Source organism: Vitis riparia, chromosome 14 (assembly GCF_004353265.1).
Source record: "Vitis riparia cultivar Riparia Gloire de Montpellier isolate 1030 chromosome 14, EGFV_Vit.rip_1.0, whole genome shotgun sequence".
Lineage (NCBI taxonomy): Eukaryota > Viridiplantae > Streptophyta > Magnoliopsida > Vitales > Vitaceae > Vitis > Vitis riparia.
This window is the reverse complement of record NC_048444.1, coordinates 3,624,096-3,765,894: the sequence shown is the minus strand read 5'-3', so window position 1 is coordinate 3,765,894 and position 141,799 is coordinate 3,624,096. Positions and strand designations below refer to the sequence as shown.

Genomic DNA, 141,799 nt, shown 5'->3' with positions numbered 1-141,799 from the left:
CTTTGGCAGTCATCCATCCAAACTTCAGTATCACATACACTATTTCTTAACTGCCTTGTCTAGAATCATATCCAATTTTTATATAATATTGCCCATTGGTATTAAGATCCATCCATCCATCCTTCTTTTTTATCTACCAATTGTAGTGGTATCCTTTTTTATTTATCTATCAATAATGAGATTTTACATGAGATCACCCAAGATAGACACCAATTCCCTTATTCTTCTCAATATTTCTTTTTCCCTTCCATTTAAAAAGGTTAATTGGAAGTCAACTATGCCTTATTTTGTAAAAGGTTTAACCAAGTAGGAACCCAATACAAAACTCATGAAATCTATATCAAAAGTCCACAAAAACTTAGATGATAAAATCCATTAAAATTCACTCAATATTGAGATTTTAAGTCTCTTACAAAATATTTACCAAAATCCCATAAAGGCAAAAAATCCTTGGATATTTGAGGCTTAGACCTCAACAACCTGGAGGCTATAGCCTCACAGCTATATGCTTGGATAGGATGAGACTTAAGCCTCAAGGCTAATTTGTAGAGCCCCACCCTGAGGCATAAGCCTCAATAGCCTTTCAAAACACTGACCCTGACTTTTATCTTCTAATAGAGAATAAATGCTTTTTATAGAGTGACTATGAACTACACATCCTAAGTAACTTACATTAACTCATTAAATCCAGAATCCATTTATCCAAGCAGAGCACTCAAACAAGGCATAAAGATCAAATCCTTCAACACATACTAGTAATGAATATCCAACGGATAACAAATAAATTATGCCCTGCTTTTGAAATGAGGAAACCAAAAACCATAAAATAAACAAAGCAACAGATTATACAAATTCATAAACCCAAACATAAAAAATCAATTAATTGGATTGTTGCAACCCATTCTGAACATTGAAAAACAAAACCCCCCATAAATCGTGCCCTGATTTAGAAATGAGGAAACCAAAAACCCTAAGACAAACAAATGAACAAAAACTACAAATTCATAACCCTAAAAATAATAAACCAATTAATTGGATTATTGCAACCCATTTTGGACATTGAAAAACAAAATCCTAATAAGATTAAAAAAAATAGAAGGAAAAAAAATATTTACCTATGAGCGTGGAGCAGAGCAGCCGGACCCAGATATGACTCGGGGTTCCACCAGTAGCTGGGGCAGGATGTGCTACAGCAAGCGCATAGAATGCACTCGTACATCCCGTCAAGCTTGGCCCGATCCTTCTTGCTCTGGGGAATCTCCTTCCCCGGCGTCGGTGGTGGGGTCTTCCTCTTCAACCACGGCTCTATGCTCTTGTACTGGTTATAGAAATTTGTCATGTCCACCACCAGATCTTTTATCACGAACATATGCGGCAACGGCGTGACCGTAGACGACTCGCCAGAGGGGATCTTCGTGAGACAGGCCAGGCCGTTGCAACCGTCGATATTCATCGCGCACGACCCGCAAATGCCCTCCCGGCACGATCGGCGGAAAGTGAGTGTCGGATCCATTTCGTTCTTGATCTTGATTAGGGCGTCGAGAACCATGGGACCGCAGTCCTTGAGATTGATCTGGTAGTTTTGAAGCTCAGGTTTGGAAGGGTTATCGGGGTTCCATCGGTAGATTGAGAAGGTCTTCAGAGTTTTGGCGACTTCTGAATTCACCTCGCTGGACTGAGCTCCGGTTGCGTGGGCTCGTGATCGGAGAAGCTTCGCCGCTTGCCCTGGAACCCTAGACATGCCTCGGCGTAACAGACCAGTCGCCATGGATGAAGCTCAGAGAGAAACGATGAATGGAGAAAGGAAGAGAAGAGTGCGAATATGAGCACACGACCTGATGACGTGGCGTCGTGTTATTGGCTTGTGTCGTCTGGGCCTTCTGATAATCAAATGACCAAAATGCCTCGTACATTTAGAAATGGGGTTTATTTATTGAAGTGAGGTAGGGGGTTAGTTTGGGGATTACAGGGGGCAAAGAGAGGCTGTGATTTATTTTTGTCGGCTTTCGTTTCGTGCCGCAAGATAGTTTGAAAATTTGACTCCCTACTGATGTGGCGTGCTTTATGACCGCTAATAAGCTTTCTATCGTGGCTCGGTCGTGGGGCACTCGTTTGATCACGGCCGTCGAAGGTCCTTTTCGCTGTCAACAAGACGCTTCTAGAAAACCTTACATGCAATAGGGTGCATGCAGACCACCCTGGACCCTAAACGGAGAAACCGGATACTCCGTCTTATTCTCATTGGGTTTGAAAAATCGGAATATTTGATCAAAATATCATAGAAATATAAAGGTGTGATCATCATTAATTATCATGTTTACTGATATTTCAAATCGTGACGATGAAATTAACTTTACGATGTGCAATTTTATTACAAAAAAATATTTTTTATTCTCTTAATAATAATAATAATATATCTATCATTTTGGTGGATTAGTTTGAAAAATTGTTGGAAGATACGGAAGGACGTGCATGCCTCGTAGAATGCTAACAACTATTTTCTTTTGTTATGCCTTAAGACTCGTTCTTTTCCCCCCCCTTGTTTTCTCATTTTGTCTCTCCTCCGCCCGCATTGTCTCTCTTTCTCCCTCTTTCTTCTCTCATTCTCAATCTCCCTCTCCCATTTCCCTTGTACAAAGCTGCTGCGATCTTTCTTTGATGGCGTCGGTAAGATTCCCAATCTATGTTTCAATACTTGGCTAATTCCTTTGTAGAATCTTTTATAGATAAAAACCATTGTAGTAGATGGAAATTTGCTTACACCGATCATTTTTCTTTCGTGCCAATTGATTTTAGATAGCAATCAAATATTCAAACTTTTCTATACAAAATTAGTTTGGCATTTCGGATCATTTCCAGAAGAGAAAAAGAATGATCTACGTGTTGATTGCCTTCTTCCTTCACCCAACTCAAGTGTTGTTTGTTGATGTTTGAGAGAAATTTAATTAGCTAATTTTGTGGTTGTAATCAAATCGACACTGCTGATTGTGATTGTGATTGTGTGAGAGCTTTTGGATTGACAGCAGGACAAGGGTCGGCCTTTGCCCAAATTTGGGGAGTGGGATGTGAACAATCCTGCCTCTGCGGAAGGATTTACAGTCATATTTAGCAAAGCTAGAGATGAGAAGAAAACCAATGGGGCTCCTGCTGGGGGCGGCGGGGCACAAAACATCGATAATCACAAGCAAGACCCAAATTTTCCTGATACCCCATTGGTATTCAATATACTCATACTCGTATCATCAAAGTATATATACTCCACTACAGAATTCCCTCTAAAACTTCTTATGTTTCCTCTCCATTTTTTTTTTTAATGCAGAAGAGGTGGTTCTGCTGTTTTTGAAACCCTTGCACAGTTCCAAGACCGTCAAATGTTGTAAATTAAGGTTGGTGGCAATGTGTGATTCTCACGGATTGACAGTGGGGGAGCTGAGGTGGTCATGGCTTGTTTCTCTCTCTCTTTTTTTTTTTTTTTTGGTTTCAATAATAGTTTGTCTTTTACATGATGTCTGGCTCAATCCCTGGTGCCATCCCCACTGTTTCTCAAATGCATGCAGTCTGTAACAGAAGGAAGGTCACAAACATAACAACATTGCACTTCCTTAATGCTGGGCCTAACTCCATTTTGAAATATTTTCCTGATTATGAACTATTCATCAAATTGCAAAGTCAGATTGTTCTTCTTCATTTTTATTTATTTTTCCTTTTTTTCTTCTTTTTTTACCAACATTGTTTAGGCCTAGAGCAATGAAAATGCAACCATAAAGATGAAACATGGTCAGCATGTACAAAGTTCTACCAGAATGCAAGAGGATGAAACCTGGGTTGATAGAAAAGCGTTCACAAACTTATTCAGTAACATGGAACAAATTTTCACCTGACTTAAACAAAGGAAATTCGAGTAACGTTATGCAAAGTTCATGTATAAAACAGCCCCTCCTATGCTTGCAAGAGGGTTCTATTCTATGCACAACAGCCTGCAGGAACCGAGTCTTAAAGGTAGAAAAATGAAACTTTCATAAGCTAAATAAAAATAAAAAGCAACATCCTTACTGGAAAAGAGAGGTGAAGGAGGCTAGATGCAAAATTTCTACAGCAACTGCCGGATCAAAGCTACATGTCCGTACTCAATCCCAGCCTGAATCCTGAATTTCATCCTGGCATCCAGCCATTCTGTTCCCTCCTACAGTTGCAGAGTTGTGACCCAATGGAGGGTCTAACTTGGACCCAACCGGGAAAGATGATGGAGTATGATTCGGGGGATGATCAAACAAACAAGCACGACCATACTTGCAAATACCATAGCTTTCATAATGCCAACAGATTTTTTTACCCTGGATGGAATAAGAAAATCACCATGAGTACTACAGTAACCTAAAGAGAAGGAAAATATTTAACTTGGTCGGTCAACAGTGCTATTCATAAATTCTGAATTTCACGATAAATTGATCATCCAGTAGGTGAACTCCATGTCCAAATATAATATGCAAAAAGGCATATTAAAGGTGGGTTCTGATAGCTGATATACACATGTATTGAAACAACCCAGTCCATGGAAAATTAAGTGAGATGGATAGAATTGTTTTAGAAGGTTATGGCCTATGAAAATTGAACATGGAATCAATATTTCTATTAGAAACTTACAGGTCTTAAAGGTAAGCCCTTGTCACTGAGAGCACAGACTGGCAATCCTGGGACTCTGCTCTTTGGATGGTGATACCTACATGCAGATTTATATTTACAGTCCCCAGTTTTCATGAAGTAATCACACTCAGGTTTTCCTGGTCGTTCAGGGAATTCTTCAACCTGAGTCTGCTCATAATGTTGAGAGACATCAGATTTCTTCATCAACTTGTTCAGTGTCAGGCCTGAATGAAAATGGTGTGGCATTCCTTGGGAATGGATAGGGGCCTATTAAAAGCCACAAACAAATTGCATTAGGGGAAAGAGAATTATATTTCCTGACAGCCAACATATCACTTTCATCTTATTAAAATAAAATACACACCCTGACATTATTTCCAGCATAAACCAAAATTGGTTGATACAAGTAATCATACTCCGGAATACTAATTCAGTACGCTAAGAAGATTTAAAAATATTAATCTTTTAGTAGGCAAAAATACATCAATAAACGGGAATTTTTCTAACTTCTAAACCACTTAAAAACACAATGAACAAGCACTCTCAGAGGGTATGGAATGTCCAATTTTTCTGTCAGAATCTTGACAGTAACATCTGTTAGATTCTCCTGTCAAAATACAGGAAAACTCCATTCAATTCTCAATGGAAACGGAGTTTTATGAATTCTTCCTAGACCTGTTTCAATGTGACACTTCGGCCAACACACAAGATGAGACTTTACCCCCCTGTCAGACCACCAGTGACGTCAAATTTCTTCCCACATTTGCATATTTATTCTATATTTGGTCTCTTCAGGAGATGAATATGATAAAGTCAAGGACTTTAGAAGTTGAACATAAGCATTACTCTCTCAAACATCATGTGAGGAGTCTAAGGACCTAATCAACAATTAACATCAATAATTAAGTTTCTTCCAAGTAAATCTTTTCCAAGCATTCTCAAACACACAAGGGTAAATGAGAAAATTGAACTTATCCAATACCATGAACATATAAACTGCTTAAAATCAGACGGAAAAATTAGAACCTAAATTTCTTTTCACATTTGCATATTTATTCTATATTAGGCCTCTTCATAAGATGAATATGATAAATTGAAGAACTTTTGAACTTGAACATAAGCACTACTCTCTCGAACAGCATGCAAAGGTCTAACGAACCAATTTACAGTTAAGGTCACAAATTAAGTTTCTTCTCAGTAAATCTTCCAAGCATTCTTAAACGCACAAGGGCAAATGAGAAAGTTGGAACAATTACATGATAATGGTTGACCATCAGAGAAAAATTCATCCAAACCAAGTTTTGAAATACTAATAATCTATAATGTTATCTTATGAATGTATTATCTGAGCTTAAAAGAACAAAAGAGTAGAATTAAAAATTTTAAGCTTTGCTAACTCAACCACTATAAAACCACTTCCAAGATATGTCCACTACCCTTAAGATTAAGAGACCAAAAAAATACCAAGACAGCAGAGAGTGAGGATACTGCAGTTACCACACAAATTATACATCTAGCATAAATTAAAAAAAAAAATACAAACAGATGAGTTAAAGTACTCAATATTAAACTGGCTGTGCCAACTGCTGACACAATCCATGCCACCTCTTATACAGAAAGGCAGAAAAGCTCTTCATAACTCCAGTAAAACAAAAAATGAGGCAAACAGGACAGAGAAAGTCAAGTTGGTTCCAGACAAATCCTAAGCATCCTTTAAGAGATGAGTGGGCGGAGATTATATGCATGCTGATCTCAAACTCTGGGTGGATCTGAGACAAACCTTTTTAACCCTACATAAAATTAAGATCCCAGAGAATGGAAACATAACATATACAAACAATGTAGAGATTATCAAGAAAGACTTCCCAGAAAGAGAAGCATGTGTGGAAAAAAATGATTCCCTATATTACTAATGTACCTGATGCCCATTAAGTTCAAGATTTGGATGTATTCCTTGAGGAACTGAATGCATTGCAGGCACATAAGATGAGCGATTATCTGAGTAGGGAACTCTCTTATTTGACAACATATGTGAAGACCATGAAGCCATGGATGGTTGTGATGCACCTGATAAATTCAATATGGTAGATTCACCATTATGATTTCCTAAACTGTCAAATCCTCCCACATATTCACCATTTCCATTAGGTTCTGAACCTCCCACAGATGTAGGATCTGGATGGTGGAACCGGCAGTTTGCCCCATATCCACAGGAACCAGTACGCATGTAGTAGGGGCACTCTTTCTCTCCCTGAAACACAAAGTCACTTTCATTATTTTTTTTAACAAGACCATCATATATAAGTACAACAAATGTTGTATAAACAAATAAATTAAATAATTACTAAAATTTTGAAAGTAGGAAAAAAAATTAAAATAATGGAACATAGAGGTATTACCACTCTCATTGGCAAACCTAAAAAGTTATACTCTAGTGTTGCTAGCTCATTTGTTTCTTTGGAGTGACTATATCTACAAGAATTTCCATACTTGCACCCTCCTCCTGTTAGGTAATACTGCAAAAAATACAACCCAGCAAGCTTATGTCTTAACACAACATGCTTTATGAGATGTCCTACTTATATAACAATTAATAAAGAGTATGAGAAACAATCAAGGACCTGTAGGATCGAAAAAAATCAACAGTATACTTATTTAACAAGATAGGTCTTACAATAGGCATGCTCATATAACAAGATGGATAGTTGTCATGGAGACAAGATCACATCATAAATAGTGTCATCCCAAAAAGAGACCAACAAAATATCTGACTGCCTAAGGAAGTATCAGTATCTGTATTGTTAGCCTAGAAGGCTGTGGGTTACGATTGATGTTGACTCATCATTTTAACATATCAAATTCGTTACCAAATATGAAATTTTGGTTTCATTCAGCTCCTTCATAGAAAATGGATAAACTCCCAGATTTAAGATGTGAACAATTTAAAAATAAATAAACAAATAAATAATAATAAATAAAAAAACCATAACACCCATATCACCTTTAGGGCCGTAAAAAGGTATGATTTGATCGGTTTTTGGAGGAAAAATTAGCCAAACCGACATGGTTGGTTCATGCTTGAATCAAAATTAAACTAACCTTTTTAGTTATGGAAAAACCAAACCAAACCAAGCTTATTTAAAGTTGGTTTGATTTGGTTTAGATGATCAATTGGATATAAGTTAATTTAAGGCTCAAGTCCAATTTGGTTTTAAGATAATTAAAACCAACCTGGATTTAAACTTCAAAATACATTTAAGATTTCTATCCCAAAATATAGTGAATGTATTTAGAAATTAATTTGATCATATTCTAATAACAATAAATTACTTTAATAGAATCTACTAAATATATATAATAATAAATATTTTAAAACTTGTGAAACATTGAACAATTATAAATGGAAGTTTTCACATGTTGGTATGGTTCAATTTCTATTAGTTAGGAGACAAGGAAAGGGAAAACCAAACTGATAAAGTCGGTTTTCAAAATTCTCAAACCAAACAGAATTTTATAGTTGTTGAAAACCAAATCGATTTGATTGGTTTTGGTAAGGTTGGATCAGTTTTATTGATTTTGGGTTTCACTTACACCTCTAGTCACCTTTTTTGCTTGAAAACAATAAACTGCAATGGCTTTCCAAATGTTTTTTTTTTGATAAGCAAGCAAATGTATTAAAGAAGGCTTAGAAGCCGCAAAGCATACAGGTAGTATACGAGGCTACAAACCCCTCAAACAAAAAACAAAACAACCCAACCCCTAATTGGAGGCTAACCACTCCAAGAAACCTATTAGGGACAATGGCTTTCCAAATGTTACCAACACTTTGTCCTGGTTTATAAAGTTCAGCATGTTAAATCCAGTTCAAACATTTCAGTCTGTGTCTGAAGTGTAGGTAATGTATCGATATTTCAATCTTTTCCTTCCCCTTTCAAAGTTTTAGGCTGAGCTGATCTTCATAAAGAAAACATCAAAGACATCTATAGCACATTGATAAAGCCACTATTTATCAAATCACCTAGTGGTAATCCACACACTTTCTACAGCATCCCAGATCTGATTTTAGTTTGCCTTCAACTCCAGCCTTTCTGTTCATTCTGCTTAACATACCCATCTTTGCTATGATCAAAACCAAAAATGATCATAGAATAAAGCCTGGTGATTGCCAAATAAATGCCTACCCAGTCGCTATTTATTCGTCACTATAAAACATACCCATCTGGTATCTTCTGCTATCAAGTAACCCAAATGAATATAAACTTTTGAAACTATTTTTGCTCTTCCACCGTTGGATATTGAAATGTAAATTGTGGTATTAAAAGATGTAAGCTGGGTGCAAAGATTTTTAAACCCCCAAGTTCAACTTTAGCAACCAATTTAGGGCTTCAATTTTCAAGAAGTTTGTTAAGGCACAGAAAACTCATAATGATCCATCAATTGATAAAACAAATTTAGTCCATAAGAAGTGTAAATCTCCAACATAATGCAAGCAATAAAGCATAAAGCTTGGACCCAAGATTGGAATATGTACATTTAGCATCAAAGATTGTCTGCCTTCTTATCAAACCACATCAAGATTATGCTTAAAAATGCCCCCAAGATCTTCAAATTACCTTCTTTTGTTCTGCCTTTTAAAATGTCACTTCTTTTCTTTTCTAAAACACAAAATAGAAAAACAAGTTGCAAATAATTTACTTGCCATAAAAAAATCGTAGACATTAACAATAAACAAAATCCCCATCTCACTCATCAACAAAAATTATAAAACAGACACAAACCATAAACCAAAATCAACAAAAACATAAAAGACAAATAAACAATTGGGTAAGAAAAATGACCTTGCATTCGATCGTCTCTGACAACCCTTCTCCTTCATTTTCCCTCTCCTTGTCAACCTTCAAAAAACATCAAAATGAACACATCACATACGGCCGCCAAACAAATTTTGCAAAATTGAGAAAATACCTGGGCTGTCCTCGTCACAGGGTGATTGAACTTGCAATTCAGTCCAAACTTACAAGACCCAGTTCGGATATAGTACGGACAGTCTTGGGCATAAGGCCTCAAAGGGTACTGAATCTCAGTCTCCTCCGTATCTTTCAAGGCTACATTTTCGAATTGCTGGAGAAGGAGTTCAGCATCAGGATCGGGATCACGTTTAGGATACATCAGCCCTAGTTCTATCTGGTCATGGGTATTCTGTCGGGGAACTGGGTCTTCACAACTCCCCATTTCCCACTCCGCATTTCAAACCCTAATTCGTATCAGTCAATCTGCTTATATATGCCCTGGTTTGACCGCAAATGGTATTTAGACCAAATCTATCAGCTAAAGGTTTCTGATTTACCGTTTAGGGTTTTTGAGTTTTGTCATTTTGAGAAGGCAATAGAAAAATGAATTATTTGATTAAAAGGACAAAAAGATGGTTCATTTATAAATCTAACCTCTGAACTTGAAAAAGTAACTTATTCTTCACATAAATGATCATCAATATTTCAATTATTTTTATTTAAGTTTTAAAAAATAAATTTACCAAAAAAAAAGTATATTTTTTTTTTGCAAATAATTAAATAAGCTAATATAATATTTTATTCAAAATTTTAAATATTTTAATCATGAATATTTATAAAAATATAAATAAAAAATTATTTCCTAAATTTTAAATTGAAGAACAATTTTTAAATAATATAAAAGATACCTAATTTTTTTAATATCAAATATTATAGTGTAATATAAGAATTATTTTAAACAAATATTGAATATTAAAATGCAATATGTTTTTCATTCTAATTTCATAACGGACATGATGATATGTCTCATTGAATATAACAATTAAGGATTTCAGTTAGAATTATGATGAATCTAATCTAAGTACACAAAAAATGAATTAGATGTCAGTCTCTTTTTACAAATTAAACAATAATATAACATATAATAATAAATGAAATAATTGCTTAAAGTAAATAGAGAATAAATATTAAAAAAATTTATAATGACTTGGTATATCACGACCTACATGCATTTTTGTTAAGTTTCAAATGAGTGAAGGTTTTGCTAGCAAGGTTTCTATATGGGCTTTTAATTTTTACAATTAGATTATAGTTTCAAAAACCCTTTTACATCAAGACTTCAGCTCCCCAAGTAATTTTATATTTGATAGTCCTAATTATAAGACTTACAATTGAAAGAAGATTGCCTTTGATTTATAACTTTTGCTTAATTGGATACAAATAAACTAAGATTGAGTCGCACTAAAATGAAATGCAAGTTTTGAAGAAATACAATAAGTATAAATTCTTAAATAGGAGTTGAAAGTCCAAACTAATTGTTATGCACAGGTTAATTGATCAGCTTTTCAGTCAAACCTATATTAGGCTTCTAATGCACGCTTTTGAAGCTTGTTTGGTGAGACAACCGATGAATTAGTACTTGACCAATTGAGATTTCCACCTTAATTGGTTAAAACATGTTTTTGTCAAATTATTTTGCAAAAATTCTCTTGAATGGTCTAGACTAAACCAATCAATTGTTGGTCAAACATATAAAAAACATAAGAAATTGGTGTACAACTGACCTTTAATGATCGATATTATCTCAATACCAAAAAAAGGATTAAAAAACCATTTTGTAACAATAAAACACATGTCAAAATCAAAATTTGAGTTTTTATCCTTGAAATAATCAATCTTGCATAAATGAGAGCTATAATTTTTGAAACTTTTGCATCCATAAGCACAAAATCCTTATAAAAATTTGACTAAATAAATTTTTTATCATTTTGAAAACCTTTTTAACTATGAATAATACTAATCAAATGTATTTTTTTTATAGTGATTTTTCATATAATTTTAAAAAGAATAAAATCGATTTAGGTGTTTTAATACACTATCAATTTTTTATTTCTTGATTTAACATATTTTTGTGATTACATCTTTGAAAAATTTATTGTTTAATCACTTAAAAATGACATCATCCTTCTTAATTTTTTCATTGACTTTATATATCTTTGTGATTATCTCTTTCAAAATCTTCTTATCTAATTACATTTTGAATAAAATCATCAATTTTATACCATGTTATTTAGCCCTAAGAGGTTGATCAAACATTAATCTAACAAACTAATCAAACTTTGGTCTACCAATATCATAAGATATCGTTTTGGACACTATACATATTATATCCTAAAATACATCATTTTATAACATCTCGTATTATTTTAAATGAACGTGACCATATATCTTTTTTCTTGTAGTGAACAAAAATATCTCTAAATACAAGTCTCCCTAAAACAACTTCTTTTCAAGTTGAATATTGATTTAGGATCAGTCGTCTCAAACATCAATGATAAAATCCAGAAACCAAATCCAACAATCAATCCATTCAATCTGTGAACACATAAATAATAGAATATGAAAAAAAATAAAAATCACTAATATCGGCAGACAGATTACTACAGAAACACTGCCTTAAATGCCGAACTGAGTCTGAAAGATACCAAACAATACAAACTTCTAAACATTATGCTGTGAAACTAGACGAGATAAGCAGCCACAGATGATAAAAGAAACTGAAAAAACACTAGTTTAGAGGGTCCAAGTGAGAGAGTTGGAGCACTGGAAGGAGGAGTGCCACCACCCCTGCTAGATGGGTCCTCTGATGCCATCACTTTTACGATCATCCTCTGTCCTCTCTGGCAGTGTTCAGCCACCCCACTGATGAAGTAGTAAGATCCAGAGTGGTCCAAGTGGTAGACTGTGTTGCCAGTGTTGGAGAAGAAGATGGGGTGCGTGGAATTGCATTTCTTGTAGTCTGCGTCACTCACCACCATCACTGAATCTTTCTTGTACCTAAAGCCTGAACGAACCAAACCCAGAATCAAATAAAAAACTTCAAAAATATATTTAATGCGTCTATCCCTCTATGAGTGTGTGAATACTTACGGATGGAGTCGCCGACTTTGAACCTGTTCTCAGAGGCCCAGTCATTGTAGAGTTTGCTGTCGTTTGCATGAGGGACGACCCACCCCTTGACCTCCCCCGCTTGGAACTCAAAGGAGGAGACGGTGGAGCGTTGGAGAGAAGAGAAGATGGTGAGTAAAAGCACAAGCACTGTGGTGGAACCTATCAAGGGAGAAGAAGCCATTTGCGCCTTCTCTAAGCAGGAAAATACAGTGGGAAGGCAAAGGGAAATGGAGTTTGTGGGTTGAAGAGCTTGTGTTGAATTGATTATGAGCGGTTTGGATGCCTTTAATAAGGGGACGTGGAGAGAGGCGAAGTTGCACAGTTAAGAGAGTCAGTTGCGGGTGGGGGTAGTGGGAGATAACGGTCTGTCTGGATGGATTTGTATTGGTCAGTTGGTTTCATGGATTTTAAAAATTAAGAAATACAAAAAAAAAAAAAAAAAAAGTTGGTTTAAAATAGGAAATTTTATTTTATTTTTTTTCTGTTTTCAGACTCATCTTGTGGGACTGAAGATTGTCAGCACGTTGGCTGTCACTATGATTCATGGGTCATGACCCACGAGCCCTGTTTAACAAATTCATGGCTTCTCAGTTGTTGTGTTGAAAAGCGTCGAAAAAACATTAAACCTTGCCACCATTGAATAATGGTATAAATAGATGAGATCAAAATATATAGATGCAAGCAAATGATACTATTAGAGTTCAGAGGGGCTTGTACATCTCTTCCCCTTTTCCAGGATGTGGATTCCTTGCTATGACACTATTGACTTTTACGGAGCAGACCACCCACAAGGGTTAATCACATTCTTAAATGGTGAGGCAGATGATGGATATCAGAAGCTGATCTCACAGGGACAGCTGAATGGTAGCTTTCAAATTACAATTTACAACTGGGAAATTTTAAGTTCAATAAGCTGTCCAATGAAATCAAACTAAAACTCACTAATACTTTGGAATCAGAAAAAAGTAGCATTTAGTTCCTATTGCATACACTTCAATGCATTCTTCTATCTTAGCAAAAATAGAGGAAAAAATTGTAGACTTAACAACAATAAAAATCGCCAAAATGTAGCTATGCTATACCCAATAAATGGGGAAAAGGAACAAGGATTATCATCATCATGTGATGTCCACATCCCTTTCTACAACTGGCTGGATCTCTGGATCAAACCCTTGGTTGTTTGTTTTGTTTTTAAAAGATTTTTGGGTAAATATCCGGGCGAGGGCACTCCTTGACCTTCCAATTGTCTGAGGTCTGCCACCATTCTTCTTGCCAAGGTCTTCCACAAGGGTCTTGACAAGATCGTCAAATTTACGCTTAAACGTTGGATACCTCGAGATGGACCTGGTGATTCCTTGGAGCCTACATGAAATAGCATGAGAGCAGAGCAGGAGTGGAATGAGAAGAACAAAAAAAAATTATTCTCAATTTATTACCTTCTAGCTAATGCATCAAGTTCTGCTCGTTTACGCTCAGTAGTATCAGGTGGTGAGCCAATGTTGGAATTCTTCAACCTCTCAGGATCACCACTCAAGAGAACCAGTTTTCCAAGATAGTCCTCTTCAGCCTCAGAAAGTGCATCGGCTTTGATCTGGTCTTTGATGATCAAGAGGGGGTTAAGAAACCATTCAAAGAAGGTATCTTTGGGTCTGTTTGAGGTAGTTATCTCAGTATTGTTACCTACATCAGAGGAAATAGGCGGCTGAAGGCATTTATCTACATGCTGCCAAGACTATGGAAAAAACTGTGGAATTTCTATCATTTAGGCACTTACTTAACAATATACCAGCAGAATTGGCTTTCACGGAGTGCAGAAGTGTCTGAAGGAGGCAGTAAGCTGGTAACCCAATGCTTATTATTCCACCTACTTCTTTATTGGATTTGGAATCTTCAAGGACTTCAAGAGTTATAAGTCCTTCAGATATCATGATTTCTCCCTGGCGTTGACACTCCTTAAATAAGCCATCAAGTAGCTACACCAAGTTTTGTATAGAATTCATCAGCCATGAGTTGGAAACATGGGTGTCATATTACTTCCAAAAAGTCAAACTGCGATAATTCCTCTAAGCATCATTAAATTCATAGCATTTCCTTTAAGACACAAAACAAAGAAATAAGTTACCTCGAGTGGCTTCAACTCAATAGCATTTTTTATTGAAATTGAACGAGTGGGGGGATGCTTCGGTAAAGAGTTGGATTTTGAAAACGAAGATGCACGAGAGTTGGTTCGTGACAATGAAGCTTTCCTTCGATATTTGGGTCTGTTAATTTCTCAGAAAGTTTTAGAACATTCTCAGAACTATAAGAAGCATAAAACCCAACCCCACATGGAAACTTTAAAGTGTTAAGAGTGGTGGAGCACCTTGGAAAGCAGGACCCTTCCAGCATGTCAAGCACATCATTGCTATATTCATCATAAATTGATACAGAAGCAACAATATAACAAAGCCCATACCAAAGTGAAGATTCCTGTAATTCAAAACCCACAACAACAAAGTTTAGGGTAACTTATAACCCATGTAAAAAGTAAATTGAGACATATTGCTGTATCTGAAATGAGTTTGAGGTGAGCTAACCATGAAACAAAATGAACTATGATGGAAGTGCAATTGTCCAAAAAGGCATTCAAAACATGCACATACATGATGGTCAATCCAACACAGCAAAAAGTGCTAACATTGTGTGCTTGTTATATTACTTACAATTCATTATGCTTAAGCACAAAACAAAAGTAATACAATAATATCAGTGAACATAAGATAATCTGAAGATTTACAATTGCTTGAGAATGTTCAGAAACCACTTCTGGAATTATTCCATTGTGCCTTAAGTAGAATTTAAATATGAAAACTCATTGTTTGGAACACGTCATAACATGGGGGAAACAGGAGCCATCATAAATCATAAACAAATTTAAAAACGAAAACAAAAATTGAAATGGAGTCATGTTACAGATAGAGTCAATTTTCAAATACCATGGAAATAATTCCATTTACATTTGATTCATACCAACTTAAGAAGCAAAATTGATGGTAAAGACTACAAGATGTAAAACCAAATCGAGCATGAGTTTTACCTGATAAACAACCACGGCTGCATAAGCACCTAAGAAGATACTTGACACCATAGAGCCCAATACTGCCCCAACAACAGCCAATGGCCAGAGTAGGATAGCAAGTCCTGCAAATGGTACACATATTGTCTCCAAGAAAGGGCCTTCTCGACCTATAAGATCATGAAGCAAGCGGTGCCACCCCTTGAAGAGCATGTAAGGGCTTTTGCATAGGGCAATAAGGGATATCACAGGCATGTCAACCAAGAAACCAAGCACGCCAGCTAGGAGAGCAAAAGGAAGATAAAGCAATCTGCAACAAGTTAACAAAAAGGTTTCTTTAGTTAATGACCAGAATAACCATTGATCTGAACTGTTGTAATAGAAACGAAAATCAATGGGTAAAAGATGGTTTGTGCACTTCTAAAGGATCTTTCTTCATTGTTGCATTTCTGACTCAATGTCCACCAAATCAGCATTGTTGTTTGGTCTGGAGTCTGCAATCACTAAGATTACCTAAATGATCCTGTTATCTTTTCTTTCTTTTTATTCTTTAATCATAGATGATTTTTCTTTTGTTTTCTTATTGTAGAATGCATATCTAAATCTTGAAACGAGAATAACAATAAAGTTATAAAATTAGTGGAAGTAAGATTTGTTAATGTGATATCTAGAAATGGAAATAGAAAATGAGTGAGCGTTTGGCATGCAATTGCAGCATGATAACTGGAATCAACTTGTTAATTAAGAAGATCGATACAGGGATCGACAAGACCAGGGCATTTTCTTTTTTCTTTTTTTTTAAAAAAAAACATATCAGACAGAGACCCAGAAGCTTGAGTAGGTGACTTGTGTAGGATCTCATATTATTGAGAAAGGAAAATTCTGAATTCTACAATTGATTAAAATATACTTTAAATGTCTCAATAATTGTAGAAAGTAGCCCTTGCCAGGGGACAGGGAAGGTTCACGTTCAAGTTCGAGAGGGGACCAAAAAAAAGTTACCCATAAAAGGCAAATGAATAAATAAATAACTAGAGACTAGTAATCATCTAGTCTCCACACACATCCTAAACATTAAGTTTGAATCAGAACATACAAAATAAATTTAAAATCAAAACATACAAGAATACGAGGTGTTCAACTTCCACTTCAGGTAAAACTTTGGTCTATGTTTTGTTTCTTGAAAAGTATTAAGGAAAAGAAAAAAATGTTAAGAAAAACGATTTTGTTACATTTGAATATAATGGGAAAAAAGCGAGGAAACAATTACTAAGAAAAAGAGTAGGGAAAATGCTAAATGATTTTTCTTCCCATTTTCCTTAGATAAAGGTGATGAAAGTTTGGGGGAAGTATATTCCTCAATCATTTAATCTTCGTTCCCTCAACTTTTCCATGAACAACCAAACAAGAGAAAATTTTTATACATTTTTCTTATATTTTTCTTCTCTATTTTCTTTCCCTCAAACTTTCCAACAACCGAACATAGCCTTAAGAATTGCATATGTAAGTTAATTCCTGGCAGTTTAAGTTTAAAAACATTATCCATTTAATTCTTTTTAATAGCTAATATTCGTCATAAAGGTTAGTAAAGGAATTATTGTCTGTGATGCCTACTGTTTCATCAGAATTACATGACACTATATATTCAATTTTAATGAATGGTTCGGTTTTATAGGCCACTAAAAGCAATATGGAGGAAATAAAAAAGAAAAAGAAAAACAAATTCCTTGTGGCAGACACAGAATGTACCTTATCTCATAATATTTGCTGTCTGGAGGCCCTTGAGTGCATAGGTCTTTCATCAATGAAAAGTAGGAATGGTAACAGACATCCATAAAATCCCTGATGATGGTAAAGCTCCTTTTGACAGTGCTCGTTGTTCCATCCTACAAGTGGTAAAAAAGAAATCCCTCTTACACAAGGCCACAAAAAAATGAGGACAGATAAAAATTATCAGACCTTGGATGACATACATAGATACAGTGGAAAAAACGATCACTCCTCCCTTCCCCAACAGCTTCAAAAGTGGAAAACATTGGCCAAAGAAGGCCAAAAGCTGCACCACCTATGATACTTCCAACAATTCCAACCAATGGCCACAAAATCAAAGGAACAGGAATGAACACACAGAGCACAAGCTTCAAAACTGGTCCTAATTTCTTAGCTCTGCCATTAGAGAAATTAGGAGAATAAGAAAGAGCACTAACAAGTAAAGAATAAAATTAGCAAAGTTGAGGGTCACAGGAAGCACCTCACAATGGAATAATATGTCCAGACAATGTGCATTGGCCATAGGACCAAAATTATACAAGAGTTTCCGACTGTCATGATAAGGCATATCAATGGGCAGAGAATAATACCTGAAATAAGAAACTGATATAAGGCCTTTCGCGTTTTTCCAGAGTTATACTCATCATTCAATTTTCTGAACTAGTTCAGCACCCAATGCATCATACATTTACGGAGGAAATGCAAAGGATTAAATTTAGGTCCTCTTTTGATCATTTTTGAAGTACAATCTAAGGTTTTAAGAGATAAATTAGGTGGTGCAACTTATGCAAGTTGGGTCATTTTGACAATGAACCTAACCTCAACCCCAACATGAAGCTTATCTTGAAACAAAAACTAACTCGATACTCAATCCCAGTTGCCCAACCCAAGCCTATTTTTCTGATTAAGCTCAGGCTAGAAAATTATAGATTCAGGCTTGGACGGGTTGGTCAGATTAGCAGGTCATGAAAAAATTTGTTAGGTTGGATTGGGTTGAACCCAAAAAGAAAGTAATTGAATTCACATCTATTTATCAAGGGATTGACTATTACATTAAGGTAACATTAAATCAACTAACCATCAATTTGTATTTGTCATACATTTAACAAGGAATTGAATATCTAATTTCTAAACCAAATGTGAGAATGGATGACCGAGATATATTAAGAAGATATCTAAATCAACCTACAGACTAATACTATTATATAAATTTAAAATCTATTTTCATGAAAGCTTTTGCCCACAAAACTACATGGAACAAATAAAAAGTTTAGCTAGAGCCTTTGCAGAAAAACATGACAATCAACAAAATATAATTTCGTTAACATCCATTTGCTCAATTAACTTAATAACTACAACCCTATCCAACAATTAATAGGATAAATCCAAAGTGCCAAAACAAATAAGAAAGGAAAAAAGGACAAAAAGCTATCACATTAAGATTATAAGACACTTCCAAACAAATTTTCAAGTCAACCATGTTCCATGAAGAAATTTGAGTTTAAACAATTAGGTCCAGGTCAGGTTTGGATTGTGCAAGTTCCCTACTCAGATTTAGTTTGGATTGACATTTTGTTTCCCTAGTCCAACCCAAATTACAAATTAAGTTGTCCAAGCCTGCCTAAAAACCGGATGGCTTGGCAGTCTGGCTAAAATCATTGCAAATTTGCTTCTACTGGAAATGCCCATTCAGTATCTCAAGATACAAAATCGAAACACCCTTGTCAACACAATGGGTTTAGGTTGTTTCATTCCCATAGGAACTAAGCTCTATGAGGTGATAAATCATCCTCATATTCCATGAATCAAAAGCCTAACCAGGAAAGGTCAAATTAAACAGAAAATAGAAGACAATTCAAATAAAAAGGAAAAACCTTTGGAGACACAGCCTCTAGTCACACAGAAAATAGAAGACAATCATGTAAAACAAAATTCAAATTAAACTCAAAGATACCAATTTTCATTGTCTTGTAGTAGGCTACTAGTTAGATGAAGAAAGGTACAGAAAGAATAATCCCAAATATCATCATTGCCATCTCAAATAACAATTATTTTCCTCCAAAAATGATCATGATAGGAACTAGAGTTATTCGTAAGCATTCATTTAGTAAATTTTAAATTTTACATTCTTCTCCAAGAAACCATACACACACAAAAACAAAATACAAATCTAGTAATTTACATAGCCAGTTTGAGGATGGAAGAATGGCATCATAGAAGGAAAGAACTGAAACAACTACTGAACAAGAAACTATTGTCACTTTTACCTTTAATGAGCCCCAGAAGCAGAAGCCCAATGAAGAAAGGCAAGAAACAAATGAAGCTCCACAAAGAAGCCACAAACCCCTTTGGAGGCTCCATATTCTCAGTCCCCCCCACACCGGATCTCCCCAATATCAATAGAAACGCATCTGACAATCACACCCAAAATTTCCCTCACACCACAAAGGCCCGGAATGCGAAAACCAGTTTTCCGAAAACCCACAACAACAACTTGAGAAAAATCTACACTTTGCCCTACTTCCTACACCTAGCGACCATGAAACTCAGAGGAACTCAAAGAAACACCACATATCCATCCCAGAATCATTCCAAATTTATGCCTCAAAAAACTAAACCAGACCCCATCTGTTCCCTGTCGCCACTAGAGTTTCAGAGAAAAGAAGACGACAACGAACAACTGAACTACAACCTATTCGTAGAAACCCAATTTTTTTTAGGAAAAAAATACACAAACTTAGGTTTTGAAAACAATATTATTGGGAAATGGGGCTCCCGGAAACACAACTTTCCCTTATTTTTATTCGGATATTTTGAACGTTGAAACGGGAATCCACAAAATTTTGAAAAATATCATTGGGTTTGTGCACTTGAACAGAACAGAAGACAGTTGAGTAACCGCCCAGAGGCTCAAATTGTCCAGGCTTGAGGACATAGCAGTTACCATCACAGCATAAGTATACGCAAGGAATACCCATTACGCATCAAGCTTTTTCCTTTACTTCTTTTAAAATCCAAAAACTATTTTTCAAAATAAATTTTCATCCCGTTCCATTTTGCATTTTCCACGTCATCCCTTTTTGACTTTCCGTCCCCTGTTTCAATAATACGCCTCTTTTATTGGTCTAATTAAATCGTTTCCAAATCCCTTTAATTTCCCATATTTAATTTTTTTTTTTTCAACCTCGTCCGCCACCTCATCCCTCTCCCCGCTGCGTCAACGACACCTTGACCACGTCACCAATATTTTAATGCGTGGCACTAAGATAACGCCTAGTATTAAAACCATAACCTGGGTTTTCGCAAAGAGCTGCTGTGATTGAAACACGTGTACATCACCATGCATGGCGAGTACCTATTTTCATTTTCTGAGATGCGTATGCGTGAAATGTCGGTTTTATGGTCAAATTGGGGTGAAGTTATGTGCTCTGACGAAAGAACGTATTTTAATGAAAATATTAGGAAGAAAATAAATTAAGGAAACTTATTAGATATACATGTACAGAGGGATCGGACCATGTGGTTCAATGTTTGGCCGTCACGCAAAAGTGGAAATTAAAAAATTTCAGTGGACTATGAAGTGTTAAAACTTAATTGAGATTGAGGTTGGAGAGACTAATACGGAAAAATTTCAGTGGGCTATGAAGTGTTAAAACTTAATTGAGATTGAGGTTGGAGAGACTAATACGGAAGGTATATGTATGGCTTTGAGATTACAAGCCAACCGGAATGTGGTGGGTGGTTGTCACAATATTCTGAAATCATTTTCATGTGGCGTATGCTAAGGTTAAAGTTGTGTCATTTTCTTTTTCTTTTTCCTTTTCTTTTTCTATGGTTAGCTCCTCCCAATGGTGGGTCTGTCTCTCAGATTTGAAGCTTAACAAAATGAAAATAAACAATATCATTTCCGTGATTAAGTAACCTTTCATCATCATTTCCGAGGAAATGTTTGGCAATTTGAGAATTGTGGGTGTTTGGCTCAGTTTACATAAACCTTCAGTATTCCCAGATTTGAAATTTTGAGCCCATCTATACACAAAATGGTCCCACACTTGCTGAACTTTTATCCACAAGAATCGTACCCATGTTGTTTGTCTCCTATGATGCTTATTTTGCCTATTGGTGGCTTCTTTTGAACTATCATAGTACTTATGCCGGCAATTTGGTGGGGTGTAGATCTGGGTATGATTTCCACCAATTTTTTTCATTCAAAAAACTCCTCAACCGATTGCAGAATGTATTTTTACATATGGGGTTTAGATGTATTGAAAAGCGTCTCAAAATCCCCAAGTGAAAGGCTATGCTTAATGGATAGAGGATAGAGATGAAAAGAAAAAATGAATAACACTTGATGTAGTGACAAGGTTTGTGATTCAGAGTCTAGTCATCAAGAATGAAAACCTTTTATGTGTTTTATCTGGATGTTTTTGCATTAATATGCTTGCATTGAAGCCAATGAGATGACCCATGTGATATATAAGAACATCCCATAGAAGCTGCAGTAACAGTAGACAACAGAATGAATGAGATCCATTACTTCAGTGTCACCATTAAGCTGAGCTATTCCATTTGTGCGATCATTTTCATGAGTCAGCTTTCTTGTGCCAGTGAGTTAGAAGTTAGAACTCGAATAGAATGATAAAAGCAGTTTCAGAAGTAAGTTCAGAGAAATGTATAAAGATAAGGGAAAAATTCAGTATCATACAGAGTTCATTGTGCAGTGTTGCTCATTGATTTCCTTCTGTTTGCTGAGAGTAAATTTCCTTTCTATCAAATGGTTTAGCTCTCCTAGGAACATCAGCCAAGTTACAGAATGCAGACAAGGTCTTTCTGGCAAGCAACTTTTTCTTTTTCTCTGGTGGCCGAGGCCCTAAAAGACTTACATCGATGGTAGCACTGTGTACCTGTGAGGATAGAACGACTGCATCATAAGCTTTAGTGGAAAGGTTAAGGCCTTCATTTTGAGCCCTTGAGTATAACTCAAATGCAAGCCTAGGCTTCCCATCCTTTGCAAGAGCTTCAATCAGCATTTCATAGGTAATCTCATTTGGTTGGATTTTCCCAACTTTCATGCGGTGAAACCATTCGAATGCTGCACTGCTGAGACCGTTTCGTGCGCACCCGCTGATGATTGCATTATATGTGACAACAGTAGCATCTATTCCTAATGTTTCCATCTCCCGAAGGATTGAATCTACCCTTTGAAGCTTCCCTTGTCCGACGCAGATTGAAGCCATAATTGTGTAGGCATACAAGTTTGGCTCAACACCCATCTTAACCATATGTTCCCACACCCGGGAAGCCTCATCATAGAGTTTGCCTTTCTCAAGGGCACTAAGCAATGCCCCATAGGAGATAATTGTCGGCTTTTCACCTTGTTCCACCATTCTCCTGAATATCTCCACAGCAGCAGAAGTTTCTGCAGCCTTGGAACAGGCTACTAGAACAGCATTCCATTCCCTACTTCCTGGTTTTAGGCCTTTATCTTCCATCTTGTTTAGCAGCCTGACACCCCATCGCCAAATGCCTTTTTTTCTAGCGGCAGTGAGTAGTATATTAAAGTGAGAAACAACCAGTTCATATGATAAGTTATTTGGCTTTGGTCCCTTGTCCAGCAAATCCTCGTAAATCTCCAGAGCTGCCCACCACTTCTTTGCCTTCCCCATCAACCAGATAATATGGTTGCAGACGGATAAGCTTATTTCAGTATGCCTTTCCCTTATCCTAGTGTATAATTCTTTTGCCACAACATAATGCTCTTCACGTGTACATGCCCACACAAGGCGCTCATATTCTGCCCGACCAGGTTGAAGTCCAGCATTGTCCATGTCTGCAAGAAGTTTCAACAAAATGGGGCTTTGGTTGCCTTCTTTCACAAGCCACCGCCTCATCACCTGATAGCAAATCCGAATTGTGAAGTTCTTGAGCTTAACAAACTCATTTTCCCAATCTTCATCAGCATCCTTGCCAATTTCGCCTTTCAGATACTTTTCTCTTAACTCAATAAAGAACTTCAGGGCTCCATGTCCATCTTCCATTCTTCGATAGACCAACAATGCTGTAGAATAGGATACGGGAGAAGGACACAGACCGTTCTTCTGGATCTCCTCGAGAATATTGAGAGCTTCAACTGATCTTCCTTGTTCCAAGTAAATTGACATCAAAGTGTTATAAGTTACAACATTTGGAAGGATCCCTTCTTGAGCCATATCATTCATGACTTTCTCAACTAGTGCAAATTTTTCTGACTGTTTCACTGCACCCAAAAGACTATTATATACAAAAAGGTTTGGGCCTTTAGAACCCTTGGTTTCCTTCTTTCTCTTAAGCCACTCAACAAGAGCCATTGCAGCATCCAATCTCTTATCTGTACCGAAACCTCTAATCATGGTTGAGTACACTTGAAGAGGCAATTCAACCTTATCCTTAAGAACCTCTTCTACATCATCTGCAGTTGTAGCAAACTCTAAGCCACGTGCCAGTGCACGAACATCAACATTTCTACTCTTCTCCTCGATCACTTCCCCATTTTTTTTAGCTTCTTTTTCTTCTTTGTTATCATTTTCATCACCATCCCTTGCTCCATCTACTTTAAGACAATCAATATCCACAGTCTCAGTATTCCCTGCCAAACTATGGATTGAATTTGAATCTTCTTTAACGAATTCATTCCCAATTGCTTGTTGCTCTAATGCCCAGGCCAATGCGAAAGAAGCCCCAAAAGACCCTCTCTTTCGCTCACATAAGAGAAGAATTTTGAGTTTGGAATATCCGGAAAGCAACCCACATCCAAAATCAAATTTAGGACTCCCACAACAAACCCCAACTCTGTCACTTCTTGAACTGCTTGAAACCCATAAGAACGCAAGACGTCTATACTGACACACAGGATCTTCAGGATTCCATAGTTTTCTCCTTCCCCTTCTTCTACTCGGAATAGAAGAGGAACCCAGGTTATAGTCCAACTGGGGTACTGCCCAAAAGACACCTTTCGAGGGCCAAACGCTTAAAGCTTGCATTTTGCAAGGGAACTTACCAGTAAAGTGACAGACCCATAATGTAAAATCGAATAAAGTGTCTATCTCAGAGTAGGTTTTCCAGGAAAGAATCAATTCTAAAATGAGTAAAAACAAGAGAAGCAAGAACAGTTTCTTGTAGTTATGATTCGGAAATCACAGAATTCTCACGAACTAAATAGATGAATTCATACCTTGGGGATTGAAGAGCGTGGAAAGAATTGAATTAGGGTTTTGCTTTATTGAGTTTGACTGGATTTCTGAATCGGCTTCTGGCCTTTTTGTATTCACGCGTGCTGGTTTTCTCACAGCCATACATTTGCAGTCAGCTAAATGAAATCGGTAGAAGCAATGACTTGAAACGACGTCGTTTGCACGTGAGATAAATCATAAATTTGCCATTAGAGCTCAAATAAGGCTTGAAGAGTTATGGTCTTATTTTTTGGGCCTTCCAACGAAAATAGTTACGGCCCATTCTGAACAATTCTGAGCTGCCCAAATCAAGACTTGAGGAACCATTTCAAATGTCAAATTCTTCGATTAGTATTAGCATAAGGTGATAATTGGCCCAAAATTCATGAAACTTATAACACTAATTAAGCTCAGAGCTTAGATGTGATGTATAATTGGGCTGAAGGATATGAGATTTGCATGGTACCCAGACTACCCTTAGGTTATGTTTGGTTCCTGGAAAATACTAAGGAAAGAAAAAAAATGCAAAGGAAAATAATTTTTTTATGTTTGGTTGTCCTACGAAAAATATCAAAGAAAATCAAATATGATTAAAGTTAATTAAAAACTTATGTATTTTTAAATTATTTAATCTTTATATTAATGAGTTAAAATAAATAAAATGAGTTTGAAGTAACAAAAAAAAAAAAATTTATTCACTTTTAATCTATTTTTTTATTTTCCTTCATTTTTTCTTTTCTTATGTTTTTCCTTTGTATTTTCTTTCCCTTACATTTTCCTTCAAATTTTTTGGGAACCAAATATAGCCTTAATGTGCTGATAGCTAAAATTGTGCAACAAAATGACTAGAATCCTAATCCCTTGTGAGTAGTGCTTTGGTGGTCCTTTGAATCCAACCAAGAACCATTGCTTTTGTTTTTAGGGTCGAGAGGACATGTCGAATCAAATTTTTATTCAGACATTATATTTTTCTTCCCTGTTGCTAACTGGTTGATGGATTGCACGATGGACATACATGTTTTGAGTTTGTGTATTTGAAGAAAATGATGATTGTGTTAGGGTTAGCATATGCTGATAATTGACCCAAATTTCGTGGAACTTTTAAAACTATGCTCAAGGCCTAGATATGATATATAATTGGGATGAAGGATTTAAGATTTGCATAATACCTAAACTACCCTTAATGGGTTGATTGCTAATGCTACCAATGAAATAACATGGAAATTCTATTTAAAAAAAAAAAAAAAAACTAAGGGTTTATTTAGGAAGTGTTTCTAGGAACTATATTTTATTTTCTAGAACAAAAGAAACTAAAAACATGTTTGATAAGGATGATGTTCTTATTCTCTAGTGTTTTTCATATTCTTAAAACCCAATTTTCTAAAAACAAATTGAAAGTGTTTTCACCAGTTTTTTTGCACTATTTAGAGAAAAATAAAAGAGGGTTGTTCTCTGTGTTTCCAGAAGAGTGTTCTTTATGTTCTTGTGCCTCTCTTTCTCAACTTGATGTTAAATTGCTAGATTTGAAAATGTGTTAAATAAAAAATCTCTAAAATCAAACCCAATTTGTTGTATCTGAGAGCAGAAAAAGATCAAATATGGAGCCTTTCACATGGAATTTGTTACCCTTTTGTATGTGATGGACAATTTGGAAAGAAAAAAAAAATTCAATAGTGAAGGGTTCTCTCCTTAATCTAATGATTTTTATGGGCTAGGAATATAAAGGAAGTTATTGTACCTAAAAACCCATCTTCAACCTAATTTGGAAGCTTAAGGAAAAAAATGTAATTATAGTGTCAATCCAAAGATCAGAAAGGGAAAAAGACTTGGTTAGAATATTGAATAGGGTGAAAAAATGAGTACCTTGAACCTTATATCAGGTGTCTTAGATAGTGAGGCTGATGACGTGCAAAGATTTGCTTGAAGAAGACTTCTTTCATATAATTATCATGTAGTATTTGAAGCTATCACTATTAAGATCTTTGCAAACACTCCATAAAAATTTTCTAAGCTAAGTTGGTTTGACGAAATCCATCATAATTTTCTAAGCTAAGTTGGTTTGAAAAAATAAAGTAATAAAGTAATGATTTTTCATTGAATGAGTTGTATGGAGTTGTTCTTTTTGCTATTATGATTTGCATTCTAAGCTAACTAATGATTAAGGTGTAAATATATTGCAAAAAAAAATTGTATTAAAAAATGAAAAATTATGCAAGTAATTTAAAAATGGATACAATATTTTTAATTTAATGAACTGTAAGTCTAAAAATTATTTATATTTACAATATTCAATTTTAAAAAATAATTGCTAAATAAGTTTTTTTTATCTTACTTTTTCTATAAAACTTTTTTTATTAATTAAACCAAACTTTTTTTTTTGTTTTTTGAAAACAAAAAACTGTTTTTTAGAATTCATGTTCTCAAAAGCAATTTTATTTATGATAACACTAAAAACTATTCTAAAAAACACTTCGTAAACAAACTCTAAAACACTCTTTGCAACCCTAAAATTGTGCAACAAAATGCTAGAATCCTAGTGATGACAAAACAATACTATAACACTTTCAATTTTTTCAAATGTAACATTAAATCATTGCATTTTGTTTCAATTTGAGCAACAATGAGATCAAACACACTTTGTTTTGAAGCCCTTCCTAAAAGGTCAAAGATTCTCTCTTTAGAATGAGTGATAGAAGACCCAAGAGCTTGAAGATTCTCTAAACAACATTGTTTTGTGTTTGGCCGGAGCCATGATAGTAGTGATCAAAAGAAGAGCTAGTTCAAGTGATCAAGAAGTTCAAGGCATATTTGACTGTCAAAATGTTTGAAATCTCTTCTTGATTCCTCTTTAAAACATGGTTTTTCACTCATCATTTCTTTGTTTTTTCTAGATCTAGGTATGCTTAGTAACTGAGAAAATAGAAATGAAATTAGAGCTCTACAACTATTGTTTCTTTTGGCTTTGTTGGAATGGGGACTTCTCAACTTAAAAAAATTGGGGTAGGTTTTTCCAATTATTTAAGTTGGTTGGGGAGGTTTTTTGTTTTCTTGGTCACCTAACAAGGGAATTTTGTTTTATTTTGCTTATTTTTCATGTTTCTAGGTTCTATTGATAACCAAATAAGAGTTGAATGCTTTTATTTGAGTTTTCTTTATTCCTCATGACTAAGTTTGATTTTTCGTTTAGGCCTATTAGGTTTACTACTAGTTTTAGTTGGGAATTGATTTGGAGTTTAGAGCCTAGATAGTACTAAGAACTAAGTGGAATGCTAGTGCTTTGTTTGGTAGCCTAAAAACCAAAGGAAACAAGAACAAAAAGGGAAACTAGACCCTTATATTGTCTATTGTTTTAATTCCAAATTAGAGAAAAGTTAAGCCAAGTTAATTGTGAAATATATTGTCTCTTTAAATTTGTTTTGCCTTTGTTTTTTCTTAGTTTTCTTAGTTAGTGAATATAGTCAAAAACATAAATGGAAAAAGAGAGAGAGAGAAAAAAAAAAAAGAAAATATACAAAAGATTGGCAATGCTGATCTATGAGGTGTAAATGTAGAGAAAATGAATTTGAAATATGTGCAAGTATGTAAATAGTGTTTTTCAATTGTTTGCTATGAATTCCAAACAATTTCCATGAAGAACACTAAATTTTTTTTTCAAAAGAGTATCTTGTATATGCTTTGTTTAATGAATACAAAAATCTTATATGATTAATGTAAATAGTTTGTAAATAGTGTGCAAATGTGAAAATATATATAATGAATTTGACATATTTGAAAGTGGGTAAACAAGGTTTTCCAATGGTTTGGTATGAATTTCAAACAATCTTTGTGAAGGAAAGCATTGAACAAGATTCAGAACAACATGTCTTGTACAATATTTGGTATAGATACCTTGTACAATTAATGTGAATGCTTTATACACAACATGTAGATGTGAAGAATGTGAATTTGACATATATGAAAGTGTGTAAACAAGGTTTTCTAATGGTTTTGTATGAATTTGAGACAATTTTTATCAAGGAAAGCATTGAAAGATATTCACAATAAATTAAGTGTAACATATAATCACTACAAATACCTTGTACATATTGTATGCGAATACGAAGGAAATGAATTTGATATGTGTAAGTGTGTAAACAATATTTTCTTTTGGTTTGGTTTGAAATGATAGCAACCTAAATGAAAAAATCAGCAAAAGGAATTCACAGTACAATACCTTGTACATACATGTCCTCTACTATCAATGCAAATACCTTGTACATCCTTTATATGTAAATTAGTAAATTTTTTTTTTTGTAGTGATTTGATATGACATTCTTACTCAACTATAAATGATGGACTAAGAATCTCAAGTTGTAAATGTTTTTCCATAACTTGAAAATCTTTAATTTCTAGAACTTAAATTATTTTGGCTTTCTTTATTATCTGGTAAATAATTTTTTTTTAATCTAGATACTTAATTTTTGACTAATTTTGTGAAAATTATATGAATTTGATTAGAAATGTTTTCAAATATAGTTATTACAAAAAATGGTTTTTTTGAACAATTTTCATAGATAAATTTCTAATGTTTTCTAGAATAAAAATTTATCTAAGAACTTGGAATGTTTTATACCTATTTTTTGTGTTTTTAAAAATAAATTTTATTTATAGTACTTTATTTTTAATTATTCCTTATATTTGTACAATATTTTTTTAAACGTTCCATAGAAAACTAGTAAATATAATTAAAATATGATATAAAAGTGCTTTTAGGAATAAAAAACTATTTTTAAAAAATAATTTCTAAAAAGACTTTATATTTAGAAGAGTGTTTAGGCATTCTTGGATGTGTTCACATATATTTTTTCTTGATCTTTAAGAATTTAAAAATAATTTTGATTTTTTTTTTGTGCCCAAAGAAAATCAATTTAGGAAGTTAGAACAATAAGTTTATGGAGTTCTAAGGTAAGAGGTCCAAGAAATTAGAAGATAGTGGGAAAATTCAGCATTAGAAGTTCAAATGTTTGAGAGACACATTCAAATGTGACCATTCAAACAACCAAATGATGGACGATCAAAAGTCTAATTGGACTGTTTGAATAGTCCTTTCTCATCATGCATATTGTTGTCACTAAAAAGCATACAAACACAATTTCTTTTTCATTTTTCTTCCATCCCACACACCCACATCTTACATCTTTGGTGCCTCTTGTCTTGTTTTTACATCATTAATTTCTATATCTAGGACCATAAAGCCTTTTAGAGCAAAATCTATAGGTCTTTTATGAGAGGCTTTTTGAGAGGAGAGTAGAGCCAAAGCGGCTTTTAGAGCTTCATGAATTTATAGTTTTGGGATGTATTAGGTTGGAGAGAGAGCATATTTTGATCATATGATGTGTATGGATCATATGTTACTATTATTTGTCATTACTCTCTCATCATTGTATCATGTATTTTAGATATTACTATGATTTATGCTTTTATTATGCAAGGTATATTATTCCTACTTGTGTGTTTTATTATACCTAATTTTCATATACTTGTCATTTTTGTGACAAAAAGGGGAAGTAGAAGGCATTTGTTCATTGATTACATTATTATGGTCATATTTTACTTCTTATAGGCTTGTTGTTTAAGCATGTGTAGATTATAGGTAGTTGAATTCACTATGAGAGGAATGGTTAAGACAAGTTTAGAGTTAGGATCAATGGAGCTTTTATGGGAGTTGTGGGGAGGATCAATGGAAAAATTATGGAGGATAAGCCGAAAATTGCTTAATCAGAAAGTTGGAAATGGGGCAGTGTTTAGATGCCTTGAAAGGCATTCAAGCTTCCACTAGGGATGTTCAAACATTCCTGATGGGTGTTCAATCATTTAGCCTTCCATTTTCATTTCCCAGTACTCCATTTTTAATTTTAAAAACTCTATGGGTGTTGGTGTTCAATCATTTAGCCTTCCATTTTTATTTCCCACTCCATTTTTAATTATAAAAACTTTTTTTGAAATGTTTCATAATTAGGAAACCCTCCCTAATTGATTGCAATTTTTTTTTAAGTATAAAAGAATGTGTTTTGTTGAAAATTGGAAATTCTAGAAAAGATCATTAATTAAGCGTGAACTTCCATTACTCATGACTTTCAAATTTTATTTAAAGGTTTTAGTTATTACAAAATTTGAGATTCACACCATGTAAACTTTCTCAAAGCTGACGAGGAATTTGTTGAAGAGTACAGAGAAGTTTGCATCAAGAACATAAAAGGAGAGTGTAACTACTAATGATGTAGAACATATGAAGTAGGTGCATTCGGTAAGATAAAATTATATACATTTTTTTTTTATATTAGTGGATTATGAACTATGAAAGATCATTTATGATTTTTAATACTTACGAGTTTTTTAGGTGGGTTTTTCACATTAAATCTTGTTGTCTTATAGTGAAATTTGAAATCTTTTGCATAGGCCGGGTTCATAATACATTGATCATTATTGAATAATTAAAATAAAAAAAATATTAATTTTGGAATTAATTGCATGAACTCCTTATTCAACCCCGGGTCAGTCTCATATAAACTGTAAGCACCCTATTCTTTGCCCCATGAAGGTGCACTGTGCGAAGGTTGGTCGGAATCTTCGGATCACAGCTTGCTCCAACACAAATTATACATGAACAAACCATAAGTTTCATGCTCACCTGCAGCAAAATTCATCTTTAGAGCAGATCATTACAGAAAAGATATAGGTCATCATCACAAAATTTATGAAGAATCTCATATTAAGATCTCCAAAGGATATCATGCTCTAACAGGCTAAATAAAAAATAAGGAAAAAAAAAAAAAAAGAACTAAAATTTCAGCCCATGCAAGTGTGTATAATCGAGCTTAATCACTTCCCATCAGAACAAAATCTCCTGCTGGGCATGCCAACAAGAAGCAAATCTTGTGGGAGGCGTGAAGGTATCAGCCTCGTGCACTGTCTTTTTGTTCCGACATGCCTTGGTAATCATCATATTTTCACGTGTAAGCTGGTTGGGTAACTTGAATTGGATGTTTCTTTTTTGGACTTATAAAACTATTCAATTTTACATTATCTCTAGAAGCTGTGCATGAATATATATATATATGAAAAAAAATTATGTCACATGTAGTTGCCCATTAATTCAACGAATCCCATGAACAAACTTACTATTTTTCCAACTAAAAAACATTCTCATTAATGCCATGGATCTCATTAATGTTCCTTAAAGTGTGAGAATATTCATACTTCATTAATATTTCATGTTCAAAGCTCAAATGATGAAAAGACACAGTTTCTCCAGAAGGGAAATCCCTGAGAACGCCTACCTCCACTTTATTTTATTGATAGAATGAATTTGAAATAAACTTTAGCTTTCCGGCTTTCAGGGTTTCAGGGTTTCCCAAAAGCCGGAGAACCCATGTCTACCATCATCTAATGTTGTCTCTTATTGTAACTTGTGGGGGTGGCCAAAAATACTTTATTTCTTCCTTTTGCTCTTGCATGTGTTTCTGCTTTGGCATTTATTCTTCTTCTTCTTCAAGTACCTATGGTGCTTTAATTAATTTGTCTGAACCCGCAAGAATCTCTAAGCCACCTTTTTTGTGAAGCATGTCAAGCTCATCTAGCTTTTTAAGTAACTATAGTGCTTCAATTTGTTTCACTCTTCAACCACTTTTTGGGAAGTATGTGTCAAGTTCATTTAGCTTTTCAAGTCATTGGTCATTGGTCATCCCTTTATGGAACAAAGTATTCAAATTGTGTTCTAGTTTAGTGAGGTTGTTGTTAATGGAGCTTGGCCTATTATCCCCTCCCACTGTGAAAGAAACTTATTTTAGCAAAAAAACCCATGTTCAGATTGAATAGAAAAAACCATCTTAATCTTTAGAGAGACAAAGGTGGACATTAGTATTTTATTATCTCTTCCTCACATGGGTTGATGCCCTATAGTTTAGCCAACCACCACAGAATAATATAATTGGAAAGGAAGACCCACCTAACTAAACCTAAAGCCGAACCAAATCACTAGTTTACAGGTTTCTAATCTAACATATATTCCTCCCAATATTTGAGATCTAAAGGCATGTTTGGAATTTCATATTATAGGAGGCTTGGTCTTGAAGGGACTAGAAGAATAATGAATCCTAACCCAAGAGACATATTACTCTTGTAGACACTTTTATGTCCTGTTTTTTCTTTCTGGATTTCTCATTTCCCAAACAAACCCAAAAGAATGGTCTGTATTCTGAAGCAAGTCCCTGACAAGAATACCCCATGAAATAACTCACTAACTAAGCTCAATGACCAAAAGCTGTGAGTTATATAAAATATAAGGCAGCCGACCAGTTGATGTGATTGTGTTTGGTCCGCCAATCAAGCAAGCGTGTAGCCAAGTCCCCACCCCCATGTGCAATAGCCCCCCATAAAATCAGCAGAAGAAACTCTCCACCATCTTGTACTCCATGTGTCATGATTCTATTAGCCCCTTAACTATCATAACTCCTTCCATTTTTGTTTTATTTTATGGTTATCTTCTTTTGTCCTAATGCATGCTCACTGGTATTATATAACCAGCCAACCCCATACCACCCTCTCCCTCAGTGTTCTGAAATTTGAGAGCTAGCTTCAGAGGAAGAGGATCATCACCATGATCAAGCTCAGATCAAAGCGGTTCTGCAGAGGCAATTCTAAGCTTGGAAGTGGTGGGGGCAATGGTGTCAAAGGACAAGAAAAAGGAGAAATCAAGTGGGAACTCAGACCCGGTGGCATGCTTGTTCAAAAAAGAGAGAGTGCAGAAAGTGTAGGAGAGGGGATGATCACTGTGAGAGTCTCAATTGTTTCAAAGTGGCATGAGATTTCCATTGAATCAACTTCAACTTTTGGTTAGTCCCCTCATCTCTGGTCATCACCATCATTTGAAAAACCATGAATTTATTAAAAAAAAATTGTCAAAAATTGTAAGCTGTTTGGGGATTTACTGAGTTTCCTTTCTCTGAATTTTTCAGGAGAATTAAAGATGATATTGTCATTGGTGATTGGCTTGGAACCAAGAGAACAGAGGCTACTGTTCAAAGGGAAGGAGAGAGAAGACAGTGAGTACTTGCACATGGTTGGGGTCAGAGACAAGGACAAGGTGCTGTTATTAGAAGACCCAGCCATCAAAGAGATGAAACTTCATGCCCTGGCCACTCCTTGCCGTACCATCAGTGTTTAAAACACTGATTAAACATCTTGTGTTCACTAACCACCACTAAGAAAAGGCTAAAATATTGTGAAGAATCCTTCTCAGTTTGTTTAGTTTAAGGGTTCAATTATGTACAATTTTCAACCAATTTGCAGTTTTAAATGTGTAAGCTGATGCATTTCCGCGTCATTTTGGATAGTTTACTCTTTTTATTAAAGGCTTATTCCTTGTATTATAAGTCAATACAGTTTCTTTTTTCTCTGTTTGTGTATACAAAATTGCATGTGGGTGCACGCCTGAAAATAAAAATTGAAGAGAAAAGGGAAAGATGCCTAAAGCAAGGGCACTTAAATTCCTGCAGCATGGAATTTAATGGTCCCCTGTTGGGATTGCTTAGTTCTAAAGTGAGATATTCATCAAGTACTCACATCATTCCTCTTCCTAATTGAAGCCATTGCTCCAATGGTGATGGCAGTTCCCACATATGAATCTATTTTTGAGAAATTTTCTTAGGTCCTTTTTATAGAAATGTGGGGGTCCAGACGCCCTTTGTGTCTCTTCTTTCTCCTTGTTGGAAATCCATTATGATTTTGAGGGTGAGTTGCAAGGAAGAGGCTACCACTTTCCTGTCCTACTTTTTCTTTTCTTCTTGTTCTTTCATTCTATCTTTTACTGCAAATTAATCAGCCTGTTCCAACTGTTTATTTGTGACTTGTTTGTTAACAGTTTCATGCAAATTCATTAGTAATTTTTGAAGCCTGCATGGAAGTCAGTCTCTTTCTGGGAAACAACCTTTTCCTTTGGTATGGTGCACATACAGAACTACCCAAACATCATCTCACTCCTTTGTCACATGGCTAAAGCCAATACTAAATTTTTGCAATTTTTCATTTTTGTTTTGTCATGCACTTGACTAGGAAAGTATATTAGATAATTCAGAGGAACTTATCAAATTTTCTCATATGCTCTATAGAGAAAATGCAGATAAGGAAGGTGATTTGGACCTCAACCCACTATCTCCTGCTATGAAAAAAAGGAGACCCATGTTTTACTTATGTTTGATGTGAAGGAAAAAGATGCGTGTGTATGAACCAAAATCATTCTCACAATTGATGTGAGACAAGTAACCGACGGAAAATGGAAGAAGGAATGGCAGATGTGGTCATTTACCGACAAAATGTATCTTGACAATGTTGCCCTGGATAGTACCAATCATCTGACAAGCGCTTGCCCACCTTAGAAAGATAATTTTGATTCAAATACCTGATGTATTGTGATAATTTTGATTCAATTGCACTTTGAGCAATGGAATGAATACCCCAAATACATCAGTCAAAGTTGACCTCATAACAATCGGCTCCCAAACCAGGCTGGGGCCTAACAAACTCTCGTACTAATATTGGGGATCAGCTCCAGTAGATAATATTTACTGTAGGCACAATGGATCCCCGTGGTGTCTGTCAAAAATATTGCAGGACAACTGGTCAGGTGGTCTGTTGTCCCCAATCAAGTAATTGAAAATTGGGAACAATATGCAAATAAAAGCAGAATTGAAGGCCTTTGAATTTCACAAGGCATCTAAGAGGAATATGGGCATCCAGGTCTGGTGCCACGCCCCCTAAAATGTACGAGTTCAGTTATATAATGGATGTGTACAAGTCCATATCTACTTTTCACAGCAAAACCATTTTATTTACACGGACGAATGTAAATTCAACACACACCCTAAAAACTAATCTATCAGGAAAATGAAAGCTCAAGACTATCTATAATATTACAGTCAATGTGATGCTGATGCCAAGTGAAACTTATCAAATCAAGCCACTTGTGTAAAAGACTTTTCCTTCTCCTCCCAACAGGGAAACAGGGCCTCATACTTTAGTAGTCTTTCAACAACTTGGCTGACCCTCTGGGAGCTTCTACAGTATCATGAAGTTTTCAAACAACACGGTATGAAGATTCACATCCATCATTCCAACTTGGAAATGGTTTTTCTCCCTGAAAATACTCTCGGTTTGATCCTTGTTTGTTGCTTGCAGAGGTCAATTTCAATGGTGATCATGATGATTATGTTCTGTTGACAGAAGATAGAGAGCACAACTGAACATACCCAAGAGGGCTTGTGTTTGAGCAGTCTTGTCCTCTCTCTTCTCCTGTCAACAGAACTTGCTGCTGCTGAAACAATTCCCTGAGTTTCTCCAATCTTTCCCAACAAACAAGGTAAGATACAGCCTTCTCCAAGTATATATGCACTTCTCTTTCTCTTTCTCCTCTCCTTCACCAGACCAAGGCCTTTTGAGTCTAGGGCTGGCCTCAGCTTTCTGCCATCCATATATCTCAGCAACCAAGACTGTTTTGAGTGCTTTGTGCTTCCACAATTTTGAAAACAGAAATAGCATGTTCAGAACAGACGTACCATGAAATGGCATACTCGATTCACTTCTCTTTCTATTTTCACAATTCCGGAAACCAATCTCTGTTTTCCTTTGTTTCTGTATTTTGTTTATATCATCATGGTGAAGAACCTCAACTCTGATTATTCTTCTTCAAGATTGATCATTAATCCCCAAACCCCACCTGCAATTCTGTCCAAGAATGCAGAAGTCAAGTATACCTAAACCAACCCTAAACACCTTCCTTGTCCTACAGACAACAAAACAACCAAAAATTTTATCAATTTCAAAGCTTTGTTAGCCCCATTTTTTTGATGGGGCAAGTTCACAAACCATTATACAACCAGTCCCTGAACCTTTACTGGATCATAATTGCATAAGCACTTAGAATCCATGCTACAAAAGTGAGAGTATTTTCTTTAATTAAATTGAGAATTATTAGAATTGGAGGTTAAGAATGTTGTGATTTAACTAGTTCAGTAATTGAAACTGAAACAAGTGATGAGCAAGCTTAGCATATGTAAACTAATAATGGAAGAGATGAAGCTGAAGAAAAAGTGTGCTGGTAATTATAGAAACTCCTGATCAGGATAGTGTTTGTGGGGTTGGCAACATTTCTACCAATTGATTGTAGAAAGGTGGGAATTATGGAAAATGCTTTCCTGAAGCCCATAATGGTTCCACCACTTTTGTCCATATAGCTACGGCTCTCCATCCCCCTGGTACAACCGCTGGTCCTCCAACTTGGGTACAAGAACTCCTGCTTTGGAGACCTGTCAAGTCCAGGGTTGTCTTGCTATGAAATTGAACACAAAATCCGTAATTTGAACCTTGCACAAGCAATCATTAATGTTACAAAGGTTGATGTTTCATCTCTTAATTAATTGCTAGACATGCTACTCAACCCTATTGTTTAAGTTAATTTTTACTTTTATTTTTTGTTGGAAAGTGTTTCAAACTCCTTTTTGTAAAAAATGTTGTATAGATTGAATATTTTTTATATTGATATGTCATTGTGACATATAGTAGATTTTCTTATAATATAAGAAAAGCTATTAGAATATTTTTATAAATATTATGGGTAATAGTTTTGAAAAAACTATAAGTAGTAAATAGAAATGTGAGAAAGAATAGGAAACATCGACCAGAGTAAGGATGTTCGTTATAAAAGATGTAGATATAAGAAGTAGGAAAATATAAAATGTTTCAAGGATCAATGGTTATATCTAGTTTAAAAACTTAATATGCTTTGGTCTATTCTATTTCTCATTACTTATACTATAATTCATCATCATTCATCTAATAGATTTCCTTAAATGTAATCAAGGTTGATCAAACTAAGTTATTTAACTAGTGATCAAGTTTCTCATAAGAATCATTAAAATCCTAATAAGCACCCACCATATCTTATCTAAGAAAAATCACACAAAAAACATATTGTGCATTAGATAAAACTCAAAATTAATATCATTCGACTAATCCTTATCTAGACTTTTCATTCTCTTTGCTACCCCTTCCCCCCCCCCCCCCCCCCCCCCCCCCCCCCCCCCCCTCTTGAAGAAAATGGATTCTCAACCCCTCATGGTTGAAATCAAACATTTTATAACCATTATGGATGTTGAGGAATTGAGAGAATAATCTTAAGAAAAAAATAAAAATTATATACACCCCTCATGGTTGAAATCAAACATTTAATAACCATTATGGATGTTGAGGAATTGAGAGAATAATCTTAAGAAAAAAATAAAAATTATATACACTGAAATAACTTTCAAAAGAACATCTTTAGTGTCATTGTGTGTACAAGATAATCAAAGCTACGTAAGGACAATCACTGTTTTAATGCATGAGCGTTTTATCATTCTTCACCAAACATGAAAATGCATGGTCAAAGGACTCCTAGGAAAATCAATAGTGATCATTGTCGTCTTAGACTTTAACTTTCTTTCTATTAAAATTCCGACATAGAAAAGTTAATTGTTTTACCCAAGACATTTGATCTTTCAATTTTACTCCTTAAGGTGGTTGATTGTCTCTCCTACTTCATGCGATAGTTTCACTCCTTAATTAATCATTTGCCCTAACTCTTCCTTCCACTTGCAATTTAGACTTCATTGCATTACTTTGGCTTTTGTTCCTGTCTTTATCAACTTCTTGTAACTTTGTTTCCTTGTTAATCATCTAAAGTATACTTTTTACTTTTGCTTTGTTATATTATTCACTTAATTGCCCATATTAACTCTAAAATGGGACTTAACATATATTCAAGTTAAAAATATCTAATTAACACCCAAAAATTATTAGAAAATCCTTGTTTTTAAACATGAAAACAATATTGTTTTAAGTGTTAATCACTCCCCTAAACTTGAACATTGCTAATCCCTAATAATAAAAGAGAATAATAAATAACATATCATCCTTATTTCCTAGCAATTCAATGTACGTAATACAAGACACTTTAATCAAGAAAAAAAAATTCTTAAGGTTGAGAAATCTTCAAGATTCAAGATAACTCATCATCCATATGCATTAATTTATTAAGCTATAGAAAATCATGTTTGAAATGTTTAATCCACAATCATTTCAAATTTCCTTTACTACTTATTTCATTAAAGATTTAAGTGTTAAGGTTCTTATCCTCAATTGTGACTCTCAAAAGACTACCTTCCCTTAATTTGATTTACTCCATATTTTTTCTCAGAATTGATTGGAATTTACCTTTTTTTTATATACTTTTTTTTTTACAAGCTTGAATAGGCTCATATTTTTTTTTTCAATTTAGAAATCCCTTCTATGTGCCTTAAAAAGGTTCCTCATACAACTCTGATCATTCAACTTAGAGTACCATGCTTAAATGATCACTTAAGATCACTAACCCTCAAATTTCACCTTAAGATCTTTAGAACGAGGTCTAATTTCCAACTATGTTGCATTTTTTATTATTCTTTTTCTATAGAAACAAGCTCATTGGCCTCCTTTATTATATTTTTTAAGTGTCCAATTCAATATATCACATACACCCCACCCAAGTCTCAAAGATGCTTTATGCATCAAGTAGGCTGAGGGTGCTCAATGCATGTTATGAGTCTTTCACAAGATTAGGCGATAAAGAAAAACTTAGAACTTTTACCTAACAATCCAAACATTCACCTTCAAAGCAAAGAAATTAAGTCATGAATTCCAAATCACTTAACCCTCAAGGAATCCTCAAAGTCAAGAAAAATGGTTTAATATGATGTTAAGTGAAACAAGCTCATTGGCCTCCTTTATTATATTAACCAATTCAATATATCACATACACCACACCCAAGTCTCAAAGATGCTTTATGCATCAAGTAGGTCGAGAGTGCTCAATGCATGTTATGAGTCTTTCACAAGATTAGGTGATAAAGAAAAATTTAGAACTTTTAAAGCTTGTACCTAACAATCCAAACATTCACCTTCAAAGCAAAGAAATTAAGTCATGAATTCCAAATCACTTAACCCTCAAGGAATCCTCAAAGTCAAGAAAAATGGTTTAATATGATGTTAAGTCTCTCATCATGGAGTATTAAAAATGATTATTGAAAATAAAGATACATTTCACCATATTTTTCAAGGAATATATATATATATTAATTGTGCATAAATATCATAGAAAAAAGGTAAAGTTATAGGCAAGGGAATTACCTTAATCCCAATTAAGCTCAACAACTTGTTTGAATAGTGACGAAATGAGAAAATTTTGCAAGTTCATTGAGTCACTTTTCTTGATCATTTTCTACAAATGTAGGTTAGATTGTCTCTAATAAATATATCATTATCCTTCTCATTTGTGGTTACCCAAATGATCAAGAATTGCCTAGGATGATTAACCACTTTGCTTTAACAATGCTACAACTTTTTGTCATTGATTATGAATATATCTTATGCAAAAAAAAAAATTGTTATAAAATATTTTACCATTAAGTTGACCTCTTCAAAACTACTTTTTGTCACTAAAGGATTGACACAAAAATTTGTCCCTCCAAATAATATATATATATATATATATATATATATATATATATATATATATATATATACACACACATAATTTTGTACGTGATTAATCAAGTCCATAACAACAAGAAGACCAATGATATACCCACACTAAATGGAATCTGGGACAATGTGAATATCTATGGGTTTCACAGTCAATATTATCAAGAAGCACTCGACATAATGTATGATTTGTGGGGCATGAGAACCCACAACCCTCTTGAGCAATTTTCCATTCTCTTGTTGATTGCTATGAATATGGGAAACTTGTATTTCTTATTCACAAATCCATCTTTGTTTATGTTGCTAACTCTTAGTTTGGTCCTACTTCTGGTTCATTTTGTTACTAAAAATGGAGGAGGAAACCCAGTAAACAAACAAATTGGTGGTCTTTCCGAAAATGTTAAACAAAAGTTTATATATATATATATATATTGTAACATTTATATTTACTATTATATCATATAATTTTTATCCATGATGAATAAATATCGTCCCAATAACATTTAGGACAAATAAAAGATAAAACCTACAAAATTTAAAAAATTGATTTATCAATTTTTTATATAAACAATTTTATTTTCAATTTTAATTTTTCTTTTATTTCAATTTACATAAGTATCATTTTTTTTTCAAAATTCTTTTACTTAACATTTCATTTTTTTTTCAATTCACATAACTATTACAGTTTTCTAAAGAATTTTACTTAAAAATCTCAATTTTTTTTTTTAAATTCCTATCTTTTGAATTTAAAAATAAAAAATCATATGCAATTAAGAATTAGTAATTTTATGAAGTTTGATTTCAAATCTTTAAATTTTTTTTTCAACTATTTATTACTTTGTACAAGTTCAAGATGGGTGTAAAGATAGAGGTAATGTTGAATTTAGTTAAAACTTCAATATACCTCTTTAAGCATCAATTGATTTGTAAATGAGATGACAAAAAAGTAGTTACAAAATGAAAGGTTACGAGTTTAAGTGATGTCAACTCAAAAATATTCCAAAATGATGAAAAATAAATTATCATTTATAAAATTTGTTTTCTCTTCAAAACTAGATTTGTTTTTAAAACATAAAATTTATGTTATAAAAAATATATATTTGATGATGAAATTATATTATTTTTGTCACAAAAAGTATATTTTTAATGATAAAATGATAGGTCTAGTAACAAATGCTTGTTAGTTTTTATGATAATTTTTTGCATCATAAGATGTCATTATTTAGTAACAATTCCAATTTTATTACTAATCACTTAATTTTGTTCATGATTTATGTTATAAAAAATATATATTTGGTGATGAAATTATATTATTTTTGTCACAAAAAGTATATTTTTAATGATAAAATGATAGGTCTAGTAACAAATGCTTGTTAGTTTTTATGATAATTTTTTGCATCATAAGATGTCATTATTTAGTAACAATTCCAATTTTATTACTAATCACTTAATTTTGTTCATGACGAAACAAGAGATTCATAGATGATGACCATTAGTGAAGGGCTTTTGTCTATCATGAGCCACTGTGACAAAAAAAAATTCTTCAAAACACACTAATAGTGATGAATTGTTGTTTATTTATGATAAATACTTTCATGGCAAAAACCAATTTTGTTGTTGTATAGTACTCTAATCATTTCCTAGCTTGTTCCACATAAATGATTAAGGAAAATAACCAAGGATGTTCAATCTTTTTTTACTATTTCTCCAAATGCAATGATGAAAAAAATGACCAAGGATGTTCAATCATTCTTGGTCATTTCTCCAAATGCACAAAGACAATCACTAAGGACCAGGACACTTGAACAATGCCAAACCATATTTAGATTTGCATTTACTTAAGAAAATCAAATCATAAAACTACAATATTTCAATTTCCAAATATGGTGGTTGAATTTAGTGATCCAAGATCATATTGAACTCCTCTAAAAAAATCACTTCCCTGTAATTCTTAGGAGAGAAAAAACACATAGAAGCAACTTTGAAAATTCAAATTTGTGTTTTGAACATTTGGCATATCAAATCATCCAATCTTTAAGATCTAATTGCTATTCTCAATATTGGATTCCAAAAATTGTTACCTTTATATAAGGGCGCTTCTCAACATCAAGTTTTTGAACCTCACATGAAATCCACTTAGAGAAGAGACTATTTTACCTCTTCTCCTTGCTACTAGAAGTTTTGTCACAAACAAAATTTTGTCTCAAAAGAATGATGTGAGAGACGAACAATAAGTTCATTGCAAAAGGTTGTTCAAAATTATAGCAATTGGAAAACAAAAGTCTAATAAGATAATCAGAGTATGGTGAATGAGTGTATTTTAAAAAATTAAAAAAATTCTTAAATAGGGAGTTTAAGATTTTAACCTAATTAAACCTACAAGATATTAAGGATAATTACTATGATTAAATGAATAAACATGATCAAAGAAATAAACAATGAGATGTGAGAATTTTTACATGAAAAACCTTCATACTAATTGTGAAGATAAAAACCACAAGATTTAAAACCTCTAATCTAAATTTAATATATAAGAATAAATTACATAGATTTATCTGGTTCTTTTATCTTAAAGATTTACTCTCAAAACCTATAACTTGCTCTACATCCACGACGCAATAACCTTCAATTGTTATAATGACTTATCTTTAGCTCCGCTGAAGAGATGCAACTCTAAAGGGGTTATAATGGGATATATATAGGCATAAAAGTCCTATGAAATTGATATCTCAAAGCTTCCAAACTTGATTGACATGACTAATTCAAAATTATTTTGTCATTCAAATTATGTATAAGCATTTAAGCACACTTAACCACCACTCGAGTGCTTTAAGCACTGCTTAAGTGTTTGAGCAGTCCCAGCATTTGAACGTTGCTACCCAACTTGAGCAGTCCCTATAGTTTTTAAATATTTAATAAATCATTTTTAATTCCAGGAAAAATATATCAATTATTTTTATACCATTTGATTACCTAACTTGTTATAAGTTAAACCTTTTTAAATATACCTATGACTTTTCAATTAGACAAACAATAACCTTAAATCTTCAATGTAAGGTAAATCACTATCTAAAAAAGTTTTCTAAGCTAAATATAAATCAGAACAAAATTACCAACAAACAATAATGACTTATTATCCTAACCACAATAACTTTGGTTCCAAAAAAAAAAAAAATTGCAACCAATTATTTTGGATTTTTTAGGGAACAAAATTTTGGATTTGTTACAAATAAGTAAATAATGGGTAATGGAATTATTTTCTCATAAAAAAAAGAAAATCTTTGGAGTTGAAAAAAAATGATAATAAGAGATCCGATTATCTTGTCCAAATAAGAATGAAAAAATTAAAATAATGGAAGATGAAATTATTTTTATGGTAGAAAATCTTTGATGATGCGATGATAACATTCATTTCATCCCGTAATTATATTTTTAAATAAAATAACTTAATTTATAATTTAATTTGATTTCACAGTGCATTTCCAATTATATTATATTCAAATTTAGTCAACAATAGTATCATTAATAAAAAAAAAAATCTAAATAAGTTTGGAGAATGTTATTTTCCATCAAAGTTATATTTAATAACAAAAAAAAAATATATTTTATATTTAATAACAAATATTATAATACTTTTTCAAAATTATCAATTTGACTTCATCTCTCAACTTCTCCTTGAAGCCAAAATATAAAAAACTATATCAATTTGAGGATTATGAATTTGGTTTCATCTTTCAACTTCTCATTATAGCCAAAATATAAAAAACTATACAAGGATTTGACCTTTCAAAAATTTAAAATATAGTATAATTATTTGATAATTATTAGCACAAGCACCAACATCTTCCTACCCACCATCATCTTTTTAACCACCACCATCTTATTACCCACCACCCCCACCATCTTGTGATTCTTTTTCTCCTTTTTTATCAATAATTTTTTTCCTTGTGATTCTTTTTCTCGTTTGTTATTGATATTTTTTTTTTCTTTTGACATTCATAAGTGATAAAAAAAAAATATAGGTTTTTACCTTTAAGTGTATTTAATAACACATATTTTAGCACTAAATAACACCCAAAATCACTAAATTTAAAAGATACCTTATTAATTATTTAAAGTAAAATATGGTAAGTGAATTTTAAAATTTCATGGTTTTTATTCCATATTTATTCTTTTCATAAAATAAATATTTTTATTCTTAAATAATTTATTCTAAAAATTATTTTCTTTTAAATAATAAAAAAACATATATATACCTTTTAAGACAAAATCAAATAAAAATTTTATTTATACGAAATAGAAATATTATATTAATTTTCAATAAAGTTTTTTTAGATGTTTGAGATTAGAGAATAGGGTACTCAGCACACACAATATTAGGGAAAGGATTGCGCTATATATGCACGAGACATGGTTATGGGTCGAAGCCTAAGTATTCAAGTATAACTAAATTGTCCATTGAAAAAGAATTAGGCCATTAGAATAGGTCAGGAAGTTACATTCAAAGATGCATTTTCCATCAAGTCATAACTGAGGTCTAAGGCGTTGTCTAAGGTGCTCAACCCTATAGTAAAGGAAATTGACTTGTATAAACTCCGAAGTACTTAACCCTCGAGGAATCCTCAAAATCAAGAAAAATAGTCTACTATGATTTCAAGCTTCTCGTGGAGTATTACAAAAATCATTATTGAAAATATAGATGCGTTTCATCATATTTTTCAAGGAAATTCACTTCACATCTCAAAAGAATTGATGTCATTAACAAAAATACAACAAGACAAGTTTTTAAAAAATAAATAAATAAATAAAAACTATTAAAAAAAAAAAAAAAAACCTAGAAGATTTTGCCTTTCTCCCTCAACCTAAATGTTACGATGCCTTCATTGTGCCTAAATATCTTAGAGAAAATGGAAAATTATAAGGGAGTTACATCAATCCGAATTCAACTCTACAACTTGTTTGAATTGTGCCATAATGAAAAAAATTTGCTGAGTTCAACCAATTTCTTTGCTTATCATTTTCTACAAATATTGCTTAGTGAATGTCTTCAAGAAAGATGTCTAATAGTTCTATTTCTCATTTTGATCAAAATCTTTGAAACATTACCCATAATAATTAAGAATTGTATAGGACTACGAATAATCATGCTAGTTTGACATTCTAGTCATTCTCTTGTTTCACATAGATGATTAAGGAAAACGACTAAGAACGTTGATCATTCCTTATCAATACTCCAAATACATTAAGACAATCACAAGGGACCAAGGCTCTTGATCATTATCCTACTTTTTTAATGATTAGTTTTCTAACTTAGAAGTGATGGATGATTAATCTTTTAAGGAAAATGATCAACCATGACAGGTCTACTTAGATTATCCTTACTAGTACCTTGCAATTCTGCATTCACTCCTTAAATATATCACACTAAACAAACAAACCCCAAAAAAAGAAAAGCAAAGAAAACAATAAGCATGTCACAGTAAAGTATTAATGTTTTGCAGGTTCAACCAATTTCTTTACTTGATCATTTTCTACAAATATTGCTTAGTGAATGTCTTCAAGAAAGATGTCTAATAGTTCTCTTTCTCATTTTGATCGAAGTCTTTGAAACATTACCCATAATAATTAAGAATTGTTTAGGATTACGAATAATCATGTTAGTTTGACATTCTGATCATTCTCTTGTTTCACATAGATGATTAAGGAAAATGACTAAGAACGTTGGTCATTCCTTATTAGTACTCCAAATACATTAAGACAATCACAAAGGACCAAGGCGTTTGATCATTATCCCATTTTTTTAATGATTAGTTTTTCTAACTTAAAAGTGATGGATGATTAATCTTTTAAGGAAAATGATCAACCATGACAGGTCTACTTAGATTATCCTTGGTATTACCTTGCAATTCTGCATTCACTCCTTAAATAAATCACACTAAAAAAAAAAAAAAAAACAAACAAACCCCTAAAAAAGAAAAACAAAGAAAACAATAAGCATATGTAACAACAAAGTATTAATGTTTTGCAAGTTCAACCAATTTCTTTACTTGATCATTTTCTACAAATATTGCTTAGTGAATGTCTTCAAGAAAGATGTCTAATAGTTCTCTTTCTCATTTTGATCGAAATCTTTGAAACATTACCCATAATAATTAAGAATTGTCTAAGACTACGAATAATCATGCTAGTTTGACATTCTGATCATTCTCTTGTTTCACATAGATGATTGAGGAAAACGACTAAGAACGTTGATCATTCCTTATCAATACTCCAAATACATTAAGACAATCACAAGGGACCAAGGTGCTTGATCATTATCCTACTTTTTTAATGATTAGTTTTTCTAACTTAGAAGTGATGGATGATTAATCTTTTAAGGAAAATGATCAACCATGACAGGTCTACTTAGATTATTCTTGCTATTACCTTGCATTAATTCTGCATTCACTCCTTAAATACATCACACTAAACAAACAAACAAACCCCTAAAAAAAAAAGCAAAGAAAAAAAATAAGCATATGTAACAATAAAATATTAATGTTTTGCAAGTTCAACCAATTTCTTTACTTGATCATTTTCTACAAATATTGCTTAGTGAATATCTTCAAGAAAGATGTCTAATAGTTCTCTTTCTCATTTTGACCGAAGTCTTTGAAACATTACCCATGATAATTAAGAATTGTCTAAGACTACGAATAATCATGCTAGTTTGACATTCTGATCATTCTCTTGTTTCACATTGATGATTAAGGAGAATAACTAAGAACGTTCAATCATTTCTTATCAATACTCCAAATACATTAAGACAATCACAAGGGACCAAGGTGCTTGATCGTTATCCTACTTTTTTAATGATTAGTTTTTCTAACTTAGAAGTGATGGATGATTAATCTTTTAAGGAAATTGATCAACCATGACAGGTCAACTTAGATTATCCTTGCTATTACCTTGCATTAATTCTGCATTCACTCCTTAAATACATCACACTAAAAAAAAGAAAACAATCAAACAAACAAACCCCTAAAAAAGAAAAACAAAGAAAACAATAACCATATGTAACAGTGAAGTATTAATGTTTTGCAAGTTCAGTCCTTCCCCAATTTCACTGTATTTTTTTATTTTTTTTTTTTTCAGTTATGGCATTCCTTAGCATTTTATCAGTGCCTCAGCTATGTAATTAACATTCATAACAATACACTCTAAAAGGGCCACACTCTTTATAAGCTACATCATATGTCCCCCAAAAATTAAGTTCAATACCCTTCAACTTCTCTTCACAAATCTACCCTGCAAAAACAAAGTCAGACCATAATCAGATTCCCATTTACTTGAGAAAATAAAATCATAAAACTATAATGCTTCACTTTCTAAATACAGTGGCTGAATTCAGTGGTCTAAGATCATATTCACTCCTCCAAAAAACCATCCAAATGCAGTTTTAAGATCTAATTGCTATTCTTAATAACGGATTCCAGAAAAGTGTTACCTTCATACGAGGGCGCTTCTCAGCATTGAGCTTTCGAACCTCATATCGAATCCGCTTAGAGAAGAGCCTGCTTTGCCTCTTCTCCTTGTATCTCAACACACTGGCTTGCCTTTGCCCCTTTTTGGACCCCTCTCCTCCCCCAACTTCCTCCATTTTCACGCTGCTTCGACTTCCTCCCATTTCTGGAACCCTCCACACCCCACTCCAACCACCCCCCATCGCCTGCCCAATACAAAAAATTTTCCATTATCACGCAATATTGCAACTCATTGATCAGAATAAAATTCAAATTTGCTAATCACAGTATATCAGCACTTGGATTAATCCCATCAATAATTTTGCATCTTGTTCTCCAACTTTTGGGGCTAACTAATGCTGCTTACTTGCGCTAAATGACACAAGTGGCTCACGTGCATGGGGCCCTATTGAAAAAAGCAAAAAGCGATAGAGCTGGAAAGATTCCAGTGACCCATGAATGGGACCTCCAACAAAACATTCAATGGCTACAGTGACACCCGGTACTGCACCACTCTGATGCTACCAGATCGGTAATTTAATTCGGTGAATACCCAAAACCCCAAAATACGTTCTGGGAAAAAGGTGTTTTGAAGTAAGACAATAAAATGGAAGAGGAAGAAGGAGGCTCACATTGGCGGCGTCATGAGCAAGGTCTGGTACAGTCTGTGGAGACTCTCCTTCAATGAAGAGTGGGCCTTTGCCGGACCAAGCGTTTAAGATCTCCTGATAATCAAGCTTCAATGACAGTCGTTGTGTATGATTTTTATACCATAGGTCAGCGGCGCAGCTGGTCACTTCTTCTTCCTTCTTCTCCACCACTTCTGAGTAGGACACCCACTTCTCCTCACTGGCGTCTCTCTCTCTGTTCCTCAGCGCCGCCCGTACCAACGTACTTGCACCCTCTTCGCTGTCCTGCCCACCATACGCGTATGTTAGAGATGGCGATAGGGAGTCCCCTGATGGAACTGCGGCGCCGGTGTCTCCGCCCAGGAGGCCGTTGAGGGTGGCGCCACCGTCTGAGGCTGCAAAGAAGTAAGCCATGTTCTCGTCGTGCATGTCCTTGTCTTCCACCAAGTTTTCAGGGTGCAGCGGGAACAAGTTGAGCTGATGATGGTGGTTGCGAGTCATGGTTTCGCCGGATTCTTGTGAGTTATCAGAGGAGAGCTCCAGCCGTAGACTGAGAAACTTGGGTTTCCTCGTCTTGGTCCTGATCTTCCGAGCCGGTTTGAGTGACACCACAGTAGTTGATTCTTTGCTGATCATGGAGCTGCCTTCAAGATCAGGAATAGTCGGAGGACTATTCTTGTTATTACACATTCTCCCTCCCTCTCTCTCTCTCTCTTCGATCTCCCCTGCAAAAGGGAGAAAAAGGCAACAAAAAAGTGGGCTGTTTACAAAAAGTGAGAGCCTTTTTGTGAGGGAGGACTCAAAAACTTGACTCTTAGGAAGAGAGAGAGGAGTGGATCCAAAACGACGCCGTTCCCAAGAGATCATGGTGAGGTATGGCCATTTTTATCGATACGTGGAACGAAGGGATTGGCTAAGGCTGCGGATTGTGTTGTTATCTAGATTTCCTTGTGTATAAGGATGATGATGGTGATGACGACGGGTTGGGTAATCAGTAATGTGCTCAGTACGGTGGCCACTGCTATCCTACGCCCTGGTGTTTAAATTAAAATTTTCAATCCTCACCCATCATTGTTAATTTCCCCTCCGCTCCTTTCAGGTATAAATTATAATGCCCTTCACGCGCCCTTTGCTGCCCTTCAAAGAATTTTCATAATAATGCTAAACAATATAATTATTAAATTCTTTTTAATGTTAATTAAACTTAGATTTAAATATATAAAATTCACAAATTTTTATTATTTTCAAACAAAATCATATTGCACATTCCAGTAATTTTATAAAATAAAAAAATTAATTAAGAATATATATGATAATGATTCTGAAAAATGTTTTTAGTTTTTTTACCATTTAAAGTTCTTGGAAAATTTTTAAAATTTTCTAATATTTGAGTAAAAAAAAATGAAAATGATTGGTCAAGATAGCACTATTTGCATCTTTTTGATAAAAAAAATGGAAGAGCAAATCCCTTGCCTAAGGGATTTGTCAAAATCTACACCTTAAAAAATGAAAATCTCTAACAAATAAAGTTCGGTAAGGACATAACTAGTTGCCACAACAAGCAACAAAATTAAGACCTCTTTCGTCACAACCATTAAGTTGACAAGAAGATGATTAAACCAATTTTTGAAAATTTTAATTTTTAAATATTAAAAAATTTTGAAACATTTTCTATAATTATCATCAAATATATTCTTAAAAAAATTATTTTTCAAGTATTAAAAAAATTTAAAGTACTTTCTAAAATCACATTCAAAGAGTGCCTAGGGTAGATGGGGTTTGTTTTAATTAGGATTTGGAATCAAGAAATTTGGGTTAAGTTTTGCATAAGTCAATGAAGTTAATCTATTCATTGTTAAGAGAAAAGGATATGAGTGGAGGAGATGTGATAATAATTGAGGAGCACGGATAAGAGATGAGCTCTTCAACCACGCCTACTTTTCAACGTGGGTCTTTATAAGGACCCATCCCCATCAATATGGAGACATGGGGCTATATGGGCTTCAATCTGTTTGGCAGCAAAGAAAAGAAGAAGGAAAATATATGGAGATGAGGGGCCCACATGAATCCAGCCAAATAACTTAAACAGCAGGAGAAAGTGAAACCATGGGCCCAATATTAACGCTTTTGTTTCGCTTTTAGGGCTTCCGTGTAAAGGCCAATTCTTACACGTGGACAATACTCCATGTTTGCAGGAGCCTTCTGCCTTTCTTTGAGATTTTTTTTATTTTAATCTAAGCATCAGTTTATAATAACCATCATGGTAGGTTTTTTATTAAAATTTTTGAGTTTGTATGAATTTAATTTTGTTAAAAAGAAATTATTTAGCACCATCTTCCTTGTCAATTAAGGAAAGAAAATAGAGTTGAAAAGTAAAATTAAAAGAAAATGAAAAAAATTAAAAATTAAAATTAAAATCAAGAAATTATTTTTATATATTATTTAAAATTAATTTTCTTTATTTTAACTCTTATATAAAGATTAAATAATTTAAATATATATATATATATATATATATATAAGTTTTTTAACAAAATTTATTATATTTGATTTTTTTAATATTTTTTCTAACATACCCAAAAATAATTTTTTATTGTAATTATTTTTCTTTCTCAGGCATATGGATGACATGAACAACTCTGAGTGGTGTGCTCTGGGCCCTAGATGCTATAACAACTTAGGGTTGTGGTGGACATGAATGACTTCGAGTTAGGAGCTCAAGGCTTCAGATGCTATGAAAAGTCAGGGCCCTATTCGTCCTATTTCCCCCATCCCTCCCAATATCTCTTGAATCATAGATGTAGTACACCCGATTCTCTTCATACTCCATTTTTTACATTTAACTTCTACGCTCTATGATTACTACTCAAAAAGTGTTATTTGATAACTTATAATTAACTCTTTTAAACATTTTTGAGTAGTAGTTATCACCTTTTAACCCAATTAACATATTAAGGACCTTGTAATCAATTCTAATCAAATTGTGTTAAGTTTTGGTGTTTTGATAGTTTTTTTATCACCAAAGCAATCAGAGATTGAGGAGAGTTCTTTGGAATCCATGGCAAAGCAATGGAAAGCTCAGAAACATGAAGAACTGAAGCTCTGAGTTCCTTTGCCATAAGCAAATCCGGAATGTAAGGAGCAAAAGATGTCCGGACAGGGCGTCCGGACACACCATCGAATGGTGGCGGAACGTGGGTTGTAGCAAGGCTGGCTCACTTTAGTCAATGATCCGGACAACATATCCGGATAGGATATGCTATCGTTCGGGTGTGATGTTCACGAGTGTCGTGTGCTTCTCCCTCTCGGAGTCCGGATAGGGAAGCGCGCCACATGTCCTCTTGGGGAATCCGGATGGAGTTGATCCGGATAGCCTGGCGGCGTGGGATATCTCACATCCAGAATTTCGTTCGCCAACATTTCTCATCCGGATATCTCACAGCCGGATGGGAGAGGAGGACGTTTCAACTTCTCCGGTCAGACATGTCCGGATCCTCTGAGCCGATATTTCATATTCGGATATCTCACAGCCGGATGGGAGAGGAAGACGTTTCAACATCTCTGGACAGACATATCCGGATCCTCTGATAGCGCTTACCCGGAGAGTTTTTCTCTCAGTATACAGCCGCGGAGTTCACCTGAAGCTTCCTGATATTTTCGACCGACATCTTGAGATATTTTGCTTTAAATATTTGTTGTCTAAATCCCCAAAGTCTCCTTGTAACCCACCTATCATAGGATTTCTTAGTCTTTAAGTAAGAACAAAGGGTGAATAACCTCTTATATATAGTTTGTAATTTTCTTTACACAAAAGGGGGAGAATAGAGATCTCTCGGGAGCTTGTTCTAGGAGACAACCTTTTGTAATAGTAAGAAATATATTTTACAGAGCACTTGCTCTGTTTTTCCTTCATATTTTTGTTTTCTCGTTCTTTTTATTTTTAGCTAACCAAACTCTGAGGATTTTTCCTCAGAAGATGAGTGGCTAGGGTCTTCGTCTCTTGGAGTGAAGAAAGCCGGGTAAGTTTCTTCATGCATAAATTGGAAGTTTTGTTGTTTTAGTTTTTAATGAAGAGAAAGTATGACCCGTTAATGGTTTTTATCTTTTTAGTTAACTTAAAACGCCTTTAACTCACCTGAGCCAACACTTGATAAGGCAAGTGATCTCCGTTCATTGAGATGCACTAGTTTATCTCTTGAGAGCCTTTGGGAGGTGGTTTGAAAGTAGGATTTTCTAGAATAGCCAACACTTGGTAAGCTTTTGGACTCTAAGGAGACATCCATTAGTTATCTCTTGCGAGCTTGTGAAGGGAGATCCAAGGTTAAAGATCACCTTAAATGGCAAATGCTAGGTGAGAGGCACGAGTCATTGCAAGGTGCATCAATGAGAGGGAATTAGTGTTTGAACCCATTAAGGGGAAGCATCTATACCACACCGGTTAGAGAATCGACTATATGTTAATTCTCTAATGCGAGGAAAAGAAATGAGTGACCGAAACTCTCCTTTTTGTATGAAGAACCTGAGCCTCGTAATCTAAACTCCAAGAAACACTTTTCTTTATAAGTAAAATCAGTTACTATTTTTTGTTAGCTTAAAACCAATCCTTTTTTAAACATCTTTATGTTTTCTTTTAAAACTAACCTTGAAATGAAAAGGCACCAATTCATCTTTGGATTAATATCAATTGTGGAGTGAAAACTCATCCCAGTGAACGACCTTAGAGCCACTATGCTATGCTAGCTAAGGCTATCCTAGTACATGGTGTAATAAGTTATAAATTTTGTTGATTACTCCCTTCTAAGGACCACAATCAAGGGACACCAGTTGGACATGTATCAAATGGCACCACTGTCAGGGACCACTAAGAGAACATGAATCAGCTGAGACACCAATTGGGAACGAATCACTCTACATACACTATCACCAACACTACTGGAGTTTCATCTCATCTCTTATGCATCTCATCTTTAAAACTAGAGATGGTTTCTTGAAGTAGTAGACACACTAATTTTTTTTGAGGTCATTGCCCATACGAAAACATTGAAGATTTGACTAGTGTTAAGGTTTTTCTTTGGGACTTCCAAAATAATTTTTGCAAATTTTAAAATTTTGAAATCCTGAGTAAAGTTAGGTTTTTTCCATTGGAGAAGCAAATTTTAAAATGAAGTAATGTTAGATATTTCCATATTTAGATTGTTTGAACTACTTTTGAACTACTTATGGAGAGGCAGTGATAGAAAGGAAGTATAGCTCTGGGCTCTACATGACATGAACAACTTTGGGTCATGTGCTTAGGGCTCTAGTTGAAAGGATCCACCATGTTCTCCACATAAGGTATCTTGTCAACCATCATGTCACCCTCTAAATTATTTCAACACTTTGAAGCACAAGCACACAATCCCTCGTTTTCCTAAGATACTTGAGCATATGCTTAACAACTATCCAATATTTTGGACCTGAATTAGATTGATATCTACTCACCATACCCTCTTCGAAGCAAATATCTGGCTTAATACATAGCATCGCATACAAAAGACTACCCACATAGAGGCATAGGGTATTATCTGCATGCATTCTTTCTCCTCAGGTATTTTAGGACACTAATCCAAAGAATGGGGAATTCCATGCTTAAAATGTAACAAACCATCCCTTAATAATTATAATTGGCATCTTTTTGGGATATGTTTTAAGTTTTTTATCCTAGGGTTCTTTACCCATTTTCCTTCAACGCTTTTAACATAGGGACCATTCCTCATTAAGTAATTTTTTTATAAAAAAATTTAAAATTAAAAAAAATATAATCAGGCTAGGGCGGGGTGGGTATGGGAATGTGCGAACCTTCTCCCCCTCCTCTCGACGAGAGATGGGGGGAGGAGAGCACAACTCAGTGTCGCGCGCGTCACATCGCCTCAGGGCCCCTCCCACGAGAACGGCCCAAGACCCTCGATCACAACCCCAAGTCAGGATAAATTAATCTTTATATAAAGAGGATTCTTTGCTTAGGGCAGAGGTTTCTTTTTATGAATAGAAAAAATATTTATATAATGGTGGATAACTATTGTTCTTATTATTTAACACACAATACATAAATAATTTTATTATTTTTCTTCCAAGAGTTGTAGTTTCTAATAAATTGACATTTTTTAATAGTTATTAATTTGAAAATATAGTTTTGAATATTATGTTCTTTTACTTTATCTTCTATCAAAATTAGGGATGATAACGGGGCGAGTTTGGGACGGGTTGGCCGAGTACCTTTTGGGAATAAAAAATATAACATTAGGGCTTGTTTGGTATCTATTTTTTAAAAACAAATTTGAAAAATAGTTTTTTAGAATGGTATTTGAAAATTGTTCTCTAATTTTTGTATAATAAAAATCTATTTAGATATTAAAAATATTTGTAAACATATTTTTAATATTTTTAAATATATTTTAAAAATAATTTTTATATTTAGTATTTTATTTTTAATCATTTTACATGTTTTTATAATTATTTATTAAAACAATCAACAATTAAAATATTTTTTGAAAACAATTAAAAAATAAAAAATTATTCTCAAATACAGTTTCCAAATAGACCCTTAATGTTTTTTCTTGAATAAAGATAACATAATTTATTTATTTTTTAAATCATTGTTATTATGAAAAAAAAAAAAAACATAAAATAGGTATAAAAAAAATGTCAATTTTAACACAATATGAGATGGGTAAATGATTGAGAAATATGAAGGAAGATATGAACCATCAAGGATGTCAGTTCATGATCCAACTATAGTGCCCATTTCCTGCCATGGATGTGAGAGCCTTCCCAATTGACACCACATTCATCTCCCATCTCCATCACACTTAATTGCCTTTTTCTAGCAATTCCAAGCTCCCCCATAATAATCCCATACAAAATCTTTTATTCAAATTAATTTTTTTTTTCAGCAATGCAATTGAAATCCTCATTTGTGACAAGAATGATGAAAAATTTGTAGTGCAGATGATAGAGAAATGATGAAGTGGATTCCAGGGGCCCACCACTCACTGTTGATATCGGTGAGGTGCAAGTGGTGCAATGTAGTGCCCGTGGAGAGAAAAAACATATTATTTGCCAAGCCACTGATCGCATGGCCCAGATACAGTTGGACCGGACCAGCCCCCTGGGTCCATATGTGTATTTGAGGGGCCCAAGTAGAAGTCATTGCGAAGGATACTAAAGATATAGCCCAAAACTCTCCAATTGTTGGGCCTTCACTCAGGCCCACGGCCACTAATGTAATGGGCTGCACTTACTGCCTGTCCCAATAGAAAATCTCTAGGTGCCTCCTAAAATAGTGAGATTGATGCATAAAAGACTTGGGCCTAATCCAACTCTAAAAGATGAGCTTTTCATACCGGGGGCCCAACCCTTGTCACTTATCATCATTGTCGTTAGAAGCTAAAACTTGCAATATAATATTACCATACATTTTTTATGAAAATCATTTGAATCGTGGTTAATATTTTATTTTAAGAATATCTTATAATATACATACGGTCCGTAATACTATACCTGATACAATAATGCAATATACGTACCTTTAACTATTTTTCATAATTTTAAAAAATTAATTCAATTTTTTTTCTTAACATAAATATTATTTTAATTATTTCAAAAGTACATTTGAAGAAAGAGGTGACATAATCTTATATAAAAATGTACATTCTTATTGTCAAATACCAAGTGGTTGATATTATCTCTTCGGACCAAAACTTCAAGGGTGATGAGTAATTCTACCCAGATGAAATTGGTGGGGAGATACAAAAATAGTACTTCAAGTCAAACAAATTTATTTTAAAAATAAATATTGAGGAATTTTCTTTTGAATGACTTAAAAGTTCACATTAAAATACGATGTTGATGGGTGAATAAAAATTTTAATTTAGTATATCATTTTTATTTTATTTGGATTTGTTTTTTTAGTGTGAAAACAATAATGTCAAATATGAAAAGTTGAAACTTTGAATATGACAATTAAAAGCAGACACATTAATTGCACCTGTAAAGATATATACAAAGTTAGAATTCTAAACTAAAAAATCACATCTTAAAGCTCCAATTTTTTACTTTTATGGATTTTGTGGTAAATATATGCATTACACATATATTTGGTTATATTAAACTCTTTGGAACTTTAAAACTTGTTTGAAAACTATTTTTAAAAATAGAAAAATGTTTTTCAAATTTTAAAATATGTTTATTAATTTTTTTAGTAAGAGATAGTTTTAGGAACTTATCTACAAATAATATATTTTTTGAAAACATATTTTAATTCGAGAATGATTGAATATAAAATATTACAAATTAAAAATATCCCAAATTCTCGAGCAAATTCTTGTTTCTAGAAAACATAAAAAACTATTTTGGAAAATGTTCCCAAGATACAAAAAATTTACTAAAAATGAAAAAAAAAAATTATTTATTTCCCCATGAAGGTAGATCTGACCCACATGGTAAAAATAATAATAATGATAAAAGAAAAGAAACGTGAAATGCTACAAATGAATCATATGATAACGGTATGAACCTGTAATTGATCCAGTTGACAGAAATGCTAGTCAACCATAATTTCTTGGCTTTAATGGGAATTCAGAGCGTTGGAGCGTAAAATATAAGCCAATGTCAAGTGTCAACATCATTTGGAGGAAAGAAAAGAGCAAACAAAAAGCAGCAGCAAAATTAAAACTCGAAATGATTACGCAGTTTGGGTCACTCAACAAACCCTAATCCCCCATATAATTATCACACAAGAAATAAAAGCCTTCCTCTTTATCATTGCACCCATCCTCCACGCTCTCCTTCACTCTATCACCCTTCACATTCTTTCCTCACCACCATCACTGAAAATTTCAAGTCGGGACCATGGCACTGTTTTTCGGGTCCTAATAAGACAAGATTGAGATAAATATAAACGGGGATGAATTCACGGTTTTTGATTATATATAATATTAAATAAAAAATTATTTTAATTATTTTAGAATTGATTTAAATAAACGAGATATAGATTTCAAACCAGAGTTGTAATCCCGAATCCGCTCCGTTATCATCCTACCTTCAAGTCGAAAATCAGCAAACCATTGTTTCCGTTTTCCATTAAGTCTCCAGGGAAGGAATTAATGGGTGGGAGGACAGTGACGGGTGATAGTGGTGGGTCATAGTGCAGTGATTGACTGCTGGGGTGTGTAGGGTCAAAAGATTGCTCCGCAGTCAGTGGAGGCAAATTAAGGGGATGAGTGGATTGAAGGTGGGTCAGCTTCACTTTTGATGAAGTTGAAAATATTTAACCACGTAACGTTAGCTTTTCCGTCTTTCTGGTACACTTACAACTCAATTCAACAGAAGAGGTCTCAATTTCTACTTTCGAAAAAGTTGCCTTTGACAAAATGTCAACCAAAGCCATCATTGTGTAATATGAAGTACAGTTCGGATCAGTTAGACGTCTTAACGCTTCTTTTCAGTTTTCACCTGACGTGAAGGCGCCTTGATCAAAAGCTGAATAAATACAAACTTGAATGATCTCCATTTCAGTATACAAATGTCTTAATTAGGTTGATTTTGTAAAACATTCCACATCCGAGAAGAAACAAATTAATTCCCCATAAATTAGACCAGACATCTGAACACACCGTTTGGATTCTCAAAAATAGGCGACGGAAAAGGGAAGATAAAAGGGTTCAATTTTTCTTCAAGATTACCAAATCTGTAATTAGCGGAGGTGGCGGCCCTACTCTTTTTAAGATATCACGCCATCTCTTTCGGCTTTATCTCCTTTATAACCCCACTCAACCCCTAGCCATCTCTGCCTCCAACTTTCTCCGCAACAACAAAAATGGCCACCTTTGCAATGTCTCTTCTCTTCTTGTTCTCTCTTCTTCCTCCAATTCTTGGTTCCTCCGCACCAGTCCAAGACCCTGAAGTAGTTGTGCAAGAGGTGCACAGGTGAATATTCTATTGTTGATCCGGAAGAATACCATACAATTTGGAAATGGTGTTGATTAACTACTAAGCTAAAAATGTTTTCATTTTTTTACAGGAGCATCAATGCCTCTAGGAGGAACTTGGGCTATTTCTCTTGTGGAACAGGCAACCCTATCGATGATTGCTGGAGGTGCGACGCCAACTGGGAGAAGAACCGCCAGCGGTTAGCCGACTGCGCTATTGGGTTTGGCAAGGATGCAATGGGCGGAAAGAATGGTAGAATTTACGTGGTCACCGACTCCGAGGATGATGACCCTGTCAATCCAAGGCCAGGGACTCTCCGGCATGCTGTGATCCAAGATGAGCCATTGTGGATCATCTTCAAGCGTGACATGGTCATCAAGCTGAAGCAAGAGCTGGTGATGAACTCGTTCAAGACCATTGATGGTAGGGGTGCTAGCGTTCACATTGCTGGAGGGCCATGCATTACCATCCATTACGCCAGTAACATCATCATACATGGTCTCCATATCCATGACTGTAAGCAAGGAGGGAATGCCAACATCAGAAACTCTCCTCACCACTCCGGCTGGTGGACTGTATCTGATGGTGATGGGGTGTCCATCTTCGGTGGGAGGCATATATGGGTTGACCATTGCTCTTTGTCCAACTGCCATGACGGCCTCATTGATGCCATCCATGGATCCACCGCCATAACCATCTCTAACAATTTCATGACTCACCATGACAAGGTCATGCTCCTGGGCCACAGTGATTCTTATACAGAAGACAAGAATATGCAAGTCACCATTGCCTTCAACCATTTCGGAGAGGGGCTCGTGCAGAGAATGCCCAGGTAAGCTTTTCGACTTGGAGATAGTTTTTTAGTGCCATATTAGACTTAATTGGACACAAACTAATGAGTGTGTTGCATCTTTACCATTGCAGATGTAGACATGGGTATTTTCATGTGGTGAACAACGACTACACCCATTGGGAAATGTATGCCATTGGTGGAAGTGCTGACCCTACCATCAACAGCCAGGGCAACAGATTCCTAGCACCCAATGATAGATTTAAGAAAGCTGTGACAAAGCATGAGGATGCACCAGAAAGTGAGTGGAGGCATTGGAACTGGAGATCTGAAGGGGACCTGATGTTGAATGGTGCCTTCTTCCTGCAGTCGGGGGTAGGCGCTTCTTCCAGCTACGCCAGAGCTTCCAGCTTGAGTGCCAGACCATCTTCTCTGGTGGGTTCAATCACCTTGGGTTCTGGCGCACTCAGCTGCAGGAAGGGGTCTCGTTGCTAATTAAATGAAGGGATGTACCCATAACTAGTATTACTATTATCATTATCCAAAAATTATAGGTTCGATTAGGGTTTATCTTTCTTTCTAGTGCTCACTTAACTGATTATCCACCTGGGTCTGATGCTTGGAGAAGCATGTTGAGTTCGCCTGGGAGGCAGTTAAGTTGCAATACCACTTAATGAAAATGAAATTTAAGCACCTATATATGTTAGTCTAAACACATCCCCATGTTGTAGCTAGCTATATATACATAAACTGGCAAACGAGGGCAGCCTTGCGAAAATTATTTCAAGAATTGCCATTATTCCATTGTCTCCGAGAACAACAATGGATTTGCACAACTCTTTACACATTGTAACGACCCAACAAAAAACAGGGAAATGGTTAATTATTTCTTTGATTTAGGTCAGTATATATGATCAGGACCGACCACAAAAGGTCCAAAAACATCAACTTCTTCCAGGGAAAATGGCATGTAGCTCGTTTATGTGCGAGAATTTCAATTATGCGTGCCCAGGTAGGGCCAAATTTAGGCCGTCAATCAAGGGAAAACACCGCTCCAACTTCAAGCTCAGGAGTCCCACATCGATGATTGATACATGGAGGGAGCGCGGGAGCTAGCTAGCCAGGGTCACCGTCCACATGCACATATACGCGCACTCATTCCGCTAGATCCTCATGTCATGTCGTGATCTTATGGTTGGTTTACGTGCGCTTATTTTTTCTTCCGCTTTCCCCGACATCTCCTTGCTGCCATTCATTCCGTCACCAACCCTCATTATCACTCCAACTTGCCTTGGCCAACATGCACTGTACTCTTTTTGAGCATAGAGATTGATTGATCATGTGAGAATTCATTAATCAAATGGGATGTCATGGCAAGCTTCATTACTTACAAAAAAATTTTGGGTGTTCCTATGTTAAGAGTATGATAATTTTTGGGTGATCTTATGTTATATTAAGAGTATGATATGCATGAATCCAAATCCAATAAATTTAAATACTTCATATAACTATGCTTGAAATTAAAAACTTAAATGCTTAATTATTATTCAATTTTTAAATCCAAATTGACGCGTCAGTATGAAACCGGTTCAATGGTTTGCATATTTTCCCATTCTAACGCGGCTGCGTCACGTAGTGGGATGTCCAATTGTCAACAAAAGGAATCCAAGGCACGTGCATGCAGAGCAGATAGGTCTAGTTCCGATCGAGCCCATGCATTTTTTATTTTACATTATTCCCATTTGTTCTTAGAGATGAATATGCATGACGCAGTTTTGACGTTTCCAAAATTTTATTTAATTCCCATGTATTTTGTAACAAAAATTTTCATTTTCTTGGTACCCAATAGTCATAGCTAACGTAGATGTGAAGTCAAACTAAATTTTGGAAGGACACGACGGGTATTATTTATTATTTATATAGATGTTTAAGGGTTGTTTGAAAAATCAACTTAATATTACTTAATAATTTAATTTAAATCATTAAATAAATTAAGTATATTTCATTAAATAACTTAATAATATGACCTAAAGTCAAAAGTAAATTTAAGTAACAAATAAAAATAATTAATTTATTCTTAAATTTACTTCTTCATTTTATATTTTTACCCTTATTAGCTCTCGTTACTTCCACGATCTCCTTATTGTTTCATGACCTCTATCGATACTTAACTTCATTTGCCTTAGTTATAATTTATGAGGGTAAATATATCAATTTGATTATTTAAAATAAATTTTAAGTTAATTTTATCAAATAACTTTAATATTTAAAGAAAAAATTAAGTAAGAAGTTTTAAGTTTATAACTTAAATATAATTTAATTTAAAGTCAATTTAAATCATTAAGTAATGTATTAAGATAATGTATGTTTTTTAATAAAAAAAGTTAAAATATTTGACTTTTTCTATTCAGTTAAAAGTTACCCATTAAGATTAATTAACATAACTAAATGAAATTTATGGATAACAAGTTTACTTTAATTATATTGATTAATATTAATAGGTTACTTTTAGTTGAATAGAAAAAAACTAAATATTTTATTTTTTTTCGATTAAGTTAAAAAACAAATACCACTTGAGTTTTACTAAATCCCCCATAAAAAGGGAGAAACAAAAGAAGAAATTATATATCATGAATAATTCTCCAATATTATTGAAAGTTTTACTCAATGTAGTGATCATAAGATTTGGATTTTGTAATTTCCATCATAATTCTCATTAATTCACATCCTTATCATTGATAATTTTGGTAATTTTCTCATCTGAACTGAATAGAAATTTACAACAAACCATTAAAATTATGTTTGGTATCGGAAAATTTTTGATAAAAACGTTTGGGGAAGATAATGGCCGTAAAAAAACAACTAATATTTTACCTACTCATTTTGAGTCAAAATATTTGAATATAAAATGAGAGGGGAGTTAATTTTGATTGTAAAAGTGTATGGAAAAATAAAAATTGAAAACACAAGACGTTGGATCCATGAATTGCATAATAATTTATTTAGAATGCATACGTAGTCAAATTAAAGCTCGAGAGCAAGCAATTCCTCTAAGATGTGAGATACAATTAGCATGGACGTCTAGGACTCATTCTAACCATTGAACACAAACTCATATAGTAGTATGGCTCACCCAATCATTTACTCCTTTAGTTTGAAATTTTAACGTCTACACAACTTGCATGGGACTTTCTTTTAGATTTCTTTAGAACAATAATAAACTGGCCACGGCAGCAACACCCAAGGTAGCAGACACCTCCAGGGCGGTAGCGGTATCTTTATGGCTGGGTTCTGGAGATTGAGCTGGTGCATCTCCTGCGCCATAGGCCATGGGTCCTGCGGCGGGTCCCTCTGTGGAATAGAATTCCTCGTCGGGTGCAGGTGGTGAGAAGACATTGCCAGGAGCTGAAGCTGGAACGGCGGAGATGAAGTCTTCCGGGGAATCGGCTATTGCGTCGGAAGTGTCAGGAGAGACGGCGGATGGCTCAGGGGCGAAGGGCGCTGGGGAGGTGGCCGACGGTGTAGGGGCGGAAGAGACTGGAACCTCAGCGGGGGTGGTGGCGGAGGGAGTTGGAGCTGAGGCAACTGGGGCGGTGGCAGGGGAGGGTGAGCTAGGAGATGGAGCAAGTGGGTGGGTGTCGGAGGTGGTGGATGACGGTGAAGGTGAAGGGGAAATTTTAGAGGCGGTGGGGGCGGTGGCTTTGGGTGACTGGGCGGATACCAAGCCAGCAACAGCCAGAAAGATGAAGGCGAGGGCCACAAGTTGACGTGCCATATCGAGGGTGCGGCAGCAGCTGGATTGCTGAGAAGGCAAAGCAGTACTTTCTCTAAAAATGATATTTAGAGAAACACTGCTACAAGGCATTCAGGAGGAAGATGGTGTGCCTTTATAGGGCGGAGGTGCAGGCGCGCATGGGAGGATTTGGCGGCAATGTACGGAGGAACATGCCTACGGTCTTGCGTACATGCCACAGCACAGCCTTTGATTAAAACGGTTAGTTTGTCAGTTATTGACTTATCGGAATGAAATTGGTTGACCTGGTCTCTCCCTTAACAATGAAATAGCCTTTAAATAGTTGGACTCTTATGTCTTCATCTTCTATAACTTTCTGTGGTTTATTTATTTATTTATTTATTATTATTATTATTATTATTATTATTATTATGCCTTTTCATTAAAATATTTTTTTAATTGAAAAAATAAAAATAATTAATGACATTTTTCTTCAAATATTTCCATTCCATTTCAACCAATCCTAATTTTTCTAAATTGTTTTGACTTGGTGTGGGCCTACTTCTTGACCAAGTTACCAGCCCCTTTGGGAGGTGAAGATCAAATGGGCCTCAGGTTGTAGGGTACTGCTGATAGAGCTAAGGCCCACAAGGTGGCCCAAAGAAACAGCTGCAGGTCAAGTCCACCTCAAACTGTTACAGTCGCCGTGGCAGAGACCGAACGGGACAGAGAATGGAAGGCGACTCCGCTCCAACAATCCCCGCGGCAGACGTTTCATCGGGCGTCAATGGTGGCATGACGGTAAAGGAATGTGAACAGATGATCCAGAAAAGCCTTCGAAGTATTCAAATATATTTTTGCCTATCTCTCTGTCCGGATTTAGGGTTTTAGGGTTTCTCAGTTCTTGCATTTTTTTTTTTCTTTTTTCAATTTTTAGCTCCCATGGTCAAATTTCTGAGGGAAAATTTGGAGAAATCTGGATGCGCGATTGGTGACAAGTTCATCAAGGCCATTTATTGCAACACGAAGGTCAGTGGCGGTTACGCTCGTGGCGAAGGGGTAAGGATTTGTTTTTTCTATCAAATGAATTTGCTTTGAAGTATTCAGATTGTGCAAATTTTGAAATCTAATACTTCCAGTGACTTGAGATTTCAATTTGCGAATTAGGTTCTGTTTCTTATGTGAAATCAACCACATTTTAGAGTGATTATCGATTCAAATCTGTTAATGGGTTTGAATGTCATCTGTATTACCATATATTTATCTATTTGTTTCTTTATTCAGTCCCAAGTAAATACGCACTTTTCATTTTGAGTTCCAATAAATTCAGCAATACATGATACTGGGGTTTCTAGTCCATGAAATGACAAAAAATTTATGTGTATTTCAGATAGTGGTATGTAGTAATCACATGAACATTCAAGATGAGGTCAATCAAGTAGTAATCCATGAGCTGATTCACGCATATGATGATTGTCGTGCAGCAAACTTGGATTGGACTAATTGTGCTCATCATGCTTGTAGTGAGGTGTGTATCTCTGAGACTACTAGCTAGCTTTCAACATTGAGTTTGTGTGACTTGTTTATTTGTAAGTCGACTTTTGTTGTTCTTGTACTTATGCAAAACAGATTCGTTCTGGTCATCTAAGTGGTGATTGTCACTTCAAGCGGGAATTGCTGAGGGGTTATTTGAAGGTTCGGGGGCATGGACAAGTGAGTTTTTTCTTCTTAGAAATCCATATAGACTGATTTCATATCTCATTTTGCCCCTCTTTGTGCAATTATTGTGTGCAATGATTATTTTGCATGCAATTATCAATATTTTAAACCTGCATGGCATTAACAAGTGAGTTTTGTGTGGTTTTTCATCGATTTACTGTAACAGGTTTCCTGTTGATTACATATCAATCTACCTATTTTATACACTTGAATTGTTTGTATAAATGGCAATGAGTGATGAGGTTTTGATAAAATAAGATTATAATTATTTTATATTATATTTTGATTAGCTGTATTGTTTTTTTTTTTTTTTTATCTTTGCTGGGATTATCTCCATTTATGATAGAGATGTTTGAAGATTCGCAAAATTACATTGAGCTATACATGCTACCCTGTATCCCTACTTAATGATTGTACACCAGTCGAAATGGAGCCCAAAGTTCTGTTGTACTCCAATGTCTTAACTCTCATGAGGTCACTCTTCTTCCAACAATAATGAAGGCAGATCCTTCTCCAATTTTCTTGAATGAATTGAATGTTAACTTCCAAAGTTTTGTTCTGAAGGACAAACTGGAATCCAAGTTTGTGGAGTAAGGGTGATGTGATTTTGGTTGGCAAAGAAGAGATTTTTATTAAAAGCAAAAAAAATAATGTTGCTACTATTCAAGTACTTGTTTGCATCCCATTGTCGGGTGCCATTATTAATACACTTCTCTTTTTGCACAAAAAATGGTGATATTACTGGTACCTATTATCATCGAAAGTGGACCTCGTGATATAATGGTATTCTTACTAATTGTACATTGAAAATAGATCTCTCTCCCACACATACATGCTCATATCCACACACATGCCCTTGGTGTATGATATTCAATTTTTGCACTGTTACATAGCATTACTTTTTGATGCCCAAATATGACTTCACCAAATGGGGCTTACCAATGTATTTTAATAGAGAAAGCACTTCTCTTATTTAATGTCTCAGATTGATGTCATACACTTTATATCTCATTCTATTTTTTAATACATGTTCTCATTCAGTACTCTATTTTCCTCTAGTTTATTTAAGTGTGCCCTCAGTTTTAACGTATTTTAATATGTGGGGCTCTTCTGCCATTTGTAGGAGTGTGTGAGAAGAAGAGTTATGAAGTCAGTCACAGCTAATCCTCACTGCTCAGAAGCAGCTGCAAAGGATGCCATGGAGGCTGTCTGGGATGTATGTTACAATGATACAAAGCCCTTTGACAGAGCTCCTTGAAGATGGTAATCACTACTTGTCATTGCCAAACCAGCTGTTGCCCAGATTTCTGAACGGTATTGATTCACATTGATTATTTGCTTTTAAAGCAATAATAATTTGTTCCTGCCACATCTAGTCTCTGGGTCATACACAATGCAGTTCAATAGAGTTCATTTTCTCTCCTCACTTTTTCTGGGGTTTTCCTTCATTTTGTCATTACTCTACAACTGCACAAAGAAAGGATCTTACCATTCTTATGCGTCGTAGTGATTGTACATGACAATTAATGTTATCTCTGATGTTGCATTTGAAGGAGAATTCCTTCTTTTTGGTTTGAAAGGAAAAGAAAGTTGAGAGTTTCAGTTCTGTTTCATTAGTCACTTACTATTATGAAGGCGATGATGGTATGCTATTATTGTTCAAGTGATATGAGATGGATGGAATTTGTATCGCCAGTGGGCATCATTCAGTTTGCTTTTGATGAAATATAATAGTTCTTGTGCCTGAAAATTGAAACTTTCATTGTGTCATGTCCTGAATAGCATGCTTCATGAGAGATAAAGGGGGGCAAATCCGGATTTTGATGAGCCCAAAAATTGAGGCATAACTTCAGACCTATCGACCATATGAGTTCTCTAGGTTAGACTGGTACCCATCAAAAAAAAAAAAAAGAGTTCTCTAGGTTAGAGTTCGTGCAATCTCAACATATTTGCACCCAATTATCACCCAGGTCAACAAGCACCTACATATATCAAAATGCAAAACTTCTAGCACAAAGATGCTAAACAACTAAAATTTGCATAGACATGATGGTTTTGCATGGTTGCATGTGTCATCTTCTTGTGTGCCATGCTCTATGAATGAGCTTACCAATTGAACCTTCTTGGCTCATTGTAGGAGCCTGGATATGTAGGATTTAATGGGTAGGGTTCATTGGACAAGTAGGGACCTGATAGAGACATTGAGGGAAGGTTCTCTCTTTTTTTAGTTTAAAAATGATACTTTAGTACCGGAGAAGGAACAAAAAGAAACCCCAACTTGGTAAGCACATAAATGTATAGGATTCTGCCTCTTAACTTTCTGTTCATCTATTATATGTGTTCCCACTATTTAAGTGAATTTTTCCGCTCTGGGTCCCCTTTTAGTTTGACCACTTGATATCTTGCACTTAGAAAAGTCCAGCAAGGATGCCATATATGGACAGAGTTGGAGAGAGGTGAGAGTATATAGAAGAATCAATATGGAGTTGTTGGTGCTTAAGATGATGATTTGCCTCTCCTTGCTCAGTCAATCGCAAACACTTGCTGCTAGACCACATTTCTCAGGTTGTCTCTTTGTGAAGGTAAGTTTTTGCTTAAGGTGTGTTTCTAGGACTTCGCATTAAATGCCTTAGTTTGCAGGTTTGATGGGGTTACAAGATCCGCCCAAGCAAATAAGGAGACTGGTGAAAGATCAACTGACTGTGCCTTGGTGGTGGTCAGAGGATTATACTCAGGCTCGGAGGCGACAACCTGTGAATAATAAGTTAGACCCCTGACTGCTGCTTCTCTCCCTGTCTTTTGTTTGATGATATGCAATCAAAATGTCTCGGAAGGACAATTATATGTTTCCAGTTGGTAGTGACTTAGCTGCTTTGTTTGATGACATGCAGAAAACTTGATGTTTTACCTGGATAATTGAGTTCTCCCTGTCTCTGCCCCCCTCCCCCCCTCTTGTTTGATGATGTGCAAACATAATCTCTTGGCAGCACAATTATATGTTTATAGTTGGTAGCGACTTAGAATCTGTTTGGTAGTGTAGTGATTCTAGGGAACACTTCCAACCTTTCTATTACTAGAAACTTTTTTTTATCAAAAGAGTTGTTTTCAAGTGCTAAAAAGGGCTAGCAACGCTTCCTAGAATCACAGGTCAAACAAGCTCTTAGCTTCTTTGTTTGATGATACGTAGAAAACTTAATATTTTGCCTGGGTAATTTGAGTTCTCCCACTTGTTTGATGAGATGAATACCTAATATTTTAGTTGGACATTACACCAATTTAATCACAGTAAACATAGCTGCTTTGTCTGATGGTATGCCGAAAATTTGATGTTGTTCCATAAGACATCAGAGTGAAGTTGGAACCAAAATTCAACATATCACAGCCAGTTGGTCTCTAGGCTCTCCCCACATCTCACTCAAGGTCTAATTTATACTGATTTTCTTACATTCTTTTGTGAATTTCATTGTTAGGTAGAATTGAATACACATCCACTGCACAGTAATCCCATGTTAGCAGTAGGGCAGAGCACCAGCAGCATCCTGTTACTCCCCCATTGTTGCACTCGTACACCCTTATTTTTTAGATTATCCATCTGCTTTATCTAACATCAGATGCCGAAAGAGGAATTTTAATTACTTAATCCCGCGCAAAGGGTTTATAAGTTAGGTGGGGCGTGCATGAACAGTTGTACTTTCCATGTTCTAAAAGGCAAATAACAGATTCCAACTTGGTTACCTTTAATTATTTAAATGTTGTTCACTTTAATTGTCGTTAATATCTCTCTGCATCATTCTCCTTCTCACTCTTTTTTGCCTGTTACGTTCAACCGCTAAATTCTTCTCCCAAGTTTTATTCTGCTTCCAGCTTCTTTCTGCCTAAATATGCCATTGAGGAGAGATAGGCCAGACTTGCAATACTCGGATCTGCCACCGATTCATCTTCGGTTGGGTTGCTATATGCCTATAACCCTATTTTGCTTTCTTTGGTTTCAGAAAAGTACGAATAAAAAAAAAAAAAAATATATATATATATATATGTTAAAATGATCTATTTATCTAAGAAAAATATCCAGGTTTGATTTTATTATAAAATCGATATATAATTAAAATTTGTTAATAAGTGTAGTATTGGATATATTTCCTTTTTTTGTTTTTAAATAAGAAAAATAATAAAATAACTTTTATATTGAATTAAAAAAGTAATGATTTTAAGAATTGTTTTAAAAATAAATTGACTTATCATGAAACTTTTATCATCTTAAATTTTAAAATATTTAAAGGTGTTTTTTTTTTCCGCTGTTACAAAAGATTCTATTTTTATATAAAAATAAAAATTAGAGGTATATCTAAAATAAATACTCATTTATGTATATTTAAATTATTATTTTTTTATATAAAATGGTTAAAAAAGGGGAAGAATTACCCAAAAGGGTGGGTTGAGCAAAACAATTACTAGAAAGGATGATATCTTTTAATAATTCTTAGGAAGGGCTTTAATAGGCTTAATATATCAAAACTGTCATTTATCTAAAACTTTTAAAATTCAGAACATTTAAAGCACTTCACTAGATTTGTTAATACATTTATGATACATGGGTCTCACATTTATTGTAATTATTGATATTTAAATTTTAAATCAAAATTTTACGTTTAACCCTTACAATTATATATAATTTGTTATTTAAATTTACTATTTAAAACAAAAATACTTTTAAAAAATATTTTCAAAATATCATTTATTGTTTTTTTTACCTTTTTTTTATTTTTAATTTTATGAAGAAAAAAAATAAGTTTTATAATTATATAATAAAAATGATGATTTTTTCATATATATATTATAATTTTAAATTGATAAATTATGTTTTTGTATTAAATTTAAGGAAGATAAAATGTTTAATTTTTCATTCAAATTCTCTAAAAAGAATAAGAAAATGATCGAGAATGTTTAATAATTTTTTATTTTTATAATAAAATAATTTTAAAAAAAATTATGATTTTTTTCCTTTGCATAGTGTTTTTTTTATTTTAATTTTCATATTAATTTTTTTTTCTCAATGCATCTGGTGGATAATGTTAATATATTTGATATGTTGAATATTAATAAGGTATAAAAGGTAACCCTCAAGATTATTACTTTTATTATAAAATACAGACACAAAATATGTTATAATTACAATATAAATACATTTACATTACAATAAAACCTAATTAAGAAATTTATGAATTTTTTTTATAAAAATGGTAATTTCGTATGATCATACCATATTTCACAACATACCTATATCATATATATATATATATATATACAAAAATTATTAAATAATTTCAAAACACTAAATAAATGTTGTTAATATATTAATACGATGTGTTAATACTAATAGGGTATGAATAAACATTTTTAGAATTATTACTTTTGTAATGAAATATAGGGACGACATAAATGCATTATACTTACAATATAAATACACTATCATTACAATATATTACAACATAATTTAATTTATTTTTATTTAATTTTTTCACGTGCTATATTAGCCAATGAATAATTGTGAGTTATTCCATTTAATAGGTGTGTGTTAATCAATTGAATATTTATATATTATTCAATTGACGAGTGCTCGTAAAAAATAATTATTCATTATATTATGATAACAAAGTTTTTAATTGTATGTTTTATATATAAAACGATATAATAACTTTAGGATATGATTTTTATTTATGAAATATTAAAAATTATTTTTTTACAATGTTCTTTAAAAAATCTCAATTTTTTTGAAAAAAAAAAACAGTCAATTGTTCAAAAATGACAACAATTTTTTCAAGTTGAGAAATGTACCGTTGATTGCCTATCAACCTGTACTTATCATCATGTATGGGCTCCACATCATTTATCAACATGTACTTATCATCATTTATAGGTCCCGCATCATTGACAATTTTAATTTATTTATAAATAATATAGAAAACATATTCAAGAGTAAAATTGTCCTTTAAATGAGTAAGTCTTCATAGCCATTATTTTTTCTAACCCACCCTTTTGGGTAATTCTCCCAAAAAAAAGAGTTGAAATGGGTTTATAGTATAAAATATTAATTTATTGATTTTAATTTATTTTTACTGCCCTTCAATTTTCTTTTGCATTTCTTTTTTTTTTTGGTCTCATATGTTTCTTGAAATTATTTTGGTCTTCCGCATGGAAGGATGTTGGCAATTATTCAGAAAAAGTAAAATTATATTTTCAATTAAAAATCAATTTATTAATAAATAGTTAAATACTAACACGTCTGTAGTGATTCCATGGGCTTTGTGTAGAAAAGATTTAGGCCCATTAAGCTTTAAGTAACACTATACAACGTCGAAAGGGTGTACTAGGCCTTTCTTACACTCCTCAAAATGCCTGTTGGGCTGGTTCCATTGATCCTGCAATTGGATCATTCCACCCAAATATGGTAGTATTACATTTTCCCTGCATCATACTTTCACTTGCACTGTTGATTCCTACAAGAATGCACTCCACTCACAAGCTTTTACCCAGGTGACAAAGTGTGATACGATTGGAATCCAACATATTTAATATGTTTTTGACACGATTATCGTTTATATCAAATTTAAATTGATCTATATAGTAGAATATCTAAGCTTTTGACATAATACGAATACGACCTATCGATATGAATTGCAATCTCAAATATCGGTATTATCTTCCTCATGCCATATTTTCAACCAAGAATGGTATTTGATAGGAAAAAAAGGGAAAAAAAAAAGAGGGTAAAATTGCAAAGTGCTTACAAGCATGTGTGTATGATTAGCCAAAATTATTAACCAATCATGATGGTCGAATGTTTTGTTGGTAATCTGACTGAGCACCAGGTAATAAAAAACAGAGGAGGATCGAGGAGGTGGCTGTGGATAGAGAAAGAGTGGGCAACACTAAGAAATGGGAGGGCGACATCCTTATAACATGGGGAGAACAAAGAGGATGGTCCCCTGGTCCTTTTGTCTAGCTCCATTCCTTATATTAATGAAGGCTATTATATTAGTTCAAGTATGGCACTGTTTCTGCCATGTGTTTTGTCTGTCTCAATTAAGTGGCTGCGGCTTTTCGTCACAAATGAGCAAAAGTTCAATTAATTTTTCATTTTAAAACAGGGAACAATGGGAATATTGAGATTCCAAGCCACATTGAGAATCCATATTTAGTGGCAGGGTTACCTTTCGAGATTGCTTACGGCTTCTTCTTCACCGTCTGTCTAATTGAATAGGTAAGAATAACCCTAAATTAAATTAAAAAAGAAACAAAAAAACTTCAAAATTAGTATCATATGTAAAAAATGTTATGAAAAAAGCGATCAAAATGAAATTTTTTTTTACCTGACTAATATATGAAGGCCCAAGTTTTCTTCTAAACTTAATAAAATATTTTATATTTATTTGACTAATTTTATTTATAGAGCTTATTGTCACGGGTCTAGAGTTTCGACGTAATGTATAGCTCGTGCCGTGCAACAACCCCGTGAGATTAGGAGAAACATAAGTATATGACATTATGACTTAAAAAATAAAAAGTAGGAAAATGTTACTTTTTGTAAAAGTTTTATTTTTACTTCAGTAAAAAGTTCTTTTATTTTTACTAAAATTTTTATAATTTGGATATTGTTTTTTGAAAATTGTAATTTTGACTATAATTTCACTTTTTAGTGAAAGTCAAAAGCAAAAAATTACCTTCAATATTGGGTTTATATAAACAATAATGACTATGGTATAAAACTTGATTTGACACTTTTTCGATAGTGTAGGATTTTGAGGGTTATGACGGGGAAAAAGTAAAAAAAAATGAAAAGAAAATCCAAGTCCAAGAATTCATATTAGTAATGTTGAAAAGTAAACCAATTAAACTCCTCCTAAATTATTAATCAGGTCATTTCCCAAATGCAATAAAGTGGAGTCAGTGAAGAAAGCTACTTCTCCATCATGGCTAGATTTCTTTTAAATTTGACTTTTGCCTAGAAGGTGAGCCAATGTGTCCGTTGATTAGACCTGCATTACAGAAAAATTCATGAATCAAACAGTGTTCGAGACGGTGGGCAAAGAAGGGTGCCCCCCAAAGGCCCTATGATTTAACTAGACTTGTGGAGTTTTAGTTTATTTAAAAATAAATTTATTATCATAACTTAAATTATATTATTTTTATTTTTTATTATTACTGTATAAGTGGTTAATAAATTTATGTGATTATTTTAAAAATATATATAAAAATTTTTCGGTTTTGATTATTTTAATTTTTTTTTGATATTTTTAATTTTTTAAAAACCCGTTTTTATATATATATATTCGATGAATATCATATTCAACAACTTGAATACCTACAAGTTTTGAGAAAATTATACCAATATTTTTTTAACGAAATTAAACAAATTTCAAAAGAAAAAACTTATAAAAAAAAAATTTAAATTTAAACTTAAAATCGTAATTGGCGATTAAAGATTGAAAGTTAAGTTTTTTTAAGCTGAAATTCAAAATGGTAATGACCGACTCTGGTGGAAGCTTCGTTGAAAGATGGTGGAGAATGCGTATGGAATTGAAAAAGGATTATTAATGGTCAAAACTCAAGACACTGGTCACATGCGGCTGACCGTACGGCCATACTTCATAGCTCGCCCGAACCATCAAAGATATTAGGTCCTACACAGGTCATAAAGGGAGAATCGAGGCAGTCAATTTATACATGGAAAGAGAAAGAGTAGTACAGGCATTGTTTAATATAATATGGGGAAAAGCGTGTTTCCAGTTTGTTTAATATAATATGCCTGTAATGGACTCTAAATTAAACTCCTAGGGCCTCTCCCAATTTGCCAAAACTGATACAATCCTAAAGCTGTCACCTCTCTGCGCTCTTACCATAGCTGTTGCTCTAGAGTTTTTAGTTTTTACTTCTCCCCCTCCACTCGTTTTGGCCGGAGGCCCAACGTTTATGTGGCCGAGAAGCCATGAAAGAAGCAGGAGAAGTTGCCAAGTTTCAGAAAAACTTGGACCCACAAGCCCAAGAGTTCCGACCAAGAAACCCTTCATCCAATAACCAGATTGGTACTCCTTTTCAACCCCATATTTGCTATGCCTATCCTTTTTCCTATGTATCTACTCCGGTCATGTCGCAGCCTAGTCTCGCCGCCGGAACCCCGCTGCCTCCGGCGGCTCCGGGGCCCACCAGGGTGGTGCTACTGAGCTGTGTGCCGACCGATGTGAGTGAAGCGGCGGTGAGGATGGAGATGGAGGGGTTTGGAGAGGTGGGGGCTGTTGAGATGGAGAGGTTGAGAGATGGAATCGTGATCGTTCATTTCTATGACTTGAGGCATGCGGAGGAAGCGGTGATGGAGATTCAAGAGCAGTACATGCAGCAGCAGAGCAGGTTGAGGAGGTTTTATGAATACGACGCCATGTTGTTTGGCCATCTGGGGTTGGAGAGGCAGAGCTTAGTTGTTCCGGTTGCTTTTCCAGCACGTGGACTCATCGCCGGCAGGGCTGTCTGGGCTCAGTTCTCGGCGCCGGAGTCCACCACCCCCACTCCTGATGGGCATAATCAGGGGACACTTGTCATTTCCAACTTGGATTCTAAGCTCTCTGCAAGCAAGCTCAAGGAAATCGTCCAAAACTTTGGTATGTATGTCATAAAAATATGAAAACTTTTATCACTTCCTTGTCAGATTTTCTTTCTTTTCTTCAAAATTCAATTGTTTATCTTGCTGTCTATTGTAGCTGAAATTTTCTCTTAGCTTTTCTTTTCTATTTTGCTTTTGATAAAGAACCAAATGTATGAGTACTACACAGGCATTTTCCTTCTGAAAAATGCTAGATTACTCTAGGAGTGGGGGTCCAACATTTGATGTGGCTCTGCTAAAAGGCATAACCTCTCCACCATTTGAGTAGACACCACATTCTCAAAGCTGCCATCATCAATAATAACATTACACACCTTGCCATGGGAGGTGCATCTTGTATGAAAAATACTCTTTCGCAGCCAATCTTCTTCGCCTTCATGGCCATTAGTTAGATTACTTTGCATGATAAGAGATTCCCCTTCATCAGCATAAGTAACTTCCTCTTCTTCACTCAGAATGGCTGAGTCATTTTGAGAGTTTTTTATGACCTCCTCATCGCTGTCTTCTTCCGGCATGCTGACAATTCTGCGATTAGGGCATTCTGAAGCCATATGTCCATATCCATGACACAGAAAATATCGTCGGAACTAGTTTTCAATGAGCTTTGCCGCTCGTTATAACCAGCTCCATCATCACCCTTGGAAGCTATTTTGGATGTGGGTTTTACAGTGGGATTGGCCTTTGCATTAGAGATATGTCCCCGGCTAGAAGGTCCATCTCTATCTCGAGGCATAAGTCAAAACCCACAACCCTTTACTTCCTTCTATTGCTTTTTTACTTTAAGAGCAAGCTTGCACACATCACCATAAGTCCAAAGGCTGTAATTGGATGGCACTGCCAATTTCATGCTTCAAACCTCCAAGAAAATGAGCTATGGTTTGTTCTTCAGGTTCAACAAGATCACATTTCATCATGAGGTGGTCAAATTCCGCTGTATATTCTTCTGCAGACAGCTCCTTTTGTTTGAAGTTGTGAAGCTTAAGGAAAACATCTTGCCAATACATGTCTGGCAAATATTTTCTCTTAAGTTCCCTTTTCATCTTTTCCTAAATCATAATTCTTCCCCTTCCTTTGTGTGCCCTTTGCTTTTTAAGATTTTCCCACCATAAAGAGGCATACTTTCTCAACCTGATTGCAACAAGTTTCATGCCACGAGCTTCTGAAACTTCTTTTGTGGTTGACCACCCGTTCACTTCTGAAACTTCTTTGTGGTCGACCACCCGTTCCAGAGTGTGAAGCCAGTCAATAAACTCATCTGGCTGCGTTCTGCCTTCAAATTCTGAGATATCAACTTTAACATCAAAATCTCTTAGAACATTGTGATTCCTTTGTACATGAGGAGGAGAGACTTCTCTTGAATGTTGGCTTGGATCTCTGTGAAAATGATTGAGGTCTTCATTTTCACTACTAGAGCCTCATGCTCTATATCATGATGGGATTCATTGCGCCCTAGAGTCTCATAACATTCTAAACGTTGTTGCAGCTGCTGCACTTGACTCCTTAATTCTTCCACCTCAATGTCACAAACATCTCTTTCATCAGCAGGGTGTTCTTCTTCAACATTTTGTGTGCGATGACAACAACCAGTCATGAGAACTTAAGACCTATGTTCTGATACCAAACTCATACCGGAAATCTGGAGAAAACAGAGGATAAAATACAACAAACTCTCAAGGGATACAGAAATCACCACCCTTTGAGTCCGCTGGAAACTTGGAACTCACCACTCAATGGAATCCACCAAAGAGATACAAAGTTCTTTGAAAAAAAAAAGTACTCTCTATTGAATTGAAGATGTCTTCTTTTCAAGTACCCAAAAACTTCCCCCCATATTATTTAAAAGGCTTATATAGCTTACGCTTGGAACAACCCTCCAAGAATAGGATTCCAAAGCACCTAACTTATGTTCTCAATACCAAACTAAGTGAATTTCAAGAAGTTTTCTAACTGAAAAATAAATGACACCTTAGGGACTTACAGAAGAACTGAAACTTCACCTAGGAAATTGAGGGAAGTAAGAAAAGGAGGTAAAATTAGGAATTCCCAGGTGAGTCCCCTCTTACCAAAAAAAAGAAAAAAGGAAAAAAAAAAAGAACCCTGCCAGATAAACACCAACTTTCTTCCAAAAGATGTTTCAAAATCTGGTTCTAATTTGGGTGAAGCTTAGGAAATTAAAGTGAGAATCTGTAGCCCCTTGGACTTTGATTCTTGGACCATGTAGGACACTCCCGTGTCAATGAGTACTACACAGGCATTTTCCTTTTGAAAAATGCTATATTACTCTAGGAGTAGGGGTCCATCTTAGGCAATTTCCATCAGTTCCACATATTTGCTTCCCTTTTGCTGTTCATACTTTATAATGATTTATCATGACTTGGCCTTTTCCACCTTTTGCCTCTCTATTCTGTCCTTTCTTCCTCCATATTGTTGCTTTCTTAGGGTGCTAACTGATAACTATTTGTATTTTTGTGGGTTTACTCCATAACTAATCTTGGCTTTGGCAATAAACATGAAAATACATAAAATTATCTAATTCAGGGCATGTGAAGGAATTCAGAGAAATGACACCAAAACAGCAGAAGTGGTTTGTAGAGTTCTTTGATACCAGAGACGCTGCTAGAGCTCTTTCAGAGCTGGATGGAAAGGAAATTTATGACAAAAAACTTGTAATTAAATTCAGCTGCTCAGGTGGCTATGGCAGAATAAAGTCCAGTACTGCAGCTGCAATGGCCACCACCAGTTACAATGACATAAACTCAAGAAAAATTATTCATTCAAGAACAGCCCTATGCCCACCACATGTTACTGGAGGTATATTACAAAGTTGTCGCTCAAGCTCAGTTGCTCCTTCTGCTTCAGTACACCTTTCTCAAGCCTTACTGCCTACAAAAAGACCCATCTTCAGGACAGAGAACAGTAGTAGGAAGGGCATTGGAAGGTCAAATTGTGGATCAATAGCTCCAATTTCCTCATTGTCCTTGGGTGAAGATGGGAGTGAATGTACCAAATCCAGTGGGAAATGCTTGAGAAAAGTGAATTACGGCCATCAAAAGGTACCCACAGTCAAGCAACCCAGGAAGAGGGGTCAAAAGAACCCGGATTCTCACTTTTTGATCAATGTTGATGCTATAGCTGAGTCCAATTCGAGAGACACCCGGACCACTGTGATGATCAAGAACATACCCAACAAGTACAGGTAACTTTCTTAGCATCCATACTCATTATAAACCTTTCTTATGTATATTATTCTTCTGGGCTTTAACCCTAGTTTGTTCAGGTAATGGGTTTTATATATTACTGAATTTCTACGTGATCTTTGTTTCACAGTCAGAAACTGCTTTTGAATATGCTAGACAATCACTGCATCCTCTCTAATGAGAAGATTACAGGAGATGATGAGCCCTTGTCTTCCTACGACTTCGTCTATCTTCCTATTGATTTCCAGTAATATATATCTATATATTTTGATTCAGAATTTCCTTTGTCACAGATTTTGTCATGCATACACTTTTTTAAGTTTTAATTCTACCCTCTGATGTTTTTTTAACATGTGACATGCCACAACAGTAACAAATGCAATGTGGGATATGGATTTGTGAATCTTACAACTCCCCAAGCTGCATGGAGACTCTATAAGGCTTTCCATTTGCAACAGTGGGAGGTCTTTAACTCCAGAAAAATTTGTGAAGTCACGTATGCTCGCTTGCAGGTATTCTCTCTTTCTCTCTCTCTCCCTTTTTTCTCTCAGCTTAGTGTAATTGTTTTCTCCAAATATTCTTTTAATTTTCGATTTTTTGGTGGGGTGGGTGTAATTAGGGTTTGGAAGCTCTGAAGCAGCACTTCAAGAACTCAAAATTTGCATGCATGGTGGACGACTACCTTCCAGTCATGTTTTCTCCACCCCGAGACGGCAAGCAAATGTCTGAGCCAGTGCCTGTGGTTGGCTGCTCCATCTCTGGCATCAGCCATGGAAGACATGAGGAGAAGGTTGGTGGGGAAATGGTTGAGGAAGTTAATGATGATAATGGTGATTGTAGCTCAAATCCCAGCAGCAAACATGATGATGAATAGTGAAAGCCAATTCCCATCTCAGATTGACCTCAATTACATGCTCTACTGCACTTACTTGGTCATACAATAGGTCATTAATGTTGGGCACAAGTGCCAGCATTGGATCTCTGAGCTGTTACTCTCTCAACAATCGAATGCTTTCTTGGTTATGGCTTCTAATCGTGTAAGATAAGATCTCTTTATTTTGTATTTTGTATTTTGTAATTTGTATGTTTTTTTCTTGTTTGCCGCTAGTAAATTTTCAGGTAACGCTTGAAATCACCATAAAAAACAATAATAGAAAGAAGAAAATAAAACAATTGACATGATTTGACATAAAGTTTATAAGTCAAGGGACCAAATAGAAGCAGAATTTTTTCTATTGATAAGGAGATTAAGATCTCTTCGGATGTTTTTTTTAATTAAACAAGGATGTTTCATTTAAGAAATTAATTATTTGGTTATTAAAGATATTGAGAAAGGAAGGTGAGACGCTGTTCTTCAAGACCTAAAGCAAGACTACCAAGGACTTACTCCTAAAAGAAAATTTACATTACAATTCCCTGCGGGGTGAAAAAGATGATCAAAATTTTCATTTCTTTTAGCAGATAGGGGGCTGTTGAAACCTCGTATTTGTGGGGAGGGAATCAGATTGATAGCTATAGCCATGCCGAGCAATGATAATGCAATTTGCAGCTCAAACGGAAAGTATATAAAAAGGTGAAGACCAGCCAGCTTTGTAGGGCCAACATGTGCAGTGTAAATATAGTTTAGGTGGAGTCCACGTCCAGCTGCTCTTGGTGCATTTGGGTAATGTTTGTCAAATCATATGCACAGTGTCCTCCTGGGCTAAGTCATGGTCATCACTCATGGAAGGCATCATTTTGTATGCTTTGTTGCACCATCTCATCAGTGATCCTCTATATGATCTATTTATTGATGGTGGAGTGGAGGTCCCTCCATCTGTTTTCCTGAAAAGGGCTCTTGTCTTCTTTTTTTGAGCCCGCAGTCAAACAATAAAGTACAAATAATAGAGCATCTTCCTCACATCAGTTTCCTGTTCATGCCATACCAAAGATTAAAAAAAAAAAAGGTGACGCCACCTCTTGAATGTATCAGTATGTGTTAGTGTTACACGAATAGACACTGATTACGCTTCACTCCTTTTTCTGCAAATTTTCCACAGTATTGCTTTTCCAAGAAATACACCGATATCTCATACATTTATATATACATTTTCAGTAACACAAATATCAAGGGATACTGAGATGAGAATATATATCTCAGAGCTCCATGCCAAGCTCTAATTCAAAGGGGAACTGGGATTCATGTGAGAGATGAATGGTTTAATACATTTGAGGCCGACAAGGAGAGATTAGGAGAACTTATATTTAAGAGACGAATACCGACAAGGAGCCTCCATTTTGAATCCCATGGCAATTCCACTACGGCTCCTTTCTTGTTCTTGTACGTTTTTGTGGGCACTAGAGGGTGCAGTTATGGGCAGAGCTGGGTGTCTACGGTTTTGTCTAGTATTGTAGTAACAATGATGAACCACGATATGAATTTTCTTTTGGTTGGCACTTGGCACTTGGCACTTGGCACTGCTAATTAAAGAGGTCTCGGTGACCGGGCACGCATGCGTGTTCTCGGAACCATCAAGGCCACAAATTTGGCCACTGGGAGTGATGCTTATAAAGATAATGCCAGTACTGGTATGATCATCATATTATATAAAAGCTACTTTTGAGCTATCTGCTCTGCATGGGTTCTCCTCTTGGTTATGGGATGCTACGCTTTCTCCTCCAATAATATATCTTTTTGCTTCATTCTTTAATAGCCCGAACAAGGGATCGCAACTCATGATGCTAGCTAGAGTATTTTACCTTATCTGTCACTAAAGGTGGCCCTTGGACTTGAAATATACATATATCTTGCTCTTCAAAGCCATTCATGATGCAGTTGAGCAACTAGGGAGTTTAGAAAAAAAATTTCCAATACAGAGGTGTCTCATTCCTGATTTTTTTGAAAGAGGTTTTGGATTTCAAAACTATTTGTAATAAGTCTAATGACACATCATGGTAAAGTTGTTTTTGCAATTGGAAAGCTTTTAGGCAACCAATCTTAATATATATAAGGTATTACAAAGTTAAAAAACAATTAGAAAACAAGTTGATGGGTATAAAACTATATAGAATGGGATTGAAATTGTTGACGTAAGCTGTCCACAGGAGATTGTGTGCAGTAATTGTAGGGATCTTTGATTACCAAATTTATTCCTATGCTTATGGATCCACTAGGATCTTGGCTTAGAATAGTGAAGAACTGTTTAATTTTTTCTTAGAATATATATATATATATATATATATATATATATATGCATGAATATTATGTAAGAGATGGTGAATAGAACTGTTTCTCAATATGGTATTAGAACATATATTCTAGGACTTTTAGGATGTCTATTTCAATCCAATTATGAGAGAAACTTGTGAGAATGGAAAAACTAGGATATTAAGAGTACGGAGGGAAGCCTTGATAGAACAAACTCATGGAGATTCTTTTGCTAACTCAATCCTTGAAGACCTAACATCTAGAATGACCCAAGTATATATTGACCTAGACCCAAGCCTATCTTCAAACATCAAACCATGATTCTTCCGTCATACAGATTAGCATCAATTTAGACGACACCATCTATGTGCTATGGTCCCAAGTGGTAGAGATGTATATCTTGGGCAAAGACAAATTGGGATATATAAATAGGGATTTTCCCCAACTCCAACCAATAGATCCCAATTTTAAGGAAATGAAGAATTGAAAATGCAATTGTGAAAGGATGGCTAATCAATTCCATAGACTCGAGTTTGATTAGTAATTTCATCAGGTTTCCAACGACAAAGGTTGTGTGGGATACCGTTGCTATGACTTATTTTGATGACATTGACACCTCTTAAATCTATGATCTCAAGAGGTAGGTGATGATACTAAAATAAGGAGAGGGACCTATTGAAACATACCACAACAACTTTCAAGGATTGTGGAGATAAGTTGACTTTTGTTGTCTAAATTTGATGGAATGTGAAATTGATATACAAAAATATAATTCAATCTTACAAGATAAAGTTCATATCTTTCTAAACGGACTAGATGATTGTTTTAACAAAATCTGGGGAGATGTGCTCCAAACAAGGCCATTTCATATGGTGGAACAAGCGTGTGCCTATGTTTACAGAGAAGACTTGAGGTAAGTGACAAAGAATATACTACATTTGGTGACACCATTCTCTTTAAAGGACATAAATCAATAAACCATATACCACAACGACAAATTTCTCTCCAAATACTTTCTAGTGGGATGGGTGGAGATTTTACCAAAGTTAGGCCTAAGAGTGAGCTTCACACACAAGAGGCAGAAATCCCAATATGACTACAAAGGAAAAATCACATTTAGAAGGTGGAGGGTGTACACACTATGGAAATCTAAAACATCACATATTATGGAAATCTAAAACATTCTTGTGAAACTTGTTTCAAGTTACATGGGTATCCAGAGTGGTGGAATGAGCTTAAAGCCAAGAAAAAACATGATGCTATTGTTAATGCACCCTTGGTGAATGTTGAGCCTCGGTTATCCTTCATCACACATGGGCATTATCTAACTCCTACAAGTGAATCTATAACTCTTGAGCAATTAGGTAAATGTGGTGGTACTCTATTACACTCTAACTAAAAGGATTATCATGGTTGGATTGTTGATTCAGGGGCAATTAACCACATGACATTTGATTCACAAGATTTTGTCAAGCTTACTTTACCAAAATAGTACATTACCAATGCTAATGAAATAACATATATAGTTACAGGGGTTGGAACAATTGCTTTCTCACCCTCTTTTTCTCTATCAAATATCCTATTAGTTCCATTTCTCTGAAGTAAATTATTATTTGCAAGCCAAGAGTGGAAATGCATGTGAAAAATGAGAAAATTCCAGGCTATGTGGGAATTAAATTATTAAGCATAATCTATCTTGGTTTTTGTCTTTTTCAGGATATTCTCACCAAGGTGATTATTGGTTATGGGACTAAAAGAGAAGACTTTAGTATATAGATGATTTTAGTCTAAACAAAGCAAATAATGTGCATTAGTCTAATATCAAAGAACAACATATTTGATTGTGGCACCACTAGTTGGGGCCTCCATCCTTTAGTTATTTGAAACACTTAATTCTAGATTCATTTTCAAATTTGCATGATTCAGATTTTAAGTGTGAAACTTGCATTCTTGCTAAGAGCCATCGTGTACCTTATCCAACAAGATTGAATAAATGTGAGACTCCATTTACTTTAATCCATTCCTAATGTCTAGGGGCTTGCTCTTATTTCTATCTCTTCAGGTATTAGTTAATTTGTGACCTTTGTTAATGATTATAAACACATGACTTGGCTTTACTTGATGAAAAATAAACATGAGGTATTTAGTATATTTCGATTTTTTCATACTATGATCAAAACTCAATTCTCAACAAACCTTCAGATTCTTTGCTATGATAATGGTGGAAAATGTTTCAATCATGAATTTTAAGAATACTTCAAGGCACATAATCTTTATCATGAAAACCACTTGTTCTCAAACACTGCAACAAAATGGTACTGTTGAGAGAAAAAACAGACACATTTTTAAACATCTTAAGCTCTCTTAACTACACGACTCATGTTCCTTAAGGTTATTAGATTGGCACAGTTGTTATTGTCATATATTTATTGAATTGAATGCCTTTTAGAGCATTGAAGTTTAAAACTCCATTTCAAGGTCTCACCTATCATAGACCTTTGCCTTCTATTTTAATGCTTTCTTCTTGAACATTTGTTTGTGTTGTTTATGTTCATCTCCTAGAAAAATACAATGAACAACATATGGATCCCTTTATTTTAATGTTTCATCCTTGAACATTTGGAAGTGTTGCTTATATTCATCTCCATAAAAAATCAGCAAACAAAACTTGATTATGTGTTGTTCGTTGTATTTTTTTGAAGTATGCATTACAGAAAAAGGGTTATCAGTGTTCCGATCCTACTACCAAGCATTTGTACATCACCATGGATGTTACTTTTCTTCAATCTGAGCCATTTTTTCCAAAACTAGTCTCTCATTTCTCTTTTTGGGAGGAGATACCAAGTAAAAAAGAAAAACAAAATTGGGAAAATTGGTTAGTTTTTAAAGACATGGAAATTTCAGCTAACATTTTAGAAGTGACTATTTTGTGTGGTAACTTGGTTAAAAACAATGAAGGTTGACCAACCTTAGTTGAAGTTCAGCCATGTGTGTTGACTAATGAACCAATGGTGATAGCAACGGAACAAAGAGAAGAAACTAAAGAAGCTAAGACAAAAAATGAGAAGTCTGTCTCTCACTCTTTAGTACCAAAAAACAAATCTCCTAAGAAAATTCCTAAGGAAAATTTATAAGCTATCTTCTATTGGTGTTTTAAATGACTTTATTATCTATAAATTACTGTTCAAGCATAATTATGGGAAACTACCCAACTATTACTTACCTGACTATGAAAAAAGAATATCAAAATACCTAATTGCTAATCATGTCTCAACCCAAAGATTATTCAAACCCCACAAAACCTTTATGCACAAGTTGTCTTTTGATCATGTTCCTAGAAAAGTGGAAGAAGTTGAGTGATCCCAAGTAGATTCAAACAATAATAGAAGAAATGAAAGCACTACAGAAGAATGATATATGGACTTTTGTACCATTGCCAAGAGGAAAGAAAGCGATGAGGTGTAAATGGGTGTTTCCATCAAACATAAGACTGATGAATTGATAGAAAGATACAAAGCAAGACTTGTGGTAAAATGATATATCTAGACATACAGTATAGATTATTAGAAGACTTTTTCACTAATGGAAAAGTTGAATATTGTTAGAGTATTGTTATCTCATGTGGTAAACTTAGATTGGCTGTTGCATCACTTTAATGTAAAGAATGTCTTCCCTTATGGGGATCTTAAGGAAGAAGTATGCATGGATATTCTAGTTGACTATATGACTATCACAAACTGAGGTTGTATGCAAGTTAAAAAAAGGCATTGTATGGTTTGAAGCAATCACCTTAAACTTGGTTTGGACGTTTTACTTTAGCTATGAGGAAGTATGGTTTCAAACAAAGTAATTAGTATTATACCTTATTCTTGTAACATCAATAAGGGAAGGTAACAAATTTAATAATCTATGTTGACGACATGATTATTAAAAGAAACAATAAGGAGAACATTTCTAGATTGCAGTAATATTTGACAACTAAATAAGACATAGATGGAGAAGTAAAAAACAAAAAATAGAAATGTATGACTAAAGGACTTTGTGAGTTTCTTTAACTAAAGAAGTTGTTGAAAGAAATTGAATATTTGTTCGATTATGCAATGAATCTGTTTTTCCATAATAAGATGACAATAGATATTTCATACAATCTAGTTAAATATGATCATATAAAACACAATCCAACAAAGCATTCTACAACTCACTAGACAAGTTAGACATTAGAGACATCTATACGCCAACTTGAGGGGAGTGTTGATGTGAGCTGTCAATAAGAGATTGTGTAATAGTTGTAAGGGTCTTTCATTACCAATTTTTTTCCTTTGATTATGAATTCACCTTTATCATAGCCTAGAATAAACATGTATACTTTGTAAAAGATTCTCAATAGAAATTTGGCTTTGCTAAAAGCTATAAGTTTAATTAGATTGGATTTGGCTCTAATATCTTCACTATAATGCATTTCTCTCTCTCTCTTTATATATATATATATATATATATATAATTTTATTAGTTCAAACTAAAATTATTAAATTAAAAGTTTTAAGTGCAATGTTACATAATAAGAGAGAGACTATACATTCTAATACATTGACCCTATAAAAAAAAATTAAATATAATATATCAAAAGAAAAAATATTACATAAATTAACAATTCAAATATCACAATATTATAAAATAAAAAGACATAACTACAAGAATTAAAATATTTATATAACAATGAAGAATTTAACATGACACTTTACAAATTCTAGAAAAACATTCATTTACAATATATAATTAAAACAAAAGGATAATAAATAAAACTAAATAAAAAAAGTACAATAAAAAGGAAGACGAAGAAATAGAAACCGACCAAAAAAGTCAAATGATTACTAGTTGTACTCTACTAAATTCCTAATCATCCAAGTAGCTCTATTTGGTCCCCTCTCATAGTTTACGGACCTAACAATCCTTGAAGGGATTTTTCTCAATAGTACAGTAATTTAAAAAAGTTATGCTTAAATTACTGTAGTAGAAGAAGTTATTACAAATATACGGTAGTTTTTGCCACCTAGGAAAGAGGATTTGCCACTTAGGAGAGAGGAGAGAGGAGAGAGGTTCAGCGGATAATTTTTTTTTTAAACCAAAATCATCTTTAAGGGAAATCGTCTTTTCAAAAGACGAGTTCCATGAAAAAAAAATAGTATTTAAAAAAATTCCCGAATACAAAGGAACTCGTCTCTTCAAGAGACGAGTTCCATGAAAAATATATATATATAAAAATAAAAAAAATCCTCAAGGTATATATTTAAAAAAAAATTCCTGAAAAAAAAAAAAAAAAAAAAAAAAAATTCCACAAGGGAAATTCAAGAGACGAGTTTCCCATGGGAAATTTTTTTTTTTTAAATATATTTTTTTAAAAAAATTCCCAAATTAAAAAAAAAACAATTCCACAAGGAGAACTCGTCTGTTCAAGAGACGAGTTTCCCATTGGGAAAATTTTTTTTTTTAAAAAAAAAATTCCTAAATTAAAAATAAATAAAAAGAAAAAAAAAATCCCACAAGGGGAACTCGTCTCTTGAAGAGACGAGTTCCCCATGAGAATTTTTTTTTTTTAAATATTTTTTTTTTTAAAAATTCCTAAATTAAAAAAAAAAAAAAAAAAAAAAACAATTCCACAAGGGGAACTCGTCTCTTCAAGAGACGAGTTTCCCATGGGAATTTTTTTTTTTTTTTAAATATTTAAAAAAATAATAATTCCCAAATTAAAAAAAAAAAAAAAACAAACAAAGAATTCCATAAGGGGAACTCGTCTCTTCAAGAGACGAGTTTCCCATGGGAATTTTTTTTTTTTAAAAAAAAAACTATTTTTAAAAAAAAAAAAATTCCCAAATTTAAAAAAAAAAAAAAAAAAAAAAAAAAAAAAAAACAATTCCACAAGGGGAACTTGTCTCTTCAAGAGACGAGTTCCCCATGGGAATTTTTTTTTTTTTTAAATTCCACAAGGGGAACTCGTCTCTTCAAGAGACGAGTTTCCCATGGGAATTTTATTTTTTAAATATTTAAAAAAATAATAATTCCCAAATTAAAAAAAAAAAAAACAAACAAACAAAGAATTCCATAAGGGGAACTCGTCTCTTCAAGAGACGAGTTTCCCATGGGAAATTTTTTTTTTTAAAAAAAACTATTTTTAAAAAAAAAAATTCCCAAATTTAAAAAAAAAAAAAAAAAAAAAAAAAAACAATTCCACAAGGGGAACTCGTCTCTTCAAGAGACGAGTTCCCCATGGGAATTTTTTTTTTTTAAAAAAAAAAATTCCTAAATTATAAAATAAAAAAAAAAATCCCACAAGGGGAACTCCTCTCTTCAAGAGACGAGTTCCCCATGGGAAATTTTTTTTTTTTTTTTTTTAAAATTCCTAAATTATAAAATAAATAAAAAGAAAAAAAAATTCCCACAAGGGGAACTCGTCTCTTGGATTTTTTTTTTTTAAATATTTTTTTAACAAAAATTCCTAAATTGAAAAAAAAAAAAAAAAAAAAACAATTCCACAAGGGGAACTTGTCTCTTCAAGAGACGAGTTTCCCATGGGAATTTTTTTTTTTTAAATATTTAAAAAAAAAAAATTCCCAAATTAAAAAAAAAAAAAAAAAACAAACAAACAATTCCATAAGGGGAACTCGTCTCTTCAAGAGACGAGTTTCCCATGGGAAATTTTTTTTTTTTTTAAAATAACTATTTTTTTTTAAAAAAAATTCCCAAATTAAAAAAAAAAAAAAAACAATTCCACGAGGGGAACTCGTCTCTTCAAGAGACGAGTTCCCCATGGGAAAAATTTTTTTTTTAAATATTTTTTTTAAAAAAATTCCTAAATTAAAAAATAAAATAAAATAAAATAAAATTCCACAAGGGGAACTCGTCTCTTCAAGAGACGAGTTCCCTTGAAGATTTTTTTTTTTTTTTTAATTTAGGAATTTTTTTTAAAAAAAATTAAAAAAAAAAAATTTCCCAGAACTCCTTAGTTCCCTTGTGGAATTTTTTTTTTTTTTTTTTTTTTTTTTTTTTTTTTTAATTTGGGAATTTTTTTATAAAAAACAAAATTTTAAAATTTTTTTTTTTCCCATGGGAACTCAAGAGACGAGTTCCCTTGAAGAATTGTTTTTTTTTTTTATTTTTTTTTTATTTTTTTTTATTTTTTTTAATTTGGGTATTTTTAAAAATTTTTTTTTTCCATGGGAACTTGTCTCTTGAAGAGACGAATTCCCTTGTGGAATTGTTTTTTTTTTTTTTTTTTTTTTGGGAAATTTTTTATAAAAAAAATTTTCCCATGGGAACTCGTCTCTTCACTTGTGGAATTGGTTTTTTTTTTTTTTTTTTTTTTAATTTGGGAACTTTTTTATAAAAGAAAAATATTTATAAAAAAAAAAAAAAAATTTCCTATGGGAACTCGTCTCTTCAAGAGACGAGTTCCTTTGTGGAATTGTTTTTTTTTTTTTTTTTTTTTTTTTTAATTTGGGAATTTTAAAAAAAAAAAATATTTTTTTTTTCCATGGGAACTCGTCTCTTCAACAGACGAGTTCCCTCGAGGAATTGTTTTTTTTTTTTTTTTTAAATAATAATTTGGGAATTTTTTAAAAAAAATATATTTTTTTTTCAAGGAACTCGTCTCTTCAAAAGACGAGTTCCCTTGTAAATGAGGATTTTTTTTAAATACTAATTTTTTTTCATGGAACTCGTCTTTTGAAAAGACGATTTCCCTTAAAGATGATTTTGGTTTAAAAAAAAAATTATCCGCTGAACCTCTCTCCTCTCTCCTCTCTCCTAATTGGCAAATCCTCTTTCCTAGGTGACAGAAACTACCGTATATTTGTAATAACTTCTTCTACTACAGTAATTTAAGCATAACTTTTTTAAATTACCGTACTATTGAGAAAAATCCATCCTTGAAGCCTTTATAAAGAATTTGCAATAAAGGATGATTGTAAGAATATAAAGAATTTATAATAAGGGATTAAAGTAAGAAAATTAATCAACTAATAGTTTGACCCTATCACCTAAATAGGTCTAGGCACACCAAGATAACCATTCGACTTTTAAAGGGTTCACGCGATAAACACTTCACCAGACTGAGTTCTCAATTGACCACTTCTATCTAATGGTGTGCTAAGAGACCATTTTGTCGTGTCTAGAAGCAAGCAAAGGCATCCTATATAGCTAAATATTAGGTATAGGACGGTAGAGCACAAAACGTTGCCTGGCTCAACATGATAAGACTCTGCATGGTCTCACGAGCTAAGCATGGGCTCCTAAGCGTCGCCCATGGGGAACGTTCAATAGTATGCAGTTGAGCTCTATTTATGAACTGAGGGTTTACTATGACTATCACCTGCACTAACATAAGGCTATTTAAGCATTCTCTTTCCATTTTTTAATATTTTATTCATTTTAAAAAAATTAAATAATTTTCACTCTAAAGCTTTATTTTTAATTTATATATATATATATTATAAATAATTTTAAATATTTTTTTTACTATTATGTATTATAGTCTACAACTTCTCTTTTCATATTTATTTAATATATTTTGTTGAATACTCACTCTTTCACATATCAAAATAACAGATTAAATAAATATGAAATGAATAATATATTAAAAAAAATTAATATATGTAGGATTATTTTAGAGAAGGAAAATTATGCAAAAAAAAATATGTTAAAAGAAATATGTAATGCACGAACCTCGAAAATAATAAATAAAAGCACTCATTCTCCCCGTGGGCTTAGCCTGATTGGAAATTGTAACAGGCCTTGTACAAGCACGCTGGGCTTGGGGGATTCCTGGAGAAGTACATTAATTCAATGGGTTGTGACTTGTGAGGAGCCATGGAGCCAGCGGCCCAGCGCCTCATCAGATTCACTGGAAGCATTGTCTTCATGCTTGGATCGTAAATAGCTAGTCGGAATTGGTACTCTTTTGTACTTCCCACCCGAAAATGGGTTGAAATGTACTTGGATTCAGCCCTCGTTCAACATTTTAGCTTACACTAGGTGGAATAGTAACGAAAATACCCTTTGGTGGAACAAATTCCCCATTCCTTATGAGGAATATATATATATATATATATTGGCAGAAAACTTATAAATTTTAACACATAAATTATATAATAGATCAACACTAACAAATGAACTAAAAGGCGATAAATAAAAACTAATCTGATTTGGAGATGTGCGTGTAGACACAATGTCATAAAGTTACTATTGCCTCTTGATGTGCAAGTATCATTGATCGATGGTTACTTTAAGATAAAACCTCAATAACTCTCTACAATGTTTTCTCTATGAGCATGTTGATAGGAAGATTGAATAAACCATTAAGATCTCATTGCCCAAGAAAAGAAGAAAAATAACAAAAAGAGAGAGAATTTTTTTGGATCACTTTAAAAGGTAAGGAAGACTCTTTCTTTCAAAGGTAAACATGAGAAAAAAAACCATTATAAACGTAAAGAAAATGATAATTATTCCTAATCTCAAAAATCTTAATAAATATAAATGTTTATTTTTTTTTATATAATATAATTGAGCAGGGACGAAGGGGACGAAGACAGGTTCAAGGTGAGGAGTAGGACCTCCGTCCCCGGTTTAGAAAATTTTCCCCATCTTCAATGTCGACACTGATTATCACTCTTTGTCACCATCACATTAAGAGCGGATCCCTGTGGGGGCGAGATCGGATGAGCAATTTTGCCATCCTTGTTGATTTAGCCCCTTATTTAGCATATGGGTCTTTTTTCCTGCATGGGCAGTCTGGGAGCTTGCATAAATTGAAAGGCATAGGGGCCCGACTTGGAGATGTTAAAAGCTCGGAGTTTCCATTAAATAACCTGATGACATTGAAGGATGTATTTTTAAGGAAAAACTATCAAGGATGTTCGCTTCAATCATCCAGTACCTATTCCATTTTAACATAATATTGATGATCTTTTTATTTTTTATTTTTAAAAAATAAAATGATATCCCATTGAATTTGCAGGAGTTGGAAACAAGTTTTCCACAGAAAGAAACATTTTTCCCATGGAGATATGGGAGGGCAGAGCCGCGGTGCAATTAGGGTGGTCGGTGAGGCAGATGCAAAAGGCAAATGGGTTCACACTGTGGCGACAAAAGAGGCAAGCGAGGAAGGGTAGCGACTTTTTGGTATAAGCATAGGGGAGATCGTCAGGTTTGAAAAGGAACATAAATACACATTGTTTCTCTCGATACGTGTCTGGCTTCTCCGTCTCCGCTGAACCTTCATCTTCCCTTATATTCCCTCTCTCCTCACTCTCCTCGTGTTCCTCTTCCCTTTCTCTCCTCCTCCTCCTGCTCTTGTCCACACATTTCTCTCTTTCTCTCTCTCTCTCTAGATCTCTCTCCCCCTCTACATGGCTCCAGCTTTTGAAGATGAAACCGCATCAGAGACCAACTTCTCAGATGTTGAGCAGCTTCATAAATCTAAGGTCACCGTGGTGGGTAGTGGAAATTGGGGCAGTGTGGCTGCAAAGCTCATTGCCTCCAATACTCTCAAGCTTAGCTCATTCCATGGTTAGTTCAGTCTTTAATTAATTCTACTTTTGCATGCAAACATGTGTCGGTGATTAGACCCGGATATATTATTGTTCCCAATTGTGGAACACAATGTTGAACCCAAACCCAGTTTGAATTTTACGTTTTGATATGAAATTCAGATGAAGTAAGGATGTGGGTGTTTGAGGAGATATTACCAAGCGGTGAGAAACTCTCAGAAGTCATCAACCAAAACAATGTAAAGCCTACTTGCGCCTTTATTATACTTTCTTTTCAGAAGTGTGTTCCAATTCTTGAAACATTTCATATAATTTCTCAGGAAAATGTTAAATACCTTCCTGGTATAAAGCTTGGCAAAAATGTTGTTGCGGACCCAGACCTTGAACACGCAGGTAACAAAATTCGAAGATCTTCTGAGAATTTTGACTTGGATTATGAGTCATTTGTTTATTGTGTGGTGGATATGCGTTTGCTTTGGCTTGTGGTTCTGATTGGCGAAAAATTGTGCAGTGAAGGATGCAACCATGTTGGTGTTTGTGACCCCACACCAATTCATGGAGGGTATATGCAAGAGGCTTGTTGGGAAGATAAGGGGAGATGCGGAGGCTATTTCCCTCATCAAAGGAATGGAGGTCAAAATGGAAGGCCCATGCATGATCTCCACTCTCATTACTGACTTGCTAGGAATCAATTGTTGTGTTCTAATGGGTGCCAACATTGCTAATGAGGTAATTCCGGTTTGTTCATATGATCAATTCCTACACCATCCCATTCCACAGTTGGCCCTACTCAACATTTGAGACTTGATATGCAGATCGCTGTGGAGAAGTTTAGTGAAGCAACAGTTGGATACAGAGAGAACAGAGATATTGCAGAGAGATGGGTTCGACTGTTTAGTACTCCATATTTCATGGTTTCAGCTGTGAGTCTGATACCCGCATTCATCTAATAATAAACACCATCCAACTTATGAAAAACACATGATTACCCAAAGTCATCTAATGAGAATCAAAGGAATCATTTTAGGTTTGATCAGAACATGATACATTGCTATGCAGAAGCATTACTACAACTAATACCTTGGGCTTCTACTATATTACAAATATGGTGAAAATTGAAGGCATAACTTACTTGAACCTCTTTTTTAATGAAAGAACAGGTCCAGGATGTGGAAGGCGTTGAACTATGTGGAACCCTGAAGAATGTTGTGGCCATTGCAGCAGGTTTGTTTGTTTGTTCGGTGTTTTATTTTTTTTTTTTTTTCGTTTTCCCTTTTTTTTTTTTTCTAGTTCTCTGTTTTCCTCACAAAATTTGATGAGTAAATGGAGGAATTGATCTGAATTTCTCTTAAATATAACAGGTTTTGTGGATGGGTTGGAGATGGGAAATAACACCAAGGTAAGTGAAAATACTGGGCATGGTTTAAACTCGTCACTCCATGCAAAATTCTGGGTACAACGGTTTGATCTCAACTGTTTGTGATATTCTAGGCTGCAATTATGAGAATTGGTCTAAGGGAGATGAAGGCTTTCTCCAAGTTGCTGTTCTCATCTGTTAGAGACAGTACCTTCTTTGAGAGCTGTGGCATAGCTGATCTCATCACAACATGCTGTAAGGAAGCAGATAGATTAATTTTTAAAGCTTTTCCTTAGAAAATAACCATATTGTTGTCCATGGCAGTGGGAGGAAGAAACAGGAAAGTTGCAGAGGCTTTTGCAAGGAATGGAGGGAAAAGGTTACTCTATGATAGATATTTCTGGTGCACAGAACTTAATCCAAGTATAGCCTAAAGGCCCATTGTTTGTAACCTTGGTGATTCTCACATGCAGGTCTTTCGATGAGCTTGAAGCAGAGATGTTGCAAGGTCAGAAGCTACAGGTATCTACCATGCTAGAACTAATCATAGTAATCACAGTAGCATGCATATCATGTATTCCAAGCATAACAGCAATTCATAACTATCCCATAAACCATAGCATTTTGAGGACTACTATTGTTTAGATTTCAAACTCTTGCAGCATTAGCTATTGAATGTAAGTGTTTTCGACACTCTGCTTATCGTTATTTTCCTTGTTTTTCTTAAGGGTGTTTCGACAGCAAGAGAGGTTTATGAGGTTTTAAGTCACCGTGGATGGCTCGAACTATTCCCGCTTTTCACTGCAGTGCATGAAATCAGCATGGGGCGTCTTCCACCCTCGGCTATAGTTGAATATAGTGAGCACACACCCAGACTCAACCTGTTGGAAGGCTCTGCTCAGTACTGTTGACTCTTCCAGGAATAAACCAATGTTTCCCTCCATTCCAAAGATAAAAGTAGTAGTTGTTTGTGAAACTAGCATGAAACATAAGACTCAACCGAAACTTTCAACTGTTAATTCACAACTTTCTGCAATATGACAAACACAGTTACAAATGCAGCATGTAAGGACAAGGGAGGCTTCAGGCTTGTTCCCTCTGTAGAAGGAAGATGAAATTAACTCTTCTTAGAAGTTCCTGCATTCCATGTTCTTCCTCTATTTCAGACATCTTAAGTATTCCATTTGCTGATGAACTTATGAATCTGATAAAGTCATGCAAATTCCTTAGTAATTCCCCAACATATACCTTACGTGTATGGAACTGAGGATCATCTGGTCTTAAGCAAGGTCCATTAATCTAAGGACCTAAATTTGACCCCTTAATTTTTAAATTTAAGTGAACAGTTGCTGTTAACACCTCATTCTAAGCCATGGGTAAAATTAGTAGCCTAATTTTCTGAAATACATTTTAAAGGGAAAGAATGCTTAGAAATATATTTTAAATTGAAGAACCCTCAAAAGCATCTAGAAGGCACACTTTTTTATCGATATACATGTTGGTTCAAAGCACATAGACCTCAGAAAAATTGCTATAAAATAGGGGTCTTCATCAGATGTTGGTGAAGTTACCTACTTATCCACTGGCATCTGAGAGTTTGCAAGGTTTAGACCCTACAACCCTAGGCTTGAACAGCGGGGAAAACTATTGATGGATCTCTCAAACCTACCATAATCCATCAAAAGTACGGTCTTATAAGAGGATCATTGTTGGGCGGATTCCAGTTCGCCAACTTTCTGGCATGAAGATCTACAGTGCTTGAGAACCACTACCAACCATGATGGACCAAGATCAAGGTATGAACCCCACCTGCAAGCTGTTCCCATAAAATTGTATATGATGGACCTGGAATCCCCATATGATGATTACCCATATCCCCATGCTGTACATTTTTGTAGAAGTTTTGTTATACACTTCATAATCGGCAACTTCTGCTGTGTAGATAGTCTGTGAAGGTTCCTATATTTTCGTTATTGTTTCCTTTTCTGGGTGACGTTTGGAATAGCATGGTCAGAGCTGGAAGGTACTTGTGCCTGAACGAGGATTTTCTTATCCATCTCAGATCAGCCTTTAGGTATTGCCGATGATCTGATTAGAGAAGGAAATCTTCTCCATATTGGAACTCAAAATAAGGGAGGAAACCCTTGCTTCCGTACCTAACATGGCAGAAACTAAACAGACACAGGACCAGAATCAAATAGAGTGATCCCATCATAACACCAAACCCTTTCTCATTTCATGCTAGAGTTGTTATAGAACTTCCACAAGCCAACTACACAGCCGATAAACCATAAATAAGAAAAAACAAACAAATAATTTTTCCCCCACAGGAGCAAACCAGCACCTGAATTTTTTGTTTTAGAATTACCCAGTTCGTATTCGTTCCAATCGGTCCACACTCTTCCGAGCTCTTTCCAGTTGGTGGTCAATGCTTTTCCGGGACTTCTCATGGCAATCAACACTTCTCCGAGACCTTTCCATTTGGTCAAAAGACATTCTTAACTTTTCTAGCTTATCAGCATTATTGGACAGGTTTTTCTGTTTTTCAAGTCTGTCAGTGCTCTGCCTTGGTTTCTCTCTCCGGTCGGTGCTTTTCCTTGAAACCTCGAAAACATCAGTACTCCTCCGAGACTGCTCAAACTGATCTGTGCTTCTCCTAGAACTGTTCCTCTGGGAAGGCGATTTCTCCACAGTTGATACAAATTTCTTGAGATGCCTGATATACTCAGGATAGAGCTCTAAATCACAGTGGTTCCCTCCTTTAAGCCATAGAGGTTCATACTTCTCTTTACACAGTTCCCAGAGTTGCTTGCCATGGGAACAATCAACTACTTCATCTGAAGTTCCCTACACAAAAAGATATAAAATAATCAAAATAAAAGAGGTTTAAATAAAAATAACATCTGAGATAGTCCCAACTTTATGTTAATACATGTAGCTCTCATAATCTTCTTGATACTAAGAGTTACTGATTAATGAATGACACTACAGAAATTGTTACGGTTGAAGGCTTGTCAAGGGTTAGAATTCTTATGGTATTTTTCCCAAATTTTTGAGAAGACATGAGATCTAATATTATAAACATCGACAAGAATCAGGAAGCTGGATGTCCTTTTATCTTATTCAGCTCTGCCTATGCAAATATTTCAAGCAACATAGAACACAAGCATATGGATAAAAAAAAAGATGAGCACTGCATCCAACAGCAACAGTACACTCTTCTTCACAAAATCTGCATTGAGTTAGTAAATTGAAGCATATAAACAGAAATTTTGAAAGGACTAGAGGTATTATATTAAAATAGGTGAACTCTCCATGACTTAGAAATCAGTTTGGTCAAGAAAGCATACAAGACAAGCTCTGCTCAGTTGCAGACCAAGCCACCTGTATATCAGTCTTACAGAAAAGTTCATGATGTCAGCAAACACCAGTGTTTTTGTGAATACGACAGGGAATATGAATCGTGATTGGATAACTAATAGGGCCCGACTTAGGTTACCTGGATCCTTCTTTCACTGAACACCTATATTCATGATCACCACCATCACTCTCTTATCTCGGAAAAACAACTTCTGAAACTCAACCTGCCTTTCTTCATCTATGCATTGCAAGGGAAATTGGGAGCCTATATACATCATCCATGGGTGAGGAGATGGTTATCCAAAGATTACTGAATGTGTAATGGTAAAAAATCAACTTTAAAATGGTTCTAGAATATCTCCTACAGTGATGGCCATTATCCCCCTTTTCCATCAGTTGAGATCCAGATGCAGCAATATTTCCTTCTCATAGAGATTAACCAGCTCAAAAGGAGGGGTTGGACTCTTCCAAGTAGATGTTACTTGTGCAAAGGAGCGGAGGAAACGGCAGATCACTTGCTTCTACATTGTTCCAAAGCAAGAATGGTGTGACACTTGATTTTTTCTCTTTTTGGAGTGGAGTGGGTTATGCATTATTTAGTTAGAGGAAACTTGTTGGTTTGGAAGGAGAGGAACAAAAGGGCTTTTAATGCTGTTGAGCAATCCAACCAAACAGTCAAATCTGTTTTTTTTGTATACTTTTGGGAATTGGGCTGTATATAGAGGATCACACAATGTCAATGATAGATTTTGTAGATTGGTTGAGCTTAAAGTAAGGAGAGGGGTCTTTCTGTTTATTTCATTTGTTGCCATTGGGCGTTTTTTGTATACTTCGTGCGTACTGTACTACGCCTCCTCTTAAGCACTTTTAATACATACTTACCCGTTTGCCTATAAAAGAAAAAAAAAAAAGAGATTAACCAGATAGGAACTGTTATATTTCTTTTACCTTAAGTGAAGTTATTTATTTATTAATTTTGATAGGACTTGAGTGGATCTATTTCTTTTACCCTGAGTGAATTTATTGTGTCTGCTTGTCAATCATCAAAAGTGGCCATATATTGCTCACTAAAATGACAGCTTGTTTGGTTTATGGTCCTTGCATAGACCCAAAGACCAACAAAGCCTAGAATTGACTGACAGTTGAAAAGAATAGGATTAGAACCAAACTGACAAATGATCAAACATGCATGGTGCATCATCAATCGTGAAGGATGAAGGTGCAAAATGCAGATAAAAAAATTCAAAAAGACAGACAATGAAGTGACATCAATCTCAATTAATACATACTAATCATTGTCTCAAACTACCATAAAACTTGAGACATGGAAAAATTATGAAGGTTAAAAAACAACAATTAAAGTAATGAATGATGTAGGTTTATGGTTATGGCTGAAAAAGTTTACAACATCGATATATTGTTGAGAATACCAATATGTTCTTTAAGTCCTCAGTCCAACCTTCAATTACAACACAAAAAACATGCTTTAACAAATAACTTATTTGAGAGTTAAATAGATGTAAAAGTAGTACTAGTGTAATGTAAAAGAAGTACTAGCATGTGATTTCTTGGCCACTTAGTAAAATTGAAACTAGAAAAGCCTCCAGAATAAACTAGAAATTGTTAAATTCCATCATTAACCCAAAATTATATTCAAAACAAAGAAGAAACAAATCTAATCATCTTCATGCCAGTCACACAATAAAGTATACATCTAGAAAGAATATGGGCATGATTTTACAACCACCACACTCAATTCTTCTTATTCGGGAAAAAGAAAATTAAGAATGTTTGACATGACATACTTACATGAATGATGAGCACAGGACAATTAACCAGTGGAATTTTGTCAATGTTCTGCACACAATCAACAGAAACCAGCACTCAATTCCATAAAAAATAAATGCAATTATTTTTCAATTAATATATATATATATATATATATATATATATATATATATAAAGTAATGCTAGATATTTTGAAGAAGATACCTTATAAATGTCAAACCAGTATGTTCGCTTTACAGGATACATAACTCTTAAACCTGAAAGTATAGGACTATGCAAAACAACAGCTCTTAACTGAGGCAGCCTAGCAGCAAGATCCAATGTTGGGCCACTCCCAACAGATTGGCCATAAAGGATGATATCTTCCTGCTTTGCACCATAGCTCTCTTCAAGACACTTGTATACAGCTTCAATATCTGCATATGTATTCTGCTCACTTGGCTACAATACAGGCAACATATGGGTTTTAGATGACAATTTCAGCTACTATTGTATTGCCATTAGCAAACATAAGTGAAATCTTTTTATCATGAATAGAAAAGAAAGCAACAAACCTTCCCAGATGATTGCCCGTACCCAGAATAATCGTACCTGCATATAGTTACAGATGTGAGTGAGAAAAGTGTATTCCCATGCTTAATTGTCAACTAATGCATATTTAAGAATATTTCTCCACTTTGAAGATACAAGTGGGAATAATAAGAATGCTCGTCTCATTTAGCTTATGGTATTTAGTCCCACTAATGTGGATAGCATACTCCTCTGGAAACAGAGACACAAGCAAGCAATGAAGGAAGTTAACTTTGCAACCTATAATGAGGCATGTGATAAAGTAAGAGAGTAATCATGTAGTAATTTGAAAGCCATATATTAGTTATTCTGCATGTGATCACAAGGTAAGAAAAAAGTGAATTGATGTTGGTTGGGGCAATGATGCATGACCTTAGAATTCTTCAATATTCTGTATCTCTCTGATTGATATATTGTCTTGTGCTGAGGCCTAGTTAGTAATAACAACTCTAGGGCACAAAGGAAAACAACAACATATGAATTTTATTTTGATTTGCTTCATCAGATTATATATGGAAGTTAACTTTGCACCCTATAATGAGGCATGTGATAAAGTTATAGTAATCATGTAGTAATTTGAAAGCCATATATAGTAGTTATTCTGCATGTGATCACATGGTAAGAAAAAAGTGAATTGATGTTGGTTGGGGCAATGATACATGGCCTTAGAATTCTTCAATATTTTGTATCTCTCTGATTGATACATTGTCTTGTGCTGAGACCTAGTTAGTAATAATAACTCTAGGGCACAGTGGAAGACAGCAACATATGAATTTTATTTTGATTTGCATCATCAGATTGTATATCATTGCCCCTGAAGTTATTATTACTAACTAGGCCTCAGCACAAGACAATGTATCAATCAGAGAGAAACAAAATATTGAAGAATTCTAAGATCATGCATCATTGTCCCAACCAACATCAATTCACTTTTTTCTCATCTTGTGATCACATGCAGAATAACTAATATATGGCTTTCACTTTTATTTTTTATTACAAGAATGTTTTGCATGTGAGTGCTAGTCTTGTAAGCATGGCTATATTTTTGAGAGTCATCTGAAATGGTTTTGTGACCATTTAAAAGGTTGCCAACTAAGGAAAGAAAGAAAAATTTAATGTTGTCTCCAAGGAATAATGTTGTGTCCAAGGAATAGATTGTGAAATCATTATACATAGAGCTGGCATCAGCATTTGGTAATTCATTTAAAAGTAGAAAAGCTGGGAGCTTTAAGATCGTGAAATTGAATATAAACATGACACATGACACAGATGCTGCCCAAAGCAAGCACATTCTCCAAAATGATCCTCTGTACCGGTCTAGTGTTGTGTAACTAAACTAAATGATGTCAAAATTTGAAACTAAAACAAACGGTAACAAGGGAATAAAATAAAGGTGGTAATGTACAGACCCAAGGTACAGGTAAATTTTCCTAACATATTTATTATTGAAAACTCCTAATACCACGCATCATTTCTGAAGATAAGATACAGGAGTAACTTCCAAATTTGCCTCATGAAAACTTTTGCCAACCAACGGTTCCTTGAGAGCAATTCTAGAACAATGTCTCATTATTATTTCAACTAAATCTGTTTGAACCTTCGCAACCTATTTAGTTCTTTACTATTAAATTTTTTTATAAAGTTTAAATAGAGTTTTACCTTGTAATAAACTATGTGATACCCGACTACAATTTTTTCTAAGCAAATTAACAATACATATTAATAAGGCACCTAGCAAAACCCCATTAAAGAGTTAACCAGAAAGTATTTCCTCAAACAAAAATCCAGTCACCAAAGTATAATATTGATAAGTCCTTGGGAATCTTTGACTAGATTTCAAAAGTTTAACAGTCACAAGAATTTCCTAAAAACCAGTCACCAAGGCATGTTATTGATAGGCAAGTATAGAGCTTCTGCACTCAGCACTTAATGGTTAATACACATGTTATTAGTGTAGTTCTAAAATTTGAATCAAGTGTGCAATTGAAACCTTCAAATTAAAAATCAAATTCAAAACATAAACATTAGCTGATAAAATCCCCATTAAATCATAAAAAAAGGAAGAATGAAAAAATACCCCATAATATCCACAGTGAGATACACTGGTAGCAACAGTGTTTTTTCTCATCTCATCCAATAGAATTCGGTTATGAATCAAACTCTACTAAAAGGAACATGCGATAACAACTAGAAAGAAGATCACTACAGTACTACATCATTTCAAGAAAGAAAATTAAGCTATGTGCCAAATTGGCAATTTTCAACTCTTCTATGGAAACCTCTTCAATTTGATTATTTATGGATCTAACAAACAATCATTAACAACTGATCTTGGATCAATCCTCAAAATGGCATTGGTCTTCTAATGGAGATCAATTGATCGATTCTAGGAAAGGTGTGCTAAATAGGCAAAGGGGTCATAAACTCTTATACTCTATGCCTTACAGAAGAAAAATATGGATCAATTGACAGAGACTGAACACCACCTCTAGGAAATTAAACCACCTTTCAGCAAACTATGGCTTGAATTACATCATTTAACGCCCCCAATATCTAATAACTTCCAATTAAACCCAAATGCAAAGAGGGATCCAAACTAAAATTCTCACTATAACCAGCCAAATCTCCATGTTCAGCAAATTTCCGAGAATCCCGGCTCAGCACTCTAAATTTTCCATTTCTTTTAAATAAAAAGGAAATAAATAAACAAAATCATCAAAAAAATGGAAGCGAGCACAACTAAATACATCTAAAAAACCCAGACGCCAAAAGTCTCTCTTGACACAAACCACTGTGAAACCAAAATCCCCGACGCCGGAACTCTCTATTTTTTTTTTCCCCTTTTTTTCCTACACAAATCAGCTGCAGTATCAAAACCCAGATCCAAAACTCACAAAACAGTAAGAGACAAAAGAAAGAGAAGCTGAATATTGCATTAAGAAGAAGAAGACAGTACCCCATGAGATTAACTCTCAAGTGGATGCTCAATTCGATGAAGAGCTCATACATCTGGCCCAGATCGGCGGCGTTGCCATGAGAGTAGAGAAGGGTTGAGGTCGCCATGGGGTGCCGAACATACACCGCCACAATCTCGGTGCCCCGACGAGTGGGCAATTTGAGCACCTCCACGTTTTCACGGTGCGGGAAGGGACTGAGAAGCAACAGCCCAGTGAGGTCGTCCCTGATGAGCTTGTAAGATGGTGGGTTGGGTGGAAAGAAGGCGAACTTGGCAGCCATGGATGAAGTAACTCCACCCATCTCCACCTCTCTCAAAGTTTTCAACTCCTCTCTCTAAATTCCACTCTGTCTCTCAAGACTCTCAACACTCCCTCTATCTCTATCTGAACTAAAATCAGATAGACATTCTCTCTTTCCTTCTTTTTCTTTGATTTTCCAGAAGATGCTTTTGGAGACTAAGATGGAGGGGAGAGCTTTACTATCACTTTTCTTGGAGTAGCTAAGTAGCAAGGCATGGACCTTCCATTATTTTTGGGATCATGTGAAACAGACACTGTGCCCCTAGTTTTTTTCTTTTCTTTTTCTTTTTCTTTTTTTCTTTTTTCCTTTCATTTCTCCTCCTCTAGAATCTACCAACTGAAAATGATTGATTTTTTGTTTTCAGAATATTTGAAATCCCCATTCCAAGGAAAGTGATCTATTTATTTATTTATTTTTATTTTTTTTCTTAAACAAAATAACCCAATATTTGAATTTGTTGCATATTTGGAAATTTGACTTTAAAAGGCATATATTTTCATAAAGTACAAAAGTACTAAATGAAATATATTAAATGTAAAATTAAATAAAAAATTGTTCGCAAATATATTTTCCAAAACTTGGAGTGATTTTTTTTTTTTAATATATACATTTTCCAGCTTTTCTTATTATTTTTTGTTTTTTTTTTTTTTTTTGGTCCAAAACATTCAAGATCATACCTCAACAGCAAGGGGTTAAATTGACCTAGTTGACTCCGGTTTTGGCATCAAATTGATAAATACAATGAGACTGAAGTGGATGGGCTTTTGTAGTTTTTGGCACAATCCTCCTTCATTGATTTTTTTTTTTTCTTTAATTAAATTTTCCCAGGAAACGTGTGGAACAGTTGGGGGCCTGAGCGTCAAATTAGGCAATCCAAATAGGTTCCCTCTTAAGCCTGGGCAGCCACAGCCAGCTGGAATCAATAACTTGGCTAACCACGTTCAAACAACCATATCATCTTTTCCTGATAATTTCCAAACAAACCACTGCTGCTCATTTAAAACACCCACAGCATGACGGATGTTTGATAGGCCTGATTTCCTTGGGCCCCAATTTGGGAAAACCATTTTTTTTCCCCTGTGGTTCAGAATCCTCTACGTCTATTTGGCAGGCTGAGACTCTACACAATAAATTTAAGGTCTGGGCACTACTTATCTGAACATTAATGTGAAAGTTTGAAGTTTCAAAGGTTGCTTGTAATGACCAATGACACAGATGTTTTCGAAAAGGATTGAAAGGGAAAGAAGCATCAAAGCTAAGGTCTCAAGGAAAAGATGTGGTGGGCAAAGTTCCTTTTGTGGATTGTAACCCCATGTTGGAATTCACAATCCAAATTTACTTACTATCAAATACACTTAAGTGCAGCGACCCAAGACCCAGTTCACCATCAAACAACGATTCAAAACAAACAAAGAATCATTTTTATTTTTTCAGTTTCTGCCATGCCCTTGACCTTGGTTCCTTTGATTATTCACTGCTCATCTCGTAGAAGATCCCCCGACACTCCCTGAGAAAAAGTTAGGAGAAATCTTTGAAAAATCAGATGGTACATGATATACAAGTTCATCTGGTCAAATATGATCATATTGATTTCCAGGGTTCAGATATTCTGTAGGGTGGACCTGTCAAGTGGTAGGCCCTGCTCTACTATACAACAGCTAATGTGTAAGCCATGGCATTATGGGGCCAAATTAGAGGGCTAAGCCTGGAATCAAGGTCACAAGAAAGGAGGGGGAAATGACTTAGGCACCAACTAATATAATTAGAGGTTAAGAAGGAAAGAACAATGACAAAATAAATGAATGTTTGTGTCATCATGAGGACCATAAGGATAAGAGGAGAAAGAAAAAAGAAGTGGTGGGTCTCACTCACATTTTGACTGCATCTTCCTATTATTGCGAGGGGATGATGAGACATGTCTGTGGGTAGAGACGTTGAAGATGCTCACATGGGTTTTATTCTTACATTTCTGTTGGTCCCTATGGTTCTAACATGAGAAATCAAACAAGGATAGGCTAAGGCAACCACAGCCTAGAAGCCCATGAGGTGTCTTCCCCTCTTTTTTGCCTAATGGCATCTGGAGAAATATATCCATGTTCATCACAACCCCAGATAACATGCTCTAAAGCATGGGAAAAGTACAGGATTTCACTTTTTTTTGGTCACATGTCTAGTTGGAATGACTACAATAGCCAATTTTTTAGAGTGGGCAACTGCTATCCGTATTCTGATAAAAAACTAAGAGAATGTTATTTTACGTATCCTTCATCTGGACCAGTGCGTGTCATCCAATTCTTCTATGATTGTAGTGTCTTGTTGATCAATACAAGAGAGGCAATTCAACTCACCAAGACGGGTTGTCCCCTTTACAAGAAACAGTGGGAACCACCCAATTCTTTTAGAGCAGTGGTGCTATTCAAATACTAGAAGGTTGTATCTTGAATCACTAGGACGGCTTGTCCAACAACAGTAGGTGTCCCAGTGCTAATGTTCCATTGTTTAAGATACAAAAGTACATACACTGGGTTGAGATTGAATAAAACATTTGACCCCTGGTCAACCACAACTGGCATAGTGATAGACCCTAAGCAACATCTCTGGTAGGTGATTCTCTTCAACCCCACCTGACTCCAATGATACATATTTATAGGCACAATGACATGATGCAAGTTAAAAAAGAAACTTCCTATTATCTCCACTAGTAGCTAATGATGGTATGCATAGGGTGTACTGAATTCATTCAAAATGTAAAACTCAAGGAACGTATTGCATCATGCTAAGTAACTATGTAGGCTGCATGTGGAAAGGCAAAAGAAAACCTCAAATATCAAGAGGAAAAAAAATCCAAGGGTATAATTTCAGCACAAAGCAATCATTGGAACAATTGAACAACCCTTCAATCTATAACCAAACCAAACAAACACCCAGCCAACCAAACACCATCCCAATCCCAACACAAAACACCAAACACAAAAGAAAGAAAAGATTCAAACTATCCCCATCTTCAAGAACAGATGAAGTTTAAAATATTGGGCTTGTTGAAAGTAAATGCCTAACTTGACTAAGTTTTTCCCCATCCCAGGGGCATTAGCATGATGAAGGGCATCACGTCAAACTTAATGCGGTTACCCATACCAAGCCATAACAATTGAATCATGACCTCTGAGTTACAAATGATCTGCTCCTGAATGCAAGGTCTCGTATGGAGTAAAATGCAATTCCAGGATGAGAAAGAAAAAATATACATACAAAACCTGGAATCCATGAGTAGACCTAGAAGTTTAAAGTATAAAGCCTTAGGCATTGCGGATTTCATTTCAAAGCATCTCTAAGTGATTGTTTCCATTTTAAATGATCTTCCTACAATTTTCAACCCATAAAAAAGGAGAGAAAATCATGAATGAGAAGTTCTTTGACATTTGTTGTTTTACCACAGCCTTCTTGCTGCATTTATTTTTTTACCACAAGGGACTCTTAAGCTGACATTCACATAGTGTTGTTCAATTGGAGAAAAGTCATCTAATGCTGCCCCTGGAGTTAAAACTTAGTAGAAAGTAAAACTGAATTCTCTAGAATGAAAAACCCAAAATGTTGGACCACATGGAACTTGAGATAAATAAAACTGAGATTCTACAATGGGTTTTATTCATCTCAATGGAGCCTTTATCCTGAATGGATTGGCTAACAATTTCTTTTCTGCCATCTAACCATTTCTAGGGTAACATTCTCAAATTAATTAAATACACTTTCTAGAGCAACACTTTCTATTCAACCGAATGATGCGTACACTAAATTAAGCCAAGTCAAGAATACTGTGTCACAGGGGAATTTCACTATTCACCACTAGATCATCGGCTATATCCGACAAATTTGCCACTCTTCCTTATCTCTCAGACATGGAATAAGTGAATAATTTTTAGAGTAGCTTGGCTTTGCAAAACCTTCCACCCAAACCATTTAGGGTTGGCCACACATAAACCTTTTCACCATAAAGCTTTATCCTGGGAATACCTTCTTTTCCCTTAAATATGTGATATCATGGCTTTCTGCTTTTCCTTAATCACATTGTTCTTCGCCTTCATCTTAACCTTGAAGTTGAATCAAATCTCCCATCTTGCTGGTGCATTACTCACATGCCCTAACCATCCAAAATGACTTTTTCATACCTTGTCCTGCATGTGCTTGTCTAACTTCTCAATAATGCTTTTATTTCTTATTTTATCCATTTCATAGCCCCACTCATCCATCTCAACATTCGTATTTCTGGAATGTTCATTTTAAGGGCAAGTTGCTGCTTGCCTACCAGATGTTTCATGACATGAATTATAGTTACTTTACAACCATCTTATAAAATTTTCCTTTTCCTTTGGAAGATATGGAAAACTGCCCCTTTTCTTTATTTCACCAGGTGCATCTAGAAGGAACACAATAGGAGAGTTTTTAAGTGGAGAACTTAAAAAGATCGTACAAGGATATTTTCGTGCAATCTTTGTAACCATGGACAGAGGATCATCTAGTGACATGAGACTTTCTTAGACTTCATTTATAACATGGTATGTGCATGGGTCTGAGGGATTGATATTTTTCTTACATGTCCCTTTGTTTTTGCCCTTTTTTCTGTCCCCAAGGATGGAGTAACTTGAATACTCTCAATGTACTAGGGGTCACTCCCTTTGGTGTTCTGATGTGATACACACTGATGCAGCATAACCCTAAGATGGTTGCCTACACTCAAGGGTAGGTGGACTGGGGTTTTATTTTTAGGGTGTAAGGAGAGGAACAAGGAATAAATTTTATGGTAAAGAAACTTATAAGATAAGAAATAAAGAGAAAGAAGAAACAATGAAGAAAAGACTTTAATAAGGCTCAAATTCTAAGACTTTAATAACCTATTATGGTTCTAATTCTAATTATAACATCCAAAGTCTACTAGGACTCTAATAATGACTCAAATTATAATTATATTATAACTTAACTAGTTAATCCTAATTTGATTCCAAAAAATATTAATCTTAATTTAATTCTAAGTAATATTAATCCTACTTTAATTACAACTAATACTAATTCCCTTTCTTGATATATTTCTTGAAGATTCATCCTCATCACACACCTTGTCCATGATTTTCTTTTTTTTTTAGGTTATACATGACCACAAAATACTCTAGAAGCACTTTCCCTCTTCATCCATCCCACTACAATCCTTTGGGCAACATTGTCTTCAGTTTTGCCCTCCTTATTGATCATGTACTCAAGATAAAAGAAGGTCAATCTACTTCTAGTTTTACAAAAGCTCTATTTCATACGGAGCAGTTTCTCAGAAAAGCTTAAGATTTAGAAGCATCTCTCCACATTCATGCATACTCTAGGTTCATCAGATAGACCTATAATAAGGAAAAATCTATCACAACTTGTTTCTCTTTAGGCAATGAAATTGCAGATGAACTCACCATCTTCAAGAGCAAACATTGTTTGACATCCAGATTTTGATCTTCCACATATGGTAATGGACTTTTTTCCTATCAACAGAATTGACTTCAGTTGAAATATGAAACCTTTAATTTATGTTATTTCTTCCATAAGCTATGTGTCAATAAATTTCCCATATAACTAAGACGTCTTTCTCATATCAAGGGAATAAACAGGGCTCCGGGACAAGTTTATCCACATAGCATAGCATTTGTATGATCTCATCAAAATTCCACTCGTATCCAGTAGAGTGCATTAAACAAAAATAAAACATTACAATCAGCTAATGACCCAGCGCTTGAACCACCAATCCTCCAAAAGAACCCATGCAGGAAACAGTTTAGCTTGAACATATTCAATAAATAGTAGCAGACCTTTATTAACTTTCAGGGGATTAAAAAAGAACCTGTTCAGGGCTCCTATTCCTTCACTCCTTAAAAGAAGCCAACAGTTTTTTTTCTTTTGAAAAACTAGAACTTCCCTCATGGGAGGCCCCCTGACTCCCCTTCTTTAACTAATTACCGCTTCACTTGGCGACTTGAGGAGGGTATAAGCCACTTTCAACTACTTTTTAAAATCATAGGGACCCTAAAAGGAGTGGCTAATGTTGGAGTCACCTTAACAGCCCCACTGGTGGAGGGGGCATGTGCGAGGTTGGCGCCCATGTCCCTGCATGATTGCATAAAACAGAGAAGGAAAAAAGAACATGCGGGATCACAAACAGTAGCTGTGAACACAAACAGTTAGCCCTTGGGCAATCTCTTCCACCATCTTTTGGCAGTTGAGAGTAATAAAAGCGGGAATTTCCATTCCACAAGATATAAATGTAAAATTAGAAGAATCAACAAGTTTAATGCCTTCCGGAATACATCGATTCTCACCTAATGAATCTAGGTCTGTCTTTGAAGACGCTTCCTCAGCTTCTTGTACTTGTGCTTGTTCATTTTCCTCTTCCGCTTTTTCTTTACACTATCAGCCCAAACCGTCTGGGAATCACCCAATGTGACGTCGTTCGGTTCAGATTGAACCAACCCAGTTAATGAAATTGGGTTTAAACAAAACCCAAATGGAAAACTTGGGTACATATGCACGGCATCGGATGCTTTAGGTGAACCGAAGAAGAGGATTTGATTGATTGTGTAGGGAGTGAGAAAGTTTACCTTGGTTTCGCCAACATGGGGATGATGAATCAAGAGATTTGATGCTTGTGGCTTGTTATTTAATGCGGTGATAACTCTTGTGGGCAATGATTTTCTTACAAGTTTCTGGACAAAAGAAGCCATAGAGGGTCTCGCAGTAGAAGAGGACTCCGGGAGCAGAGAGACGTAAATGACTGCAGGCTATTTATTGTTCCATCAAAACGCAACCGTTTCACTGCTGATCCAAGCAGCCCGGGCTTGCAGCTAGTAGTCAATGGCCCCGAGGCTGTCTAGTTTGAAAGTGATTTAATGAAGTGTTTGTTTTTTTTTTTTAATACTTACAAAATAAAAAATTTTAAATGTTAAAAGGAATTAGCCCATATATGTAATTGGGCCAGTTTGAACCTCATTTGAGTTCAAACTCAGTTGGGTCAAACCCACTTGATGGGCCCACAGTTGAAAACTACGAAGGTGGGGCACCACCCAAGTACAAACACTCAACAAACTAAGGGCATGAATGTATTTAAGATAGAAAACAAAAATTGGTTTTATATTATTCTTGAAAAATAAGGCTTTCGACAAGTTATTTTTAAAAAAAGTTCCAAAAATAAAAACAAAAAACATGTTTGGACAAAAGAGTTTATTTATGCAATTTTAAAAATGGAAAACAATTTTTTAAAATCTTATATTTATGTTTATGTTGAAAAATATTTCATTTGGTATTTAATATCAAACTTTTGAAAAATAACATTTAAATTATGTTTTGTTTTTAAAAAATTAAAAATTAGAGGAAAAATGCAGTGTTTTAAAAATCAGACTATCAGACTGGATCGGTCCAATGTATTCGACCGCTGATCGGTTATGAATCGAACCGTTGGAATTGACAATTGGATCGATGAACCGACTGACCTGAGCCGGTTTCGGGTGAACCAAATGGTTCAAAAACCCCCATATCCTTCCCCCACTTCCAGCTCGGCCTTAGCCGCCGCGACCCTTATGCTGCTCCCAGCATGCGCCTCCTGCCTCAGCCGGGCCCCTCCCCATCCTTCTTCTGCTGCCAGCCTACGCTTCCTATTTACCTTATTAGTAATATCCATTATTATTTATTTTATTTTTTATTTTTTATTTTTTTCACTTTATGATTTTAAAAACTTCTGCTTTTAATTTAAATTAATGAAAACATTATAATTTTAAATAGATTTCTGATTTTAAAATAAGTGTTTGATTTAAAAATAAATTTAAAATTTTGATTTTAATTTAAATTTGTAATTTGAAACTAATTTTATGATTTTTAAATAATTTTGTGATTTTCAAATAAAATTTTAATTTTTAAATAATATATAAAATTTTAAATTATTTTTAATTTTAATAATATATAAATTATATATTTAAGATGTCATGGTTTTCGATTGTCGATCTTACGGGTGAATAATGAATTAATAATTTTTCTGATTTAATAATCAATCCGATTCTAAAAACATTGAAAAAATATGAAGAAAAGAAAATATAGAGAAAAAATAGAAGGAAATATATATATATATATATATATATATATATATATATATATATATATATATATATATATATATATATATATATATTTAAAGTCAATACATTATTTTTATATGTTTCTTCAAGCACATTTAACTTATTTCTCACTATTATTTAAAGATTAAATAATTTAAAAATATATAAATTATTAATTAATTTTAATTATTTTGTTTTATTTTGTATTTTTTATAATAAAACAAAACAAAAGAAAATTATTTTTTTTTCTTTTTTCTTGATACCTTATGGAACCAAATATAGTTTTAAAATATGAAGAAGAAAACATATCTTGCTTCATACTTGTAACTTCTATATGATTTGAAGTTCTCTCGGATTGTTGATCCCACTCTTTTATTCTTTCTTTATGCACTTCTTATGACGGGTAGGGCTGTAATTTGGGTGGGCTAACTGACTTAACCCGAATTCAACTAAATGTTTGAGCGGATTTGGGTTCCCTTTTATGTAATTGAGATTGGGCTTGGGTTCATTTTTTTCAATCAGATTTAAATTTGGGTTGGGCTTGGTCCAATGCCTTGGTAACCCGAGCTTGAAAAAAAAAAAAAAAAAAAAACTCCTTCTGGTTTTCCATTCTTCAATAGAGTAAAAAGCCCTATCTCCCAAAATTGAAAATTGAAAAAACTCTTGATTGTACCACATTGAGTGCTGTTGTCGCCATTCAATGCTGCCACCGCCATTCAAAAGCTTCCATTTCTCCTTCTTCGCGTAAGTTTTCTTCCATATACTCCATTGTAGTTATGAAATCCGACAAGTTTTCATTTCTATCTCATGCTTTCTTGAATGAGAAAGGTGGTTTCAGGGTCCTTCTTGCTAACACTTCCTTCACCTTCACGGGATTCTTTCCAGTTTTTGAAGTTTTTCCCTACTTTGTTTAGTGGGTTTTTCTTTCTCCCCCCTTTGGTAACCTGCTTTTCCTACTATTACCACTCCCCTCAGGATGCCAGCCTTCACAATTCCCTATCCTTTCTTGAGCTCAATGCTACCCTCTCTCCAAAAATAGGATCCTAGGACTGCCGCACCCAACTTTGTTCAATAGCTTCAAGCAGCCACTAATCTTTACTTCATGGCCCTCATAAAAGACCATAAAAATTAGATTGAAATCTCTTAGCTGCCTGTAAAAAATCCTACTGAATTAAGGTGCTTCCGGTCCAAGCTCCTTAATTAATGCTCATATATGTTCTGTTTTCAAGAAGGATAGAAAGGTTATACCAACGTAAGGAAAACACTCTCCATATAAGAGAAGCTCCACAATGCCATGATTCCCATTTGCATTAACCCAAATGCAAAACGTGAGGTATTGCTATTTATAACTAAAGACACAAAAATTAGTTGCTTTTCTAAGAAAAATCCAAAGCAAAAGAAGGCAATCCAAATTCTTGAAATTTCAAAAGGAAAATAGAGAAATAAAGACTGAAGGAAAGACAAAAGACAAAACTTGCCACCACTAATACTATTTGGTAGTAGAAGGTAGAAGCAATCATTAAACTGATGAAGTCTTTACTTCAGAAAATAATTGACTACTACCTTGTAAAATTAGAGAAAATAAAATGAATAAAATGATGGCTGTAAAATAGATTTACCAAAATCAAACCAAATCAGTCTATCTATATTTTATCTTCCTAATTATCGTACAAAGGAAAAAAATTTAAGACCTTTAAATTCTTTGTAAAATTCACACTTTCTAGTCCTCTTTGATATGTCGAGTGTTTTAATAACCCACATCCAATCATATAGATATTGTTCTTTGAGCCCAAAGAAGCTCTCACGACTTTAAAACTCGTTTACATGATTAAAAGAGATCCATACTTATATAGTATAAAAAACTTTCTCCTTTATCCAATATGAATATCACAAACATCCCCATGGTGATACAATGTTCTCATCGTGTCTCATGCGATTACTGAACCAAATAGACAAATACTCTTCACAGGACTTAACAAACCCCCAATCGTGTAGATATTATTTGCTCTGAAATCAAAGAGGCTTTTACAGTTTTAAAACGTATATACAAGATTAAAAGGGACCAATACTTACACCTAGTTTTAGAAACTTTTTCTCCCAATGGGGGATATTACAAGTGCACCCGTTGACGAACAAGAAGAGGACTAGCATGCAGGTAAGAGATGTCATCTTTGGCCTTTCATGAATCCCAAAATAAAAATAAAAAAAATTGGAAAAAGATTTTTTTTTATAAAAGTGACAATGTATCGTTCTGCTTAAATTAATTAATGATAATCACTGTATTGTCAATAGTAAACTGACATTACATAACATTTTATCTTATTAAGAGGCATCGGATTACCAACCAACAGGGTGGTAGTCACTTCACATTTCACACTTAAATCTGATTACACTAATGGAGAGGCAGAAGGGGAGAAAAGACGCAACGATATTATTTCAGCAGGCATGCATGCCTGCTCGTAGAAAGAAATGCTGGATTTTGGTAGCTCAGTAGATTGACTTTATGTTATGGTCGTCGTGGCAGCACAGGAAAGTGATGTACTTCTCCATGTTGCGGATGCACTCTGGGCATTTCATCTTATCCGGAATCCTTCCAGAAGTGCTCAGGAACTCGAAGCGGCAGCAGGGGCGAGAGTCGCTGTGAACCTTGCTATGGTAGTCCATGCACGCTATATCAAAACCCTTTGTGACGACATGCTCTTGCCATTCCTCGTAAGCCAAAAGGGTAGGCAAAATAGTGGTGCCGTGGCCATTGACAAATGTAAAAGATCCCTTGCTGAGTACAGCCCACCCTCCTTCCTTGTCGTAGCTGAGGAGTTTCTTGATTTCATGCATCATGGGGTCCTGGTCGTCCGCCTGCCCTAGCTGTATCTTGGAGAACAACATGCTCTCCAGCCGGGTCCAGAAGAACCAGACCATGGTGAGGTCTTGCCAGCAGTGGCTGAGTTTCTCTGCAGTGATGGATGCTATGCATCTTCGGACTTGCTCCCTTTTGGTGCTCTTTCCCACGTACACCATTTCTAGGGGAATCCGTGCAGCTGATGCAACCGCCTTTGCTGTGGTGGTGAATTTTCGGATCCACTCCATGTCAGTCCCTCCATATAAGTAAATGAATTTTCCCTCCTTGATCTGATCAAATAAAAAGTCCCCCAGTATATTAACAGATCTGTTCAAGCAAGTCATTCATGCACATGCAAATGTCTGTAAGATTGGTGAAACATGAATTTACCCAGTTCAGTATGGTTGGGTCAATGCCATCCACCAGCAGCTCAAGCTTCCAAGTCTCTTCCTTCCACAGAGCTTCCTCTCTCAAACTAGTGAAAGGGAAGGCGTTACTTCCCCATATCCACATCATGTGGATTGCGTTAGGGCTCACCACTTTTCCTTGTGGGTCCAGTACCACAAGGATGGGCTTGTTCCGGAAGTGCCACACCTCTTTGATGAACCTGATGACTGCCTTATCAATCAGAGTAGGACTGTGGACTGAAAACCATGGCATTGTGGCCTGCAGATTTTCAAACTGCTTTTGCACGGGATCTGCCCACTCCAAAGAGTGGTCCACAATTGGGACCCATACAACCTCATACTGACTCTCCATCCTAGTCGCATGGACCCGGGACTCGTTATAAATCTGCTCAAGAATGGAGAGCTCGTCTTGAGAGATGTCTAGGTCTGATATGAGCAACAACACATTCTTCCTCCTTAGCACATCTATGTGAACCTGTTTTTGCACCAAAAAAAAAAAAGAAAAAAGAAAAACCTACATTAAAATTTTAATTTCTAAATATATATGGTCTGAGTGTGAATCATCACTCATAGTAGTATTTGCGGTTTCAGTAATTAGTCTATATATGATTGTCCATGAAGTTCAGTGACGATGCTGTAATGTGTTTGGAGAGCAAACCCTTCTCTTCGTAGAGCCATCAACCAGCGGCTGCATATCATCCTTGGCATAAATCAGTGCCTTGAGAATCTTCATGTTGTCAATATGGATACTCTGGAAGAGATTCTGAAGCATTTGATACGTTTCAACATTCCTTTTCTCCTCTGCATTAGATAGAAACCACTCATCAGCTATACAATTCATTTTTGTGGTTTGCAGTACTAGCATGTGAAAGACTTGCTTCCATAAAATTGGAATAGCCTACTTGTCTTACCTATGTATTGATAACAAATAAAAAGTTGCTTCTTCAGATGGTCGAGTATGCTGTTGATCTTGTGAGCCAAGGTGGATAGTTCCCACGTCTCATTTGTAGTGGATATTGCGTACCTGAAATAAATTCCACACAAGTTAATTAACGAAATTAGTGTCTTCTGAACAAGCTTTCTTCAGACTCAGTTCCGCCATGCTATATAATTTCACATAAAATTTGGGAATTTGTTCACTAGCTTCGTCGGGAGAAGGAAAAGTAGTAGGCAATGTGTAGCAGTTGATATAATGCTGACAAAGGTGAAGGATTTAAGCATGATATATTAGCAAGGATATAGAGGGAAGCTAGACATACTCATGGCCCATGCTTGTGAGGCTTGTAATCTGAGTTGCGCAGGCTACAATACTCCTAATGGTCCAGTAAACAGCAGTAGGGATATGGGCCATTGCTGTGGATAGTGCTGGTACATCCTGGGTGATGTACATTGGTGGCAACTCCTTGAACTCAATGATGCATCTGGTCACGTCCATCATGGCTCGGATGAGATTGTTAAGTGCATCAAATCGGGGTTTCAGAAGGGCGGAGTGCTCCAAAAGGATGGGCACTTGCTTAAGGATCGCAACTGATTTGGCAAGTTGGTTGGATGAGTACATCTGGGCAAGGAGCCAGAATTCACCATAGTTCAAAGCAAAAGCTGCTAGGGTTAGCACCAGCTTTGCATCCCACGAATAGCTTGCTAACATGTTGAATATAGAGAGCGTGGTTGCATGAGCATCTCCTCCTCCCGAACACTTGCATGCTATCTGAATACATAACTCATCTAGCAAATGTCAACATAAATAATCTCACAAATAAAGGACAAAAAAAAAAAAAGAAGAAGGAATTTTCATAGTTACCTCGCAGGAAATTCGATCAATAGTAAACGACAATGCCTCAATCATGGCAATGAAACCGGCATGTTGGGTCCTATCCTCCAACGCTTCCACGCGTGTTTGGCTTGTCTGCAATGGAATAAAAAGTTGATTTAGCTAGCAACTACTTATTTTGCTAATTAAACAAGTTCAAGTACAAACGCCTTTATCATCAACTAAGCTTTATTTTTGTTTCAAATAGGTTTTACTAGAGAAGAGGAACAGGATTATTCTACCGTGACAATGGCATCAACCCCCGGAGTAGAGCGATTGAGAATGTCCTCCACCAGCTGGTAAAGAGGTCTAACATCAATCTCTCGGCCGTCATGAGCATGGGTTGCATGGATTTGCTTCATCATCGCATTGTCATCGGACATTGTTATCATGCTCCTGTCACCCTTGATCGTTTGCTGCAATGAAATCGGTGCCATCTTGCTGGCCATGTTGGGTGAACAGACACAGCTTAGAAACTCGAGATCTGGTGCAGAAGAGGGGAATATGGCTTGTGCTTTCTAGCAAACTGCCTACCCTTTTAAGCTCCTTCACAAATGGAATAAAGCTAGCTAGCCTAACTGAATCAACTTCTTTGCTTCCACTGTACTTAAATGCCATGCAGAACGTTTCGAGCAAGACTTGGCTTGCTTTTGTGACCATGCCCCCTGCGCCCTTGTCCCATCCCTTTATTCCTATGGATGGGTCCAGAAACCATGAACATTTGCCTCTATATTTGGATCCAAATCAGGATTCTACTACTGTTTGATGACTAAAATTTGTACGACCTGTGCAACTAGAATAAAATTACTCATCGAAAAACATTTTTCTGACCTATATCTTTTATTCGAATGATTCTTTAGTTGGGCAGTGAATCACATGGTTGGCATCAAATGAACCCCTGGAAAGGGCCATGGGGATATACAAATACAATATCACATGATGAGATCGTAGCCGTTGAGTGGCTGCAACGAATGATAATGATACTTCGCTTGCCAACTTGACATCCTTTTCAGAGCAATCATAATTGAGAATATTACTTTTCCAAAAATATTAAGAAGTGAAAAGGGAAAGAAGATTTTGGTTCCTTGCTTCAATTTCAATTTGAGTTTTGACCGAGGCTTTTTTTGCTCAGGTTTTATTTATTTTAAATTACGAATCTAAATTTAAAGGAAGGAGAATTCTGTGTCTTGACAGTGGACATCCATATCCACCTTGGCTGAGACGAATATTTTATTTTGAGTAGTTATTTTACTTTCTATTTTTGAGTTGTCAAGTCATAGTTTATTATTAGGATTTTTTATTTTGTTAAGTGTGATTATTTATAAATAAGAGATTATATAATATTTGAATAAGAAAAAGTGATGAAATATGATAAAGTTTTAATTCTTTTGTAATTGTTTGTGTTTTTCTATCAACCCTATTACTCCAACAAATTGGTATATGAGCTTCTGCATATCCAACAAATTGGTATTAGAGCCACGTGGAAAGATGGCAAGTGGGATGTATTCATTTCAAGTCCTCTAACTTAACAAATTAAGACAAACAATTGGAGTATCAAGACAAAGACATGGTTCACAAGATGCATGGAAGGTTGTAGAAAAAAGCTATAAAGAGTCACAAGATGAAACTACAGTCTTTAAATCAAAGGGATTTTTTGAAATATATGAGGACAAGAGACAAGAAAGCTTTCACCATCAGTCTATCAAGTAAGAAATAACCAAGAAAAATTAGAACAAGTTCTTCAAACAAAACTTTCATTAAACGAGAATGGAATTTTTTTTTTTTTAATGAAAAAGGTAAGAATAACTATGGTTGTGGATGTGGTCATGACAATAGAGAAAGGGGTAATTTTAATTCATCAAATAATTAAGGCAAAATAAAGGGGGAAAATATGATAAAACCCAAATTCAATATTATAATTATAACAAATATGGTCATTATGCTTATGAATGTAGAAGTTCCACTAATAATATGAAAGGACAAACCACCTATGTTGAAAAGAAAGATCAAGAAAAATCTATTGTGTTGTTGGCGTATAAAGGAGAAAACAAAGAGAAAAACACGTAGTACCTTGACATTGGAGCAAACAATCACATGTGTGGTTTCAAAAATATGTTTGTGAAGCTTGATGAATAGGAAAGTGGCCATATTTTTTTGAGATGCATCCAAACTTCCAATAAAAGACAAAGACAAAATCCTAATTCGTTTAAAAAATAAAAGACATCAATTTATCTAGAATGTTTACTATGTGCACAACATGAAAAATCATATATTAAATTTGGGTTAACTTTTAGAAAAAAGCTATAATATTCATATAAAAAACAAAGCCTTTCAATAAGAGATCAACATGCCAATTTAATTGCTAATGTGCCTATGACAAGAAATAAAATGTTTTGTTAAACATTCAAAATGATGTTGTAAAATGTTAAAAATCTTGTGTTAATGATTTCTCATAGATTTGACGCTTAAGATTTAGACATTTTAATTTTGGTGGATTGAAATTGTTGAGTAAGAAAAATATGATGAGAAAATTGTTAGGATAGAGTTCTTAAAATCATAACATGATATAATAAATTTGAAATCCATTATTTATTTGATGACATTTCAGTTTTACTTCTATCTATCCTTATTCTATACATTATACTTCATGAGAATTCTTACCTAATATCTTTTGTATTGTACATGATTTGGGTGTATTAGGAGTTGCATTGAAGATCCAAGTCATGAGTTTCTTACAAGTATATGATTTGTCCATAACCAATTCGTGGACCTAAGCAATCCTATAGTGCACTACTTCCTAATTGGAGGATGACTAGTTTTGGCTATTAAAATGAGGTTCCCATGGTGAGTATACTAATTGTGAAAACAAGGTTTGGTTAATCTTGATTTTGATGATAACAAAACAAGGTTTAGAACTAATGACTACATTTTAAGTGTGATTAGGCAAGACGACTTCCAAAGTGGCAATCCAAAGACAAATCAAGCCAAGGAGAAATCATGAAGAAAAAGACCACCTCAAAGAGAAGAGTTTTTCAAGACTAAAGCTTCTTAAGATCTCTTTGTAAGGTTGTTGGTGCACTAGGACTTTCATGCATTTCATTATTTATTTATGCACTAAAATCATCCAAGAGTAATATTGTTTTAAATATCTTAAGAATTGGATGATTTCATGTTTTCAACTAAAACCTTGTGTTCAATGATTTTCAAACTTGTGTTAAAAGGTTTTAAGTTGAAAAAGGTTGAGTGTTGAGCAAAAAAAAAGGCTCAACCGATTCAAGCAGTCGACTGGTTGTGCTCGTCTGGTCAAGGACCGGTTGAGGGAGCCAAAAAGTTTCTCTCTCTCCCAGTGGCTTCCTCTTCCCGGTCAAGGTTGAACCTCAACCGGTTGAGGTCTGGTTGAGGTCCGGTTGAGGCCCAACGGTCACTTTTCCTAACGACTAGTCAACCGGTCGACCCCTAACTCGACCGGTCGAACCCCCAACGGCTAGTATGACTTTTTTCTTCTATAAAAAGGCTCCGAACTTCATTGTTTAATGAACAAAACCTTCCCAAATCATTCTTGATTATATTTGAGCCTTGGAAGAGTATTTTTGAGTGCACCATTATTCCAAAACTTGCATATCTTTAGTGCACCATCCAATCCTAGTTTCTCTTGTATCATTTGAGCTTAAAGTTCTTGCGCTAGGATTTTTGAGAGATCATTTTATTTGTAAATCTTTGAGAGGAATTTTCTCAAGTGAGGGGTATCACTTGAGAGGTTGTTCAAGAGTGGGATATCTCTTGAAGAAGTGTAAAGGGTGATTGGAGCCAAAAGTCCAAGAGGGTGAATTGGAACCATAATCCAATTGTAAAGAGATTGGAAGCTTGGTTGAAGCTTCAAGATAGTGGAACCCTCACTCGGTTAGGAGGTTGAGGAGAGTGGACGTAGGCAAGGAAGTGCCGAACCACTATAAACTCTCGTGTTTGCACTCTCTCTTCCCTAACTCTTTTAAATTATATTCAATTGTGTTTATTTTGTTTATTATATGTTTGCATATAATTGTCTCTTATTTTTGCATAGTTTAAATTTGTGAAAAAGAGACCATCACCTTATTTACCCCCCTTCTAGGGTGATTACCATAGTTTGGATTAGCCTCAAATTCCTAACACTAATGTGTATGATTACATATTGAATAGGACCTACAATGAGTTATAACATAAGACTATCAAGTAGTTATGACATAAGTATATATAATATATCACATGTTAAGACAAAAGATTAATTTGTTGAAGTTTTATGTTTTAGTCATATAGTTAGCTTGGCTAAGTGCATAGTTTATATTCGTAAAGCTTGTTGAAGTCGGTTACAAGTTTGTTAGAGATCTTCCTTTATATTTGTACTAGATAGTATAGATATAGATTTTAGTTGAATAGACAAAAATTCCAAAACTCTCTCCTAATATTTCTCTAAACCTAAGCATTCCTTTACTTTATTGTCCTAGAAAATTGTTTAGATTCAAAATTTTATCATGGTATCAAAGTGCATTTTTTTTTCAATAGAGGATAATCGAGCATTAGGGACAATGGTACAAGTTCTAGTGGTGACAAATCCATCATCTTCTTTATCAAGGTTCATACCTATTAGTTTTACTTATTCTTTGTTGGTAAAACTTGTTAATAATAGTTTTTGAATTTGGAAACAACAGGTTGTCTCGACAATCAAAGGATATGGTTTGCAAAGATTCATTTTTGGTAGTGGTGAGATTCTAGAAAGGCTTTTGTTGCAAGAAGATGCAAGGTCTAGGATGTTTAATCAAGAATTTCTTGATTGGGAATAATAAGATCAATTGTTATGTTGTGGCTTTTATCATCAATTTCAAAACCAATTCTCCCTTGAATGGTAGGTTGTGAAACTTCTTTCTAGGTTTAAGGCAAGCTTGGGCAATATTTTTCTACCTAAACTAGGGCTAAGGTTAGTTAATTCAAAACTTAACTTTAGAATACAATGAATGGATTAGATCTTTGCTTGTTAATGAGTATTTGTCCAAGATTAAAAGTTGTGTTAATTCCTTAGCATCAGTAGGGCATTTTCTTTCTACTAAAGATCAGGTTGATGCTATTTATGATGGGTTAACTGCATAGTATGATCCCTTTTATAGTGTTAATAAACTTTAGAATGGATAGTTACACTATAGAAGAGATCGAGTCTTCATTAATGGCTCAAGAAGCAAGGTTTGAAAAGAACAAGAAGGCCTTGGACTTTGCACTAAGTGCAAATATAGCTACTAAATTTTAGGGACAAGGTAATTTGAAGAAGTGGCAAAGTAATAACTTTGGAGGTCAAGGACAAAGACAAAATTCTTGTCAAGGGTTCAATGGGAATCAAGGTTGAAATTTTAGTCAAAGTTTTAATTAGAATTATGGTGGTAATTAATTTTAGTAGAGGAGAGTTTAATGGAGACTTTAATAAAGTCAAGGCTTTAACAATGGTTTTAATGGACAAGGCAAAGATAGAAGATGTTGGAATTCAAATGGTAAACAATAATGCTAGTTGTATGGGAAGTTTGGGAATGTGATTTTAAATTGCTACTATTGTTTTGAAGGGCCTTTCGGTTTTTCAGAATGCCAATGCATTTTGAAACCAAGCCTCTCTAATGTGTTCAATGATTGCCATCCTAGAACTTTACAATGATGTAAGTTACTACCCTAATTCTAGTGCATCCAATCATATAACTTGTGATGTTAACAATTTGAAGCATATATAAGAGTTCACTAGCCAGGATAGAGTTCACATTAGTAATGACATAAGTTTGTCCATTAAACATGTTGGCCAATCTTCATTTTTGTCTCTTTATTGTAGGAAACCCTAAATTTCTCTATTCCTAAATGTTGGATCGTATAGGTATATGCAAATTTACCATAGGCTTATTTAGGAACTAATCTAAGTGGAAACACGACTTTTAAAAACCATTTAGATTAATAAAACTAAAGAAGAACGATTCATAATTGGATCTATTACACCTGAAGTCTTTCGCCTAATGACTCAAGCCACAACTTTAGCACTCTAAATAGTGGATTTTGGAAGGGAAGATGTCTTGCCTTTTTTTTCCTTATCTAAAAGTGAAAGATGACTCTGGAAAATCATTAGGAAACCTTAACCTCCTAAGGGGGGTATTTATAGGATTTCTATAGCTACTAGGCTTAAGTAACTTAAGCCCACAAGGGTTTGGGTTACTTATTATCTAAACTGGGTCATAATTGATTAATTAACCACAAAGGGTCATCTAATTAATCAATTTGCCTAATCTAGAAACTTTGCTCACTATTTCTTATGTAACTATGTGCAATTATGAAAACATCCTTCTATACCAGAGTAAACTTAAAGTCAATCCAACCCTCATAAACCATGCCATCTTGGTATATGAGTTTATAGTGGAGACCATTAGGACCCATAGGAGTATTGGTTATCTTAGAATCTAATTTTAAAGTTGATTCAATATTCCACAAAAAAAAAATCAACTATGCTCTAATACCTTATGCAAATAACAACGAGACAAACCTTGAGTTTATGACCTACTATCTACTATATGTGGACTCTCTATAAACTAGTGTATGTAGTCTAATAAGGTAATCTTATCACTTATCAAGATTACCTCTTCAATTCTTGAGTTACAGATCCCACTTATTGTGTGATCAATTGACATACTCTAGTTCCAATTAGCATATGCCAAATTTCTATTAAAAGAAATTCTATGCCCATAGTCTTCTAAATCATTCAAGGAAAAACATTATCTCAATTCATGAGATATCATGGCGTCTCTATTGAGAATACCTATTGTCATCAGCCTCCATCAATAGTGACCTGATCTATAAGGATATATGACTATTTTAGGGTCTCATTTATATGTCAAAGCCTCTTGTTGACTTTGACACATGCTCAATATTCTCTCAAGTTTGAGAGTCCATGTACTATAGTAATTTGATGAATCATGATAGTTGATAACCTTACATCATGATTCATTGTAAGTCTTGTCTAATGTGTATCACATACACTAGTGCATTTACTATGGGAAAACCATTCTGACCATCAAGACAAGTTGTCTCACCAATTAGGAGGTAGTACACTACATTCTCAGATAAATTGCCTAAATCCATGATCCGACTGTGGAGTACTCATCACTCTACAAGGAACCCATAACTTGGATCTTCCGTATAACTCCTAATGCACCCAAGTTATGTATAATGCAAGTGATGTGACACGTATACTTAAGTAACCAATTAATGCATATAGGATAATAAATGGGAAACCAAGAAATATAAATAAATAAAATTTATAAATGTATTTTAATATGTTACATCATGTCATGCTTTCTAGGGCTCAATCCCAACACTTATAATTCTAAAATTCTCACTCTAAAGCATCTTTTTTGGGAAATTAACCTTGTAGTTGGATAAGCTAGCATGAAGGAGTATGTTAAAGACCAAAGCACAATTGGGTTGCATGTAAAGAAAAAATGGACTATGTTAAGGGACTAAACATTAAAGTTATGATTTTTTTAAAAATATATTTTAGCTTTTTTGTGTTTCTTATTTATGAAATACAAGTTCTCTATTTTTGATTAAATACTGCAATTTGGAAATGTATTACTGGGTGAAAAATTAGGTGCAACAACTAATTTCATTGGTACATAATTTTTTTTTCTTATGTGTATGCATTATTTCAATAGAAGGTGAAAAATTAGGTGCAACAATTATTAAATTAAAATTAAATTTAAAATTAAACAATTATCTTCCTTGATGCTTTTACTAAGTGTCAAGGAATGAGAGTAACCACCAGTAACATTTATACAACCCAATAATGACACTAATAAATATGTCAATGTAGTGTGAACAACTAACAATGGCACTTTTTTAAATGTCAAGGTTCTCTTTAGTGGCGCTTTCTAAAAGTGTCCTTATAGTTCGATATTTGAAACTGCTAAACAATGGCACTTATAGAAAGTGTCAAGGTTTCTTCTACTCAACAATGGCGCTTATAAAAGTGTCAATGTAGTTTGATATAACCAATTATGACACTTTTTTTAAGCGTCAAGGTTCTCTTTAATGACACTTTCTAGAAGCGTCATTGTAGGCAAATATTTATTATAACAGACTAGTAGATGACGCTTTGGGGAAGCGCCATTGAATATATTTCTTGACACTTAAAAAACGTCATGGTTAACGTTTTTTCTTATAGTGAATTAAATGTAGTAATAAAGAGGATGTGTGGAAAGGTGGGTTTCATGCACAAATTAAAAAAAATAATACATAAAATGAAAACCTTTAAAAATAATTCAAATTTTATGTATTTTCAAGTCAAAAATACTTATGATGATCAAAATTAATCAGTACCCACTTTGTTTCTAGATGGTCAAATAATTAATTAAGATAATACTTTTGATCAAAAGGTGTACAAAATCCTAATTATCTTTGGGTAATTAGTGTATTAATTAAATTTAAATTTTACAAATTCTTTGTATAAAAACAAGCTTTTTCCCTTTATCTGAATCTATTCTATATTCCAACATTTCAAACATGGGGAATCATAATATTGTGAGTTATATATGAACGTATTATTGGTCTTCAGTTTCGGTTCTGAATTGTATAGTGACAACTACGTGGGAACACATAAGCATGATCAAAACAAGGATAATATTTAAAGGAAACTCCAACATCTAATAGTAATAACGACATGGAGTATACAAGGTGCTTCCTTCCACATCATGTGGATGCAACGAGACAATAAAATCTTATTACATCACACGGAAAAACAGGAAGGGGAAAACAAATAAACACACGCATGGAATTATTTCAGTAACAGGCAACATGCATACATCATATGCAAAACAGAAGTAGAGGCTTAGTAGAGTGCGCTTATGGCGTTCTCGTCATGGCAGCACCCAAAAGTGATGTACTTCTCCATGATGCGGAGGCACTCTGGGCACTTGATGTTCTCCGGAATCCTTCCAACTTCGCTAGGGAACTCAAACGGCAGCAGGGCCGAGAATCGCTATGAAGCTTATTATGGTAATCCATGTAAGCTATGTCGAAGCCCTTTGGGGCACGTCGTCTTTCCATGCATTGTACTCGGTAAAGGTGAGCAAAACAGCGCTGCTGTGGCCATTGACGAATATAAAAGATCCATTGCTGAGTACAGCCCATCCTCCTTCCTTGTCGTAGCTGATCAGTTTCTTGATTTCCCGCAGCGTAGGGTCGACATCGACAGTACTACCTAGCTGGATCTTGGAGAACATCATGCTTTCCAGTCTGGTCCAGAAGAACCAGACCATGGTAAGATCTTGCCAGCAGTAGCTGAGTTTCTCCACAGTAATGGCAGTTGTGCATTTCCGGACTTGCTCTCTTTTCTTGCTCTGTCCCACGTACACCATCTCTAAGGGGATCCGTGCAGCCGATGCAACTGCCCGTGCGGTGGTTGTGAATTTTCGGATCCATTCCATGTCAGTTCCTCCGTACAAGTAAATGAATTTTCCTTCTTTGATCTGATAAAAAAATAAAATAAAATCTCCAGATAAGTGAAGTCATTCATCCACATGTAAAGATGTGTGTTTAGATTGGTGAAGGTGAATTACCCAGTTCAGTATGGTTGGGTCAATACCATCCACCAGCAGCTCAAGCTTCCAACTCTCTTCCCTCCAAAGAGCTTCCTCCCTCAAACTAGTGAACGGGAAGGCGGTACTCCCCCATATCCACATCATGTGGATTGCATTAGGGCTCACCACTTTTCCTTGTGGATCTAGCACCACAAGGATGGGCTTGTTCCGGAAGTGCCACACCTCCTTGATGAACCTGATGACTGCCTTATCAATCAGTGTAGGAGTGTAGACTGAATACCATGGCATTGTGGCCTGCAGAGTCACAAACCGATCTTGCATGGCATCTGTCCACACAACTGAGCGGTCCACAACTGGGATCCACACAACTTCGTACTGACTCTCCATCCTAGTCCCGTGGTCCCGAGACTCATTATAGATCTGATCCAGAATTGAAAGCTCGTCATGGGAGATGGATAGGCCTGATATAAGCAGCAAAACATTCTTCCTCCTCAGCACATCTATGTTAACCTGCGGCATTAAAGTTAGAACTTTAGGTTAGTAGTAACGAAGTGGATATATGACAGTTTCATGGAATAGTGCTACTGCCAATGCAGTAATGCAGTGATATGTTTGTAGAGTGAACCCTTCTCTTTGTAGAGCCTTCAAGCAGTGGCTGCACGTCATCCTTGGGAGAAATCAGTGCCCTGAGAATTTTCATGTTGTCAATGTGAATACTCTCAAAAAGATTCAGAAGCATTTGAAAAGTTTCAGCATTCCGCTTATCATCTGCATCAAACAGCAATCCCTTGTCAGATTTAAAATCCATTTCATTGGTATTTACATTAGCTGTGCAACACTTGCTTCCATAAATTTGGAAAGGGTTGGTGGTCTTACCTATGTATTGGTAACAAAGAGTAAGTTGCTTCTTCAGAAGATCCAGTATGCTATTGATCTTGTGAGCCATGGTGGACAGTTCCCATGCCTCATTTGTAGCAGATATCCAGTACCTAAAATCATTGCAATTGTCATAAGTAAAATGATTGTTGCCTAACCAGCATTCCCAATGGATTAAGTGGCATATCATATAATTCTTCCACAAAATCAGAGGCATTTATTTTTTGTATTTGGAAAATTAGCAAATGGAAAAGATATTTAGTTGGCAGTACGTTGCTTTACTAAGGTTGAAAGATTGAAGCATCATATATCAGCAAAGAGAATATAACATACTCATGGCCCATGCTAGTGAAGGTTGTAATCTGAGTTGCGCAAGCCACAACACTCCTGATGGTCCAGTAAACAGCAGTGGGGATATGGGTCATTGCTGTTGCTAATGCTGGTACGTCCTGGCTTATATACATGGACGGGAGCTCCTTGAACTCAATAATGCACCTGGTAATTGCCACCATAGCCCTGATGAGATTGTTAAGAGCATCAAACCGTGGTTTCAGTTGACCAGAGTGCTCCAAGATGGTGGGCACTTGCTTAAGGATTGCCATTGATTTCGCAAGTTGGTTGGATGAATAGATCTGAGCAAGGAGCCAGAATTCACCATAGTTCACCGCAAAAGCTGATAGGGTTAGCACCAGCTTTGCTTCCCATGAATAGCTTGTTAACAGGTTAAATATAGAGAGTGTCGTTGCATGAGCGTCACCTCCGCCCAAACTCTTGTATGCTATCTGAATACATAATTGATTGATCACATGTCATTGTAAAGAAACAAATAAAACGTAATCATGCCATGTGTATAATGCATAAGGGATGAGTTTTCTGCATGTCATTCTAAGAAATGAATTTTTGCAGTAGTTCTTTGTAATAACCTCGCAGGAAATTCGATCAATGGTAAACGACAGTGCTTCGAGCAAAGCAATGAAACTGGCTTGATTTGTCCTATCATCAGAAGTTTCAATGCGTGTTTGGGCAGCCTGCAATGAAATCACGAGTGGATTAGCTACTATAAATGCATAGAAAATTTGTATCTGCATACCCTTTCGTCCAAGTATCCTTCATTAATTAGGATTGTCAATTGCATATGCTCTTAACTAACACAACAAACTAAAACGGGGAAGTTCTAATGTTCTTGAATTAAATGATTTCACCCCATGGAAGCAGCTCGAGCATTTGGAAAAAGAAGAAGAGTGTTATTGTGAAGGAGTTGAAATTTTGAAATAGATGTTATCCTCAAAACATATAGTAGGAAAAAGGTGGACTTCGGCAGTAAAAAGTTTGTTATTCTGAAAATATTTTAGATGTAGATAAATGAACAAGGTCAAGTAATTAAAAGCAGCCTGAACAAAAGAAACTGGCAGAAACATTAGGCCCTTACTACATAAGAGGTTATAGGAGTGTTATACCGAAATTAAGGGATCAACACCCGGTGTAGCCCGATTCAGAATGTCTTCCACGAGTTGGAAAAGAGGCTTAACATCAAACTCTCGGCCATCAGGAGCATGGGTTGCGTGAATTTGTTTCACCATCATGTTGTCATCAGACATGGTTATCATACTCCTATCATGCTTGATCAGTTTTTGTAAGGGAACTGGGTTGATTTTGGTGGTTTCTGCTGGCTTCAACACCTGCTGCAGCGGAGCTGGGTTGATCACTTGCTGCATCGGAGATGGGTTGTTCACTTGCTGCATGGGAGTTGGGTTACTGAATTCTTTGGCCATTTGCTGCAATGGACCTTAGATGGCTTTGTTGGTAGTCACCGTTTTGGGTATGCAAAAGAAGGCAAGTAGCTAAGATTTTGAGGCAGAACGGAAGAGGAGAAGATGGCTTGTGTTCCTTTTGCAGACTGCTTGCCCTTTATATACCCTTCACAAACGAATAAAGCGAGCCTCACTGAATCTAACTCTTTACTTCCGCCGTAATTAAAATTCAAATACTTTGGACCAAGACTTGCTTTCGTGACTGATCATCTTCTTGTTTCACGATTTTATTCTTTTGGGTGGTCCCCAGCAGTTACTTTTGAATCAAAAGAGAGATCTGGGTCCCGCGAATTTGGCACCAGCGAATTTTCTTATTCCTCATAGAATTTTTTATTATCAAAATATACAAACTGCAAACGCTACAATGAAAATTCAAAACCATGAAGCTTCATTTCATGGCACTTTCATAAAGCGTCATGATTTAGCTTATAATGGGATATATAATGGTGCTTACTAAAAGTGCATTGTTTAATTTAATTTTCTTAATATTATTATACTTATTATAAGCATCATTATTTGATGTGACCTTTTAACTTATAATTGGAAATACAATAGTGCTTATTGGAGGTGTCTTAGGAAATACACTTCCTAACCAACACTCACCGTCCTCACCCTTAATCAGTGAGCCTCCACAAACAACTAGAAGCTTAAAAGCTATTGAGATTTTTGGACCCCACACAAAAGCTGTTGTTTGTTTTATAATGTTCTAATGAGAAGTCTGGAATTCAATTTTTTCCCCTTCAAATTTTCTTTTGAAAATTCTCTAACCTAAACCTTTGTTACTTTGTGTGTGTTCTATTTAGATCTTGTTTTTGGATTCTTTTGTATAAATTTATAATGTTTTAGACTCAAATGTAGGGAAATGAACTATTTTTGTTTTTGCTATGTTATTGCTTCCCTGTTGCTTATGCCATTTAAGTTTATATTTTCATGATTTTGATCTCAGAAAGCGGTGTTTAAGATTCATAGATGATGGTTGACTGCATAAAAGTTGTTGGCTATTACTGGACTTAAGTAGTGGAGATTTATTTTGATTACTTTTATTTTCCAATGATTTCTCACTATCCAAGCAAAGTTTAATATTAAGAAATTTGATTGCTTCATACCATGTAGTTTAGTATTTAAAGTTTTATGGTTTAGACTGTTATTATTGTTTTATATTAGATGTATTTAAGGAAACTGGTTGCATCTGAACCTAGTTATGGTAAGGTGTATTCCAATTAGAAAATTGGAAAAGTACGTATGAGAGTAGATCATGAAGACTGGTACTAATTCCTTTGTTTATTTCATTAATGGTTATGGAATGACATAAATTTTGTGATATTGTTTGGTATTATTGTATATATAAGAGGGTGATTGGGCCTGCCAAGCGACCAACTAAGGGAGTCTGGACAGAGCAAAAGGTTAGAAATTAAAGGTTCTTATAGGGTTTATGGCTTTATGTTGTGTAGTTTTAGGTGTTGGGCTTGAACAACTTTGCATTTACTTGTTATTTGAACTACTATGAAATGAAGATTAGATGAATGACTTCATATGCATTCTTTTTCCCCATTAACAGGATCAAGTATTAGTCTATGTTGTCAAAAAGTACAATGGAAATAACTGGAAAAAAATTTGGTGCATATAACATTATTGCTTTCCACTCATAAGGGTTCCTCAGTAGCAGAATCTATCTGATTAGCTTTGTAATTCATAAATATACCAGTAGCCGGGGCATAAATTAGTGTTAATTAAGTTTTTCAGAAAAAATTATTTTCATAATATTTTTTAGGCTGGCCAATTTCGCTCAGTCTGTTTCTTTCAACTGTCAATTTGCGACAAACTTGTCACCTTGTGCAACCAAATATGTCACTGGCACAATAGAGAAACCTTCTCTTGCTTTGTTGTCATCCATAAAAATGAATATGGACTGTTTATGACCTCTTGATAATTTGAAGGTTCTTTATCTTCTAAAGGAGACAATATGCAACATTAATTACTATACCAAATTTTAAGTGCCAAGAAGGTTCTCTTCTTTCTTGGATTGATTACTGCACTTTAGGTGTCTCAACCTCAACTAGTATTTGTTCATTATGCTTTGGAACTACTTCAAAAGGTTCTGGCTATTCTTGTTTTGACTGTTTGTTTCCAATGAAACTTATAGTATATGTCTTCTTCATTAGTGTGTTATCTCATTCTTCACTTTGTAACATGTTTTCTATAAAAATGACATCTCTACTGATGATAACATTACAGGCAATAGGATCCCACAGACAATATCCCTTTACTTCATTAGAATATCCCAAGAATATGCATTTTCTGGATTTTGGATCTAGCTTTGTTCTATCTTGGTCATTATACATCACATAAGCAAAACACCTAAATATGTTTAAGAAGGAATTGTTTGTTGGCTTATTAGTCCACATCTCCATAGGTGTCCTTATCTCAATTATTGTTGATGGAGATTTATTAATTATATAGTAAGAAGTTTTGGCTACTTCAACCCAAAATGTTTTGGGTAGTCCTACAATCTTTAACATAGCTCTCATTATTTCTACTAGAGTTCTATTTGTTTGGTCTACTATGTCATTTTGTTGTGGAGTCTAAGCAATAGTTATCTATCATTGTATGCCTTCTTAACTACAAAATACATCAAACTCCTAGTTACAAAATTTTCCTTCATCGTCTATCCTCAAATATTTAATATTTTTTCTCCTTTCAAGTTCCCTCTACGCTTTAAAGGCTTTGAATAATGGAAAGACATCTAACTTTCTGTTGATGGGGTAAACCCAACATCTTATGGACTAGTCATTTACAAACAACACCAAATGGTTTGTGCCCCTAGGAAATATGACCGGTGACTCCCAAACATTAGAATGAATCAAGTCTAAAATGCCCTTACTTCTTATAATAGATCTACTAAATCATAATGTGTTGCTTGCTTATTGATAACACAATACTCACAAAATGGTAAGGTTATAGTTTTGAGTCCAGAAAGCAATTTTTTATCAAAGAGGATTTGCAATCCTTTTTCTGACAAGTGACCAAGTTTGCAACATGTACAAATTTGCAGCAATCTTATCTACTTTTAGCATCACAAGAGCACTTTTGATAACCTTCATGATTCCCCTTTTAGCATGGAATTCATATCCAAGGTCATCCAATTGTCCCATTGATGGCAGATTCTTCTTTAAGCCTTTCACATGTCATACTTCTAGAATAATGTGAATCATATCATCATCCATCTTTACTTTGGTAGAGTTAATGTCAACAATCTCTAAGGCATGATTATTACCCATTTACACTAATCCTCTTGAGATAGCTAGGTTCATATTGGTGAAACCATTCTCTATAAGAAGTCATGTGTCATGTTGTTGTTGAGTTCATTAACCAAACTCTAACAAATCTTTGTCTTCTGCAATTGTTGTTACCTCACTGTACAAGATTTTGTTTTCAACCAAAGTACTTATTTCACAACTCTGAGTATTTGATGATGCAATTTTTTTCCTTTTCACATTTTTCTCTACCCTTCCTTTGTAGTGTCAATACTCTTTGAGAAAATAAAGGTTATGCTTAAATAAGAAAAACACCCAAGAGGGGGGTGAATTGGGTTTTTCAAAAACTTTTTCAACACAACATATTCAAACACAATATAATAAAAAATAAAGAGATAGAGTTAGAGAATTCAAACTTAGATTTTATAGTGGTTCGACACTTCCTTGCCTATGTCCACTCTCTTCAATCTCCTAACCGAGTGAGGGTTCCATTAGTTTGAAGCTTCAACCAAGCTTCCAATCTTCTTACACTTGAATTCTGGTTCCAATGGGCTCTTACACAATCTCTTCAAGATTCAAACCTCTTGAAGGCTTTAACACTTAGTTTTTACAAGAATGAATCCCTCAACCTGGCTCAATGATAGCTCAAATACAAAATAAAGCTAGGATGACTCACAAGGGTGCACTAAAAGATATGCAAGTGAGGATTTAATGCACTAAGAAGGAAATGAGAGCTTTTAAGGCAAGAACAAGTAGGTAGATAAATGATTTCAAGTGTTCTCTTTGTCATAAATGAAGTGGAGCTCTCAATTTATAGGTTTCTAAGCTTGGGAGCTAAGAACAACAAAAAGCAGCCTTAATCGGTCGAGCTGGGGGTCGACCGATTCACTAGCCATTGGAGCATTTAATACTTTGGCAGGTTACCATTGCCTTGATCGGACCTTGACCAGGAAGGAGGGAACCTCAACCGAGAAGAGAAGGCTACTGGAAGAGAAAGATTATTTTTGATACTCCTCGACTGGACAAAGGCAACCGATCGACCGGTTCCCCAACCGGTTGAGCCGGTTAGCTAGAGCCTCGACTGGACCTTGACCGGGAAGGAGAGAACCTCGATCGGGAATGAGGGAACCTTAACCAAGAAGGGAAGGCTACTAGAAGAGAGAGAATGTTTTTGACACTCCTCGATTGGACAAGGGCAACTGGTCGACCGGTTCCCCAATCAGTTGAGCCGGTTAGCTAGAGTCTCAATCGGTTCATCATTTTAGCCCCGAATACCTATCTTTTTCATTTTTTTATATTTTATAACACTTAGGCAAGGTCTTTAGGTAAATTAATATGCCAATTTTGAAACGTTTTGCCTAAGGTACATTTGATAAAACTCGGGTTTTAATGAAATTGCAACTTTAAATAACAAATTGAGTTTTCCAAATATGCATAAAAAGATATGTAAACCCTAAGTGTACCCATGCATTCATCTTACATTTTTTTTCCTATGATTAAAAGTCTTCCAAAAGTCTTGATCTTGTATCCATTTGGTCCTTTGATGAATTTTCGAATTTATACCCAAGATTTTTTACCATTCAAACCAATTAGTCACTTAACCATGATTTGTTATCATCAAAACCTGATTAGGAGAACCCTTGGGCTAATAATCTCCCTCTTTTTTATGATGACAAACCTTGGTTATCTAAGAAAAGGAAAAAGATCTCCCCCTCAAACCAATCATGGATCAATCAATAAAAATTTATGAATGTAAAACCAAGATAATCAAGACATGCGAATTTTCAATAGGAAACAATGTAAATCATGAAAATAACATATCATATATATATATATATATATATATATATATATATATATATATATATATATATATATATATATATAATAAAGTCAAATGTACATGAAACATAAACATATAAGCTAATCCAAACAGATATGACAATGATATGCATGTAGGTCTTCTAGATCCTAGATATCTCTCCTCCTTTGGCAACATAAAAAAGAAACGAAGGAGGTCTCGATGAAATCAAGGCTGAGGAGGTGGAAACACGGAGTAGAGGTAAGCTATCATCTCCTCATGCTGACTCTCCTGGCGACTCTCAATGCACTCAATCCTTTGTTGGAAATGATCAAATGCAACCTGCTGTAGATCCATGTGATCCTCTATACGCTTAAATCTCTGTTGTAGATACTCAAACTGAGAAGTGAAGCCAGTATGATACTGATCCATGCGATCCTCCATGGAATAGAATTGAGTATCACTGACTACTGCAAGCTCCTCTATGCTAGTGCCAAGTGAGCTGATCTGAGCAAATAAATCCATCTAAGGCGCATGATTAGGAGCGTGAATGTCTGATGAGGTGATATCTCGGTGTGAGGAGGCTTGGTGATGGATGGCTGAGAAGATGGTCCCGCTGTGTAAGCCGACTCAGACATCATTGGCTCAAGGAATGTGGCCTCAAACTGAACACCCTCAGACTGGAGTGGAGAGATGTCAAGCTCAAGTTCTTTTTACTCAAAGCCTCTTTGAGGATCTAACTCACTGATTTGTCCCCATTGCAGTCATGCCATTTGATTCTGGCTCAAATGGGTGTTATCAACAAAATTTATAAGACTTAAATCACCTCACACTAGGGTAGCATAGCTAACATAGTATAGTGGCTCTAAGATCATCCACACGGATGGGTTTTCATCGTATAGTTAACTTAAATGAAGGAAATAAAATGGTGTTTTTTCTTATGAAAATTAGCTTTTAAATAAAATGGAATTGTGGTTGCAAAGATTGATTTTAAGTTAAGTTAAAACAATAAGTGAAGTTAACTATAAAGAAAGGGTCTCTTGGAGCTTTAGGTCACTAGGATCGGGTTCCTTAGACAAAGAGGAAGATTTTAGATCTTTTCCTCGCATTGGGGATAATAACATAAAGGATGGTTATCTCCCAAACTGGTTTTATATTTAGCAATTAAGATTTGATCCAAAGGTTTCATGAGAAATGGTAATTGCTTCCCATTAATGGCTTCAAACACTAAAGACTTTCACCTTGAACCACTTTCCAATGGCTCGTAAATGATGACTAATAGACATTCATGGATCTAGCAATAAGCATCCATGGAATCTAAAAAGCTTATCAAGTATTGGCCATTCAAGGTGATTTTAAGGGATTTACAGCTAAACCTTGAAATACAAACCATTGATGGTTAACAACTACTATCATTTATAACAAAAACAACTCCCACTTTTGCATTCAGGTCCTTCACCTAACTTCCATTACTCCAAGAAACGTAAAACCTAGCCACTCATCCCCTGAAAAATCATCCTCAGAGGTTGCTTGGCTAGAAAGAAAAGTGAAAATAAAATGAGAAGGTAAGGCAGAGCAAAAACTCTGTATATTTCTTACTACGGGAAATTTACAAGTGTTTAATGAAAAACATACATATTTATATACCTCCGTCTCTCTCCTTATATATAAGCTACCTAAAAGATAAAAAAATAGATATAAAAGAAAATATCTAGGTTGGTTACAAGGAGAAACTAGGAAATTACACAAAATATCTAAAGATAAAAATCTAACGGAGTCGATGCATAGGAAGATTTTGCATACCATGCGAAATTTGGCATGGTGTGCGAAATCCTTGGCTGCCTCAAGTGGTTTCGCATGGTGTGCGAAATTTCGCATAGCCATGCGAAACTGCTGATTGTTGGATTTCTTCCTCTGATTTTCTTCCTTGCATCTCTGATTGGTTTGGTAAAGGGCTATGAAGTGCTCCAAAGCTTGGATTCTTCATGTATTTGAGCTTTAACTTGCTTTGCCATGGATTTCACCAACTTCTCCCTCATTCTTGGCTTGTTTTAATGATAAAAAAGCTACCAAAAACATCAAAACTTGCCAAAAACTTATTAGTAACCCTTGCTAGGTTCCTTAATGTGCCAATTGAGTTAAAAAGTATTAAGTACTACTCAAAATTGTTTAAAACAGTTAGTTTCAAGCTATAAAAAGAGTATTTTTTGAGTAGTAATCACCCACACTCCATCTCTCGGATCTCGGTCTCATCCTTTACTCTGGGATGCACTTACTCTTGTTCCTGGGCCTGTGTTGGTGGTCACTCTACTCTCCTAACCCAGGAGCCATCAGGGGCCTTCTCAAACTTCATCTGCCCCAAAGACTGCTCATCATATGTATCATAAATACTAGGGGCCTCGAAATTTGTCTCTTTACTTAAATCGACCCCAATATCCTTGAATACTCGAGTGAGTAAGCGGCCATAGGGGAGTACGTGGGTCGTGCTCTCGCAGCATGATATCATGTGCATCATCATCAGATATCCCATGTGAATCCATTTCCCTGTTAGAATGGAGTCTACAAGGAATGCCTCAATGTAGGAGACCTCATCTCGGTGCTCGCCTTGTGGCAGTAGGATGGAGCAGATCATGTGATGAAGAACTCGGTTGATCAGCACAGTGGGCCAAGTCTTGGACTCATATACCCTGGGTCCAAATGAAGGAATATCTAAAATATGAGAGATGCTCTCTAGGTCCAATTGGATCTCAACACCTCTAACAGTGGAAATAATCGGTCCACCAAGTCCATATGTCACTCTCGAATAGAATGTTCTCACTAATGTCAAAAAAATCGGTTTCAATATAGTCACTACAGGCAGCCACCCCATTCTTCCGAAAAGTCCCTCAAACCTGAAATGCTGTAGTTGGGAGAAATCGATACTTCTCTTTGGAACTACTTTCCTCTGAGCGAACTTCTACTTGTACCTATGATAATCCTCTACTGAACTAAAAAGAGTTGTGTCAAGCCTTGTTTTTCGGCGAGCCTTCGTCTGAGCAAGCTAAGACGGCTCAGTAGGGCGCTTGTCCTATGCCCTAGAGGCAATCGTCTCTCTTTTAGGAGCCATAAGAAGAAACGAAATAATGAAAAAGAAATTGGTGGAGAGAGAAACGAGTACAACCAAAAGCCTTAGGCGCACGGAAATGGGTTGTAATCGACTGTGATGCACACTGAAGAAGAAGAAGTCATCCCAAAACCAAAGCCCTAGCCTCTGATTGTCCCAAAATCCACTCCAAGGCCTGTAATCGGTCCAATATTTTGCCCAAATTGGTTTCTGGAAGTAGAAATGTGAAGAACCTTGAAGAAATGGAGGAGAATAGTGGAGAAAATGAAGCACGGGAGGCTCTTTAAATTCCCAACTGATTCGTTGCCATTGTAGTCATGCCATTTGATTTTGGCCCAGACAGGTGTTATCAACAAAATTTATAAAACCTAAATCACTTTACACAGGGTAGCATAACTAGCATACTATAGTGGCTCTAGGATCGTCCATATATAGGGATGGGTTTTCATCGTACAGTTGACTTTAGTAAAGGAAATAAAATTGTGTTTTTCCTTATGAAAATTAGCTTTCAAAGAAAAAGGAATTGTGGTTGCAAAAATTGATTTTAAGTTAAGCAAAAATAATAAGTGAAGTTAACTACAAAGAAAATGTCTCTTGGAGCTTTAGGTCACTAGAATCGGGTTCCTTAGACAAATGGGGAGATTCTAGATCTTTTCCTCGCGTTGGGGACAATAACATAAAGGATGGTTATCTCTCGAACCGATTTTATATTTAGCAATTAAGATTTGATCCAAAGGGTTCATGAAAAATGATAGTTGTTTCCCATTAATGGCTTCAAACACTAAAGACCCTCACTTTGAACCACTTTCCAATGGCTCGTAAATGATAACTAATAGACATCCATGGATCTAGCAATAAGCATCCATAGAATCCGAAAAGCTTACCAAGTATTGGCCATTCAATGTGATTTTAAGGGATTTAAAGCTAAACCTTGAAATAAAGACCATTAATGGTTAACAACTACTTTCATTTAAAGCAAGGACAACTCCTATCTTTGCATTTGGGTCTTTCACCTAGCTTCCATCACTCCAAGAAACGTAAAACCTAGCCACTCATCCCCTGAGAATTCATCCTCAAAGGTTGTTTGGCCTCGATGAATCGGTCGATCGGTCCTGATCCAGCCGACCGTCTGGTCAATGGTCAACGTAGTTTGACTTTTCTCATTTTGTGCATTTTCTCATCTCGTGATCCTCCCATTGCCCTTTTTAGTTGAAATCCCCAATTTTTTATGCCCAATGCCAAGGGAATTTTGATTTTTGGTCAAAAATTGACCATTTATCTAAGTATGTCTATATGATGCATATGACGTGAAATTCATGCAATCAGAAGGTATATTTATCAAGAATTCATTAAGAAATCATTAGATCATAAAGAAATCACCCCTAGTTGTCTTCTAATATCAACAAATTGTTCTCCACTTAGAGGTTTTGTAAATATATCGGCAAAATGATCTTTTGTGTTTACAAATTCAAGTGTAATGTCACCCTTTTGTGCATGGTCTCTAAGAAAATGATGTCTAATCTCTATATGCTTAGTCCTAGAGTGTTGCATGGGATTTTTTGAAATATTTATGGCACTAGTGTTATCACATTTAATAGGAACATGCTCAAAAGACAAATTAAAATTTTCATCCAAAGAATTTGTAACAACATAAACCGACTGCTATGTATTTGGTTTCCACCGTTGACAAAGCTACCAAATTTTGCTTCATACTATGTCATAAAACAAGTGAGTGTCCTAGGAAAAAACAAGTGTCACTAGTGTTTTTTCTTTCAACCTTACAACTGGCAAAATCGGCATCCCAGAATCCAATTAATTCAAAGTTATCACTCTTGGGATACCATAAGCCTATGTCCATTGTCCTTTTCAAGTATATAAGTATTCGTTTTACGACACTTAAGTGAGATTCTTTAGGATAAGATTGAAATCTAGCACACAAGCATACACTATACATGATGTCGGGTCTACTAGCGGTCAAATATAGCAAAGAACCTATCATGCCTCTATACATAGTTGAGTCAATGGATTTACTTTTCTCATCCTTATCAAGCTTGATGGATGAGCTCATTGGAGTCTTCATTGTTTTGGATTCTTCCATGTTGAACCTTTTGAGAAGATCTCTTATATATTTTGCTTGATTGATGAAGGTTTCTTCACTTAGTTGCTTGATTTGAAGTCCAAAAAAGAAGTTAAGTGATCGCTCGGATTTTTGTCGTTTATTGGATCAAAACAAAATTTATAACCTAATTCACTATTCTATAGCAGATTGCACCCGATCAAAAAATGGTTTTAGTACAAACTATTGTAGTATAGTGGTTTTTAGGTATCGTCCACAAGGATGGATTATTCTTGGTAATCAAGGCTTGAATGAGAGGAGAAGAAATGATTGAGATCAAGTGAAAATGATTTGACATTTCATGATAAAAATTCAAAATGACAATGATTCCAATTTGAGAGGAAAATGAAATGTAAAATAGAAGAAAATTAATAGAAAATGAAATTCTTGGAGTTAGGATTTTCTAGAAAACAATTTCCATTGTGAATAAATGTTGAGATCTAATTTTCATCAAGTTATATTGAAAACCTAAATTTTCATCTAAACCGATTTTTGATTTAGCTTTAGGTATAGATCTAATTTCTCTTCAAATTAGGTCATTTAATCCAAGAGATCAATTTAAATCATATATTCAATTCATCTTAAATTATCTTCCAATGATTCACACAATGCAACTATTCAATCTCATCAAATCTAGTATTAAGAACTTGATGAATCTACCTAGCTTGCATTGTAGTTATCATTCAAGACAATTTAAAGAGAAAAATCCTTAAATTTCAATTAATCAATCAATTGGATCAAATTACCTTTGCAATTCAAGCTCATTTCTCTAATTCACCATAGATCTTGCCTCTAGATCTCCTTTCTCCGAGAAAAACGAGATTTAACCACTCATGCTTGGAGATTTGGTCTCACAAGGCATGTTTGGCTAGTGAGAAAATGAGAGAAAATGAAGGAAAGTAGAAAATTCTTTAGAGAGGAAATCTGGAAAATTCTACAATTAGAAAATGTATAAAAGTCCCCAAAATGAGTAAATCAAGTTTCTATTTTAGGCCAAGGTCAAGTGGACACTTGGCATCATCTAAGAGGTTTTTCGGAGGCTTATTCACCAAGAAATCTAGAAAAAATGCAATTTCGCACGAGCTCCAACAATTTTGCACGATTGTGCGAAGTGGAAAATTCATCAGCACCATTTTCGCCTACTTGGAGCATTTTGCATGATTGTGCAATAGTTTCGCATGGTCATGCGAAATCAATTTTTGCTTTCCCCTTTGAGCTGCAGCCAAAATCATTTCTGTTTCATTTCGCACGATTGTGCGAATTTTTTGTATGTTCATGCGAAATGGAAAAACATAGTTTTTCAACTCTTTTTTGTCATTTCTTCATTTTCTTTCTTTTGATTCCACTTCAACTACCTTCAAATCAACTCCAAATCCCAATCCAAACCGATTGCATTGCTTTTTTCATTATGCATTTGGATCGTCATCAACTTTATTTGTTCTTTTCAATTTGATTCATTTCTTTTGTCACCAATTTATCAAAATCATACCTTGAAATGAGTCCAAAACTTCATAAAACTTCTTAGTAACTCTTGCAAGGGCAACAACATGTTAATTGAGTGTTTTAGACATAATTACTCCTCAAAAGATGTGAAACTCATGAGAATTATTATCTAAAATATGCTCTTTTTGAGTAGTAAGCATTGAATTCTCCCATCATGCTCATTTCGAACTCACTATGCATGCACTTAGAAAATTCTTCACAAAGAGAGACATTAGTAGCTCCAAAAATAATATCATCAACATATATTTGAACTAAGAGCATGTCCTTTTCTTTGGTCTTTATGAAAAGAGTCGTGTCATTTTTTCCCATTTTAAAACCCATTTTCAGAAGAAATTTGTTCAATCTTTCATATCATGCTCTTGTGCTTGTTTCAAACCATAAAGTGTATTTTTAAGTTTAAAAACATGATTAGGAAAGTTAAAACTTTGAAAACCGGGTGGTTGTTCAACACATACTTCTTTATTTATAAAGCCATTTAAGAAAACACTTTTCACATCCATTTGATATAAAATAAAGTCTTTAAAACATGCAAAGGCAAGTAGCATCCTAATGGCTTCCAATCTAGCTTAGGGGGCAAAGGTTTCTTCATAATCTATCATTTCTTCTTGATTAAAACCTTGGGCTATCAATCTTGCTTTATTTCTAACAATTATGCCATTTTCATCCATTTTATTTCTAAAGACCCATCTAGTTCCAATAACACTTTGATTTGAAGGTCTTGGCACTAATTCTCATATTTCAATTCTTTCAAATTGATTTAACTCTTCTTGCATAGCAATCATCCAATTTTCATCAACTAAAACATCATTTATATTTTTAGGTTCAATTTGAGAGATAAAAGCAAGATTATTGCAACTATTTCTAAGAGATGATCTAGTTCTTACCCCACTTAATGGATTACCTATAATTTGATCTTGTGGGTGGTTGATGACAAACTTCTAATCTTTAGGAAGGTCTCGACTTGATTCACCTTGCACTTGTTGAGGAGGGGGTAGTGCTAATAGTGATTCTTCTTTCTTAGGTTCCTCTCCAATTTCTTCTTGTTGCCTTCTATCTTCAATTTGCAATTTTCCCATGGAGGTCTCCAAGCCTAAATCATCATTAAAACTCTCTCTTTCTTGGAGAGAATTGTTAGATTCATAAAAAATAACATGGATGGACTCTTCTACAATCATGGTTCTTTTGTTGAAAACTCTAAAGGCTTTACTTGAAGTTGAGTAACCAAGGAAAATTCCAACATCTGATTTTGCATCAAATTTTCCAAGATTGTCTTTGGTGTTTAATATAAAACATTTGCACCCAAAGACTTTGAAATAGCTAATGTTGGGTTTCTTATTTTTCCAAAGCTCATAGGGAGTTTTCTTAAGAATGTGCCTCAATAATATTCTATTTAAAACATAACACGAAGTGTTAACCGCTTTGGCCCAAAAATATTTTGGAAAATTGTTTTCATTGAGCATGGTTCTAGCCATTTCTTGAAGATTTCTATTTTTTTCTTTCAACTACCCCATTTTGGTCAGGAGTTCTAGGAGTCGAAAAATTGTGGTTAATACCATGCTCATTGCAATATTCTTCAATATCAATATTTTCAAATTCTCTCCCATGATCACTTCTTATAAAAGTAATTGTAAAACCTTTTTCATTTTGAATCTTATTGCAAAACTTTGAAAACTCATAAAAGGTTTCATTCTTTTAACTTAAAAACAAGACCCATGTGTATCTAGAGAGGTCATCCACAATAACATATGCATAAGATTTTCCTCCAACACTTGGTGTCCTAGAGGGACCAAATAAATCCATATGCAAAAACTCAAGAGGCCTAGAGGTTGAAATAAAAATTTTATTTTTGAAAGACTTTTTTATTTGCTTTCCCATTTGACAAGCTTCACAAACTGTCTTTTTGAAAATTTATTTTGGGAAAGCCTCTAACAAGCTCATCTTTGTTAAGTTGGGAAATGAGGTCCATGTTAGCATGTCCCAACCTCCTATGCCACAACCAACTTTGATCATGCATGCTTGAAAAGCATCTATCATGACCATCATATTTTGAGATATTTATAGTGTAAACATTATCACACCTATGGCCCATGAAGATGGTTTTATCATTTTGAATATCCTTGATAATGCAATGAGATGCTTCAAAAATCACTTTAAAACCTTTGTCACAAAGTTGACTAATGCTTAAAAGGTTATGTTTTAAACCATCCACTAATAAAACACTTTTAATAAGAGAGGATGTGTCATTACCAATGTTGCCTTGACCAATGATTCTTTCTTTTTCATTGTCTCCAAAGGTAACATATCCTCTTTTTCTCTTTGTAAGGAAAACAAACTTGGATTCATCTCTGGTCATGTGTCTTGAACATCCACTATCCAAGAACCACTTATCCTTCTTTGAACCCTACAAAATAAAATTCAAGTTGATTTAGGTACCCATGTCTTTTTGGGTCCTTGAGGGTTAGTGACCTTGGATTTTTCACTCCAAACCTTTTTAGCTTTTGCATTTGAATTATTTTGAGAATCATTTTTTAAGGGGCATGTACTACTAATGCGCCCTCCTCTTCCACAAAAGTTGCAAGTGGTAGAAAGACTTGCACTTGAGGATTCTTTTACGAAGTAGTTTTTAAAATACTTTTGATTTTTTGAAGATTTGAATCTTAGCCCTTGTTTGTCAAAAACACATTTTTGGCTAGCTAAAATCATTTCAAAAGATTTTTGTCCACAAGAGAAGATTGAAAGAGAGGATTTCAACCATTCATTTTTACTTTTCAAAATCTCATTTTCATTTCTCAAAATCTCATTTTCTTTTTCAAGATGAGTTTTATAAATTTCAACAATTGAAAATTTTTCTTTCACTTCTTCAAGTTCTTGAATTTTCTTTTTAAGAGAATTATTTTTCTAAGTTTTTCAAAATCCTCATATAATTCTTCAAAAACATCCTGCATATCTTCATCACTAAAGTTAGAGTTTACCTCATCAAGTTTATTTATTGCCATAAAGCACATGTTTACCACTTCTTTCTCATTTTCTTCTTTGGAGGATTCTTCACTTTCACTCCAAGTGGCCATCAATG

At 34.9% G+C, this 141,799-nt stretch overlaps 16 protein-coding genes and 1 long non-coding RNA gene across 20 annotated transcripts in view; 6 read left to right on the top strand and 11 right to left on the bottom strand.

The window, feature by feature from the left end:
* Positions 1-1,799, bottom strand: part of LOC117930832 (succinate dehydrogenase [ubiquinone] iron-sulfur subunit 1, mitochondrial) — a 3,925-nt gene extending 2,126 nt beyond the window's left edge. Inside the window, exon 1 of the mRNA XM_034851583.1 lies at positions 1,116-1,799. Within this exon, the coding sequence (XP_034707474.1) occupies positions 1,116-1,768 (653 nt within the window). The 5' untranslated portion in view covers positions 1,769-1,799. The remainder of the gene's footprint in view (positions 1-1,115) is intronic.
* A 758-nt stretch (positions 1,800-2,557) lies between these two features.
* LOC117930833 (protein NOI4-like) lies at positions 2,558-3,672 on the top strand. The gene is made up of 3 exons (XM_034851584.1): positions 2,558-2,667; positions 3,024-3,215; positions 3,320-3,672. Exons 1-3 carry the CDS (start codon positions 2,659-2,661, stop codon positions 3,341-3,343), a joined length of 225 nt encoding a protein of 74 aa, XP_034707475.1. The 5' UTR covers positions 2,558-2,658; the 3' UTR covers positions 3,344-3,672.
* A 124-nt stretch (positions 3,673-3,796) lies between these two features.
* On the bottom strand, positions 3,797-9,949 carry LOC117930830 (zinc finger CCCH domain-containing protein 67-like). 2 transcript variants are annotated; one of them, XR_004653945.1, is made up of 7 exons: positions 9,610-9,949; positions 9,483-9,539; positions 7,044-7,160; positions 6,563-6,895; positions 4,645-4,911; positions 4,054-4,334; positions 3,797-3,977 (listed from the first exon to the last, which is right to left on the bottom strand). XR_004653945.1 is itself a non-coding variant. In XM_034851580.1 (6 exons), exons 1-6 carry the CDS (start codon positions 9,874-9,876, stop codon positions 4,128-4,130), a joined length of 1,248 nt encoding a protein of 415 aa, XP_034707471.1. In that variant the 5' UTR covers positions 9,877-9,949; the 3' UTR covers positions 3,797-4,127. The 2 variants fall into 2 exon arrangements, 1 of the variants encoding a protein (XP_034707471.1); XM_034851580.1 differs by having other exon boundaries at positions 3,797-4,334.
* A 2,040-nt stretch (positions 9,950-11,989) lies between these two features.
* On the bottom strand, positions 11,990-13,027 carry LOC117931144 (mavicyanin). The gene is made up of 2 exons (XM_034852048.1): positions 12,585-13,027; positions 11,990-12,498 (listed from the first exon to the last, which is right to left on the bottom strand). Exons 1-2 carry the CDS (start codon positions 12,784-12,786, stop codon positions 12,176-12,178), a joined length of 525 nt encoding a protein of 174 aa, XP_034707939.1. The 5' UTR covers positions 12,787-13,027; the 3' UTR covers positions 11,990-12,175.
* A 408-nt stretch (positions 13,028-13,435) lies between these two features.
* LOC117931143 (uncharacterized membrane protein At3g27390) lies at positions 13,436-20,409 on the bottom strand. Its single transcript, XM_034852047.1, has 10 exons — positions 19,698-20,409; positions 17,912-18,020; positions 17,634-17,826; positions 17,410-17,546; positions 15,682-15,970; positions 14,968-15,074; positions 14,728-14,866; positions 14,380-14,578; positions 14,042-14,285; positions 13,436-13,967 (listed from the first exon to the last, which is right to left on the bottom strand). The coding sequence occupies exons 1-10, from the start codon at positions 19,789-19,791 to the stop codon at positions 13,724-13,726; spliced, it is 1,755 nt and encodes a 584-aa protein (XP_034707938.1). The 5' UTR covers positions 19,792-20,409; the 3' UTR covers positions 13,436-13,723.
* Positions 20,410-22,078: 1,669 nt separating this feature from the next.
* LOC117931033 (protein LOW PHOTOSYNTHETIC EFFICIENCY 1, chloroplastic) lies at positions 22,079-24,749 on the bottom strand. Its single transcript, XM_034851877.1, has one exon. It carries the CDS (start codon positions 24,447-24,449, stop codon positions 22,158-22,160), a length of 2,292 nt encoding a protein of 763 aa, XP_034707768.1. The 5' UTR covers positions 24,450-24,749; the 3' UTR covers positions 22,079-22,157.
* An 8,452-nt stretch (positions 24,750-33,201) lies between these two features.
* LOC117930949 (BAG family molecular chaperone regulator 1) lies at positions 33,202-34,074 on the top strand. Its single transcript, XM_034851764.1, has 2 exons — positions 33,202-33,511; positions 33,635-34,074. The coding sequence occupies exons 1-2, from the start codon at positions 33,277-33,279 to the stop codon at positions 33,841-33,843; spliced, it is 444 nt and encodes a 147-aa protein (XP_034707655.1). The 5' UTR covers positions 33,202-33,276; the 3' UTR covers positions 33,844-34,074.
* A 13,047-nt stretch (positions 34,075-47,121) lies between these two features.
* On the bottom strand, positions 47,122-49,198 carry LOC117929642. The gene is made up of 3 exons (XM_034849994.1): positions 48,364-49,198; positions 47,716-47,937; positions 47,122-47,516 (listed from the first exon to the last, which is right to left on the bottom strand). The coding sequence occupies exons 1-3, from the start codon at positions 49,048-49,050 to the stop codon at positions 47,493-47,495; spliced, it is 933 nt and encodes a 310-aa protein (XP_034705885.1). The 5' UTR covers positions 49,051-49,198; the 3' UTR covers positions 47,122-47,492.
* Positions 49,199-58,203: 9,005 nt separating this feature from the next.
* On the top strand, positions 58,204-59,832 carry LOC117929849 (pectate lyase-like). Its single transcript, XM_034850271.1, has 3 exons — positions 58,204-58,326; positions 58,421-59,161; positions 59,254-59,832. Exons 1-3 carry the CDS (start codon positions 58,217-58,219, stop codon positions 59,612-59,614), a joined length of 1,212 nt encoding a protein of 403 aa, XP_034706162.1. The 5' UTR covers positions 58,204-58,216; the 3' UTR covers positions 59,615-59,832.
* Positions 59,833-62,324: 2,492 nt separating this feature from the next.
* On the bottom strand, positions 62,325-62,894 carry LOC117930019 (classical arabinogalactan protein 4-like). Its single transcript, XM_034850466.1, has one exon. It carries the CDS (start codon positions 62,892-62,894, stop codon positions 62,325-62,327), a length of 570 nt encoding a protein of 189 aa, XP_034706357.1.
* Positions 62,895-63,545: 651 nt separating this feature from the next.
* Positions 63,546-67,511, top strand: LOC117929563 (mitochondrial inner membrane protease ATP23 homolog). 2 transcript variants are annotated; one of them, XR_004653774.1, is made up of 6 exons: positions 63,546-63,693; positions 63,790-63,911; positions 64,243-64,380; positions 64,482-64,565; positions 65,695-67,136; positions 67,212-67,511. XR_004653774.1 is itself a non-coding variant. In XM_034849876.1 (5 exons), exons 1-5 carry the CDS (start codon positions 63,585-63,587, stop codon positions 65,827-65,829), a joined length of 588 nt encoding a protein of 195 aa, XP_034705767.1. In that variant the 5' UTR covers positions 63,546-63,584; the 3' UTR covers positions 65,830-67,511. The 2 variants fall into 2 exon arrangements, 1 of the variants encoding a protein (XP_034705767.1); XM_034849876.1 differs by having other exon boundaries at positions 65,695-67,511.
* Positions 67,512-73,365: 5,854 nt separating this feature from the next.
* LOC117931453 (protein terminal ear1-like) lies at positions 73,366-78,530 on the top strand. The gene is made up of 5 exons (XM_034852468.1): positions 73,366-74,224; positions 76,765-77,422; positions 77,554-77,670; positions 77,794-77,935; positions 78,043-78,530. The coding sequence occupies exons 1-5, from the start codon at positions 73,558-73,560 to the stop codon at positions 78,295-78,297; spliced, it is 1,839 nt and encodes a 612-aa protein (XP_034708359.1). The 5' UTR covers positions 73,366-73,557; the 3' UTR covers positions 78,298-78,530.
* Positions 78,531-90,813: 12,283 nt separating this feature from the next.
* Positions 90,814-93,650, top strand: LOC117930224 (glycerol-3-phosphate dehydrogenase [NAD(+)]). Its single transcript, XM_034850754.1, has 11 exons — positions 90,814-91,170; positions 91,314-91,390; positions 91,472-91,544; positions 91,663-91,880; positions 91,967-92,074; positions 92,312-92,375; positions 92,513-92,550; positions 92,643-92,763; positions 92,833-92,887; positions 92,982-93,030; positions 93,237-93,650. Exons 1-11 carry the CDS (start codon positions 91,011-91,013, stop codon positions 93,417-93,419), a joined length of 1,146 nt encoding a protein of 381 aa, XP_034706645.1. The 5' UTR covers positions 90,814-91,010; the 3' UTR covers positions 93,420-93,650.
* A 1,061-nt stretch (positions 93,651-94,711) lies between these two features.
* Positions 94,712-101,752, bottom strand: LOC117930225 (alpha/beta hydrolase domain-containing protein 17C-like). Of its 2 annotated transcripts, none has more exons than XM_034850755.1 (5): positions 101,183-101,740; positions 98,211-98,247; positions 97,861-98,097; positions 97,678-97,725; positions 94,712-95,355 (listed from the first exon to the last, which is right to left on the bottom strand). In XM_034850755.1, the coding sequence occupies exons 1-5, from the start codon at positions 101,482-101,484 to the stop codon at positions 94,873-94,875; spliced, it is 1,107 nt and encodes a 368-aa protein (XP_034706646.1). In that variant the 5' UTR covers positions 101,485-101,740; the 3' UTR covers positions 94,712-94,872. The 2 variants fall into 2 exon arrangements, with proteins under 2 accessions (XP_034706646.1, XP_034706647.1); XM_034850756.1 differs by having other exon boundaries at positions 95,241-95,355; positions 97,674-97,725; positions 101,183-101,752.
* Positions 101,753-102,766: 1,014 nt separating this feature from the next.
* On the bottom strand, positions 102,767-108,327 carry LOC117931139. Its single transcript, XR_004653983.1, has 2 exons — positions 107,832-108,327; positions 102,767-102,991 (listed from the first exon to the last, which is right to left on the bottom strand). It is a non-coding gene; the product is annotated as an uncharacterized LOC117931139 (long non-coding RNA).
* A 3,537-nt stretch (positions 108,328-111,864) lies between these two features.
* Positions 111,865-115,167, bottom strand: LOC117929766 (protein SIEVE ELEMENT OCCLUSION B-like). The gene is made up of 7 exons (XM_034850165.1): positions 114,915-115,167; positions 114,664-114,768; positions 114,122-114,570; positions 113,774-113,886; positions 113,521-113,663; positions 112,846-113,337; positions 111,865-112,745 (listed from the first exon to the last, which is right to left on the bottom strand). Exons 1-7 carry the CDS (start codon positions 115,119-115,121, stop codon positions 112,104-112,106), a joined length of 2,151 nt encoding a protein of 716 aa, XP_034706056.1. The 5' UTR covers positions 115,122-115,167; the 3' UTR covers positions 111,865-112,103.
* An 8,564-nt stretch (positions 115,168-123,731) lies between these two features.
* On the bottom strand, positions 123,732-126,956 carry LOC117930016 (protein SIEVE ELEMENT OCCLUSION B-like). Its single transcript, XM_034850464.1, has 7 exons — positions 126,596-126,956; positions 126,062-126,166; positions 125,472-125,920; positions 125,139-125,251; positions 124,888-125,030; positions 124,281-124,772; positions 123,732-124,190 (listed from the first exon to the last, which is right to left on the bottom strand). Exons 1-7 carry the CDS (start codon positions 126,908-126,910, stop codon positions 123,732-123,734), a joined length of 2,076 nt encoding a protein of 691 aa, XP_034706355.1. The 5' UTR covers positions 126,911-126,956.
* Between the last annotated feature and the right edge of the window lie 14,843 nt (positions 126,957-141,799).

Bases quoted from the DNA above. Each gene is read 5' to 3' on its own strand.
- LOC117930833 (XM_034851584.1), top strand. The intron at 3,216-3,319 runs GTATTCAATATA...TTTTTAATGCAG, and splicing joins ATTTTCCTGATACCCCATTG to AAGAGGTGGTTCTGCTGTTT.
- LOC117930830 (XM_034851580.1), bottom strand. From the start codon at position 9,876: ATGGGGAGTTGTGAAGACCCAGTTCCCCGACAGAATACCCATGACCAG. The intron at 9,540-9,609 runs GTATTTTCTCAA...TGTTTTTTGAAG, and splicing joins CTGTGACGAGGACAGCCCAG to GTTGACAAGGAGAGGGAAAA. The intron at 4,912-6,562 runs GTACATTAGTAA...GGCTTTTAATAG, and splicing joins TTGAACTTAATGGGCATCAG to GCCCCTATCCATTCCCAAGG.
- LOC117931144 (XM_034852048.1), bottom strand. From the start codon at position 12,786: ATGGCTTCTTCTCCCTTGATAGGTTCCACCACAGTGCTTGTGCTTTTA. The intron at 12,499-12,584 runs GTAAGTATTCAC...TGGTTCGTTCAG, and splicing joins CAAAGTCGGCGACTCCATCC to GCTTTAGGTACAAGAAAGAT.
- LOC117931143 (XM_034852047.1), bottom strand. From the start codon at position 19,791: ATGGAGCCTCCAAAGGGGTTTGTGGCTTCTTTGTGGAGCTTCATTTGT. The intron at 15,075-15,681 runs GTAAAACTCATG...TTTGAATTACAG, and splicing joins CAGCCGTGGTTGTTTATCAG to GAATCTTCACTTTGGTATGG. The intron at 14,286-14,379 runs GTAAGTGCCTAA...CCTCTGATGTAG, and splicing joins TTCTGCTGGTATATTGTTAA to GTAACAATACTGAGATAACT.
- LOC117931033 (XM_034851877.1), bottom strand. From the start codon at position 24,449: ATGCAAGCTTTAAGCGTTTGGCCCTCGAAAGGTGTCTTTTGGGCAGTA.
- LOC117930949 (XM_034851764.1), top strand. From the start codon at position 33,277: ATGATCAAGCTCAGATCAAAGCGGTTCTGCAGAGGCAATTCTAAGCTT. The intron at 33,512-33,634 runs GTTAGTCCCCTC...TGAATTTTTCAG, and splicing joins TGAATCAACTTCAACTTTTG to GAGAATTAAAGATGATATTG.
- LOC117929642 (XM_034849994.1), bottom strand. From the start codon at position 49,050: ATGTGTAATAACAAGAATAGTCCTCCGACTATTCCTGATCTTGAAGGC. The intron at 47,938-48,363 runs GTGAGCCTCCTT...TGTATTGGGCAG, and splicing joins TTGCTCATGACGCCGCCAAT to GCGATGGGGGGTGGTTGGAG. The intron at 47,517-47,715 runs GTAACACTTTTC...TTGTTTTTGCAG, and splicing joins AGAAGCGCCCTCGTATGAAG to GGTAGATTTGTGAAGAGAAG.
- LOC117929849 (XM_034850271.1), top strand. From the start codon at position 58,217: ATGGCCACCTTTGCAATGTCTCTTCTCTTCTTGTTCTCTCTTCTTCCT. The intron at 58,327-58,420 runs GTGAATATTCTA...ATTTTTTTACAG, and splicing joins GTTGTGCAAGAGGTGCACAG to GAGCATCAATGCCTCTAGGA. The intron at 59,162-59,253 runs GTAAGCTTTTCG...TTACCATTGCAG, and splicing joins CTCGTGCAGAGAATGCCCAG to ATGTAGACATGGGTATTTTC.
- LOC117930019 (XM_034850466.1), bottom strand. From the start codon at position 62,894: ATGGCACGTCAACTTGTGGCCCTCGCCTTCATCTTTCTGGCTGTTGCT.
- LOC117929563 (XM_034849876.1), top strand. From the start codon at position 63,585: ATGGAAGGCGACTCCGCTCCAACAATCCCCGCGGCAGACGTTTCATCG. The intron at 63,694-63,789 runs GTATTCAAATAT...TTCAATTTTTAG, and splicing joins GATCCAGAAAAGCCTTCGAA to CTCCCATGGTCAAATTTCTG. The intron at 64,381-64,481 runs GTGTGTATCTCT...TATGCAAAACAG, and splicing joins CTCATCATGCTTGTAGTGAG to ATTCGTTCTGGTCATCTAAG.
- LOC117931453 (XM_034852468.1), top strand. From the start codon at position 73,558: ATGAAAGAAGCAGGAGAAGTTGCCAAGTTTCAGAAAAACTTGGACCCA. The intron at 74,225-76,764 runs GTATGTATGTCA...TATCTAATTCAG, and splicing joins GGAAATCGTCCAAAACTTTG to GGCATGTGAAGGAATTCAGA. The intron at 77,671-77,793 runs GTAATATATATC...ATGCCACAACAG, and splicing joins TATCTTCCTATTGATTTCCA to TAACAAATGCAATGTGGGAT.
- LOC117930224 (XM_034850754.1), top strand. From the start codon at position 91,011: ATGGCTCCAGCTTTTGAAGATGAAACCGCATCAGAGACCAACTTCTCA. The intron at 91,391-91,471 runs GTAAAGCCTACT...ATAATTTCTCAG, and splicing joins AAGTCATCAACCAAAACAAT to GAAAATGTTAAATACCTTCC. The intron at 92,376-92,512 runs GTTTGTTTGTTT...TAAATATAACAG, and splicing joins TGTTGTGGCCATTGCAGCAG to GTTTTGTGGATGGGTTGGAG.
- LOC117930225 (XM_034850755.1), bottom strand. From the start codon at position 101,484: ATGGGTGGAGTTACTTCATCCATGGCTGCCAAGTTCGCCTTCTTTCCA. The intron at 98,248-101,182 runs GTACTGTCTTCT...AACTATATGCAG, and splicing joins TTGAGAGTTAATCTCATGGG to GTACGATTATTCTGGGTACG. The intron at 97,726-97,860 runs GTATCTTCTTCA...GATTGTGTGCAG, and splicing joins ACTGGTTTGACATTTATAAG to AACATTGACAAAATTCCACT.
- LOC117929766 (XM_034850165.1), bottom strand. From the start codon at position 115,121: ATGGCCAGCAAGATGGCACCGATTTCATTGCAGCAAACGATCAAGGGT. The intron at 113,338-113,520 runs GTTTGCTCTCCA...GTGCAAAAACAG, and splicing joins ATGGCTCTACGAAGAGAAGG to GTTCACATAGATGTGCTAAG. The intron at 112,746-112,845 runs GTAAATTCATGT...TTATTTGATCAG, and splicing joins ACCCAACCATACTGAACTGG to ATCAAGGAGGGAAAATTCAT.
- LOC117930016 (XM_034850464.1), bottom strand. From the start codon at position 126,910: ATGGCCAAAGAATTCAGTAACCCAACTCCCATGCAGCAAGTGAACAAC. The intron at 126,167-126,595 runs GTATAACACTCC...ATTTCATTGCAG, and splicing joins GTGTTGATCCCTTAATTTCG to GCTGCCCAAACACGCATTGA. The intron at 125,252-125,471 runs GTATGTTATATT...CAATGATTTTAG, and splicing joins TTCACTAGCATGGGCCATGA to GTACTGGATATCTGCTACAA.